Raw genomic sequence first — 144,179 nt, 5'->3', positions numbered from 1 at the left:
AATGAACAACCTCCATTACTCTCTATTTAAATGCCTGTGATGCTTGTGTTGTTGAAGACTGCAAATGCCAAGCTGTAAGAGCATATAGACCGAGGCCGCAAAACACATTCACTCAGAATCTTCTCCCTTTCCTACTGTAGTGCAACAGAATTGCAAATGTTCTGCCATGAGCCCTCTTCTCTTGGGCAAAAGAAAAGGCATAATTTCATTTGTTTACCTCCCCAGGGTCTTTATTAACACACGTACTTGGAAGACATTATGTTATTAGCTGATTAGTAATGCGGAAATAAGTTTCCAACGTTAACTTGAATTTCACATATGCCAATGATGAGCTTTCATTATTCACTCCTTATGGTCTTGTTTTGTCTTTTTAGACAGTTACTTGACAACAGTAATCCTTTCCTTTAGAGAAATTCTGACAATTTATTTTGAAGAACTTTCCCACAAGATACCATGCAGGGAATCAGCACAACAGTGCATTACAGAAATAGAAACCGTCCCCCTGACTCTGAAAGCTGTGCCTGGCTTGTGCATATTTTGTTGCCTTCCTGCCAACAACCTGACCGGGCAGCCAGCATAACTAAATTCTCTAATGATTGAGCTGGTCTTCATATTACACTTATTGCTGCCAAAGTAAAAGGGGTGACCAATACAAAGGGAATACAGACAACATTGCCCAACACAGAGCTGGTTGCAGCCTTGGAGGACATATGTAGCTTGAGTAATTTAGAATATATTTTTTTTTAAACAGGCCTGAACAACTCAGACACAGTTTTGAGAGCAGAACACTTGCAAAGGTGAGCTTTCCTCATTCTCTGTACCTGTGACTGCATCTAAATATTCCTTAAGCATAACCAGGGACTCAGCTGTTAATTTACAAATATTTTCTGCCTGACAGAGCAAATGGACATGGAGTCAAGCCATACAAGAAACCGTCTCCTGCTTCTGAAGCATTTACTTTCAGAAGCAGGGGAAAAAAGAATATGTTGAAAAATATATGTTCAGACAAAAAAATATCACATCATTAAATCGCAGACTGAGGACCCCCCAGTGTTCTTGCTTAACAAATCACTTATTCTATAGTGTGTTAATTTGTATCAGGCTGTTTTTTCTTCTCTTGATTTAATGAAATAGTTCCTAATTGGTGCCTATAGAGAAAGTCCTGCCTCTACGGTACAGCTTTTCTCTAGAGGTTCTTTATACAACACATTCATTCCTAGAGCAGTGTTCAATTTTCCTGAGTAATTTTGTGTTATTCTATTTATTCTGTCTATTCTGGGTTATTCTATACTCTATCATCATTCTATGAATTATTAATGCTGAATCTTCCAATTATTTGCAAAGATTTCTTTCAGTACATTCATCCAGTTTCAGTCTATTAATGCTTTGGAAAATAATGAGGTATTTATCTGCCCTTAAAATATATAGTAGTATATAAAAAAGCCTTTTGAGACAAGTGCAATCGTATACTATGTAAATTAACTTTCCTTTTAAATGATGGGCAGCTCTACTGAAATGACCATGGCAGTTTTTCATTCCTCTGTTGCAGTCCAATAGCCTTCAGTTTAGTGTGGATCCAACTGGAGGTGAGACCAGTGATAAATGTAGGGCTATCCATGCTGACGAGCCAAAGGATATTTAACCTGTATTTCTTTTTCAAGCTTGTGGGTATATATACACATAGAAGCATACATACCTGATCCTAAAACATACATAGTCATCTGCATTAATTGCAAATGAGGTATAGAATGTCTCAGATATTTTTCTTGACTAAAAAAAGAAGGGAATTTATTTTGTTATTATTTATTAGATTTTATATTGCAAGCAAAATACAGCAACAACAACAAAACCTCAAAGTCTGAGCATAAAAAATTGTTTAAATAGAACCACTCCTGAAAAGATATTCATAAAAATAAAATAAAATAAATACAAAAACCTGAGGATAGTTATTGCAGTAACTAATGTCAACTGAAGTCATACCAGGTTTCATATAACAGATTTGATCTCCATCAGCATGGATAGCTCCATTATTATTAAAAGATTAATCTGACATAAAAGTAACTGTGAAACCTATAATGTCTGTCCCAATTAAAAAAATAATAATTTTTTTCATGCTTTAGGTTTACTTTTTGCAATACCTTAATTTTTGTGGGAAAATATAACTTGATAAGGATTGTTCTAAAAATGCTTTAAGATCTGTGGTTTTAGAAATCAGATTTCCTTCTTCTTCAACAGACTTTTACAAGTACATAATTTATATAGACTCAGTATTTTGCAATTTTATGTGTGGTACACAAAACTGTATTTATGATGCACTTATGGTCACTTCAGTGACCTGTGTGAGCAGAGATATGATAGGATATGTTTCTTAGACTTAATAGTTTAAATGCATAAACTGTTCCTCCCATCTGTCTCTTACCATTTAAAATTTGCCTTTCTATGCTCTGTTCATCACTTAGCATATGATCATTTGATCACAGATTAGTGAGGTGTCTAGAAAACAGCTCATTAATTCACAATTTTGAAAAGTAAATTGTGAGTTTGGATTTCTTAATTTGAAGGTGTTCCAAGTCCAGCAAGAGGTCCAGATTTTCAGAACACATCTTCCAAGAAATGAACCGTCTTAAGAGTCCCTAAACCCCTGAAACTCTCAAGAAGACCACTACTGTCCAGAAATATTGGTAAGTTGCATCTCTTCACCACCTGTGAAACAGAAACTTTGAAGACAGAGAAGCAACTAGTAATTAATTAAAAGCATAGCCAAGAGCCATATAAACTCATTATGAAATATGTTAGCATCAAAAACAATTTATCAAGATATTCTAATGGTTCTGCCTACTACACTCTTTTTCTTTTTTAGCCTTTGTTTTTGCAGTTTCATGTACCTGAATCATTTAACACAAAACATGTCTTTCTTCTTTAATGGGTCTATACAAATTCATAAATCTGCATCTGCATTTGTAGGTACTAGTAAGCCAGATGTCAGTACTTCCTTCATCAAAATTGTACTATATACATTGTGGGCACAAACAAAAAGGTACTTTATGCCTGTTCTCATTGCTTTCATGTTTATGGTTTTTGCACATAATAAGGCTATCTGCTTTATAGCCATCCATATATGGTCCTTGGAGATACCTGCTAAAGCTAATACATACTATCAAATTCCAGATGGAGATGGTAATAATTTGCTTTCTACAGAATTTATTCTTAAGTTTGTCAATACCCAGGCTGTTTTCCTTATTACTAGCTGTTGTTCATTCGCTCACATTCTTACCAAAGCTGTAACTTGTAGAATTATGTTTCATGAGAAAGGTAATAAAAAAAACACAGGCAAAAATTACCAGTTTTAAAATTTACTTTTCTGTATTTCCTTTATTTTACGAATCAAACTTTCCATAAAAGTATTGGCTCCTTGAATATTTATGTGGAATGTAACTTGCAGTATAGCATTGCTCTAAGTGAGTACCACGCTACTTCATCACAGCCCCATTTTGTGTGTAAAACCTATGGACAGCATGCAACATTCTGACTCAGAAATGTTTTTTTGAGCCCCAGAGCTTCTGTTCCTCAGAAGAAGAGGATAAAACCAAGGAAAGAATGTTGGAAGGGACTTCAAGATCACTTAGTCATTCTTCTTTTCCTCTCTCAACCAATTATGTCTAGGGCTAGCCTGAAAGATGTTTGTCTAAGATTAACATTTCCAATGTGTAATGTAAATCTCTCCTGCTGCAATTTAAGCTCTTTATTGTTTTTCTATTGACCATGAACATGAGAAAGGGATTATTCACTTCCTCTTTAAAGCAGTTTTTACATATTTGAATTCCATTAGCTTGTTTCTCTTCTGTCTGTGTTTGTAGATGCTAAACAACCTAATAATTAATCAATGATTAACTAATAATTAATGGCTTTAAAACCTTCAGTCATTCTTGTAGATCTTTTTTTTCCCCACTTTTTCCAGTCTGTTCACATGATGTTTGAAGAGCAAAGATTGCAGCTCAGAGATTGCAAATTGCATACTATATATGACCAAGCAAGTATATTATTTGGATGCCTTGAGTATTTACAACAGCATGAAATTGGTCATTCACAAGTAACATGTAAATTTAAACTAAAAACCTGTTTTAATGGGCTAATAGCATCCTCAGACTGTATTTGTGCTCTGAATTACCACCTAAATGTAGATCCTTGCACTTGTCTTTAGTAAGTGTAGCTTGGCCTCCATGTATTTATATGTAAATCTATTCCCAATTCTATATAGAGATACATAAAAAATAAATGTAGTTCTCATTAATTAAAATATTAGCCAGTATATCTCCAGGAGTGACGTCTATTGAAAGTTGATTCAATTCAGGAATTATTCTATCCTGAACCACTGATAATACTTCTGGTTGTGATCGTCCAGCTAATTATGAACCCACTTCTAAACAGTTTCATTTAGACTATTCTTATCATTACAAGTCATGCCACGTGTAAATTTTTTTTTTAAACAATTTCAATAAATGGATAAGAATTTAGTTATATTTCTGCTACTGTTTGTCCACTACTGCTGAAGATGTCGTGCAACAGTTGCTCAGCAATAAGTTGGGCCAAACCAGTGGTGGCTCTTGGTTAGCATGTATTTGTCTAGGAGCTTAGAAACAGTTTTATTATTTTCCAGAATTTTTCCATTCCCAGTTTAGAGTTTTCTGCTCCTCCTTTTTCTCACTTTCTAAAGAATGAGAATGTATACCATTTTTCCAGCTTCCAAAAAATGTTGCTCATTACTTTATTCCTCAAAACTAATCACTGTTATCTCTGAGATTGTTTCAGAAAGATTTCTGTGACCTTGAGATAAATTTTGTCTAGGTTCCGGTCTGTAAAGCATTCTCGAGCCCTTTCTTTACCTGTTCTGTGTGGAAATTCTATCCTTTTAAACTCTATCCTTTTGATTCGTCCTTAATTTCATTAGTCACTTCTCTTTAATCAAATTAGTTTTAGTGAAGACTGATTCAAAAGGGGCATAAAGCTCTTTGACCTCCTCAGCATTATCTACTCCATCACATCCTTCCTGATTTTTCCTTGTCTGTATTATTCTTTTATGTTTGTCCTCATTGTTCACGACTGCAGTCAATGAAAAGCTTATGGCTCAGCTTTTCAGTAGTAAATTGCTCTCCTATTAAACTCCTATATTTTCCTTGTATTTAAATATAGGTTGCCAAGCAAAAAATTTAAAAAAGATTTTAAGAAGCCTAATTGGATTTAATTCAGTTCTGGTTTGAAAATCAAGTATTCGAAGTTGGACACAAAAAAATCTTAAGAAATTTTGTGTTCTTAGCTGAAAATCAGAGATAGCAAACAGATTTCTGATTGAAACCTGAATGCAGATTAATTCCAAGTAACAAATCTCTTTTGATGAGTTGTCTTGCATTTTACCTTTTTTAAAAAAAAAGAAAAAGTGCTTAGCATATTGAGATAATGCAAATCAAAATTCACGACCTATCAATTTTGATATAGTTAATTGCTATTTATTTTATCATTTATGTGATATGTTCTATTAATTTCACAGAGCAAAGAAAAGAAAAATCTGTATGTTTAATATATTGTCTGAAGCTCAAGAATGCCTTGAAAATCCTCTAGAAGTAGGCATTACAATTTAAGTGGGTAATATTGAGGGCACTTTATTATTGGAAAATTCAGAGAAACACACATTATTGTATTCAGCCTGCTGTGTACATCCACTTTTCTTCCATTTCAGCTTATGATTTTTCATATTTCATTTTCTCTTCTCGTGTATCAGTCATTTTAAGTATTGCAGTCAATTACTTGTATGATAAAGCTGATATTCCCTTTTAGTTTCTAATCTTAATAGCAAAGAAGTAATCGAGAAAGGTCAATAATGAAGACTGCATTAACAGATGAATAGCTCTATAAACCAAACAACAGTACTATCACAGTTCTAAAATGCTGATAATGTCCCATCAGGAACAGCTTGCACAGTGCTGATAACTATCCCACAGGAAGGAAGTTACCTCAGAGAAGGTGAGGCATGAGGAAACACAGTACTATATCCCAGAAGCTTCATTTAACTTTCCTAGAGTTGGAGCTGAGTTTTCAGCAGAATTATTCTTCGGAGTGATATAAACATAAAGAAATATGTGAATGGCTTGTACATTTTTGCTTATTCATTCATTCATTCTAGTAACAACAAAATTACATGCTGTATTAGTAAAGTGCAAGATGGGAGTGAGGTCCCTGATGATCCTATTAGCAACATTCAGAATTTGCCATATAAGCCAGGAAGAAAAATAGAAGCTAGAGAACTGTCTGAAAAGATGACTAACAAACCTAAAGAACATGCTGCAGCTTAGTAGGGAAAATTACCCTGAAGTATATATGCTAATTTAAAATATCTTTTGTTCACAAATAAGGTTGCATTATGCAGGTAAACTCTTGTGAGTTTTCAATTCAGTCTTGCCAGCCACAGGCACTTAAAAGTGATTTTAGTACCACACCTTGTGCCCACCCCACTCAAATGAGATTTGGAAGAGAGTACATGTAGGGGTTAGTGTGAAGTGGTTTGGTTTTGTACCTCACTGGGAATTTTTATCCTCCAGCTAATATGCAGTCTGGAAGGTTAGAAACTTTTTCGGTTTTAAATGAAGGTTGAGATTTCTTAGGTAATAATCTGGTTTCAGCAGCTCAAGTTTCAAGCAACAAAACAAATAAAGAAGACAAACCCTACAAAGAAAACCCACCTATCATATGACTGATAAAAAAACCCAACAACCCTTGTATCACAAAATTTGCCAATGATAATAATGCTTTCCAGGTAGGCAACAAATACTGAAAATATATGGATCTTGCAGACTCCATTAAATCCAAGCAGCTAAGATTGTGCTTGCCCTTTTCCCTAAAAACGAAGAATGGCACAATAAACAAGCCACACAGGTTTTTGAAAATCCAGACAGAAAATGGGTATCTGTATAAGGATGTTTACTCCAGTTTCGCCTTCTTGAAAAGGACACTGTGTTTTGTATGTACTTCTGACAATCCAAGAGCACTCCACTACATACTGCATGACAAAGAAAGAGGGATGAACAGTATTTAAGACAATCCTGTTCTGCCTGTTGACTTTTGAGAATCCTGTTCTGAAGCTCTTAACTCTAGTGCAAATTACGTAGAAGCTGGCTACCCATCTACAAGTTATAACTTTTAAGTGTACTGGTGTTGGGCTAGGATAAATTTTTTTCATAGTAGCTTGCATGGTGCATGTTTTTGATTTGTGAAGAAAACCGTGTTGAGAACGGGCCAATGTTTTTATTATTGCTGAGCAGTGCTCACACAGCCTCAAGGCCTTTTCTGCTTCCCACACCATCCTGACAGCGAGTAGGCTGGGGGTGGCCAAGAAGCTGGGAGGGGACACAGCTGGGACAGCTGACTGCAGCTAACCAAAGGGATATTCCATACCATGTGATCCAAATGATGCTGTGAGCTGGAGGAAATATGGAGGGGATGGAGGAGTTAGGGTGTGTCTTCCCAAGTAATCACTGTGTGTGATGGAGTAATGCTTTCCTGGAAATGGCTGAACACCTTCCTGTTGATGGGAAGTGCTGCATCAATTCCTTTGTTTTGCTTCCGCACACAGCTTTTTCTTTCCCTTCTAAATGGTCTTGATGTCAATCCAGAAGTTTTCACACTTTTATCCTTCCAGTTCTCTCCTCCATCCCACTCAGGGAAAGTAAGTGAGTGGCTGTGTGGTGCTTGACTGTCTGATGGGGGTTAATCCTTAACCAGCATGGAGGATCCAACTTCCTATGCACAAGTACTTGGTGCCATCTTATAGGAGTAGGATACCTGAGAAGTCCAGAGCGGGACTGACATATATGACATGACCTGTGGCACATCATACGTGACCTGACAGCTGGAGGCAGGGACAACAGCCAGGCCTAGGGTATCTAAAATGTCACTAGATGTCTATATTTAAGCAGCTGAATCACTTCCTATGAATTTTGAATCTTGTATGTTTTAAGTAAACAAATATTTTACTAGGATAAAAGACTAAGAATGTAATGTGATGGTAGCTGGAAAAACAATCCCATTACCTACACCATCTGCATTGCACGTACATAAATACCAACTTTAGTTGTTACTAACAAACTGGTAACATTCATTTTGTACATTTTAGTGTATTTCAGTACACCCGATTGCTATGAGCAGACTCTGCCTCGAAGGCAAGGGTAATTCATAAGGAGAAAAATCCTTTAAACAGAAGATTATATAAAGTTTATTTGTTTTTTTTTTCTCTGTGTAATAACACTGAGATGGTAGTGCTAGTAGGGTTAAGGTAGACAATGCCTGGAGCAACCTAGTATGATTGTGGTTGGACTATATGACATCCAGAGAACCCTTCCAAACTGAACAGTTCTGTGATTCTAGTATTACAGACTAATTCAGCATAACACTAAATTCTGTTGTTCTACTGCTTATTAAGCTCATGTTCAACACAAAAGCAAAATAAGAATGAAGTCAACTATTCTGGCCACTAAAACATAAGTATATGCTCATGTACAGGTACATCCAGGTCCATATGTTGTCCTTTTTTATTAATCTTTTAAAAAGTTTTTTCTCCCTTGCTAATGTAATTTGACATACTAATTTGATTCAGGGCACTGTTTTAACCTGCTGTCCTGATCTTTGGCTACACGAGTAATTTCTAGGGCTCTGAGCTTTTGACACCACTGCAGCAGAAACGATGTAAAATAGAAACCCTTGCCTTGGCAGAAGAAGGGGCAGAAGGAGAAAAGGTCACAGTGCCCACCCCTTGCATTATAAGAGCCACCAGAAGCCTCTGGGTTGAAGTGTACTCTAGCTCCAGAGGAGGCATAGGTGTCCTTTCCCTCTTGGCCTGCACAGTCCCACGCTTCCCTAAACATGGAGTAAACAATAATTGCTGAGGTGGAATTAGGTCAACCAGCTTTTTCTTCAGCCCTCACCTCTTTCTTAGTGCAAAGTTATAAATTAAAAGAGCCTTTTGAGTGAGTCGTGGCATGCATTAGTTTTAATTTAATTTACCTGTAGGGGCATATATGTTAACATCTAATAGATAGCTTGATGATTCACCTTTGCTGCTGAGGCCAAAAGATCTTTCACTCAGCTGAAGTGCAAACAGTTTGTTCTATAAATCTTTTTCTGCCATAAAAGAGCTGTGTTCTTACAGAAATTCTGACACTGTAAGAAATGCTCATGCCTGAGTTCAAAGCAATCCTCAGAAATGTAGAATCATCTACCACAGCTGATGCATTAAAGATGAGTGAAGGCAAAAAAATAACAGTGTTGTTATGTCATGCAATTCACATACTTCAGAAGTATTCTGCAAGAACTATCAGCAGAAGCAGTTAACAGAATTTGCAAGTGTCTCTTCTGGTGAAAGGTCAGGCTGTCCCATTCTTGAGCCCAGACCTTTCATGGTTAGTTTAGAAGAAAAATGTATCAAGATAGAAGCAGCCTGATCAACTGAATGCTTCAGAAATGATAGCTGATCTGAACTACTTTTCCAGTAAAACATTTCTTTAACTTCAATCTGTATTGATTCTGACACTGAAGATTACACAAGATGAGCAGTCAACATTGTCTGTCCCTAAATTACAAGTGCACGAGGAGGAAACTGGAGAGGGCTGTTTCTCCATTTTGGGGGGGGGGGGTGGTGGTGGGGGGGGTGGGCGTGGGGGGAAGTTGTGTGTGGTCTTTTGTTTGTTTGGGGTTTTTTGCTGTTGCTGTTCTTCAACACTCGCCGCTCTTCTGTTTTTTCATCAGCATTATTCAAGGAGTGAAGGTTTGAATGTTCAGGCATTAGCATATTTATAACCCTATTCTAATCCAGTTTTTTCTTAGCTTTTCAATATTGTCCAAGATGATGCACACTTGTGCATAAGCCTGAAATACTTTGGAAGGTATTGCACTAAATCAAGACAAAGAAGCTAGTGGGGAGTAATACCACCTTTGTGTCCCTCATGGTGGCTATTTAAAAGGAATCTAAATACAGTGAAGACTGAGAGAAGTTAAGCATCTGCAAAATTACAGCTGTATGCTGAAAGTGATAGCTGAGCATAACAACATGTATTATGTTTATGCATTCTCTTAAGTAATTCATTATTGTTGTGATTGATTCCAGTTGCAAAGTTCAGGTTTTGTTTCATTCTAAAAAAGTGTCTTTTACTATTTATTGTTTATTAATTTCAATATAACATTGAAAAGGTAGAACTGTCTTGGTCTTTCAAGATTGCCACAAAACTAAATGACAATTTTGCACAATATTTCAGTCTACCCTACCTCTTTCCAAACAAACCCTGTGTATTACACTTACGTTTAGCTTTCTTGGATTCAAACAATATTCTTCCAACTCCAACTTGAACAGTAAATTTCTTTCTTCAGATATGTAATACGCTTGTTGTCCAAAACCTATTTTAGTTACATCAGGATAATGCTATTATATTAACATGAAACTGTAATCGTTTAAATGTGTTTTCATGCAACAAAGTTTGTCTTTTTGTAAATTAATACAAAGTTTGGCTTAGAGAATATAAAATTTGGGATTCCACCAAAGAATTCCACCCAAACTCAAATCATATGTACAATAGCAAAAAATGCAAGAGAAATAAACCACTCTGCATAATGTAAATATCAGGGCTTCTTGTGGTAAGCAGACATTTAAAAGAGAAAATAAAGCACATGAGGCCCAATAAACTGAAAATCACATTCCATGTTTTCTGAAGACCAGGCAGCAAATGATAGTGGTAAACTGGTTTTGTTTTTATTGCTAGCCTCAACATAACAAATCAGTAGACAGAGCATATCACACACATTAAATCCACAACAGCTAAAATAACACTTCACTTTCTTGGGTCAGAGATCCTAAGAGTCCACTTTTATTCTCTCTGACTTCTCTATACTGCTTAAGCATCACAAAGTAATCACCATTCACATCCATTTTCACCGAATGTGCTTACCTCAATAAGAACAAGGGATGACTAGGATTTCTTATTCCTTGTTCCATTATGAAGAATAATATAGCTATTTTGATTCATTTTATTCTTACTAACAGTTTATACTTTTTTATATACCTTTTGTTTATACTTTATTACTGGCAAAATTCTAAGAGTAAAAGTACGCATTTTCATAAGTTCTTTGAAGAAAGTTACATTTACCTTAAAATTATCAGGTAGTAAGGATACTTGGGTTTCTGAAAATATACAGAGGTGTTTATGCATGTGTATATATGTGTGTGAATCTGGACGCAGGTATCTCACTATCACATGATTTAATATATTTAAGAAGAAAATTTCAGGGCTCTTCTCTAGGCCAGTACTGTGAAGTTCTGAAGATTGGCATTTTTAGCACAAACATACAAAAAAGTTTATTCTTCCACTCTTCCTTTTAAACAAATCTTGGAAGCGTTTCATAAAGTTCTTGTTTATAAGCACTGTCAAAGTAACTAAGAATAATGGTATGAAAGTAAGAAAAAGTGAATTTATTGTGAGCATCAGAACAAATGAATGGTGAGGAAATAACCAGAACTCACAGTCAGAGAGGATAAAGCACTTTCATTTGAGTGATTTAGAACCTGGAAATTCACTTCAAAGAAAAATCCAGCACTTGGCAAAGAATAACCTAGATGAGTATCGGTTGCTTAAAGTCCTTTCTAAGCTGATTGTGTGTTCCGTATGATAGACTATCAATCTATCTATTTATTTCTTATTGCTCCTTTATGATAATTTAGTTGGTATCATATAACATTATGGATTCATCTCTGAAGCATTTTTACAGAGCTGCTCAGAGTTTTTAATAGGGCCATAATACCAGCTGAAAAGAAACCTCATGTGAGCTCAAAGGGTAAAAGGAAGCTGTGAATTATTTCTACAGGTTGTGATAATCTCTTGGTATTTGTTGGGGTCATGTAACTGAGAATAGTTATACTAAACTATATCACTCTAATAATTAAGAATATGGTTAAAATTAAAGTTGAATTATGCATTTATTTATGTTTCATTTTAATACAGTGGTAATGCATATGGTTGGTTTTTATCAAAATAGTCTGCAATGAAAATTTGCATCCCACATATCTATATGCATATCAAGCAACCATTTAGAATTTTTTTATTATTATTCGGACATTCTCAATTCACACTGAGGATCAAATACTTTCAAATTGTTTAGAGATTCTAAGATTCTGCTTTGGCTATATATTTTTGGGACTAACAGACACACACATGCACACTTTGAGGTTTTTGTAGTTTTTTATATGTCAAAAGATGGTGCACAGATCAAAAGATGAACCGAAAATTCATAGTGAGCTAAATTATTTTCCTGAATATTTGGGATGTAGCTACAAAAAGCTGGTTCCAGCAGACAAGGCTCTGACAGAATTTTCTGCATTGCAGGTTCATTTTTTATCTCAGGAATTCCACTTCCACCAGTAGGGTCTTGACACTCACCACAACCATTTCAAATTCCTAAATAAGAGCTCTGTCTTGCCCTTGCTCCTTGCACACCAGTAGCCGACTCTGTAGCCAACTGAAACTGCCAGGTAAATCCATGCAATTGAGAAATGAGCCAAGATATAATACAAGTGCCTTTCCAAATTAAAGCCAAACCAACCAACCAAATAAAAAATGAAGACTTTCAAACAGAAGATGGAAAGCATGTGAGCTGACTTGGAGATTTGTTGGAATATTAAAGTATTATTTCCTTCTTCCAAGAAGCTACGTCAGGTTGATAACCATAGCCATAAAGTCTGATGGTAGTTTTTCTCTATGTTTTCAGCAATTTGCCCTTGAAGAAGTTAACCCATATTCCACAGCTTTCAAAAAAAATATGCGACAGCAAAGAAGCAGAATATCTTCAGAAGCTGAACAATCAAAGTTTAGGCATCTGACGATCTTTCCAAATATATAGATTTGGCTTGTTGTATCTAGAACTTTGAGAGGAAAAAAATATAACAGAAACAAAATTTTCAAAATTTTCAAAAGTCATTCTCTTCACAGGACAAGAACAGGATGAAAGAAACATGATTGTGACTTTGAAAGCTTTTGAACCCACTGAAAATCAGGAATACCAAATGTTATTTCAGTTAAAATAGATTTGATAAGTCATTTCTTCAAGCACCAGTAACAGATGCTTAAGTGTATGTTGGGAGTGAAAGAAATTACATTCTTATTTACATACTTCTGTGGAATTTAAAATATGGAATCAATAGATTTTTTTCATGATTTCTGGACGCTCTCTGATATGTTTTTCTACAGCCTTTCATGCTGTGGCTTGATAACAGTATTTAACACTGGTGAAGAAATAGTTGCTTTAAAGGCTATGTCTTGTTCACCGTAATTTTAAAGCCCTTGACTCACATTTCTCAGAATATCTCCTGAATTAGATTATTACTAATGCAAAGCCACAGTTTAGCCACAGTTTTTAATCTCTCGCCCATCTCTTTCATAGTACTTTAATTTCACAGGTACTGTTCTCCAATTATTTTAGCTTTACTGATTAATCTTTATGATATGAATACTGATACATGTACACCAATTTTCCAGGATCACATTACAGGTGGATTTAGAAAAGTATAACAGTGGCAAAAAAATACCTGAAATATACATAGCAATATTCACTTCTACTTTAAAATCAGCTGAATAAAAGCAATGATAAATGCTATTTGGACTGACAGAGTATTAGTTTTTTTCACTAAACTGCTCCTTAACACACTGCTTTCATAAGATATTAATAGAAGTGTGTACAAATGAAAATGGGTTAGTAATGAAAAGTGATAGAACTCAAACTATATTTTAATTAATTTTATTTCAACAATATTTAAGTAAACAATGTTAAAAAGTTAACAGTCTTTCTAATCTCATTTATCTTTTGACTATTTGGAAATTAAAAGGAGTTGTTTGTTCCTTTGAACTATTCATCAGATAAATAATGTAATACTGAACAGGAAGCAAAGAATTAGAATCAGTGGGTGTAACCATATCTTTATCCATTCAGTAATGCAGTTCTTGGGTATTCCTATTTACAAGAAAGTGTGTATTAGCTACATTTCCAATGCTTTAGAGCACCAGCTAGCTTCCTATACCCCGAAGAAATATATTTTGCATGGTGGCAACTATTTCCTTGTGGAGTCTTTTGCATTGAAGGGTGAGAACATCAAGACAAGAATAGATGACATATTTCAGATTTACCACAATCTCTCAGCTTTTTTATAGGCTTGTTCCAGGAGAAAATGTCTGTCTGCCATGTGGATGCTTTCACAGTGAAATTCTCTAAAAAGCCCTCAAACTGATCAGGCAAAGAATAATGACATTTCTCTCAGAATGCTTATGCCTCATTCCAAGGTGGATAACGTTCATGGAGCCAGCAAGACCAGCAAGAAACAAAGGAAAACCCAGCAGGGATCACTTCAGGTAGCTTTGCATAAGTTTTCATATTTGTTCCTCAGACTGCATGGGTGGTTCTGTACTTTCCAGAACTTTATTACTGCTTTCTGAAAGCTGCAAATTATGAGAAGGTCAGATGTCCTTCTTAGGGAATGAACTTAGATTCTGGGGCTTGTTTGACCTGTTGCTGTTGAGTTTTGGAGAAAAGCACCATACAAGAGTCTGATTATACAGCATGCTGCCTACCAACAGTCAGAATGTGTCCGCTCCAGAGCCAGACACTGCTTTGAGATGAAGTTCTCCTGTCACTTCTGTTTCTTTGAAGTGACCAGCCAAACAATGTCAAAAGATTTCCAACCTGTATGACTATTTTTCTGTAGGCAATACACACATAAATTTAGATATGTCATATAAATAGGAAAACCACCAGATTAGCTGAGTGGGACAAGACTGAAGACGATTCACCCCCTTGCTTCCTTCCCTCTCTCTGTCCCTCCCTCTGCAGCTACTGTGTCTTTGTCCTTTTTGCAGTTAATCTTCTTTTAAATACTTCTAACTTTTTTGGTAGCTTCTTTTTTAAGACTCTTATGTTGGAGGAGCCTTCCTTGGTATGTCTCTTAGGTTTTGTCTGCACTGCAGAGATTTTTCCCAGCTAAGCATTCTCACTTGTTCCTGGAGTAATTTTTCCCTGTCTCTGTGAGCCCCTGCTTTGCCCACCCACATCCAGAACACATAAGCTGGCAGCCCTCCTTTCTGATGCCCAGCTGCACCTTCTTAAACAAAGCTTCTTAAACAAAGCATACAGGAAACGACACATACACACTGGACCAAGAACAAACAGATTGAAAATTTCTACTGTCTTTCACTTAGTTCACACCCTCCTTTTACCTTAATTGCTAGATCTGGGGTTGTGCCAATGGCTAACTGCTGAACAGTTTCCTACTGTTCGGGGGTGGATTTTAAACAACATGAAATAAATAACATGAAGATTTCTCGTTTACTTGTTTCCTATCCACTCTGGGGATTTAAGCAACAGATCTTAAAAATTTGTCAGTATATAGTTTGACTGGTTGGATTAGTAGAGTAAAATGAATAATTTAAAAGTTACACCACATTCTGAGTCTCATTGTTTCCAAGTCTACACCAATGAAAACAGATCAACGTTTCGTCCTTTAAAAAAAGTTTAAATGATTTTTTCCCCTGTTGAATCTTATCACTTCATTCCAACTGAAATATAAATAAAAATATGCTCAGGAATACTTGATTGCTCTCCAGAATTTTTGAAGATAGGCTGTGAGGCTGGTTGTTTTGCTTCAGACTTTGGAAGCTCTCAAGATCACATTTCAGAAGTTCTGAATATTTAAATAAAAAATGGGCACTTTCCCAAATATGAGCTTGCTTGTGATTAGGATAGTTTTTTGGCAACTGGTAACATCTGTTACACTTGTTACCTACAGGTGATATCATATCTTGTATTGTCAAGCCGACATTTTCAGGTCAATTAATATTACCCCACAGAAAAAAATGTGATTGCCTACAGGAAGCCAAATGTAATACCTGATTAAAACCATTTGGAACATTTTGTGGAAGAAAACTGGTGAAATACAGGATTTATCAAAGCAGGAGAAAATATACAGGCATACATCTGTTCCAACCAAGTTCTTAATGAGAAAAGTCTACGTTTGAAACACATCCAGAAAGTGAAGAAGTGTTGCTTGCTTTCTCAGTATCTCTGCATATAAGCCAGATTCCCACCCACCAACATATAGAATGTGACTGATACATGTATTTTCTGACTGCTTTCCAGTTTTACATAGACAAGAAAAACAAACAAGCAAACAAATTTTTTTTATCATTATAGTGTGATACTGAAAAAGAGAAGTAAACTTTGAAAGCTGTTAAAAACCTAAATCATTAGTTATTGCATAACATTTTTGTATGGATGGGCTAATCTTCCTATGCTGCACATCAGTAACTGAAATTACACAGAGGAAAAAAATTACAGTTTTATCAATATTTTTATTACATCGATATTTAGATTACAACTATATCTAAGTATGTTCTCATGCTTCCATCAGAAAAAACATTTTGCCCACTTTAGTTTCAATTTTTGTTCCCAGGTAGGCTGAGACCTTCCATAAATATATAAATATAACTGAAATTAAACTGATAAATTTTCATGATCTAAAGTCAAAAGTCAAAATGCAATTCTCATTTTCAGTTTAAAGTCACATTAGCCGGTATTTTTTAATTATGCTGGAAAAAGGAGCTTATTACAAAACTAGTGCCCTCACGGAAAGCTATATTCCTATAGCTGGAGCAGCTGAACAGTGTAGAGTAATTTTACTACTTTAGCTTTCTTGGAAACACTGGTGACTCTAGAGATTAAATACGGTTTCTGTTACATTCCATTCCCTTCACTGTGGACAAGCAATTCAATTTCTCTTTACAGTTTGCCCCATCTAAAGCATCTAAAAAGGTATTAGACTTTCCCATCTTGACTAGTTGTCTTGGAAACTGTCACAGGAGGGAACTGGCTCTTGATTTTCTACATCTATTCTGCTTTTCAGACTTCTCTAGTTTAGATACCAAGTGAATTACTGAACATTACTACAATATTAAAATACAGTGCTTACTGGCAGGCAAAAACTGAGGGTCTTTTGTAAGTTGGTTGTTCATGAAAAGAACCTTCAGTCCAAAGGAAGAAATAAAAAAATAAAAAGAAATCTTGGATGCATTTAGGTAAAAAGTGAGTACGCTATTTTTCCAATGGTATGAATTTGAATGTCTGATCTTGATATTTTTAGGACAGATTTAATTAGTAATGCTAATTAGTTAATTGAGAGTCTCCTAGATCAAAGTAGGGAAGCTTCACAATCAAATTTTCATTAAAGTGTAAGCTTCTGAAAAGTTTGGTCATAGTCTGGTATTTTTGTTTAGCATATGTGGTTTGTAATTTTAAAAGCACAAATCCTCACTTTCTTAAAGTCCAAAATATGGTCAAAATATAGATCAGCTATTATTAAGTGTTTTATTTCCATGTTCTATGTTTATGATTGCCAAGCAGGGTAGCACAAATTGTAAAATGATGCACAATTTGGCACTTTCTGTTCTCCCTTTCTCCACTGTCACCATCAAGTTTGGCAAGTTTACTACTACAGAAGAATAATTACCTACAATAGGTGTCTTTCATATAATTATGCTAGATGCTACAGTTAAAAGTAACTTGTGACTAACACCACCAAAATAAATTTTCTCCAGGAAATACTGCAACAACAAAAAAATCATTGTTTATCCCTTTGAAGTGTCAGGCTAGTGAGGACAAAAAAGAAAACAAGGACTGGCAATGGAGCTGAATGACATCAGTAAACGTGTTTGCAGTCTCTGCCCAGGCTGGACATTTTGGGAAAAGCGGCAGATGTGTATTTTGGCTGCTCTATGAATAGACATGGGTATGAATAGGTCTTGAATACTGTCATTGTTCCTGTCAGCAGAGGATTTCGAACTCTTGTCACAGTGACACGGCACTAGTTTTAAGTGGTCCAGAATTAAACTGGTTTTAGACCTGTTAAATTCCAGTGTGAATTTGGAACCTGTTGTTCTCATGGGTCACCCACCTCTCCAGCTTTTCATTCTGTAATGAACTCTGACAGGTAACAAACTGGTAGAGATACCAATACACATACATATCTGGAGTCTGAAAGACGACTGCAGTTTTAAATTTATGAATCACAGAGCTCAACATGTTTTTTATTAATGTGATCATATTTCACACACATACATTCATGAAAATGAATCCAATTACTAGCACATGAACATATTCCATGACTGGCTGACTCTTCCTTTATATCAAAGATAGTACTACCAGTTCCAGTATTGCCATATTCATGGGGAATATTTAAGCAAAGATGATTTAAGCACTTCTAGACATGCACATTTATATTTCACCTTTTCTCCTGGAACGCACAGATATTCTTTTGGAAAAGGCACATGATCAAACCTTTGTAGAATCCCCTTCCTGATGACTGGGGTATGGGTGACCCAGTCCATGACACAGAAGAGCAGAGCATGGAGGTAAAAGCTATGAGAGCATATCCTTCAGAGGACTGCAGATGGAACAAACAATGAATGAGAGATCAAAAGCAGCACTCTCATGTTCCAAGAGAAAACGTCTAGATACACAGAAATACATGTGTTAGTATCAAACTAATTCAGTAGAATGTAACATTTGAAGTCTGTTACCTAAAATTCATTAGACATTCAGGATGAAAGGCTTAGTTTTAATTTATGTTCAATGCTTGAATTTTCTTATAACGGTAATAAACACAAAAATCAGCAACCATTTTCCTTTGTACATTTTAATCAAGACAATATAATGTCATATTTGTATATGTATTGTCATATATATTTACATTGTGCTAACATGAGCAGGCACATACAAGTTGTTGAAAGAGAGCTGAATTCAACCACACTCTTAAGTATGGAGCATAAGTGAGATGTGACCTGATAGTATGAGTAACTGGCTTTGAGAGAATTGGGAGGTTTTTGTTCACATAAGTGCAGAAAATAAGAAAAGGGGAAAGCTGTGCACTTCTGTTGAAAAATAAGGATTTTAAGAGTCATATCTATTTTTCTGTAGTGTATTTACAAATTAACTGTACACAGAAGGAAGACACTTAGTAGCCCTACTCAGTGCCAAGTGTTACATGAACAGGCAGTTAGCAGTTTTTCCATCTCACAGTTTTATTACACTTTGATTGTTACAGTCATTTATTATTTCCATTTCTGTCACTTTTCTTTGTAAGGAAAGTAAGTCACAGGGTGACCAGTTCTGGGGCACAAAGGACTGTGCGATAGAACAGGCAATCGTTCCGCCTACTCAAATTTCCACACTGGCTTTTATTCGCTAGATTTTTGTAACCATGTTATTTGCAATAACTAGTAAAAACATTGATTAGGCATTAGCTTGGGCAGTCTACAAACAGACATTCTTGGATTGAAAACCTAATATAGAAAAGAAGTGGGAAAAGAAACATATATATTCTAGTTGCTTTCTTGAGAGTGGTATAATAAGCTAGCTGAAGATCTAGCAGTAAAAGTTGGTACTTTTGAACCTCAGTTCATAATCTGGCATCTATCAGACCAGTATCCCACAGTCAGCAGAATGGTTGAAGTTGGAAGAAACCTCTGGAGGTCACCTGGTCTAAGCTCCCTACTCAAGCAGGGCCACTTAGAGCCAGCTGCTGCCCAGGCACTTGAGTATCTCCAAGGAGGGACATTCCACAGACTCCCTGGGCAGCCTGTGCTGGTAATCCATCACCCTCACAAGTAAAAAAAAAAAAAAAAGTGTTTCCTGATGTTCAGATGGAATTTTCTGTGTTTCAGTTTGTACCCAGTGCCTGCTGTCCTGTTGCAGGGCACCACTGAAAAGAGCTTGGCTCTGTCCCTACATCTTCCCCTCAGATATTTGTACACATTGATGAGATCCCCCTGAGCCCTCTCTTCTCCAGGCTGGACAGTCCCAGCTCTTAAGTTTTCTTTGTAAGACAGATGCTCCACTCCCTTAATTGTCTTTGTCACTCTTCACAGTACTCTTCCTAGCATGTCCATGTCTCTCTTGTACTGAGAAGCCCAGAACTGGACACAGTACTCCAGGTGTGGCCTCACTAGTACAGAATAAAGGAGAAGGATCACCTCCTTGGACCTGCTGACACTTGGATCTGCTGACAATACTTTGCCTAATGCAATCTAGAATAACACTAGATTTTTTTGTTGCAAGGGTACATTCCTGGATAATTTTCAACTTGGTGTCCACCATGACCCCTAGGTTCTTTTCAACAAAGCTGCTTTCTGGCTGGTTGGCCCCCAGCATCTGCTAGTGTATGGCATTGTTCATCCCCAGGTGCAGGACTTCGCACTTCTCATTGGTGAACTTCATGAGGTTCCTGTCAGCCCATTTCTCCAGCCCATCAACGTCCCACTGAATGGCAGCACAGCCTTCTGATGTATCAGCCATTCTGCCCAGTTTTGTGTCATTTGTGGACTTGCTGACAGTACACTCTGCCCCATCATCCAAATCATTCAAGAACAGATCAGGACTCAACCCAGTATTGTCCCCTGGGGTATATTGCTAGCTACTGGCCTCCAGCTAGATTTTGTAGCACTGATCACCACCCTCTGGACCTGATCATTCTGCCAGTTTTCAGTCCACTTTCCCGTTTGCTCATCCACCCCATACTTCATCAGCTCTTCTGAGAATCTTACAAAAGACAATGTTAAAATCCTTACTGAAGCCATAGTAGACAATGTCAATTGCTCTCCCCTCATCTATCAAGCCAGTCATTTCACTGTAGGAGGTCATCATGTTGGTCAAACATGATATAAGATTATTTGTTAATAAGTCCATCACAAATCTCTTTTAATTTATAGTGATTAGTTCAAGTTTCAGAAGCTAAAACAGGTAAAATAAGAATCAAAGAGAATATACCACATAAGTTTTAAAGATAACAATTAAACACCAATGCAATACAAAAACAAGAAAAAATGATCCTTTTTTCTCATTAATTACTGAAAATGAGAAAAAAAGGCTTTATTAAGAAAACATCATGACTGGAAACTGATTCTGATATATATAAAACAGAGTTCTCAGAATTGTAAGTTCCACCAGTACACCAGTAACCTCAAGCCGTAAGATCTCAGGATTCCAAGCATGAGTTTTCTTTTATTGTTTTCTTAATTCCCTCCAAATGATTCACCAATTGGTCCCCAGTGTTCAACAACAAACATATTCTTAAGCTTGGATGATGATGCTTGATATGAATGTGCATTGTTCTCTGTGCTTTCATGTCTACACTTAAAGCAAACTTTTTTTTCTAGATACCATTTCAGGCTTGAACAATCCTTTGATCAATGGTACTGACATCTGCAGCACTATAAGTTCAAAGTATAAATCCAGTAATGGAGAAATGAAATACAGTTGTCCTGGTAAGATTATAGACAAGAGATGGAAATGGAGATGGAGAAAAGGAGATGGATGCAAAACAAAACAAAAAACTCCCAGCTGTACTTAATGTTTGTGTGCTGCACTGTGATTTTCATTTAGTTAGAGTATGGCAGGGCATTGGTCTAGTAATTAATTGTTGGATTTAACTTGTGATGGAACAATATTCATTAATATCTGATTTCTGTTATCTGAAAAGTTTTACAGTGAAAGATAGCAGGATTTTGTTTACAGTCATTCTACTTGGTGATTTATCTATTGTGTTTTATCACATATCGTGCACATATTTCTGGAAAATGAGTCAGCCCTTGCAATTGCCCAAAATTCACTCTTTTGTTCATTCAGTTCCTTCTTGTGTACTCCATGTTATCATAACCATTGCTTTTTCAGTGTACTCTATGTTCCCTTCATCATAATCAAATCAGGAAAGCAATGATCAAGATGACTCCTGCTTGGTAGAGTTGCTTTCATTTCTCAAAAACTTGTAAAAGTAATAGCTGTAGATGTCAGCATATATTTTAAATTTTTTATATTTTAGGCAGTTTTAAATTTTTTTTCCATAATTTCTAGATGTGTATTCTGCCTGTCTTCATTTTTGTACTTGACTTGGCAACTGTTTTATACACAGGAAAGAAGCATGGGAAAAACAGCTTTACTGACAGCTTTCATTGAAGCAGGAAATCAAGCCTGTGTGTCCCAGGTCTTAAGTGAAGGTCCTAGAAACCTGAGGCACTTTCTGTCCATAGCTGTCACTCCCATTTATTTTAAAAAGATACATTTCTCAAGATTTTGTCTTTGTGCTTGTTTTTTTATCTTTTCCCAAACAGTGTTCTAAAGAACACATAGTTCTCATTACTGTGTATCAGTGTTCATGTTAGATCATCAAAACAATACTACTCAAGTAACTTTAAAAACAGTGAAGTACACGTTACAGCCCTCCCCACATTGAGATACTGTATCAGCCATTGTTCCCAGTAAAAACTAAGCATTTTTAGCTTGAGACCTCTTTCTATATGCATAGTAAAACTTTCCAGAGTGGAACACGTTGCATTCCCTGAGACAGTGAAGCAATGCTAGTCTTTTCAAACATATTTCAGCTCACCTTGTAATTTAGAGGGTTCGTCTCCTCTAGCTACCATTTAAACCTTTCATTACATATCTGAGGTTTTGAGATCAACAGTACACCTTTAATTTGCACAGCAGAATTGCTAGTAATGGTGATCAATAAAGTCAACAGAAGTAAAAATATTTTGCACTATTTTGTCAACTCATAATCTGATTTTTTTTTCTTATTCCATTTGAGATTTTTTTTTTAAACAGCCACTGCTTATAGCAGACATCTGTTTTCTGTTTATCTGCAAATAATGAAAACTTCCTCCAGCCACATCCAGCAAGGAACTTTATGGTGTACTAGGGATTTTGTATTTTGACCAATTAAGTCACCTCAAATTGATCTATTTAACTTGAATCAAGTCCTTCAGGTATTCCCAACAGGTATTTTTAGCAATACTTCCCTTTAAATAAAGTCTGAAAGAAAAAATCAAAACTAGATTGGTAGCAGCCTGCACAGGAGGATAAAATCATCTCCAAATGCCATTGAAAAGTTAAGGAGTTATAAGGGCTGGAGGCAAAAAATAGGAAATTCTCTACTAACAAGCTAAGTCCTTGTTAGTAGAGGAGGGGTTAATAAAAAAAACACAACAACAAACCTAAGGCATAAACAAACAGCTGCAGCTGTTAGGTCATACATTAAGGTGGGGTTTTCAATTGTTTTTCTTTTTTAATCATTTCATCTCTTTTGCACTGAACTCAACATTATGATTTTTTTTTCCTGAAAATAAGAGTTCACTCCTCTTATCTGTTAGAACTACCATGGCATCCTTTCTCTTGAGTTTAAATTGGTCAGAGCTCCAGTTCACCAACTTCCATGGACTCAGATTTGCAATCAAGTTAAGACTGACTTGATCTATCTGTCTGCATAGATGTTCTTAAGACATCTTAGACATTATGTTCTCAAGACATAAGAGAAAGTTCAATCAAATTGTATTATCTTGTGTTTGCCACAGGCAAAAATGATACCCACAATCAGATACTGTGACTTAGCTGACATGTGATAACTTGTGCCTTAATCCCACTGAGTTAATAAAAAATAAAGCTTCACTTGATGGGTCTGCAAGCTCCTTTAGGTCATTTTAGGTACCTAGACTCCATTTAAACAATTTGTTTACAATACCAGCTGAACGCTCTGTTTCTGACATGCTTAACATTCAAAAGCTGAAGGAAAAGTGTGGATTTTCAACTTTTCATACAGTAAGTGGAAAATCATGTGTTTTAAAAGAAATACGAAATACTCAGAACACAAAGCATGAGAATACAAATTAGTACCTTTCAACTGGGATCACTAAAACCCCTTGTGTGCTTTAAATCTAGAACTGTGTACAAGACTGGTGGAGGTGTTTGAGATGTGTCTTTGTTCTCAGGAACCTCAGGCTGAAAGTTTTTCTTTCAGAACATAGTCCTTTATTAGTCTTTTTCAAAAATGACACTGGTCATTCCTGTTTTTTATAAGGCACCTCAGCACAGAGTTTCAAGGCATGTTGTGCTGAGACAGTGGGAGATTTAGGTTCAGCAGGTATTTTTCTTATGCATGTTTCTGGCAGAAAGAAAATAATGTTATACAGAATAGTCATAGTCTTCCCAGGTGAATGTCCCCAGCAGAAAAACATACAGCCTCGTGGTTAAATTATTCTTGAAAAAGGGAGAGGTGTAGATTTAAAATACTCCAGGCCAAGGAAGACTTTGAATTTAGCTGGTGGATACCTTCAGCACCAGTCCTTATCCTCCAGTCCTCTATAGATACTATGTTACCACATGTAACAATATCCTCTGGCTAATATGGATAATCTAACTAGGCCAGATTTTTCCTTGTGCGGTCTAAAACCATACTGAACAAGGCACAATAGAACCTGTAGGTAGGTAAGATACAGGCACCCTGAGGCCAGTAATTGGACACTCAGATGATGGAGCACAAAGCTCCTTGTGCTTTGCAGAGTTCTCTTTTCTAGTTTCCACCAAACAGTGACCTATTTAAATAAGGAGAAGAGAACATTAGTGTGATACAGTATTTGTTAATCATAAAAGATATTACAAAGGCCTTTCATTAATTTATAACAGTCAAAACCCAGCACTACCCACCTCATGGCTAGTTTACAAGCATATTGTTCCAGAACCACAAGCAACTCTTCCAGTTTGAATGTCAATCAAACAACATTAACCTACAGTCTTCTGCCAATTATTGTGGACATTAGAAACCATTATTTTGGAGAAAATTCCCCTTTGGTTCTCTTACTCAATTAAGTATCTTCCATAGCATATTCATCTATCCCATTTTCTGGCATTAGTTTTATTGCAGGCATAGCAATCATACAGAACTGTACCAGTTTTTCAGCATGACTAATTATCTCAAGCAGGCAGAGAGAGACAGCCACACCAACAACACACCCACAATCTTTTTGCATAATATGTACTTTACACTCACCAATCTGTTCACATATAGAGACTTTTTTTCAGCCATTGTAACCAAGAATTTTAAAGAGATACCATGCAGAGAAAAAGACTGGCAGTAAAAATAAACAAGCTGGGCAAAACTTCCTTCAGCAATTATGGTGAGTCCAAATCACCTCTGTTCAGAACTATTGAAACGTTAATCCAGAAAGGGTGTAGACAATATTCATGCTCACACAGTTGTGTATTTCCTGACTGCATCCATTTTAAGAGACATCAACCCATGTATCACAAAACAATATATCCCACACCATCTAGTTTAAGATAAACAGGAATTTTCACAAGTAATTTTTGTAATATATGATATATAATATGTAATATATACTATATACTAGATATAGAGATATATAGATCATATATACATACACAAAAGATAGGTTTTTGACAGGCTGAATAAAAACTTGGACTTCATGGAGCTTATCAAAACACATTCCCTACCCTGTTCCTGTAATTTAGCACCAAGCTATAGAAATTGCATTCACCAGTTATACACAACCTCCTCTGGAGTAGGAGCTGTGCTAAGACCCAGGGGAGTCCATATCACCAAGGAGTTGCTCTGTACAACATGCCAATGGCAGGCCAGCATGCCCTGATTCCAGCTACTCGTGACCCCTAAAGGACAATGCTTCTGTGCTGAATTACAGCATATAGCTCTGCAGAGAGAAGTCAGAGTCACAAATAGTTTCTGAGAATCTCAGAACTTCTTTGAACTTTCCTTTTTACCTCCAGCCTCCTCACTAAAGGAAAGGAACAGAGACAGCCTGTTCAGTGGTATAATTAAATGTATATGGAGTTAATATGTGTTTAATCTGGGCAGCATTTACTTTTCTTGTCATTGTTTTTCCTGGAATAGCAGGAAGATAACTTTATACACTTGCCTTATTGACCACACTGCCATTTTGCCCTTTGCTTCATGTTCAGCAAATTCAATCACAGAATGAAAAAATATTTTTTATCTCAAGCTGAGGAATTTGAAATTTCATGTGAAGCATTTCCTTACCTCAGCCAGCCAGCACTGCAATATGTACATAAGAAATCTGTGATGAAAGTGTAATAAAATAAAATAATATACTGCATTCATCAAATATCAACTGTAGTTGTCTGTCTGTGGTTTGATTCTTGAAGAGGAGGGAGCAAGATGTGCCCAGGGTGCTAGTGGAGCCATTATAACTCAAGCCCAAGGCAGACCCACTCGTGGGACTACAGAAATCTGTGCTTCAGGCAGGTTAGGTGAGCTTTTATTTACTGTCTGGTCTGTGCTGATGGCAACTGAGGTTACCTTTCTGGATGCGCATATTGCATGTGACTGGAAAACTGTAAGAAACATACTGTTTGAAAGTCAGAACAGGAAACTTACCAAGAGGGGCGACTGAGGTCTCTCTGTTTAAGTGCCTATTCCCTTCTGAGCCTTTGTGCTGAACAGATAACCATCTGTGCTCAATTGCTAGTTATGGTTTTGTAACATCAGCATCTGCTGATAAAGAAAATAAGGGAAACTGTGCCCACAATAGCTGAAGCCTCATTTACCACAGCAGAATTCACTTTCTAATTGTTCAGTTTTATTTTAGTCAGAGTACAGATGTTGTCACCCCTTCTGTCACTGGAAATTATTTAGAGTAAGATTCATCCTTAGAATGCTGTAGTTGTTAAGTTTTTGTGCTTGGTTTGCTTTTTTAAAAAAAAATACTTTAGATTTTTATACACAAATACAAATGTAAATTTTGTCCTGCATGTCTCAAGTAAATTGAAAGAAAAGAAATGCTTTCTAAATGTTGTTTTTCTGTGTAACCACATGCTCTCAATCTAAAATTATAGTTTTTAGGCAAGGGGGAGTTGAAAGTGAAATCCTGTGGAAGATCACAGAATGCATGTCTCCTTTGTGCCAGCTGTAAAATATTAGCCCAGAATGTCTGCCTGTCTGCTACTGAGAATCCTTGACAAATTTTAATGTTGGAGCACATGATATATTAAGTCGTAAAAAAATCAGTCTCACTCAAGATTGGCACATAGCCACACACCTGCACTAAACACAGCGTGCATACATACCATTTTGACATGACATATCAATTTGATATGAAGTGGTGTATTTCAGACTGTCAAAATCTCTGTTAGGTTTGCAGACAGCAGTGTGAACACAGTGGATGATTTAACGGAGGATGGTGGAATATATTCTCAGTGCCTGAAGTACTGGGAGCTTCTGTACCTTCTACCATGGGAACTTCTGTGGACTGGAACTGCAATCAGAGCACCTGCATGGCTGTGGAGAGTCAGCCTGGGTCTTGCGGACTTGCTAGCTGAGGCTCCTATCCAGCCATGCCAGATCAGAGATGGTGACATGAAGAGTGATTCAGTTGTCTGTTGTGTTTCAAGGGGTCAGTAAGTGAAACACTTTATGAAAAGATCTAAACTGCTTCCATCAGAGTTGTTAGCTAGAGCTCCATGTGGTAGGAGAGCATCTGCATTTCTTAAGTGACCGAGCAGTCATCAAAATGTTGTACCCACACTTGTGCAATGGTGTGTATAAGCACCTATACCCCAGTGGGCAGTGTACACAGGACAGCAAATCTGAAACTGAATAAACCATCAATGGGTAATTGAGTTTGTTTAATGAACACTCTAAAAGGAAACAGGTAAATTTTAAATCAACAAGAAGCTTAAATTCAAGAAGGAGCTGGAATCATAATCTGACTGTCTCTACAGGAAAGTCACCTCCCATCATTTGTGTTTGACAAAACAAATATAAACTAAAGAAAAAACATTAATAACTTTGTTCATGGAGACATAGCTTCAGTAAAAAGACTAGAAATTAGCCGCGGCTCCAGAAAGCTAACTTCCTTCCAAACCTGTGTATTTGGTTGGAATAATATCCAGAAAAATGGGATTTGTTAGTTCGGACTTAAACAGAGGACAGAACTGAAGTCTAGTTCCTTACAGCATAGAGCTCGATGTTCTGTTTACAGGACTATTAAATTAAAGAGTTAATATGAACGCCATATGACTGGACACTAAAGGATGGTGTTTTCAGTGTCTAGCTTGCAGGCAGTGTTCTGGTTTGTCTGAGTTTTATAGGTCAGTTCCTGCAGTCACAACATAGAGACATGGCCTCCCCTCCCAAGCACTGCAGAGGAGTACCAGACTACTGTCTCAGCCAGCAAGCCCTTGTGAAGGTGTTGATTCACTTTGGTCATGATCTTTTCCTCAGAAAATGGGAGTCTGAGCTGACAGGTGTTGATACATTCAGCATCCTGGAGAGTCTGAATCCTGCCTTTCTTCAAGACATACTGGGTTTGGGCCATGTGCAAAAACTTTTCCTTGCAAGTTGATAGGGGGTCATGGAACCATAAAGTAAATGGTGTTTTTACTGTTGCTGGAAGCAAGGAGGGTTTTCTCTTTACCTTAAGCAAAACACTGTTTATGTTTTGCATCCTTTGGCTAGTATATATTTCCTTGTTATACCTCCTTGACTTACAAAATTTACAACACTTATATGCTTTTCTTTAACCAAAACACCAAAATTTTGTATGCCATTAAAGTGGTTAATTTGTATTGCAAGCATTATGCAAATTTGTTCAAGACAAAATTATCACTGATACATTTATTGTTAAAGTATGAAAATATGACAAGTGTGAAAATAAGCCTTGAATATGACCTCTAATGAAATTTAATTTTTTACAGATTAATGTCCAAATAAATTGTTTAGCTTCAAACCTCCATTTGACTACAAACATCCATTTGACTGGCAAAGCTCAAGGGTGACACCAGGTAGTGACACCTGCCAATACATTCACTGACTTACACACAGACACAGACCCAATTCTAACTGTCTAGAAAATTTACATTATAATTTTACATGTCTTATTACTCTATATCTGCCTAAAAAAAAATTTTAAAAAAATCACAGTATTTTGGTATAAACCAGCAATTTCCACTATATGAAAGAATAGAGAAATACCAGTCAACTCACCTGGAAAAAAAGGAAGAAACCTCATTAATTATATATAACAGTCACTAAGATACAGGTCAGGTCAAATTCTAAGCTCAATGTAATTTTCTTTTAGATATATATATATACATAAAAATAACTGTACAAGGAATGAAATACTTAAGTCTTTTGTGGGGGTTAATTTTCCAAATATTTGAAGATGGGATGAAATAGACATGGTAACAATGACAAAAAAGACAGGTGAAAATCTTTGTTAAGGTATCAACAAAGGAAGCAACTGGTCTCTAGGAACTCCAAGTAGTAACCTAAAATAGGATTTCATGAGAAGGAAGATTAATATAAATATGAAACAGGCGGGATAATTTAAAACATAACAAGACAATTCATTTTTTACATGATGGCATGAATAAAGCCATGTCACACTCACTGATGAAATCGAATATTTAGACAAATAATTTGGTCAGTGTTAGAAATGCAAATCTACGGGCACTTTGAGATTTCTGTCCCAAAATAAGAGTTCAAAGAGAAGATCTGAAGTGAAAGAGCTGAATAGATTAGGTAATTGTAGCAGATTTTTCACCTTCCAACCTCTGTTTCAAATTACAACCAAAAAGTCATTACAATCTGAAGGCTAAGATAAATTTGCTTTTCTTAGTCTACTTCTTCCAAATGAACATTTGTCCACATCACCCTTACTATTCTGGACAGAGGATCAAACTGTCTTTGTTCCTGGATTATTTTTTAACTGCGAGAAAATGTTTCCTCCAGGACAGAGTGTTCTTTACCTCTATGAATGGAAGTCTTCACTTGAGAGTTATCATTAAACAGAGTCTTACAAAAAATTTAAAAAAAGGAAAAGACTGGAGGGTTGCAATGAAAGTTCAGAAATAATAGGACTCAATGCAGTTCAATTTAACACAAGATAAAGGTAACACTTATAGACAGGAATAAAATTAGTTTCAGGAGCTTCTGTACAAACAGTAGAATTTGGATAGCTGAAAATATGGACAGAGAAGATCATAGACACCTTGAGGAAATTTTGTGCTTTCCAAAATGCCATAGCAAAAAGAATTGCCTATGCAATGACATACAGAATTGCAGTAGTTTGGAACATTAACGTTTCCATCTCTTCTATATCCTCAATTTGGTTTTAGCTGGAGGTCAGCAACATTTTAACTTGACACAACTCTTTGCTGTTCCCCAGTTTAAGGTCCAAAAATAAGTCTACCAAAAGTGTACCAAAACAAAACTAAAACAAAATAAAGTGTGGCATTGCTACTTGCATATGCACAGCCAATAAATAAATAAAAAGTGTTAAGCTGAAATGTTTCACTCTAAAGCAACAGGTAAAAACTATGTGCAACCTTTAACTTCTTTTTACCAGTATTCTCATTTTAGCTCCACACATTCCTGGAAAGGTTTCATTTTGTAACTCCATATTTCATCTTAATTATCAGAAAGGTTTAGTATTCTGAAAAAATGGCTGTACTCAGATGCAGAAGTTATGTATCTAGCTTTAGGGTAAAGTAAAAGTGTTAAAGAAACACATTTAATTTTAACTACAGGGTTAAGCTATGAAATCCAGAAAAACTGAAATGAATGTGGGAAGGTAGTCCTGACAAACAAATAGGAATTTTAATAGAAGTTAATCAAACAAAATGATAAGAGCATCAGAGACTTCCCAATGACACCAGACAGCTGTTGAAGAAAACTGGAAAATCTGACGGCCATATGCAGGCCCAAAATACATAGAATTCTCAAAATATATTACAAAAGTCTTTATATATGGTTATTTACAAGATCACCACACTAAGTCTTTCCCACACATACACTGTGTTTCATGGGTAAATTGCCCCTGGCTTGTATATCTTTGACAAATATTTTTACAGTACATATGTTTTCTGGCTTAGATCAAATGATATGCTTATCACCTGTGATAAACAAATGCTTTCAAGTCCCTTAAACTGTTGTCTGGTGAAAGTATGCTACTCTTTACATTTCAGGATATACATATTCTTATACCAGCACTGGAGTGTCTTTCCCTGTCAGACCTAAACCTCTATGCAACTGGCAACTGCAGTGCTTTATTCTGAGACTGTGACCTTACACACGTCTCCCCACTATGCCTCCTCTCTGAAGTGCAAATGCAATCGTTGCTCCACTGAGGAGTGGTTGAGACTGTGATGAACACAGATGAAAATAATCATAAACAGAACATAAAAAGGTAAGGTCAAACACTTTGCTTTCATTTGTGAGGCAGAGACAACGGAATAGTTTTGATTGATTTACTGTACAGAAGAATCCATGCCAAGAACTGAATATCAAAGTTCTGTCTCGCAAGATCTTCAGCTACTACCTAAGAATAAGTAATGTATATCCTGTACATCTGCAGGAATTCATGCTACCTATAAGAATATACTATCTTACTTAAAGCAGGGAACAGCAAGAATTAGAAACACGTACCCAACTGCAGGAACATTACAAGCTCAGTCTTTTATCCAAGGGATCCCACTGCTGTAGCTGCTCAACTCGGCCACATTTAAAGGATGTGCAACACAATCCACAAACACATATAATCCTACAGAGGCATGCTGAGGAAATGGAGAAAAGATTATTAGTATGGAAAAAGATTCCAACGTATCCTGAGAATGTTTCAAAATCAAAGAAACAAACTTCATAAGAAGTGTGGCTTAGATCCATCCTGAAATTAAGATCTCTTGTTTCAGATAGTGGAAAGGCAGAAAAATTAAGGCCCAATACAGGAAAAAGGAAAAAAAAAAAAAAAAAAAAAAAGGTCTGGCTATGTGGTCAGTTTGAAAATGAGGAACCTGGCAAGAATAGCGAAATGTTAATACTCACCCCTGCTCCTCAGTTTGATAGATACACCCATCTGTTATGATCAGCTCCATAAAACAGTCTGTAAATAAGAGGTTCTGAGACATAAGGGGCCAGTGGTGTGGTGAAATTTGTGCACAGGCTGTTGAATTTGTGCCATCATATGGACATGTACACTTGGCTGAAAATATGTACTATCACAAAATAAGATTTCTGAGGATATTTTAGATATCTGAAAACTGCAGTGCCCCTCCATATCATTTATCATAATCTACAGTCTATATCCCACTTCAGTTTGGGCTATGTAATATTTTAAATTGTCCAGCAGTCCTTGGAAAGTTTGAGGCTATTACTCTACTCATTCCTTACCATGAAGGTCATTGATAGTTTAGATTGCTCCAGCAAAACACGCTGGCTTCAAGAATGTCTTTCACATATTGCACATTCCTTTAGGTGTGCATGTGAGTTTTACTGGTAAGTCTCCCAGTAAGTTACATGACTTACAGCTGTTCATGGGTAGGCATCACAAATTAAAGCAAGAAACAAGTATTACCTAAAGATTGTCTGGATGTCTGATTGGAATATATGTCCCCATAGGGAAAAAAAAAAAAAGAAAAAAGTGGAATAACACAATTAGTTCTAACCTTTACCAGAACAGCTTCTGGAAGCTTATTTATGGATTAATGGGCTCATTAGAACTACCTTCATGCATCAGAAATTACAAAAAGCCATGTTAAGAATTGGCAAATATCTTTACCCACCAAAAAAAGAATCTCAAAAAACAATTCACAACTGCCCTCAGAATTCTATTTATTTATTTATTTATCTATCTATTTATTTATTTATTTATTGTCTCTCAGCAAAGTGAAGAAATTAAATTTGCTGAATAGATGCTGAGGATTATTATGTATTTAAATTTTGAATCGCATTTTCTAAGGATATGAACTATAATACTTACTTCAGCCCAGTAGAAATATCATTTTGTTTACAACTTCTTATATTTTATGTGACGTTTCTGGAAACAGACCCTGTTAGGAACCGTTAGCATTTAGACCAGTTAGTGACATACCATGTATTTTTGTCATGTAAATTTTTCCCAGTAAAATTACCATACTTTCCTTGACAGCAATCCTAAAAACTCCTGCTTACTCTGTTGCCTTTTTTTCCCACTTTTTAAATACATTTGTAGAAGGATTTGGTTTTGTTCCTAGAAATAGGAATCTGAGTCCTGACTTAAAAAAATACAAATAAGTCATTATGAAACATAGTTATTATGACTGTCTTTGTCCATATAGTCATTTGGTATTTCATTTTAATTCCGTTTATTCACTAAATTTTAAGAAAATATTTCTCAAATAGTTTTTGTAATCCTTTGCTGTTCAAAAATTGATCAAGTCAAATATTTGGCACATGATTTTGCATAATAGCTCATTTATATCATTAATTATTTTTCTTATTCCTAAATTTGTGTTTGTAATGTTTTGAACAGAAACCCGCTTAATAAAAAAATTAGCATAATCATTTCTATTTTAATTAATTAACTTTTAGACTTAACTAAAATTTGCACGTCATGTGTGACAAGACTAAAATTTACAGGCAGAAAAGGATTCTGTACAATTCCTTATGAATAAAGCTGCATGGTTTTGCCAAAAGTAACCAGTCTGTTTTGGGGGGAACTCTGAAGTAAGCTTGTCTTTTAACTTGTTACTGCAGCTAGGGCAGGGAAGACAATTTTGGGATTGGGACTGGGGAATTTTCTGTAAGAATTTACAAGGTTTAAATAGATGATAGGACTGGGAAAATTATATTATATTAATTATATCACATATTCTATTCTATTCTATCCTATCCTATCCTATTATATTATATTATATTATATCATATGATATAATATAATATTCTATTCTATTCTATTATATTATATTTATTATATTACATTACATTACATTACATTATATTATATTATATTATATTATATTATATTATATTATATTATATTATATTATATTATATCATATCATATCATATTATATTATATTATATTATATTATACTGTATTATACTATATTATACTATATTATACTATATTATGCTATATTATATTATATTGTACTATATTGTACTGTATTGTACTATATTGCATTACATAATATTATATTATTTTTATATAGGACTGGGAAAAAACCCCTAATAATTCCTGTTTCATTGTCATTTTCTTTGTGAATGTTTAACTTTCATTTGATGGAAAGGCTAAAACATTATAAACCAGGTTTTCCTAAAGTGCTACATTTTGTTCAAATAGTTTGGTTAAAATTATTTTAGCCAGCAGTAGTAGCACAAATATGTCTAAGGTGAAGGAATGTGTGTAAGTTTCTATATAAGTACATTACTATAGTACTATCTTATTACTATACCTAGTAAAAGACACATATTTTAGACATTTGATCAGAAAGGTTTAGGCTGGGGTAATGACATAGTTTAACTCACAAAAAAACAGCTTCACGTACATTTCAGCATAGGTAGATCTGAGAATTAAGTATGTGCTTACAAGGTGTATTAAGTGGGTCCTGAGCTTTTTTCATGGTGCCTGCTCTAGTTTTCTCCATCTTTTGAATTTCCTCAGAAGTACAGCATGCCCACAAAATGTTCTTGTAGAACACTGATACACATCATGAGCAACCACAATATAAAATATACTTGCAAATTAAAATTATGAAAGCAGAATTGTACTTCTCTATATAATTTGCCTTGGGACATGTTTACAGGATTCTGGAGTTCAGACCTCATCACAAAACTTTTCAGTGAGGCTGAGGAACAAGCATTAATATCAAGGGTAGTATTTTCAAGTAGTGCTAATTTATCTCTACTGTTTTCAGTAATACATAGGCCCTGATAAAGAACTGTGTTTATGCCCTGAGAACATAGATGTGTCGACATTGTGATACTGGATGCCACAGTATCTAATAGTTTGACATATAAAGGAATGAAATCATAAATATCTAGATCCTGATGTAAGCTATATGCAGGGAACTGTGCATATAACTCTTATATAACTGTGCATGACATGTGAGGGTTAAATGAAAATTTTGGGCTTTAACACTGTTGCAGTGCCAAAAGGATGATACAGGGACTTTGTGCACCAAAAAACCCTCAGGTCCCCCTGTGGAGCTTGGCACTCCCAACTACCATGGCTCTGCAATCAGCTGGAGTTAAGTGTATGTAAAGAAATACGAACATGAAAGCCTTTGGATACCGGCACCTTAGAAAATGCTGAAATATTAAACTATAACTGTTAGTGTTTTCATCTCATTTTATCTGTAACACATTTCCTAGTCATTAGTAATGTTTTGAAGAAAAGGAAAAAAAAAAAACCACCACCAAAACCCAACAAGATACATCTATTCCAATATTATGTTTTGATAGGAAGATTGCATATAAAGCAGATTGGTGTTAAACCTCTTAATGTGGATATTCACCATAATTCAGTAAGGTAATCTGGTATCTAATTATTGAATCTTGCCTTTTGTTTGGGCTAAACTCCATATTTGAAATCATCAGAAAGAAAGCACAATTGATAGCTAACAAGTGTACTACTGCAGTGTAGGGTGCAAATGAATCCCAAACTCATTCGGCCTGCAGGCATCTCTTGAGCTAACACATTAGATGTCAACTCCAACTTCAAAGTGAAGCATGATTCTGATACTAAGCAGTATGCTCCACTTTATTCTTCTCAAGACGCTGATTTTACATCAATTTTGCTTGTCCAGATAATTGGCCAGCACATTGAACACCTTCTTGGCTCCTGTCTAGCAAATAGATGTAAAGAGAAAACAGAAAAAATCAGTCTCAGTGATTTCTCTGGTGTTAAAGGGAAGACATGGATAACAGAGCTGGATAGAATTGCAACTTATTCCTCAAAATCCCACAGCAGTCATATTTATTACCCTAAAATGATGAAAAATCTCTGTGAAGACTGAAAATACCTTTGTATCTGCCAGTGATCTTTGTTAAATAATTTTCTCATTTTGCTTTCCACAATCAAAGAGCAAACTATGATCATTGTGCAATATTTTTTTATTATTTTATTTTTTTTTACAGTCTGGAACAGTGAATAATTAAGTATTTATATCAGAGTTATAATCAAAGGTGAGAGGTGGAGCTATGCCTACCACAGAATGCTGAAGAGGTTGTATGAATTAAGCAATGTGGACTTCTGAACAGGGCTTCACTTCTAGACCGGGTGTTTTAAGTATTTGGAAATGTACCAGCAGGGATGCTTAGTTTGTGTCTGCTTTGGATGCAAGGCTTAGTCCAACAGGAATGATTTGAAACAGCTCTGTGATTGGATGAGATGGAAAAAACACGTAATTAGTGGAACAAACATATAATTTATGGAAGAGAGAGAATGTATTAGGAATCAGAATGCACAAATGATATATCCAACAGCAAAAGGGATCAGAGAGTGACAAAGTTTCCAAAGTTTTGCCAGATATTATTTTTAAATAGTCATCATATCTGTATGCTGAAAAAATGAGTAACCTACACACCTGACGTCTTAAGTTAGTAGTTCTTAATAACAGACTCAACCTATCTTAATATAATTTTTTTTAGTTAAGGGCCTCAGGCTTTCACTTAGTCAAAAATTTCAATTAATCTAAACCACCACAAGATAGCATCAGGGAGGGAAAAGCTTGGCAGTGATCTAGTTTAACGTGATATGAAGTACACACATTCATGAGTCAGTGACAAACTTACCAGCTAGATAAAATATGTAATACTGACAGGCAGACAAATGGAAAATGAGTTGTGGAACTCCTCCTTAGTACATTATTAAAAATTACTGGTTTAGTTCAGAAAGTGGCCAAAACACTTTGCAAAGCAGATGACAGTAGCTTTCTTGAAAATCTTCTAGACAAAGAGAGATGATAGGGAACGGGAAAAAAATAATTTAGCAGTTGTTTATGCAGATATGGGGTACAGTGCAATTAATGGAAGGAAAGTAAAGATAGGAAAGGATTCAGAACAGTTGTCTAGAGACATCTAAAGGCTGAAGAAAGACGTAGGTGGAAGTAAACTGTGCTATGCATAGGGTCCATGGTGAAACAATATGTGAAAATGAGTGTGAGAGAAGAGGGATAGAGAGCAATAAATTTTGCAGAACAACCTCGACAGTAAAAAGAATACATCACATATTATTGCAACAGACATATAAAGCCTACACAACAAGAACATACTAAAGTCAAAACTTCCATCACCTTTTTTCTCATAACTCACCCCTTGAAACTATTCTACTTTGTTTCAACTGGTAGTTTTGGACCACAGAAACATCTGTGTATTCACAGATTTTTAACGTTGTATATGGAGCAAAACCTGTGAGTGCCTTTATTTTTTTTAATTATTTTCAACCCAAATCATTCTGTGATTCTATGATTTTTTCATCCTTTCTTCTCTACCCCTATTCCCTGCAATTCCTAGCTGATGTGGAGGTTGGAGGCCATAGTGGGACTACTGGAATTTTTCAGAGAGAAGGCTAACATATACTCAGAGAGTCATAGAGTCATAGAATCATAGAATGGTTTGGGTTGGAAAGGACCTTAAAGATCATCTAGTTCCAACCCCCTGCCATGGGCAGGGACACCTTCCACTAGACTAGGCTGCTCAAAACCACATCCAGTCTGGCCTTGAACATTTCCAGGGATGGGGCATCCACAGCTTCTCTGGACAACCTGTGCCAGTGCCTCACCACTGTCACAGTGAAGAATTTCTTCCTAATAGCTAAGCTAAATCTACCCTCTTTCAGTTTAAAGCTATGACCCCTTGTCCTGACATCCCAGCTTTCTGGTACAAAGCCTGTCCCCATCTTTCTTATAAGCCCCCTTTCTGAAAGGCTGCTATAAGGGCTTCCTGGAGCCTTCTCTTCTCCAGGCTGAACAATCCCAACTCTCAGCCTGTCTTTACAAGAGGGGTACTCCAAACTTCTGATCATTTTCATGGCTCTTCTGTGGACTTGCTCCAACAGGTCCGTGTCCTTCTTATGTTGGGGGCCCCAGAGCTGAACAGAGTACTCCAGGTGGGGTCTCACCAGAGCAGAGTAAAGGGGCAGAACTGCCTCTGTCGACCTGCTGGCCATACTTCTTTTGATGCAGCCCAGGACATGGTTGGCTTTCTGGACTGTAAAACCATAGGTGTTGTCAAGGTAGGACTTCTAGTAAAATAGCTTTGGAGAAATTATCCCATTTGTAAACTTTCAAAGAAAGATGGGATCTTGAGGTTAGCTCCAGTGATGTGTAACTTTACCAACGATGTGCACTTGAGATTTCAGTAAATGCTGTTTGGCAAGTACAGATAAACAGGCAAAGGACAGAGAGAGAGTGATTCTGAGTCTTTGTAACCACCTCTGAGTGGTGATTAAGAATGTTACAGTGCTTAAAGTGCCTTTCTTACAAAGATGAGACTTGTGAGAACTGCTACACAGTATTCTACTGCCCACCCTAACTGAGAAGTGACTTGGCCTAGCATGCAACTAGAAATGCTTTGACATGTGAGAAACATGCAAGAGGAGTTTGGGGTTTTTCTCTTTATCGATGTAACACCAGATAAATAGCATTCCTTCTCATTTTAGCTGTTCTGAACAATAGGAAAGAGTTTTGGTACCAGCCTTTACAGCACTGCTTTTAAAGCCTTATCATGTAATCTGTTTCCTGCAGGAATAATGGCAGGGGGTTGCTAGGCCCAGGTTTCCTTGGCAGCCATGGCTGCAGCAAAAGTGCACCACAACTATGTCTGTTGGTCTTGGTTGGAGGGAAGTCAAGCTGTGACATAGTTGTTGCTGTGTGGGAGCGTTGCCTAGCTGGAGCTGAGCTATCAGGGAATAAAGCTTGGAGGGCTGCCAGTTAAAGAGCCTTTTCCTCCTGCTGACCGCCGATAGCCCTGGCAGAGAGAAACAAAGCAGGACAAGTGTGAGAGTAGGGTGCTGGCAAAGGGTACTGACTCACACAGACTTATTCTTAAAACATAGCCCTCACCCTTTCCTGAAAATCCATCCTCTGGTGGTGAAGCAGGAATCACCACTGCAAAGCACTCACCAGACCTCCCATTGGGTCACAGAGCCTAGGATTTAGTGGAAGCTGTGGCCAAGGAAAAGCACTGGAGGGTGGCCTGCCAAGTATTTTATCAATCTCAACCTCAGAAAACTATATTGAAACAAGAGTCCTAATTTTCATCTTTTCCTGCCAGGATTCACATGTTATAACAGAATTTGAGCAAGTATTTACATGATAATAGCAGGTATTTACTTGATATTAACAGAATATCCAGGTCATGGTATTCTCCTGGCAAAATCACTGATTCAGCTAGACATTGTGTTAACGCACTGGTTGGGTTGGCTGGTTTGTAGCTTTCATACAGGTAGCCTTCATTACAAACTCAGTTTTCCTCAGGTCCTGTTTTATCCGGCAGTGGCATACTACTTAGCAACCTTCTCACTCTGTTGGTGGGAAATTCTTCAAGCAGCAAAATACTATTTTCCTTGCATAGCCGGTTCAGAACTATGGAGTCCTCTGCTCCCTAGGTCATCAACCTTCACTGCAATTTTCCTTTTCTTCACGTTAGGAAGAAATGGTAAACCACACAAAAATAAGGTCTAAAATTCAGAAAGGGCTACCTCAGAAAATATGAAATTGAGGACTTTGTAATAGTTCTTGTGAAACATGAGATTATTCTGGGACTTGCTTGTATGGGACAGGCTAGGATAACTTGCTTGAGCAAGGGTGGAGGAGAAACAGAATTCATCCACATCATCTTGAGGACCACTGCACAGAATAAAATTTTTAAGTTGTTGCTATATATGGAATAAAGCTCATTTTCCCACTTCAGGTTGTTGAATAGTGCTCGGCACAAGGTTCCAGACACTGGTCAGTGCCACAGCTTTGTGGACATAGCTCATGTTCCTTTATGGTTTTGGCTGTCTCAGCTGACTATTTAAGTAATTAATTTTGATAAACGTGTTTCATACAGTATGTTTCACTTCACCACAATCTAATCATCCATTATTTTTTCTCATGTGTACAATGCCACAGGAATGCTCTCCTGCCTTGCTAAATGGTTGCATTTGCATAACGGCAGTTAGTAAATGGAGCCTCTTAAGATTTTAATAACAAGAATATGACCTAAAAGTAGATATCATCACATTTTTTTCAGTAAAACTGTGTTTTGGGTGATAATTTCAGATAAATTTCTTTAAATAATTGGTACTTAGGTTTAAGTCCTTTTTTTATATTTCCTTTTTCTTTCTTACAGCTCCACATGCTTATAAACACTACACAGCTCTATCACACTTACGGAAAGCATACCATCTGAAATGCTTTATTGATCTAGGATGATCTTCTACTCTTTCTAAATTAAATACAAATTTGAAATTTTGTCACATACTAGAGAGGAGATATATATATATGTATATATATATATATATATATTTATTGGCCTGCTATTAAACTAATTGACTAAGCTTGAAAATCAGGCTTTTTGACAAAAGTCTTCTTTATTTTCACTTAAACTAGAAAAATATATATATTTAAGAATTTGAGAATTATTTAAGACTTTTATGTGATATTTGCTTTAGGAATAATGTACTGATAATGAAAACGATGTTCTATTATAAAATATAATGGAAATCTATGACTCAAGAAACATAAAGTAATCAGTACAATCTTTCAAAAGTTTGTGAAGAAGTACTGCTTTCTTCTGCATTTTCTTTGCTAAAACTTGGTTACTTCCACAAGCTTTATTTTAACTGTAAGAGTAAAATGAAACATTTTTCAGGGGAAAATCTATCCTTATCTAGGAAATAGTCAGAGGACTGACTTTTTAGAAATAATTATTATTAATACATCCATAGAAGCATAAAGCTGCAGGATCAGGTTGCTTTTACGTTTACCCTGACTATTTCAGTCACTCAGAAGGCAAAAGGCTCAGCAAGAGAGCACAAGCTCAGCAAGTGGAACTTCCACTACTTTGCCCACAGCTGGTAGCATTTTTTCTAGTTAGAATTTTTGACAAACAGTAAAATTCTGTATCTGCTCTATGCCCATGTGCTAGGCCTAGACACAGTAAAAATTTCTGGCAAAAACTGTGAACACAAATGCCATTAATGATGCCACCATTACTTTCTAGGTAACACACATGAGTTAACATCCCTTTTGTCAAGATACTCTTCATTTATGAAAACATTTTTAGGAACACATCTATTTTAATTTGTACAGCAGCTTACTCATGCCTTATGATGTGGAAGGAAAAGGATTCATAAGGAGAGCTAGTGGATGAGGGATAGTTACTTAGAAACACCACCAACCTTTTTCAGACGAGGCTATGCAATTTTTTCTGTGTGATTGTAGAAAACTATTTCTGTCAGCTGAAAGTTTCCCTTCTCCTTTCTGAAGAAACCAGAGCAGTTTTCAGGGTGCACATTTACTACTGCATTTATCTGTGCAGGAGATAGGATTCTTATGTTAGCTAGTCAGTTCCACTAGCAATATTACAGAGTTGTATTTATGCCTTAGCACAGACATACAAGTCCACTGTGGCATGGATTTGACAGTCTTCTTGGAGAATATCTCAAAATTTTTAATGCCTCACTAAGCAAAGTGTTCTGTGAGCTGGTGCACAGAGACACTGAGAGGTAGCAGTCTTTGCAGACTCATAAATGGTTTTGGAGCATTGCTGCTTGTATCTCAAGCACTCCCAGCTCTGCATACATAGAGAAAAATGTTGGGTTCTCTGGAGAATTGGTCTTTGAGTCTGATGTGTACATGGAATCGGTGTGTTAATTGATTAAAGGCTAATCTCCATGCAAACCAAAAGCTGGTGGAGCACAGATAACAGAAGGACCACAGAAATGTCACCCTGAACTGGAGATATGTTCAGTGATGCCAAATGGGGCTTGCCAACAGCAGATAGGAGTAACTATATCTGAAACAGAAGTCAGCTCATGAAGCTTTCCAGCCTGAAGGAGGGTCACTGGCAGCACAACAGCTGCCAGTGACTGCCTGTTTGCCCACCAAAACTAGCAAGTGAATGTTAATTTCAAAATTTCAAATTTCAATCACATTGCATAAAAGACCAGTTTTGCAAATTTGCAAAATTTACAGCAGAGGGTTGCATAAAAACAGTCTGACAAGAAGAATCTTTTTATAACTGTTCAGCAAGAGAATACTTTAACACAATTATCAGTGCAGTTTTTGAGACACAACCAATCTCCCTGATGCATCAGCAGATGAAACTAAACCATGATCTTTAAGCATCTGGCAGGCTCAAACTGCTTTAACAATTATAAGAAAGTGCTGATGTGGTTTTTACATGTGAAAGAAAACTATGTAGATGTTTTGAACCAAAGCAAGCTATATAAACCTGACTTACCATGCCTTACCCAGCTAAACACAGTCATTTTGCACAGGCCAGTGTCAAGAAACTGTTGACTGCAAGCCTATTCCATATGATCAGAAAATGCTGGAATAAAAGCAGACATATCACAGAGAAGAGTTATTTTCTGGGTCTGTAATTACCATGTAAGGTGAATTAATTTTACAAATTTGAAGATTTTTTTTAAAAAAATAATAAAAACAAAACTATGAGAAGCAGAAAACATTAGCTAAATCACTGAAGGTTGATCATTACTCAATGCTTAGAAGCAATATGAGTATGTGAAAGACTTCTTTCATTATGGTTCATTCCTTTGAAAGACAGATGATGCAACTACAGCATATGCTTTATATATTATTAAAGAAAAAAAGACCATAATTCATCTCATGTTCTGCTACATGATTAAGGCCACAGTTTAATACACTGATTAATCTTGTACAGTACTGTTCTGTGTACTATTTTGCAATCAAATTTGCTAGTATGGTATATCCAGATCAAAGAGAAGGCTGTTTCACAGAATACTGTTTTTTTAATAAAAACCTGTGCTTAAAAATGCCTAAAAATTATTGTTAGACATTCTTTCAACATTATTTTAGTCAAGGCAAGTCCTGAAGTACTAATCTACTTGGAGCGTAAGAAAAGGAAATTTTTCATTTTACAAGGCATGAAAGAAGATGCATCAGGTAGTGTGAAAAGCTGGTTAGATTAGGACTGAAGGAAGATGAGTCATGTTGAGAGAGGATGTCTTCTGTGTACATTTCTGCCTCACAGTGACTTTGCTGAGGAACAAGGGCACATCAGTCTGGGAAAGGGAAATCTAACATGTTAAGTTGTGGCATACATGTCTTTCAGTGGTAGCAACCACTGGGAGCTTTCTTTGCTGAGGAATGTCCTGAGCAGTCACATTGCCCCATCCTAGGAATGGCCCCTGCTGCCAGGAGTGACCGGTGGCTAGTGGAAAGCACACTGAAGATCCTTCTGGAAAGAAGCATAGGTAGCCACACTTTTGTTGCCTTTACCGGCTTCATGGATGATTAGGGATTGAGCTCACAGTTCAGGACTGTTCTTTATGCCTTGAAATCCCAAAGTAAGAATGTTGTGTTAGGTACAACGTATGCCTACACATGCCTAGCTGTCCTTTTGCATCTGGTGTACAGATAGGGATGGGGTACAGCCAACACACAGTAAATTTGTAAGAACAAGATCTAGCAATGTTCATTCTGTTACTCTTTTTTTTTTTTTTTAGACTCAGGGCTGCCTTAGTAGCCCCTGTGACCTTACAGCTAGGGCCCTAGATGCCAAAGAAATTGACTGGAGTTGAAAAAAATACATTTATGAAAAAAAATTTAAAAAAAATGTATTTGAGAGTTCTGTTTAAAATCTCAGCTCCCCAGCAGTTCCCAAGTCATACTCTCTAAAGTCAAGGCCAGCTCATAGTCTTTTGTTTCAATATCACATTGAGAAATGTACTTGTTTTTACTGTGTTCTGGAGGGCACTAATGGCCTTTCTAAGCTTTCACTGGAGGTAGGAATTGCAGACAAAGCTAGATCTCCTTCCACAAGTATTAAAAGTAAAGTTTTTTACCTAAAATCAGTGATGCAATGTTGAAAGTCTAGTATGGCTTGCAAACAAATGGCAAGTCCTGGGGGTTTCAAAATGTATTTTTAGAAGAAACAGATGCTAATCAAGATATGCCCCACATAGCTGAAACAGCATGATTCACAAGGGAATTTCATTAGCCCCAAAGCTGAGCAGTGTTACAACTCCTGGGAGATCCAATAAAATAAGTGATGTTCATTTTTTCAAAAATTACATTCTCCTAGTTAATCCCCATGGGCTTCCAAGCATTTTTTTGGTTCTGTTCTTTCCCATTGCTGCTTTGCTGTCACACAGAAGATAGATTGCTATGTAGGACAAGAGTGGCAGTACTCTCCACTCGCCTAGAATGGACAGGCAGATCATCAATGCTATACAACAGCTGACTGAATAAGCCCTGTCTTCAGCAAAACAGACAGGCCAGCAAGTCTTTATCCAAAGGGGAATAGACAGGTAGGGTCATAAAATGCATCTAAGCCATAAACCCAACAGATTTAATGGGAAAAAAAATTGCTGTTGTTTTCTAGTTAATTTGGAATATCATGCCTTTATAAAATAATCCCTGCCATCTCTGAACAATGATAACAGGAAAAAAAGTGAATATGTAGACTATTGAAATTTATTTTGCTCAGACTCTATTTTTAAAAGAGCAATGCCTGATAATTTATGTAATGTAACAGCTATTGTATTCCTGTTGACACATGATAATAGTTATGACTGACATTTTTAAACAGAATTTCTGCCTTTTTTTCCATATAAGAAAGTATTTTTAGAAAAGGGAAACACAATAGAAAGGAACAACAGTCTGAAAAAATTTAGCATTGTGCCAGAATTTGTACAGCCTGTGAGTTTGGTCTTGAACAAAGAAGCCAAGGGGCTAAGGGGCTGCTGTCAACTTGTAGGTTTCATTTAAATCTGAAATCAGCCTCTGTGACAGGAACAAATTCCAAGATACTGGAGCAAATTCACTCCTGGAAAAGTTTCAGATAACAGCTTCAGGATGCCAGTGATGATTCATTCCTGCACCTGAACTGTGAGTGAGGGCACAGAAAAGCTGTTCAGGAATGGCCAGGAGCAGGACAACGTCAGTGTCTTCACTGTCAGGTCTAAAGTCTGACTGACTGACCGTAATCCATTTACCTTCCAGAGCTCACCAGGGCCAAGCTGCAGAATATTTACAACGCCTCACTTTCCCAAGCATGCCCCTGTGCCATAGCAGAGAGGATTTGATCTGAAGGCTCTTGTTGGGGTGAGATGCCAGTGGAGCTGGTCCCCAGCTGCTTGCTGGGCTTTGGGCCAGAATCACCCAGTGCAGGAATGCTACAGCTGAAACCAGTCTGGCTTCTGGCAGCAAAGAATTACCATGTGTCCATGGACCATTAGTTTTGTTAATCCAATTCTCCTTTGCACTAACTGAAGAATTCCTCTATTCTTAGACAGTAAGGTAGCTTTTCTGTATGTCTACTAGGGAATTAGCAAAGCCTTTCCCTTTAAAATAATTGGTAAAACTGACCCAAAGTATTTTAAGTTTCCACATGGCTGTTTCTTCAAATGTGTGTGGGCATTTTTCCATGAGAACAGTTTGCAACTGGAAGCCAAACTAAAACCTATTTGTTATTGGTAGGCACCTTTTTCTGTGGTTGTTCTCTAGAAGCCCTGTGATTTGTACCTTTCAATCTAAATCCATTTTACATTGTTGCTTCAATTTAGAGGTCGACAGCCAAGCTACTTCCTTTTTTTCTTTTTTTTTTTCTTTTTTTTTTTTTTTAAATCAAAAGATTGCAGAATAAAACTTCTCTTGTTCATATTGCTTTGTGGGTGTAGAAAATGATAGTTCATGCTTTCCATTGTTGTTCACCAGAGATGTTGCAGTATTAAACATGTTTTCTTGTTCAGTGACTCCAAACAGTTTCTCACTAACATCTATATTAACTAGTATTCCATTTCATCAAGCTTTGACACATCTAGTTCCTACTAGGTTTCATTTTTGACAGTGTTGTCAGCTCCTCTGTGCCATTTCTTAGTGGGGTGGACTTCAGGAGTTTTCAATAGTAACTATTGAAATTAAATATTATGTGTTAGACCCAAAACTAAATGGACTTTGCAACAGTAAAATCTTATGAATACACAAAATGTTCTCTACCCTTTAACCTGGTTATTTCACTTGGAGATATTTTTGATATAGCATATTACTAATAAAATACCTTTTGAAAGTATTTTTCAATACATTTTCCCATTCAAAAATAATTTTAAATTACACTGATAACAAAGGCAAATGAAAAAATCATTCCACTTGCACACTTACTAAAAATGTAGGGCCAAGGAAGGATGTTTTCTATTTCATATAGCATTAAAAATTTGTTGGCAAAATGCAACCCCATTGCAATGTGTTAGAGCTCTGTGGTTTGGAGAACCTTACCCAAGCATTTGGCTGTATGGTAGAGTTAGAGTTTGTAACATGAAAACATTTTAAAATCCAAATACTTCTCAAAATGGAATTAATAAACACAAGCTAGTCTGGAGTATGACTCCTAACCATTCATGTTAGCAGAGGCTGAAATAATTATAAAACAAGGCAGAAATCACCAACTTTGTTGATTTCTTTTTGTTAAACAATTTTTTTCCAACAGTACTATTTTCCTTATCATTGCTGTGTGACTGAAGACTTGTTTGGAAGATCTTGGATTATGATACTGTTGAAAAGTTCACCCCATGAGCTGCAAATAACAGCAGCTGCTGCTCTGTTTACATGTACATTGAAATAAAGGACGGAGTTTCCTGTTGTAGATTATATAAAATCCAGCCACTGCTAATCAAAGGAAGTTTCTTTCCCTGGTATCTCAGTTGAGATCTGATCAAAATATTTCAGATTCACTAAGGTCGGAAACAGCATTACTGACTGGCATTTTCAGCAGATTTCCTCAGGGTCTCCTGGGAAGCCTATTAGCCTTCAAGGAATAGTGTCTGCAAAGGCTGCAGAGCTCACAGCTCACCTGGAACCTTGCAACTCCCCACCTGTGGGCAGCTTCTCCGAGCACCATATGCTTACAACTCACATGGATGGAAAGCCAGAGAGCACCAAGATGCCTACATCTGGGCCACTTTGTCCTGTGAAAATGGCCACATATACCAGCTCCTCATATCCCTCCCCCCTTCTCTCCCTCCCCTCCATTATATGCTATATTTATAGGACATTTTCTGGAAGATGAAGTATTAACTGTTTTTCTCGATATTTGTACAGACAATTAGCATCTTGCAACACAGCATTAGGAAACTGCATGTGCTGCTTCTCACTTTTTTTGTACAAGAATGTCACAGGAAGGGCGAGACACTGCCAGAGTGGTCTGGATATAATTACTGACTTTCCAGAAATTCTTCCATTTAACACAGCTGAAAACACAATTCTAAAAAAAGGATTATTTTTTTCTGTTTTAGTTTCTGAATCAGAACTTAAATTTGCAATAGTAGTAAGTTAATAAAAAAAAAAAATCACATGACACTGATTTTAGGTTGACACTGCATTCTTTAGGGTACCACAAAACTTCTACCACTCTTAATTAAGAAATACTGTATATAAACAGTACAATTATTCATATCAAACCCTACTGTTAAATAGTGATGTTTAACATCACTTTAACCCTACTGTTGAATAATGAACGGTAAGGGGAATTTTAAGATATATTTCAATAAAAATAACTGCTAGACTGTGGATTCATTTGGCCAATGGCTGAAACAGATATTGAACCATTTAAATGCATACTGCCATTTTCAGTTTTATTTTAAATTACTTAGCTAAAACTTATTTCATCTGGAAGTCCATCTTCATCTTGCTATAGATTTCTTTCTACTTCACCTTTTTCCTCCTTTTTGCAGTTCTCTCTTTTCTGTTAGTCAATTTACATTCATGACATTTTAATATATTCATCTCCTTTTCAACTCTTTCAACTTCAGACATTGCACCGTAACAGTAGAATATAACACCCAGGATGGTGAAATGCTAATAATTGATATGCAATAAATAACTTGATTCAAACTAGCAGAGCTTTATTGCCAACATTTTTTTTAATTAAACAAGAGGTTCAGAAGTTGTTTTGATTTTTTATCTGACTCCCCAATGACTGGCTTATAGAACATTTTAAGAAACCATGCCTACCAGGTAAATGAGCTGAATAAAAGCTACAATAGCAGAAGTACAAGGGCTCCACAGATAGAAAAAACTCAGTCTCTAAGTATAGAATACATCTGTAAACTCTTCATCTTTTCTTACTGAAGAATTTAAAATTTATTTCTTTTTTCCTTGCCTTGGTTTTCTGCCCATGGTACTTTTTCAACTCTTACAATGTTTCTGGTTTTGCTATATACTTATTTTTTAATTTCTTTTCCTTTTTATTCCTGAGAGATAACCAAGATCGAACAAGGTCCAAAACCAATTTTGTGTCCCTCTCTATATGGTATGTTTTCAAACTTACACCATTAAAGTTGCTTCCCAATTCAGACATTTAAAGTTGGAAATTATTTGTAAAGCTCAGATAACTGATAGAAACATTTTGGGGTTTGGTTTTTTTTGTTCTTTTCCTGTGGTGTTTTTCTTCTCCCACCAGAAAGCATCTCCAATAAGGAAAATTCTCAAACACATATTAAAATCTAAATCTGTATCAACTTCCCATAGAGAAAAAAAAACCCACAAAATTATGCACATATTTCTGGTTTTACTAGAATGACAATCACTTTAATGTTTTCAGCACTCATCTTTGCATACACCAGTGCTATTCTACTAAAACTAAGAGCTTCCACAGGATGTGATTTCTCTCAGCCTGCCTTTCATAGATCTGCCTGACAAGTCTGCATGTGCCTTATATATAGATAGCTATCAATTAGAAAACTGCTTGGAAATGTAGAAGATCCATCTTACAGTCCTGTAGGCCTCACCTCTTAGAAGTACCTGCACATGTATTGAAACTGAAGGCAGTTGGGTATGTAAACACCTAGTAGTTAGCTTGAACAATATTTCAGAATCTAACTTCTTTCAGTTTAAGCCCCTAATATCTTTCAGGATCTGGCTATAAACACATGAAATTTTTTTGTTTCACTACTACCTTAAAAGTCTCAGTTGCATGACTTCACTGTGTCATCAAGTTTCCTGTCCTTGCAAGCCATAACTGCTCTGTATTTTTAATAGGCTTTACTATGCGTAGTAATTTGCTCCAGGTTTTATATTACTTTCTATCTTTTAAAAATTCTAATATTAAATGTGCATATTGATCTATCTATATGTGCCACGATGGGCCTGCTTTTGCTTCTGGAGAATGCTGGTTGGCTTCATTAGATGCTAGAGCAGTCCTGTAGTAATGCTTATGTACAGCAGGCCAGAGGGAAGATGCCTCTACAGTATCTATGACAGATCACGTATTCTCTGCCTAATATTCTGTAGCACTGTAACAAATATCCAGTAAATTAGCAGGACGCTAGCATGTGAGTTACATTCCCATGTTTGCATGCATTTATGTTACTGTGTTTGGATATTAGTGATGTTTCCTCATTGCTTTGTTGTATAATTGTATAATATTGTATAATATGATGTACTTCAGGATGTCCCATTTACAATTGCCATGAGAATTAATTGTTCAGCTCTACCTGTTACTTGCACAGACTTTCTATTACAGGTGTAAGCATTTATGTTTCTCCTATGTGCTATACTGCAGTAACTGTTTTCATCATGAACCACTTAAGCAAAAGGCAACGTTAGCCCTGCAACATAAAAGCATAAGAAAGACAGTCCTTGTCCTATGCAGGAAAAGATACATGCAGAATATTGGCAATACGAGAAGATTATTAAGGCTGGGAAAAAGCTTCAAGGCAAAAGAAACAAGTGGAGAGAGAAGGGAGTATCAGCTTATAGAAATGAACTGGCGTGGCTCTAGGGGTTTTTTGAGCCATTCCATTTAGTTCTATCACAGAAGCAAATGATGACTGAAAAATCTTCCCCAAAAAACTGCTGCTGCCTGAACAGTGGTAGCACTGTTGGGAACAATCTTGAAAGTGAGCACTTTTGAATTTCAATAGGGACTTTCCAAAGAGAGGAATAACAACCCTGTACATTGTGTAAATCTGGACCAGACACCTTATGAGGGGAGTGCTACACAGCTAGGAAAATAATCTGAAACCTGTTACAGAACAAGAGAGCAACTGTTTGTGGGAATACGAAAGTACTGTCAGTGAAAAACAGAACAGAGAAAACAATCCTTTAAAAAACAAGAAGCAACAAGGAAATTTACATATATTTAAAAAGTATGTGCAAATGTCACAAATCAGCTGGTCAGTTTACAGAAGGTAGGTAATAATTCAGTTTGTACCGTGATACCTGAGAAACTGGAACAAGAAAATTAATTAACAATTTGTCTAATGTAATTAGGTCAACTTAACCTGGAAACAATTTCATTTGACAAAAAGAAATCAATCAATATTGTACTGAGGAGAGCTCTGGAGAGGATTGTGTTTTGATTAATGGGAAACTGAGACACTACAAGCAGCAAAGGCTTTGGACCCAGTTCTGATTTTAATTACACCAATATGAGTAAGATTAACCTTGCAAGTGAGTTTCCCAGTGAAAAAGTCAGATCGCAAACAAGTCATTCAAACTTTAAGACCTACCTGGAACTGGTCAGGAGTGGGTAATAAAGAAAATTACTTATTCTTATAAATTATGATACTCAGAAGAGTCCACTATGGAAAGGGTATCAGAGAAACTGAATTTCCTATCAGGGGTGGGGGGGGGTGGGGTGGGGGGGGTGGGGGGTGTGGGGGGTGGGTGGGGTGTGTGTGTGTGTGTCTGTGTCTGTGTCTGTGTGTCTGTGTGTCTGTGTGTCTGTGTGTGTGTCACTGAGTGACTGAGTGACTGAGTGACTGAGAGAGAGAGGTGTGGGGAAAAAAAAAGTTTTTAGGTACTGTTTATACTGTTTGTATACCCAGAGAATTTATTTCTCATTATGACCTTGATTATGACATGTTAACTTACATACATCAAAAAATTATATCTGAGGTAAACATGATAGAAGCAAAAAGAAGAGTTGGGGTATTGTTGTTTTGGTTTTTTTAATAAGAAAGTTCAAAACCAGCCTAAAGCAATGTGGCTCACAGGGTGATTTTCTAGGTAATACAGCACAAAATCCACAGAAAGCACTGCTGGAGATTTCATCCTGTTTTGAAAAGGGGGAAGATTTGACTGTTATTGTCTGTGGCCTCTGAGGTACAGTTTGGGAAACAGGATGTGTACAGGGGGTTGCAGGGTTTGAGGCGTTTCTCCTCAAAAGGAAACTCTTCATCTGCATAATTCATGACACTCATAGCACTCCACCTTCATTTTTTTGAACTCTATAAACAGCCTGTATGTCACGACCTTAAAACATGTTGCCACTGCCTTTTTTTTTTTTTTTTTCCTGCCAGCCTTATCAATTATTTTCTACACATTTGTTTTTTCTCTGAGGTCTTTTATTCTGGCTATATTGCCAAAGGCTACTAGACTGTAACCTGCCCTATATGAGAATTTCAAAAACATTGCACTCCATAGGAAAATCATGAAAGACTCCTTCATGTTCTTTGGAATAACAAATGAAAACAAAGGCAAAGATCATGTTCTTCTCTCCCGTGCTACTTTGAACACATGCTCAAGATGCTTACAAACTGAAATGCTGCTACCCAATACAGCCACAACAAAGAACAGTACCATTTAAAGTGTAGTGGGAAACCATTTAGAGTGTTATATGCAGAAATATCAGTTTAACAATTTTCTTAATTTTTGATAGATTTGGAAGACCAGCACATCTGACCACATTATTCAATGAGAAATTTCAAAGAGAAATTTCACGTATTTCGTTAGATTCGTAAAACGGAAGTGAAAGTAGTAAATGCAAATAATATATTCACGTTCATAGTAACTAGAGGTACATTCTCATTTTTAATTGCTGTCCAATACACAAAAGCACTTTAAGCATGTACTTACTTGCTTAGTGTATTATGAAATTTTAACATTAATGGTCCCATTGGGGCTTTTACCATTGACTTCAAAGGGAACCAGATTAGGATTTATACAGATTTGGCTAGTAGTGCTGCTTATTATTAAAAACCTTCTTTTATGTTGCATAAAACTTTTCCAGACTTTAAACATTTAGGCTGAAATTCCATATGATTCATAGCTGACTCAGGGTGAATTCTTCTGGAAAACTCCAGACAAAAGAATTCAACACTTTTCAATAGCTAGGACTGACTAGGCAAAGAAGACTGGGATAGGATAACCAGGGAATATGAGCGGCACTGGGAACAGTTGGAACAGGAAACTTGAGCTGGCAGTGGCTGAAGTAATCTAGGACTACAAGGAAAAGCTAAGTGAGAGAATTAAAAAATATATGTTATAAAAAGGACAAGTCCAAGGAACTGTAAATAAAATATTATGGATAGGACAATAGGACTGGTACAAGAAAACATGAGTGGGAAAGATGCAGAACTGGGAAACAGGCATTAGGTTAGAGAAGCTGGAACGTGAGGATGAGCTATAATGCTGGAACAGCCTGTGCTGTTGCAGCATCACCTTCTCTGGCATTTGGAGCCGAGCCCTGAGCTCCATAATCTCATTGTTCATCCCTTCTGTGGGCGAATAGCCATAAAAGCCACTAGCAAAATTGCTCATTCTCCTCTATGGCTTGCCCATGCAGAGGATAAAAATTTGTTAATTATTCCTTTGTGTTCATTAGCTTTGATAAGCTTAAATCCTTTTATTCCATTGGTTTAAATGAGGGATATAAATATTCCAATTTCACTGACCCATGCATGTGTCAATATGAAACCACATCACAGAACCTCCTTTTTCCCCATTTTGTCTTCAAAAAAATTTCATCTGCCTCCTGACTTCCCTGATAAAAAAGCATCATTTCACCTAAAACATCAGATTTAGGGTCAGATCTGGAAATTTTCCCCTTGTGACCATGAGATTCCTGATGCTAACTAATTTTTTTTCTGCTGAGGAATAGGAATTTTATTAAAGAGAGACCAGCAGTAAAGCAAATAAGACTGCAAACTAAACAGGAAATCTCAGGAAAAGAATAGAGAACTGAAATTTCAGATTGTAACCCAGATTATTCCTTGAAAGTTCCTAAATGGCTGTGAAGAAAAGTGTGTGCCTGATTTATTTGTTTCCAACTGGTGTGTTATCTTCCCCATCATAGAGTGGGAGGGTCAGGACAACTCCTCAGGAAGATATGAGGTTGCTACTTAGATCATGGGCAAGAAGAAAAGTTTCTCAGACTTCAGAGAAAAGCAGAACAAGAAAGAAGGGAAACAACAGCAAGAAACTGGGAGCATGAACCACTGTGAAGATCAGGGAATGGACAGACATGCCTCTATGACAATGGAGTAAGAAAATACCTAGGGACCAACAGGGACTTAGTCATTTGTTGCATGATTGACTGACAGCAAGCCAGGACCTCTCTTCAGGGACACAGTGGGCAAAGCAAGTGTGGTTTTTTTATTTCTATTCTGTTTTTGTATTTTTTTGTTTTTGTTGGGTTTTTGGTTTTTGTTTTTAATATGCATTGTAATATCTAATTTTAAAATAACTAAAGATTTGATGGATTTGCTTTGAGGTTTTGGTTTGGTTAGATTTTTATTTGATCTTATTTTATTTTATTCTGATTTTTTACTTCAAAAGCTTTGGGGAGCTCACCAGAAGTAAAAGGTTTAAGCAGTTGGTTGAAATATCAGCAAATCTTAGGTTTTGACATGATGATGAAACAGATATTTCAGGGACAACTACTGATTTTACATTTCTTGACTCCTAAACAGAGATTCTATAGGAAGAAGTACCATCTCACATAGTCCCTAATACCTGTCCTATGCATTACATATAGTTGCAGTGCCATAGCTGCATTAGTCTTCTCCCCTTCCAGCTGGACCACCTTTTTTACTGAGAACCCAGTGTCTAATGAAAGGGCATCCTGAAGATTCAATGAAATGTAAATTGAATCAGTGGAAACCAGGACTTTGAACTCATGCCTGTCATTGAGGGCTGTACATTAATTCTGTGAGTGATGTGGTAAAGTACTCTTGCTAAACATGCAACACTACTGGAGATGTTTGAGTTTAAGTTCCTTCTCCTTCAGCTTCCCCTCTTCCAAGAGTGGCTTATAACATGGAATTTGTAAGTCTTTGTGAATCTTTTATGTCTTTGACTCTATGGATGCTTCCCACAATGAAATCCAGAAGGGAATTAATTAGTCTTCTTGATGTTTAAATACTGTGCAATGCGTAGAGTAGAAGGCCACACAGGCAACAGGAGAGCATAATACCTGAAACAGTGATCCATTATGTGATAAGAGCTTTTCCTGCACTGGGTAAACGAGGGTTCTGCTGAAAAATAGCATATTTTAATGTGATTGGTGCCTGCATATTGTAATTCATGAAGCTGAAGGAAGTGGATTCGTTTTGTGAAAGAAAACTAACCCTGATATTTGAATGCTTAATATCATGGTTAAATTAAATGTTTTTAAAATAGCTTTCTTAGCTGGTACATTTTAAAATAAAAGCTATGCCTCTGTAATCTCCATGCAGAAACAACACAAAAATGAAAAAAAAAAAATAAAATAGGAAACTATTTAAACGTTATTGATTGAAGAACTATTTCCATTACACAAAGGGAAATGTTACTTTAAAAGTTACAAATCTTTTTCCATATACAGTACCTGCACATCGACAGAGGGGAAAAACAACATGGTAGCTATTTTGTTTTTCATATAAATTCTATAAATTATCATTTAACATAAGTTTGTTGCTAAGAAACTTTTGTGTTTGAAATCCTGGGTTTCTTTACAGACAAATATTTATTATTTTACATAATCCCAGAAATCCCCCTCAAAACTATCTTTGTTCTATTTGCCCTTAACTATGTCTCTGGATTAGAAGGAAAAAACCTTCCAGAAAGAAGACAGTTAAAAACTGCTGGCCCCAGCAATAACTGTTACTGTGGATCTTTTCATTCCCCTAAATGGGAATGGGTAGAAAATAATGGATGGAGGACTATTCTAGGACTCAGTGATCTCATTAAAAATCCTAAATCTACCACTGACTGACTGGTAAGTGATCTTGGTTAACTCCATTTTCTTCTTCTGCCTTGGTTTACCTTGGAAATTGTAATATTAACATATTTTATAAGGTGTTGTAAGATCTCAAGACGCAAAGCATTAGAAGAGCTATCCTTTCCTGAAAGCTGTCACTGAAATGGTCAGATGTAATTAAATTGCTGCTGCATGTTAAATTAAAATTCATGCATTCTAATTTTTACCTTTTTTCCTCATTCCTCCTCCCCAGTTTACACCTATACATAATTTTTGCATGTCTAAAAACTTGCTTATGAATCCATCCCCACACTCCTGTGGGTCAATTGGCCTCCTCATTACATATCTACAAAAGAACTCGGATCTCTTAGCAGTTTCTGTCCAGCTAGTATATGAGAGCACATCCCCTAGAGTCACTGCTTAATCAACCCAAGTCACAGTCACAAGTGGCAATGACTAACGCTAGTAGCTTTGTCTCTTGCTTTTCCTTTGAAAATGTTTCGAGACTTGATCCTGTGGTGGTAAAAAAAGCCATGATATCCTATTAAATTTGGTAGCAATGGCAGAGCCTATATCATTTTTTGCCACAGCAGGAAACTCTTAACCATGCCTCAGACAACGTATTGTAAGGCAGAAAATTTGAAGTGAATCCTACATGCTATTCCTAACTCATACACACAGCATGTTCTTTGCAGTACAAAACTAAGCAGTTCTATAAATATAATACACTGTTGCGTAATTTCTGCACACTTGGCAAAATCCCTCCTATTGTTTTTGGAAAATGGCTGTTGGTAAACACTGAAAAATGTGCAATAACGCCTTTGGCATGAGGAAGCAATGATCTGCTCTAAAGCTGAGGCTTGTTTTTTTTCCATACCTAATTGATAATCAATACAGAGTTTTCCTGGGGCCCATGACCAGCTGTAGTGCAGGCACTAGGCTCCACAGATGGAGAAATGCCAGCTTTAGCTCTAGAAGAAAATGACAAGAGAGTGATTTTTCTTCCTCTGAACCAGGGGCACTGCCGGCCACATTACGCATAAGTCTTAATCGCAGTTTCCCTGCCTGTGCGAGCTGAGGGACCCCATTTTTAAAGAAATAAATCCACGTGAAAAGTATTATTCTGCCTTCCTCTCCCACATCCTAGTGCTAGCAGAAGAGTATGGAGGGAAGTTCACTACTGGTACACCTTCCCTCATCTCTCCTTCTCATTTCTTCTTTGCAGTCCAAAATCCACTCTCAACCAAAGAGTCCAACAGAGGCCTGTGCTCTGCTGGATGTCTGGATTATAACTGATCCAGATTTTGTAACATAGACCTTTGCATAGTACCTTGTTATTAAACAATATCCTTCTACAAGATTAGATGATATGTCTAAAGCAAATAGCAACGGAAGAGGTTAGGCAGACTTTGAACTAAGAGTGAGTATTCTTCAGTATTTTACCATTGTTACTTCTCTCCCTTGTGAAATGCTTTTCCTTTTAAATCTGCATTGCCCTAACCAGATTTGAATAGTTGTTCTGGGACCAGTTTTCTCTCTTGCACTTCCTCTCTTTGATTTATTTATATAATACCTTCTGCTCCTTAATTCTTTCGCCTGGCAGCAATAGTTTGCTATGAACGACTTCACTGTCAATATTCTTGAGAAATTTTACACTTCTAAGTCACATGCAAATTTCCTGACATTTATTAAAAAAACCCAACAGTCTATGCAAATACAAGGAACTCATTATTTAAAAAGAAAGAAAGAAAGAAAAGCTACCAGAGTTTTCCATTTGTAGCAAAAAATCCACAGTATAGGCCTACAAATGACACAATTTCATAAATTACTTGTTCTGGATTGTTCGCATCCTAAACTGGGAGAGTATTGTGTTGCATCCTGCACAAACACATGATGCTTTCACACAGAATAACAGAGAAATTACTTCTTGATGCTTGTAGCATCATATAGCATTCATCATGACTGTATTTGCTATATCAACCTTGAAATTGCTTTAAGATGCAGCATGATCTTTGCTGAAGATTCAGTCCTGCCTATTTGAGAACTAAGTGTACCAAGTTCCTTGCCAGTTACGTGAAGTCAGATCACTATTTCCACCTTGACAACACTCGAGCAATTCTTTCTTTTTTCCAAACCTCATGGCTTTTGCAGGCCTCATGATACAGTTACCAAGTACATCTAGGCTTTGAAAGGCTATCAAAGCAGCAATTCCTGTTCCTCTTTTGGTCTCTACTTGTCTGTTCTCAAGAATATTGTATCATTTGCCAAGTTAGGTGAGGAAAGGTGTATTTAACTTACTAGCAAGGAAAGTCATGCAACTCCATATGAAATAGCTATTCCTTTAAGGAATAAATTGAGCTTAAATTGCAGATGTTCTTATGCTTTCACGTGTAATTTGCTGCTCAGTATGGGTGTGTATATTTAAAGATCCACACAGTTCTGCAGGGAAGCAGGCTGTTTTCAAATAACTTTATTTAATAAAAGACTATTTGAAAAATTACTTTCCAGAGGCTGCTATCAAAAAAGCACATTTGCACCAATAGTCTATCAACTTTGTTATATTGTAAATTATCCAATTCCCATTACAACAGATGGAGTGCAGCAATTAGATGATGTCTCATGCAGGACCATATGAATTTTATTAGCTGCTGCCTTTGCTAAAACTAAAGCTGAAGAATGCACAGCAGCATTTCTACTTGGTGTATTCTCATACTTTAAATGAGATCTTTCATCCTACTTTTGTCATTCAAGATAGATGCAATTATACTGAAAATTTCTTATAATGAACTTCTGTTGTATCGAATCCTTCATGTGTTAGAACCTGAACATCACATGATGGATTGTGGTTAAGTGCACAGGCATAATCACAAGATGTACCTCAGCAAGTGTTTACGAAAACCTGCTGTCCCAAAGAAATTCTGCTGATCATGTAAAGATGGGTAGACTCTGCTAACACCTATTTTTTGAACTCCAGGAAGTTATACTTTGATGGAAAAGATTTTACTTTGGTTTGCTTCACTTTGTCCCTTTTAACTAAAGGCTTTTTGCTTCCAATACAGCTATTAGACACATCAGTAGAGATGAAGGAAGTGAGATCAGGTATTGATACTAAATGAGTTTCAGTTAAATCACTGCTGGTGCAATAAAATTCTTTGCTGGCCGTGAGTGAGAAATACCACAGGATGTTTTTGTTAAAATATAGAATGATAGATTGATACTTCTCAATCTGTTCTTTTATTGATTAAGTTCCTTTGCCCATAGTCCTATCAGGTACCTTAAAGCATGATTTTGAGGGTGGTCAAATTTCATGCTTTTGTAAATGGAGGTTTTCAAACACTCCAAGTTTCTCACCTTTTATTACTTTTTCTAGTTTTCGACCATACGCACACATTTGGTCAGTGTTCTGATCTGTCACTTTTCTTAACAGGGATCAGTTTTCAGATGCTGTTCCTCTGAAATACACCTTAGATGCCTTTTCAGCCATGACTAGCTTGTGATGTAGGGGTATCTGGAAGGAAAGGGACAAGGGATGGAAGAATGTTTTTCCTACAGTTTTCTAGGGTGGGGTCACCTGAAGAGTCCATTGTGCATAAACTGCTGGAAGCATCCTGAAAAAGATGAAAAACCTTTTCCCTTTTCTGGCACAAGATTTCTATTTTCCATGTGACCTCCAGAGAACAGGTCAATAGTTTGTAATTTAGAAGGATATATGTTAATACCAAGCCCTATGATACTGTGTTCTTATGAATTTGACATATGTTCAAAGTACATGTAATGTACTTCTTATTCCTTAACCTTACAAAAAACTGAGAATTTACTAAGCTATGTAACTGGCAGTGCAAGCCTAACATAATTACAGCACTTCTGTTTGTGTGCTTCATGATTTATGGTGAATGCAAAAAAGAAAAAAAAAGCAGAAGTAATCTTTGTAGCTATAGCTTTATAGGAATATGTTAAAGAGACTTGACTGTGATTACTTGACAGAAAGTTCAAACAGCCTAATCCAGCTCAGTTTTTAACCCTAATAAGACCAAAATTATTTTTTAGAATTTTATTTCATGTACTCACATGTATCAGAATTGTCCGAAGCCTAAACTGAAATAGTAAATGGAAAATTAAAAATTAAAGTTGAATTAGTTTGTAAATTTACAATTCATCCTAAAAAGGGTGTGGCATACAGCTAAAAGCTAAAGTAGAAGGTAGAATTAGTACCTTTGGGCTATGGTTTTTCCCTTCTCTGTCTTTTGCACCATTGAAGAAAAAGTCAGAAATTTCTTCCCCTCTTTTATTTTATGTGGCGAATGATTTTCCTTTTGCATTAATCTATTCTCCCCATCTTCTTTTCACCTGTTTTCAGGTGTTTCACACACAGTGCTCTTTCAGCCCTGTCTCATATCACAGTTTTAGCAGGAAGAAGTAGGGAAGATGTACCAAGTGCTAGGGCTTTGTCAGTCTAATTCCTTATGACCTTTCTGCTTCTCTTCCTCAGGTAAAGTGCTCCATGATGTGAGGCAGGATGGCAGAAACTAACTAGGAGGGAAAGTCTTAGCATTAGTAGTATGATAGATCCATGCCTAATTCTATTTATTCCCTGGCTCTGACAGAAACTTCACAAATTTGAGTGACCCCATCATTCCTAGCATAATTTCTCACATGTAAGAAGATGCTATTTCTTGGCTTAGATAGTCATTGCACGGGCAGGTAAATCTCTACATGGCTTGACATGAGACATATACATTGTGGAATTGTAGAGAATACTTCTTTCAACTTCCAGAAGAGAAAATAGAGAACTCACCATTTGTGGGGTTTTTTTTTGTGTATGAACTTTTCGGTTAGGCTACAGCTACAAACAAGTCTGAGGACATAATAATTCCAGAACAAGTAAATTTGCCCATTCTGGAAACATTTTTTTTTATTATTTTTATTATAAGGATTTTTCTATTTATTATTATTTTAAGGAAATATTATCTTATTATATAGAAATTTTTATCATAAGGAAAAAATTTAGATCAGTGTTTCAGCCCTCCTCTTTCCCTTCATCATTTTCTGACAAGGTTTTGCTTCTGAGCAGCTGTAAATTTTAAAGGCAGATTTTAAGACATAAGGAATCATCTGGTTTTATCTTTGCCTAACACAGGCTATAAAATTCCACCAATAATTCTTGTAGTGGAACATATCATCTTCCCCTAAAATGTAAGTGAATACTGTCAAGCCCAATAACTTGCAATTTACTAGAGCATAAAAACATTCTGTCTCAATTTAAGGAATACTGGATATGATGAATTTCCTTCTTCCTTGGCAATGAATGATTACTATCAATGCAGAACAGTTGTTTCTAATTTTCATTTTGAACCAGAAACAAATACAGGGCTGACATATAATACGGGTGGGTATGGCCTGAGGGTTTGTCACACCCACAACAAGGAACAAAATATTCTACTTTATATCTGCATATGCCCTTTATCTGCTGGCCTTTTATAACTATATTTTAAGGGTTTTACATTATGGTTGGCTCCAGTTCAACCCTTACATTATTTTTATCCTATTTCATGCTAAACCGCATTTAAATTAATTTCTCTCACAGGCCTCACAAAAGCTGTGCTAGGCCACAGAAAAGAGAAGGCAGGAATTATCTGGTATGTCATGGGATGTAACAGACAGTGGTGTGATGATACTGCTTTTAACTCATATTATGTGTTAGGAGAAAAACTATGGTAGCACAATTCAGTCATGAGACTCAGAATTATCTGCTTTGTGAGCCAAGCATCTGCCAAGCATAAACTTACTGATTTCTGCATAAATCAGGCTAGGACCTCAACTACCAGATGCAACTGGTCATATCTAAGCCTGCTTGACTGCATCAGACATATGGAATCATGCAGTAGGAGACTGTCAACATGGTGAATGCCAGAAATACTAGTGCTGTAACAGGGAAACATAAAATTGGAGAAAGATACATACAAAAGCCTAAGTCATAACAAGTCCATTCCCAGCATACTTCCATACTTAAAAAAAAAAAAAAGAACAAAACCCTCAATCTCTCTCACAATTAACTCCTACGGGAAGTTATGTTCTTTATGTGTCAGTGATTTTCCATTCCCAGTTCAATCTATACTGTTATAGGAGAAATCATAGATTTGCCTCATAAGAAGATTTTTAAAAGTATTGATAAAAAGTCTATCTCAATCGTGTAGTAGCTGCACTAACAAACAGAAGCATCTAAAGCTGTGTTCAGTGATTATGGGTAAAATTGCCATTTAGGAAGAGTTATAATCTAAAAAGAAGGAAAAGCAAATGTTAATTAACAAAGTATAGATATAAACAAACTGTAAGATTGTTACTTAGCAACAAAAAAGATTAGTTAATCCAGTAGCATATAAAAAAACCACAATATGTTTAAAAAAGAAAAAGGAAGTAAAGTACTGTAAAACTTGGAAAATTAACTGAGAATCACAACAAATTGTTGTGCTTTTATGCAGAAGTATAAGGATATTAATCTACTTTTAGAAAACAGATGAGAGTATTCTTTCCTTGTTCTATTCCACTGAATTTACTTACAGCATAAATTTGAACTACTGTATCAGTCCTTCAATATAAGGAGTGTAATGTATTTCTGAGGAAAATCCTATGGGTTTTGTGTACAATTTAGGGGAGAGTCCAATGATGGAATCAAAGCAATTTCTCAGGTTCCAGATGTCAGGATGCTATTTTGATGGATGCTTTTCTTATATACTTCTCCAAGGTTCTGTTGTCGTTCAGTAAATTCAGGGGTGGACAATTTTTTTGAGGCAAATCTGTGATTTAAAACTACAGTTTTACCAACCCAAGAATTAGAAGATATTATCAAGACCTCCTGACCATGGATTTAGCTTAAAGATAATGAAAAATTTGCTGGTTTTGAACTAGCTTCTTGTGTTTGAGCAAAAATGACACATTGATCATTTTTCAGGCTGTCTTCTACAAAGCTAGAACAAGAAGTTTATTCCCCTTCACTTTCCTAGTGAAAGCAGAGTCCCACGTAACCACAGAATTCAAGAAATTCTCTTATCAGGAAATTACTGTTCATAAAGCATTCTCTTGCTATCTTCAACAAGATGCAGTTATAGAACACTCATGTTACAGAAAATGCTGTAAGATGGCTCTCTTCCACTCCACAGCCATATATAAACAATTCCTCATTCCTGAATCTCATGGAATTTTACAGCGATGAAATGGTTACACAAGCACAGGACTTGGCCCTTCTCTAAATGCCTATGTTGCATAGCTCAAATATTGACTTAACTACAAACACTCTCAACCTGTAATTTTAGATATCAAAACTAAATATATGAAATATGTCTTAGAAAAGAACACTGAAAGCAGCAAAAATATGCAAGTGACTAATCTGTACAAAAGGAATAGTACATTTTTTTTTATTTCAATACACTTGAGCTCAAATTTGTTTATAACATTCTGTTTTTGCAAAAAAAAGACATGAAAAACAACTAAAGATCTGCTTGTTAATACAAAGTCCTCCTGAAAGAAAAGAAGGTTCAAATCTACAGAACAAAATGGTTAGCATAGTAAAATAATCATCCAGATGGCAAAAATAAGCAACCTTGAAAATGGTAAATGTTAAGAGGAAGACTATGCCTCTTGGGGTCATCATCAGTAACAGTTTCATAACAACTATTTCCAGCTCTCAGTTTTAAGTGTACAAGAACATTTTTGTGAACATTAGCTAATTCATGTATTGCTAATCTATTATTCTAGAAATGTGTGACAGTGCAATACAGGGCTGGGTTTATGATTGACCGGGCCCCGCTGACATAAAATACCAGAAAAGAAATAACAGTTCAGATTTTTTTTCATGTAACACCTCTGCTGTCAGAATTCAGTGCAACTATAAATAATGCAGGGAATATTTTAATCAAGATATTCCTGTTACATAAAAGCATCTTCTGATCCACTTAAACTTTTTCATACATAAAGAAGAGCAAAAGTAAGGGCAATTTGCTCTGTGCAAACTATTAAGAGGCTAATCAACTTGGTGAACTGAGATTTCAGCAATAACTTCCTTCCACAAGAAAGTATGTATACCTATTTCATGAATATTTAAGAAAAATAAAATATGAAGCAGTAGCTACATAATCTGCAGTTAAAAACAGATACATGCACTCAGATATAAGAACTGAAATACAGCTGATCTGAAGCAAAATAGCAAGGAACATATAATAAAAGAGCATGATATTTGGTGTTGGAAGAAATTCTAAATAAAATCTGATCTAACCACTGAATAACTCAAAAAAGTGCAGATATGAACATAATGGAAGTTGCATGGAGCTGCAAATATGTAAGGCTGGTAATTATTTAGGTAAAGTATGGAGATGAGTGAAATCAGAATCAGGGAAAATGGTCAAATAAGTTTTATATTCACACAGTCTATGGCAACTTGCAAAAGAATTAAAATTACCATGAACACTGTATATTTTTCTGTCACTATAGTCTAATACAAAAGGAGTTCACACTACTTCTAGGTTATGAATGACAAAAGCTCTCTAAATCAAAAGGTCCCTCTCTGTGCCTAGCAAAAACCCTGAATACAGATGGAAAGGAATTAACAGTTACTTTCTCATGCAAATAGCTCTGTCTTTCCTCCTGTAATCTGTAACAGAGTTGCTGGCCTGTAGTATTCTCAGGAATGCACTGGTAAAGTGCTCAGATGCTTATGTATCTTGCATACTCCTGTAACGCTTTGAGCTGCGGAACAACAGAATTTTTTTATCAACGCAAGTAATGGCATGACTTTCTCACAGTTAATATTATATAATCTCTCCAACCTCGATACTTCATAGGATTGAATTGAACTTCTGGTTGACAATGAACTTTTTGTACCAGCTGGGCTTTTTACTTTATCTTAACTGGATCCTAGCGAGATAATCCCTGTATTGGTTTTAACAAAATAATTCCTCTCTCCCCAGCAAGAATTTTTACTTCCTGAAAAATAGATGTCAGTGAATGGATTGAACATTAAAGTTAAGTTTTCAAATATTTGGGTGAATTAAAATCTCAACCAACAGGCTAATAAAGCAAAATATGCATATAGTAACTTCATAAGTAAAAACCTGCATTTACATGCACAAAGACTATATTTTCCCATTCTTATGTGGGATTCAGTTGACAAAGCTAGTGCAGTTAACACTTCTTACTGTAAATATTTTTGAAAATATAATGATCAATTGGTTTTTGAATGATAAATCATATGTTTTTTTAAATGCAAACCCCCTCAAATTCCAGATGAATAAGATAGATAGAAAACTGTCATGAATTCTAGTCAGTTATGAAGTTTTGGATATTATCTTTTTAACATCTGAAAAATTAATGTAGCACAAAATGTAAGCACTTAATTCATAATTCAGGAAAAGTGAAATAATGCCCAATCATAACTATAGGTTCTTATCTGGGGATATTTCCTGAAGTAAACCTGAATGTTTGTAAAAATTATGAACAGCTCCCATTGCAATTAGTGACTGGATTCCAGTTGGACCAGATCTGTTGGAGATACAAGGCAGCCACAAACCTGGTTCCAGAAGTCTGCAATCACCTGTCTGAAAAGCTATGCTTGACGTAAGACATACTAACTATATATTGCAATATGTTAAGCATGAGAAAGAAAATCTTGATTTATCTGTTTTATAAACCAGCAGTCCTCTCTTTGGAAGATAATCATTTCAGTCATGGACTGTTTTCTCAAACAGTTTTGTTTGAGAAAGGACTATGTGATTTTCACATAGTATATATTCCGAGTTGCTTGTTATATTAAAAAAACCAGCAAAAAACTTTGGAATGTGGCTACTACATTTCACAAAACACTATCACGAACACAATATTAAAAATATATATACTCATTTAAACACATTTCAGGGAAAAAGTTTCAATGTACGGAAAAATTATTATATTATGGACAATGAAAATGTAGTCATATTTGTTTTGGAGTATGTTTATGTTGCCAGATGGACCTCTGAGAAAGATAGCAAGCAGCAATTTATTTTCAGAAGTTATAAAATGCCAAATAACCTAGTTGTCTTTTAAATATTGTAGTAAAATACCTAGAAGGATAAACACCACAGCTCTAGGAGAATTATGCGTGTAACCATTATGAGCATGTTACTGTTGGAAGAAAACTGCCATTTATGTTCAGGGTAACTAAACTGGCGAGACAAGAAAAGAGGGTCTAAAGCAGGTTTAGAAAAAAGCCCTTTGGATTACAGATGTCTGTTCTTAAGTGCATGTTCCACTTGCACTGTTAATGAAAATGTTTATCATTATCAAAGATATTTTGTTACAAAACCAGTGTTTCATGAGATGAATATAAAAAATAGTAAGTGTTGGGGTTTTTTTAACAGAATGAAGAGTCACAAGAATACTAAAAATTTAGCAAGGAACGTTCATGTATTATTAAAGAAAATATAATATGCATCACTGTGGTAAGTTGCCCCTGGCTGGATGCCAGGTGCCCACCGAAACCATTCACCTCAGCTGGACAGAACAGAGAAAACATAATGGAAAGCATGAGGGTCAAGATAAGGGCAGGGAGAGATCAGTCAACCATTACCATCACACACAAACAGACTCAACTTGTGGAAATTAGCTTAATTTATTACCAATGAAATCAGAGTAGAGTAATAAGAAATAAAACTAAATCTTAAAACACCTTCCCTCCTGCCCCTCCTTTCTTCCTGCACTCAACTTCACTCCTGACTATCCCCTACATCTTCCTGCTCAGTGGTACAGGGGGATGGGGAATGGGTGCTGCACTCAGTTCATCACACGTTGTCTCTGCTACTCCTTCGTCCTTACAAGGAGAATTCCTCACAGTCTTCCCCTGCTCCAGCGTGGATACCCTCCTATGGGAGACAGTCCTCCGCAAACTTCTGCAGTGTGAGTCCTTCCCACAGACTACAGTTCTTCACAAACTGCTCCAGTGTGGGCCCCTTCCATGGGGTGCAGTCCTTCAGGAACAGACTGCTCCAGCATGGATTCCCCACAAGTTCTGGCAGCAAACCTGCTCCAGCATAGGTTCCTGTCTCCACAGGATCACAGGTCCTGCTGGGAGCTGGCTCCAGTGTGGGCTTTCTACGGGGTCACAGCCTCTTTCAGGTGCAACCACCTGCTCCAGCATGGGGTCCTCCATGGGCTGCAGATGGAAATCTGCTCCACTGTGGACCTCCATGGTCTGCAGAGGAACAGCCTGCCTCACCATAGTCTTCATCATGAACTGCAGGGCAACATCTGCTCCAGTGCCTGCAGTACCTCCTTCCCCTCCTTCTTCACTGACCTGGTTGTCTGCAGAGTTTTTTCTCTCACATATTATCACTCCTGTCTCCTGCTGCAGTTGCACAGCTTTCCCCCCCCCCCCCCCCCCCTTCTTAAATATGTCATCACAGAGGCACTACCACTGTCACTGAATGACTTGGCTTTGGTCAGTTGTGGATCCGTCTTAGAGCTGGCTGGCATTGGCACTGTCAGACAAGAGGGAAGCTTCCGGCAGCTTCTCACAGAAGCCACCTGTTCTTCTGATTGACTGGATACCAAGCAAAAATTAATTCCAAATCAAATACAAGAATAAATGCAATTTATTATATTACAATACAATAATGGAAAATAGCATGCAATATGATAAAAGGAAACAGTACTAGTTATTATGCAAAATATGATAAAAAAGCAGCAAGAGTGAAGCATCAAATCATTACTGCAAAGTGTTATACACCACCAATTACCACCTTAACATCATCCAGGCCCACACTTTAGCTGGGAAGCCCCGTTGCAGCTGGTGCCAGTAACTGGGAAAATTCCTACACGGTGCATCCCATTCCCAGAGCTTACCCACCTTTATACTCAGTGAATAACAAAACCAGTTTACATATCTAGTGTAAGCAAACTTTTAAGTTTATGCTAAGTGCAGTCGTGCACTATCTCATGGTTTGTAAGGTTCACACACGCCAGGGACGTTGGCCAGATGCCCGAGCATGGTAGAGTTACCGTCATGACACAGCTGCACACAGTATTTATTGTCTGGATGGTCCTGCCCACATCTGGCTTGTTCTGGGGGCTCAGGACAAACACCACCTGCTCATTAAAGTTGCCCTTGAGCTCCCTGAGCTCACTGTCCAAGTTACACAATTCCTAATTAAAGACAGAAACTTTTTCATAAGCAGTAATCAATTTTAAAAGTTTTCACCACCCCACCCCTGTAGGTCCCCCAGAAAACCTTGCCATGCAAACCCAATTCAATCACACACAAAATCATTCAAATTACTATTTGCTTAAAGTTAGATATATCAATACTTTGCTGAATTAGGTGCATTGCTCTAAATTTTCATCCAAAATGATGAACACAATTAAGCAATCAGAAATAGAAACAATATAATTTTGTAATAATGATTTGTTACATTGCATCCATTTGTGTCTCTACACAGCTGGAAATATGCAGAAACTCACAAGTGATGATTCTGGGCATGTAGAGAAATGTAAAGGCTATTAATCTTAGCAGCCTAAAGCTGCAAGTTGAAGCTTTCATGTCTGTGAATTTCAGTCTGTCAGTATCATACAATCCAATACCCTGTGTTAGCAACATGTATGTATGTATGTACGTATGGAGCACAAGACAACCAGCAGAACAATCCCTGACTATGCAATCTGAAGACAAATATATAATCTATAAGTCTGATGCGATAAAGTTCTTGGGGACTGCTCAGGTTTTTTTGGGGAGAGCAATAATTCTGTAATTACACGGTAATTTTTGGGAACATAAATGGATGGTAAATACTGTAAATTTATATATAACCAAATGATAATTATGTTTTATATTTGAAAGAGTCATCAAGGAACTGAAGCAGGTAATTAAATTGACTCATCTGCTTTCATCAAATTTGTAAAAGTATGTAATAAAGTCAGGCAGAAACATGAGATTTCTGGGTATACACTGTGTTCCTTGGAAACTGTTGGAGTTATATTGGTTATAAATACATATGTGAAACTGTTTAAGTATGTAGGATCCAAAGAACTTTGTATTAGGCAAGTCCACTCATTTCAGTACTGTTCGCTCCAATGACAGTCACTGAAGATCTCTGCCTAGATTCTCATCAGGGACTAACCTATCCCAACCCAAAACATTCATGATACAGGCTAAGCCTGGCACCTAGTCACCACGATATTCCTCTTACGCTGAAGAAAAGCAGGAGCACTGTGAACAGAGTAGGCAAACAGAGAGGGCACTGTTCTGTGACCACCTGCACAGGTCAAGGGCACTACTATCTCAAGGCGGAATGATGGGCACTTGTCTGAGAACAAAGACTGCAGCTCCAGCGGGAGGATCTGCACCATCTACCCCTGCAGTGGCTGATGCCTCCACCCAAAGCTGCTGAAGGAAGAGGCTGCAGTGCAGACCTCAGACTGCAGGATGTGCCTGGACCTTTCTTCTGGGGCAGGGACAGGCAGCAGACCTGCCTGCAAAAGTTGTGCCCTGGTGGAGGTTGTCCTGCAGCAGGTGGCTGAGCTGCAAGAGATGGTGAGAAGGCTTCTGTAACATCAGGGGCACCAAGGAGACAGCTGGTTCCAAGCACAGTCTGTAGCGGACACACAGCCAACCAACCAAAACCTCTCCCACTGGCACATACAGAAGGGGGTGTGGGGTGGGTGGGCAATAATTCAGAATGGAAGTTTGCAATGGCAAGGACCTGTAGGAGGATGAGACTTCCCCCAAAGCCTGAGGTGCCCTTGCAGAAGCTCTTCACAGCTCTGCAGACTGAAGAGGAAAGACTCACCACATCAGGAGAGGTGCTGGAGCTCAGTAGGGCAGCACAATGTGCTACATATAGAACAACCAGCACTACTAGGCAAAGGTGAAATGATAGTGGTAGGCAACTGTCTTCTCAGAGCTGGAGCTCAGCAGGGCAGCACAATGTGCTACATATAGAACAACCAGCACTACTAGGCAAAGGTGAAATGATAGTGGTAGGCAACTGTCTTCTCAGAGGTGTGGAGGCACCCTTTTGCCAACCTGATGTGTTCTCTAGAGAGGTGTGCTGCTTACCAGGGCCTCATATCAGGGTTGTAACTGAGAGACTACTAAGCCTCATACAGTCCACTATTAGCCACTGCTGTTTTTTCAGATGCACATCAGTGATGCAACCAGGAACAGTTTGAGGAATATCAAGAAGGTTTACAGAGCCCTGGGAGCAGTGGTAATGGACTCTGGAGTGCAGGTAGTTTTTTCACCAGTCCTCCCAGATGAAGGGAGGGTTTGAAAGGGCCAGTTGAATCTAGCAAATCAACGAGTGGTTACAGGACTGGTGCCACAGTCAGGGGTTCAGCTACTTAGACCGTGGGACTTGCTTTGAGAAGCCTGGTCTGCTGGGGGCTGATGGAATCAATCTGTCAGAGAAGAGGAAGAGCATCTTTGGTCATAGGCTTGCCACACTGGTGAAGAGGGCTTTACATAAAAGTTGCCGGGGAGTGGGGAACCTCAGTCCATCCCACTCCTACCAGTTTGATGCCAGTGCCAGCAATACATGCCAAGAGCCTGGAGAGGGATCACAGGTTAGCTGCAGAGAACCTAAAGAGCAGCACAGAGGAATTCCAGCCACTCCAACCAGTAAGTTAGCTTCATCGGGGGCCCAACTTAAATGCCTCTATGCAAAAGCAGGTGGTATGGTGGAATGAACAAGAAGAGCTAGAGATGTGCACATGCCTGCAGGGCTATGATCTGATTGGCATTGTGAAGACATGGTGGGATCGCTCCTAGACTGGAGTGTTGTAATGGAAGGATACAGGCTCTTTGGGAAGGGCAGGCAGGGGAGACAAGGGAGGGGTGTCACCCTCTATGTCAACAACCAGCTGGAGAGCATGGAGCTCTGTCTGGGGATGAATGAGACACTGGCTGAGAGCTTATGGGTCAAGATTAAAGGGAGGGCGGGGCAGGTGACATTATAGTGGGAGTCTGCTACAGTCTGCCTGACCAGAAAGACTGAGTGGATGAGGCCCTCTTGGACAGATAGGAACAGCCACATGTTCACAAGCCCTATTTCTCATGGAGGACTTCAAACACCTGGATAGTTGGACAGACAACACAGCAGGGATTAAACAATCCATAAGTTTCCTGGAATGTGTTGATGATAACTTCCTTCTCCAAGTGATGGAAGAGCCAATGAGGAGAGGTGCTGTGCTGGACCTTGTTCTCACCAGCAAGGAGGGACTGGTGGGGAATATGAAGCTCAAGGGCAGCCTTGGCTGCAGTGACCATGAAATGGTAGAGTTCAAGATCCTTGGGGCAGCAAGGGGAGTGCACAGCAAGCTCACTACCCTGGACTTCAGGAGAGCAAAGTCTAGCTTCTTCAGGGATCTGCTTGGCAGAGAGCCATGGGATAAAGCCCTGGAGGGAAGAGGGGCCCAGGGAAGCTATTTAATATTCAAGGATCACCTCCTCCAACCTCAGGAGCAATGTGTCCCAACAAAAAGGAAGTCAGGCAAAAATGCCAGGAGGCACGCATGGATGAACAAGTTGCTCCTGGACAAACTCAAATGAAAAAGGGAGCCTACAGAGGGTGGAAGCAAGGAAAGGTAGCCTGGGAGGAATACAGAGAAATTGTCTGAGCAGCCAGGGATCAGGTTAGGAAAGCTAAAGCCCTGATAGAATTAAATCTGGCCAGCGACATCAAGGGCAACAAAAAGCTTCTATAGGTACATTGGTGATAAAAGAAGACTGGGAAAATGTGGGCTCTTTCTGGAAGGAAATGGGAGACCTGGTTACCTGGGATATGAAGAAGGCTGAGGTACTCAGCAGGTTTTTTTGTCTCAGTCTCCACCAGCAAGTGCTTCGCTCCAGCAACACTGCCCAAGCCACAGAAGGCAAAGGCAGTGGCTGGGAGAATGAAGAACTGCCCACAATAGGAGAAGATCAAGTTTGGTATCATCTAAGGAATCAGGGGGCATACAACTTCATGGGACCTGATGAGATACATCTGCAGTTCCTGAGGGCACTTGTGGATTAAGTGGCTAAGCTGCTATCCATCATATTTGAGAAGTCCTGGCAGTCCAGTGATGTTCCCACTGACTGGAAAAAGGGAAACATAAACCTCATTTTTAAAAAGGGAATAAAGACCAAGACCCAGGCAACTTAGGCTAGTCTTACCTCTGTGCCCAGCAAGATCATGGAGCAGATCCTCATGGAAACTATGCTAAGGCACAGGCAAAATAAGGAGGTGACTGGTGACAGCCAACATGGCTTCACTAAGGCCAAATCATGCCTGACAGATTTAGTGGCCTTCTGCAATGGGGTTATGACACTGGTGGATAAGGAAAGAGCAACTGATGTCATCTACCTAGAACTGCACAATGCATTTGACACTGTCCTGCACAATATCCTTGTCTCTAAATTGTACAGGCACATTTGCCCAGTGGATGAGGAATTGGCTGGATGGTTGCGCTTATGGAGTTGCGGTCTACTCCTCGATGTCATTAGATACCAGTGATGAGTGGCATTCTTCAGGGGTCATCAGTATTGGGACTGGTGCTGTTTAACATCTTTGTCAGCAACATAGATGGTGGGATTAAGTGCACCCTCAACTAGTTTGCCAGTGACACCAAACTGTGCAGTGCGATTGAAACACTGGAAGGAGGTGATGCTGTCCAGAGACCTTGACAGGCTTGAGAGATGGGCCCGTGTGAACTTCATGAGGTTAAACAAGGGGAAGCACAAAGTCCTGTATGTGGGTCAGAGCAACCCCAAGCACAAGTACAGGCTGGGCAGAGAATGGATTAAGAGCAGCCCAAGGAGAAAGACTTGAGGGTGTTGGCAGATGAGAAGCTTAGCATGACCTGGCAATGTGCACTTGCAGTCCAGAGAGCCAACCATGTCTTGGGCTGCATCAAAAGAAGTATGGCCAGCAGGTCGACAGAGGCAGTTCTGCCCCTTTACTCTGCTCTGGTGAGACCCCACCTGGAGTACTCTGTTCAGCTCTGGGGCCCCCAACATAAGAAGTACACGGACCTGTTGGAGTGAGTCCAGAGAAGGGCCACAAAAATGATCAGACGGTGGAGCACCTCTCCTGTGAAGACAGGCTGAGAGAGTTGGGGTAGTTCAGCCTGGAGAAGAGAAGGCTCTGGGGACACCTCATAGCAGTTTTCCAGTACCTAAATGGGGCCTACAAGAAAGCAGGAGAGGGACTTTTTACATGGCATGTAGTGATAGGACAAGGGGGGAATAGCTTTAAACTGAAAGAGGGTAGATTTTGATTGGATGTTGGGACGAAATTCTTCACTATGGCAGTGGTGAGGCACTGGAACAGGTTGCCCAGAGAAGTTGTGGATGCCCCATCCCTGGAAGTGTTCAAGGCCAGGCTGGATGGGGCTCTGAGCAACCTGGTCTAGTGGAAGGCGTCCCTGCCCATGGCAGGGGTGTTGGAACTAGATGATCTTTAAGATCTCTTCCAACCCAAACCACTCCATGACTCTGTGCAAAAAGTGTCTTTCTATAAAAACCCCTTTGTAACCGACAAGTGTAATGGATTGACTTTCCTTTCATTTCACTTTAATATTTCACATTTCCACTCCCTGGGTAGAATTTTTGTCTCCTGTTATGCAGGACTTTTTTGATCTTCCTCTTTGTCAGTAAGTATAACATAGTCCATGGAAAATTTTGTAAGATAAAACAAAAATGTGAAGATGGAAAGGAAACTGCCTTCAAAGAATGGCAGGAAATTAGCCCAAGTGTTTGATTGCGCATTTCCTCATGGGAATTAAAAAAAAAAAAAAAAAAAGATAGATAGTTGAGACAAAGGAAGAATCAATAAGTAAGGAGCATAAAGGTTCATAAAGTATAGTTTTAGCATCCTAAACCCAGGTCTAACAAGTATATAGAAAGTGCAGAGTCAGATAAACAGCAAAGAGTGCACACAGTCTTTAGTCATCTGGCACATTCATCTAAATTCTGGAAGAAACAAGTTTGAGATATCAAGGTATAAGCTTCAAATACAAGCTTTGAAACACTGGTTTTTTTAATATTATTTTATTTTTGAAGAAATACTCGCTCCCAACCTATTTTTCTTATTATTTTCTTAAAACATAGCAATACTCTAAGGATCTACATGTTGCAGGGGATGTACAATCAACCACATAGTGTGGTTAAAGATCAGTTCTGAGAACCAGTAACAAGTTCCTATGAGGGAAAGAAATCTGATAGAGTATGAGTAGAAATTAATTCCCCCATGTGTCTTGTACTAGCCTGCACAGCTTATTCTGTTTGAATACTTTATCCCCTAAGTATTTATTAAAAAAAAAACTCATTAGACATAACTGTTAGCTAAATTCACAAGAACTCATAGAATACATTAGCCTACTCCCAACGTTCGAAGCTCTTAGCTTACTACTTGTCAGTGATACCACAGAGTTCAAAAGATGCCGAGTTGCGTTAATAAATTATTACGATGATAAGATAATATATTTGATACATATTTATGTTTCCATCGGAGCTGATGAGTCTAAATATGACATATTGTTATTGAAGTATTAAAATAACATTGTATGACAAAAACACAACACAAAATATATTAAGGCAGCTAGCACACTTTCCTGGAAAATAAACTATTTATAATATCCAAGGTTAAAAAAAAAAACTTTAAAAAACCCACAAAAATTACTCTTTTAGAAAAGGCCTTTTTTTTCTTTCTTTTTTTTCTCTTTTTTTTCCTTCTTTTTCCTTCTTTTTTTTAACTTTTTTTTTTTTTTTCCTGCATCAAATATGTGCTAATCAGTAGTTCTAGCACTTTGGTCATTTTAGAAAACAGACGGATGACAGACATTTAAGAAAAACACAGAAAGGGAAAGCAGTGTATCTGAAAGTATTTTACATTTATACCTTTTAGGTACTGTCTGTTCATTTACTTTGTAGGCTTTTAAATCCAGGATCTGTTTGAATTTTGCTAGAGCTCACTTTTGTTTAGAAACACTGTAACTATTTCTCCGTTCAATTCATTTACTCAAAAGCATGAAACAGATTGATCTGCAAAATATAATCATGGCAACCCAGAAATTACTTATGTACTCTCTGTTAGCACAGTTTCTAGCTCAGTTAGAAATCCTTTTCGATAACTGAGTATACACCTTCACTTTGGATTCACAGCAATGTGCTGGAGAAGGATCTGAGACCAGCTATACATCCTAAGTGAAATTACTTGACTTAACCATATAGTTGTAAAATTCTCATGTTTGGCATTCCATCTTTTTTTTTCCTGGGGCCCAATATTTAATTAGCTATATAAAGTGGATCAGCTTTAGCTGTACCCCAAAGTCCTCACTGAGGAAGTAGGATTTACAGGTCCATAACCCTGCTCCAAAACAGCATGAGGCAGGATTTGACAACCTACCTGCTGTGTTAAAATGGTAACTACCTGGCTATTGGGAAACAGTATCTAGCCAGAGCCAAAAATGTCTGGTTCCTGCCCGTCCCTTCTGTTATGCTTTATTTGGTAGTCATGATCTGAGGAGGCCTGACACTGGATCTGACTGGTGAGATAGGCAGGAGAAAGCCTTGCTGAAAATGCCCCTGGGGTTAGGTGTGAGCTTGGGATTTAAGCGTCTAGCACAAGCAGGATGTAGGCAGTTCTGACATGCCCACTGGCAGGAACTATGTGGACTTAAGCATCACTGGGGCAACTACAGAGTAACAACAGATAAGTAGGGGTTTCAAGGATCTTAGAAGCAGTTAAACGCTGCTGAAAGAGACTGGAAATTAAAAACCTATGTGTGTAAGATAATTTTTAAAATGGGGCTTGGGTATTTCTGAAAATATCATCCTGATAACTCAAAACTAAATTTAAATACACAGTTTAAATGCAATTGCATTTCTTTTGTCCTACAATATCATAAAAACTATTTTTAACAGATTATATGCTCGATTATATATTCTTTTACAGCAGCTTCATGGCAGGGAAACTCCAGCTGAATAAAGCTAATGTAACAGAGCAGAAAATCAAGCACTCTGTCTAGTTTCATCTAATCTCTAATTCACATTCCTAAAAAGTTAAAGAGACGCAGAAGTGGACCCAAAGATTAGGGGATATCAAATCTCCAGACTTTTGGTCCAAGTCAGTCAGAATGCTCCTGTTTCACTGAGTATCAACATTACAAGGTCTAAACAGTCTGTCCTGGTTTATCTAAGTCAACAACCTTGCGCCTATTAGCAGTTAACCCATGAGACTGCCCATGCATTTTAGCACAAGTATACTTTGAAGTACATAAATAGACACTGTTTACTTTGCTAAAGCGGTGCCATAGTTTTAACATCTTGAAGGGCTGAACTTCAAAGACAACAAGGTTTACTAATTCTTATAAATATCCTCCAAAATATAACTTTTCATAAATGCATGACTGTTTTCAACTATGTTGACAACAGTACCATGTCCCCTGAAGTTATTTCAGAGTCCTGACTGTGTGTAGAGCTGATTCCAGTGTCAGAGTCTGTATCATTTATGTCCAGATTAGTCACTCTATGAACAAAGTCAGGAACAGCAATGCTGTTACTGGACATGCCACTGCCCTTGGATGGTTCTTCATTTGATGGAAGCCTAGTTTCGATGTTGTCTTTAACATGTAGTAAATTAAATTCTTCTGTAAGAAGTTCATATTCTTTTTCCTTCTTTTGAAGCAGTGAGTCCCTGTATGTAAGTTCTTTCTGAATGCAGCTCAGGTATGAGTTGATTCTCAGACCGTCTTTCATACTTTTTTCCAGCTCATATTTTACACTTTCCAAATCTGAGTTTTCCAGTTCAGCATTAGCAGCTCCTTCTGTGTGAATATCGTCTCCACTTTTTTCTGTGCATATACCGTGTACCTCTCTTTCAATTTCAGCACATAGCTTCTCTATTAATTGTTTGTGATGTTTCAGTCTCTCTTCAACCTGTAAAATTCCATCACTTTTGCTCAAATAGTCATGCATGTTTTTCTGATCATCTGGCCTACTCCCTTGCTGCTCAGCCTCACTTGGATTGATCATTAAATAGGAGTCCTGTACATAATTTTCTCCATCATTGGCCACACGATCTAGATGGAATTTTGCTTCACATTTTTCAATTTCCATATCTAGCTCCTTCATTCTAAGGACTTGTTGATGAATGGTATGATCTTGAGAAATGATCAGATGAATCAGTGTCTCCATGTTATCTCTCTCTTGCTGAACACTGTCCTGTTTAAGCTTGGCCAGTTTCCGGAAAGTCTTCCTCACAATTTTCTTTTGCTTATCTATTGGCAACATCTTCATGTAATTTGCTGGACTGAGATCCCACTGTTTTTCTACATTTTGTACTACCTTAGCTTCAGCTGTCTTCCACAATGGAAATGAGAGGAAAGCATCTGACTTTACCAACACAAAATGCAAATTAGACTGCTCTTCCCCCCAGGCTTTCCAAAGTCTCAGAATCTTTGTCAAGGGAGGAAGTACTCGCTCTGAGCCTCTCCATTTTTCTACAATGCAGTAATCACTAGGTTTTCCAAAAAGGACCTTTTTGTCTCCAAAAGTTGCTTGATGTTCCTCAAGCAATGCTTGAATGACTTCTGCACAAGTGGTGCGCTTTGTCAGGCCACATACAATCTTCTCTTCCTGACAAACCCAAACCACAATCTCTCTTTCATTTGAAGCCATGTCCTTGTTGGGAGACCTGGAAAACAAGAAGAGACCAAATATAAATTACATATCAATGTCACAAACTGTATGAATAATAACAATAATTCCGACATGACTACCACGTTGAAAAATTCCCATATTATTTTACAAGACAATATACTTATTTAAATTACATGAAGAAATATCATTGGATTAAGAAACAGAAAACCACACCTATTTCAGCTACTGCTTTAAGATTATTACTAGTCCAGCTGGATGAGAATCTCACACAAAATGTCATTTATCAAATTTAGGTTTTGTACACTTAAGTGTTTATTAACAATCAGTGATAGATTTTGGTAATCTGCATTACATTTCCAGACTGTTTTAGGATAACATAGCTTTTAGATCTGCATTTCTGTTCTCATCACACTGACACTGCACAAACTTTTGTAAGCTCTTAATATCACCGAGGCTTCTGAAGGAAAGAACGATGCCTCCAAATATGTACTGCACATAGATGGGCTGAGAAAAGACAACTGAACATCTAAGTTAAAAGAACTTGATGACAGGATAACTCTATAGCTCTTTTGCCACACCTGTACCCATACAAGCATAAACACCATTGTTTTCTACTGTGATGTTTCACTGACAAGTCTCAAGAAATGTGTTGCTTTTCCTGAAGTACCAAACAGCCTTAGTTTCAGTGAGTTGTGAGAGAATACCAACTGCAAGAGAATACCTATATAGGTCCCCATTTTATAACCTTTGTAATTATACAGAAATGCCCGAAAACGTATAAAGGGTTTTTTTTAATTATTATTTATTTATGAATTCCAATGAATGTGTAACTTGACATTAGCAGATAGTGCCTTCTTATACACTGATATACCTAACTTCAGGTGTCTAAGAACCCATTGCGGCTACTGCAGCTGTCTAATCAATACAATCAATGGAGCCTAGAAAGCCATACATCTGACCAAATGTAGAAGTTCACAGTTAACTCATCAGTTTCTCCCCCTCTGAGTAGCCCTGGACCGCCATATGCCTACATTGGCAGAGTGGCCTTGCGAAACCCAGGATATTCCCACCCTCTAGCCTCCACATGCATAATTTGTCGCTTGCCCAAACCTGGTGATTTGGCCTCTTGTCTAAAATGATAAAACAATAAAATCCCTGAGGAAAAAGGTGTTTCTTTGGATTTTCCGGTATCACTTCCATTTCACTGAATGAATGAGATTTAACCCAGTTTGACAGAGAAAGCTTGAAAATGAAAATGACAATTTTCACGAAATTTGGACAATATTCAAAGGGCGCAAAACGACATTTGGTTCTATCTGGGACTGCTTATTTGCAGCACTTTTCTAGTCTTTTGAGATGTAGTAGGAATGGAGTTTTACCTGGCTTAATTAGGGTTATACCCTATGATTATTAAAGCAATCCAACTTGTTTCTTTTTCTGAATTATTACACAACACTACAGACACACTGCAATCTAATAAATTGAACTATGATTGACTCAGCTCTAGGTGCCACTCTGACCAGAAGGCAATGATCCTCAAAAGACAGGAGTCTGCAAATGAATACCAATAAAACCTACAAGAGTGAGTTTATTAGTATCATCGCACAGGAGATCTCTGTCCGACTGCGTTGCTCCAGGTCTTGGAACATTCCTCTGTAAAATCTGTGTTTTGGTAGATTACTCTGAGTAATGACATCATTGTCCCACTTCAATAGCTCCCTCTTACAGACCATCATTTTTACAGTAATTATTTTTTAAAACTGGTGTTCAGAAGATTAACAATGTTTTCACAGACTACTTCTCAAAATAGGAAAGCATATGTCACAGACATAGAAAATGGCAAAATGGCACAAAGAAACAGAAATATTCAAGTTTAAATGAGCAGAGAGGGAGTGAAAGATGATATGAGATTAAACAGCATTACTGTTAAGTATGTCACATGCTAAAAGTCACTATCTGTAAGTGGTTTTAGGTTTACAGAACACATGATGCTATCGAAATATTTTTATCTGTTGACGGATTGATAGTTAAATAAAACTTACATAAATAGACAATTGCAACATAAGTTAGCTGTGGCTGTAAAATAACTTTTTTTACACTACAGATATAAAAGGAATAAAAAAATAAAATACAGAGTTACATTATAACTTAAGCATAAATTTATGTAAAATTAATTATAAAAAATGCAGTGTCTCAAACCATATTCACTACTGATACATAAATAATTGACCTAGAAATAAAAGTGTATTACCAGTCACTGAATTTCAATTTATAAATGTACTGACATGAAAAAAGAAAAAAAAGACATAAAAGTATAAGAAATATCAAATTGGGACTTTAAGGCGGTATATTCTGTATGTCTTTCCTGGTTAGTTTTTGGGTTTGGTGGGGTTTTTTTAATCAATAAATACATTTTAGAGAGTGTTATCTCAGTCTTTTACCATACTTTTGGGAGCCCTACACAATTTGTTTGCACATTGAAACTCTTCCTACTTTCTTTTCTTTCTTGTTTGTCAATTGCCATATTTTCTCCTAGTCAATATTTTCAGTGTGAACAGATTATATGAGTTAAGCAGAAGTTTGTTGTCTCTTTTCCTGCTGGCTCCTTTAAAGCTTTCTTATGAAGACAGTTTCTCTTTGTGATATTAGTAAATCTTCACATAAATTTGAAAAACTCTAAATATCCCATAGTATTAGTGTACTGATAAATACTTTTATTATACCCATTTTTTAAATGGAATTCCCACGGACTTCAGCAGGAGTTAAGAATCTTCTGGTGGAAATACATTGTTTATTGTAAAGCAATCTCTACAGGATCTGTGCAAACAATGTGGATATAAGCCAACGTTCTTAAATTACTGTTACCAATAATTTTTTAGCAGTTTATCTCCCAGTGTTTTGGGGTGTGTTTTTTGGGGAAGGATTCTTCTTTACTTCATCTATAACATATTTAACATACTGAAGTCCACAACTAATAGTGGGGCTGCATGAATGGATAATGTATTCATGTGCAGATACACAAAGAACTCAAGTAGCTTATACATGTATGTACATATAGCATATGTAACATACACCTTATAATTATATTGTCACATTTACAGAAAAGGTGAGAAGAAAAAAAAATTCTGAACATCACTAATTCTTGGATTAAAACAGAACTGTAAAGTGCAAATTCTTTCATTATTTTTTCCATGTGTTTGTCAAAACTTATACTGTGTTCATTTTTATTCAGTAGCCTCACTAAATTTTTGATCTTTCTTTTTAACCAAAAAGAATTAGCAAGTCATTTATAATCCTACAGTGCCATGGAATTCTAATACCTTCCAAAAAATCAAAAGTGTTCTTTATTATGTTCCACTAAAGAAATGGTAAACTGATGTGGCCTACCATGAACCTTTTAAGTAAAATTTATTGTATAATTCTTTAATCATAGTTAATTCAGGTAGTGCCAAACATAAATGAAACTTCAGTGTGTCCGTCACAGCATAATAATTATTAAAGACTTGCTTTCAGGATGCAAGAAGATGCTAATACTAGGAAACATCTTTCATTAACCTGTGCTTTCCTCATAGAAAGTGGAGAGCAGATTCTGCATATATGAAGTGGAATTCATCTCACTCAGGGATCTGAAAGTTAGGATTTCTTTATAAATTCACCATTAAAGTTCCTCTTTGTCATGAGAGAGTAGACCTCCAAGGAGAATACCACCACAGCCAAAACCATTTATGATCATTGGGATAATCCTCAAATTAAGCTATTTCTCTCCTTCATTAACTACAGGAGACCTATGTGGCTCCCTTAAACTAAACTCCTCATTTTCAGGTAGCTACATACAGGCGAGAGGAAGCCAGTCAGATTCTCATTTATTATCTGAGAGAAATTTAGCAAGAATGGCTCAGACAACAGTAGATTTAATAAACATAACTGTGGGACCTACACATTACAACTTCACAGCTTAGTTTAGACGCTGACTATTCCATTTGATGTTCGATTTATTACTACTATTTCTATGGAAATCCATTAAGTCTTTTCAGTACTAAGCAAAATGTAATGCAGTTTGTAACTCCTTGTCTTGAATAAATGTTGGTCATTGGCAGCAACTTTTTTTCCCCTGAGATGTAATAGTAAAATAGTCAATATTCAGCAACAAGAGCTGCTTTTAGACAGTCATTTTAATGAAGAGGCAAGCTTCTCATATTTACTGGTTCCTTGCCTTTCACATCCTGGAGTTTTCTAAAGGAACCAAAACACCTATAATTTTTCAATAACTTATAAAGTTTGTAATAAGGATTTGTAATAGCTAAAGTGTTTTTCCACTTTAAATGTTTGGCTTCCTTGAAAAACATTTCCAGTAGCAACTTCTTCAAAACTAGCTAGGCAACTTATTTTTTTTCAAAAGTTTACTGCTGTTGCTGTAAACAGGCTTTAAAGCTTTCAGTTCTGGCTTGAATTCTGTTTCCTTGAACTGATCACTGAAATGTTCCATTTATCCATCTATGATTTTAAAGCCTCGATGTTAACAACATGCACGTCTATCTTTTTTTGCAAAGTCACTTGTTGCTCAGGAACAGATGTAAATTTAAACTTCAGAATGGTCAAAAGTACATTTCCAATCTTTTTTGTTTGTTTTTATTGTTAGTTTAATGCCTTCTACTCTTTGCTTCTCTTCATGATGACCCCAAAATATATTCTAATCATGTTATAGACCTCACACAAAGTCTTGATTGCCTCAGCACAAGCTGATTGTTGCACATCAGATATATACTTCATTAATTTACCATTCAGGCCTAAGGGAAGAAAGGTAATACATTCCAGCAATGTACAGACAAAATAAAAACATGTACTTATGTTGCACAAAGTCAAAATATGAGATAGCTTAAATGCTGGAAGGCACTTTTGATATTCATTAAATTTAAGGGATGTCCAGCACAAAAACATACATATCAAACGCATAAATTTTTTGCTTTCCTAAAAATTTTAACATTGTTCCTAAATATTCGATATATAGTTTTACAAACAATCATGCCAATCAGATAAGGGGATGCACCTACTTTTTTAGAATTTCACCTTCATGTCTATAAGATGTTCATTTTTCCTTACTAATTCCAGTAAATATTCTGTTGGGACTAGATCACTCACATATAACATTTTTAGCAGCTTAACACAGTGTTTCTGAAATGCTGTTGACACTAAAAGAATATTTGGTTTTTGCTGAGAAAAAAACATAGATAAAATTCTTCTCCCCCTTCACTGTAATAAATTCTTTGTAGATATCCACAGGAAAATAAAATTTTCTCAACATTACCGTACTTCTGGATGTACCACACCACACACACCCCCCCCAAGGAAAAATGAAACTGAGTAACTCAAAAATACCTAGGTAATTGCTAGAAATTTCACAGTAGGACATGCCTTTACTAATTTTAAATCAACATGAACAACAGATCCAATTTTAAGTCAACATGAGCAACCAACTCAAAGTTTTTGTGTGAGGAAAGTTATTTAAAACTTGAGATTATGTTTATGAACAAACATTTTATTAGTTGTCTCCTCCCAGTCACTGAAATAATTTATACAGATAAATAAATCTATATGGAAAAAATAAATTATAGGGAATAAAAAATCTGCTGGTGAAAATAAAAGCACACATAGCGATACATTAATCTTTTTCTTGAAAATATGTACAACTGTTGATAATGTATACATTTGCCATCAAAAAGATCATTCTGGAAAGCCATTCGTGTGAAATATCTTTGTCATTTTTTTCACCAATTCTTGTGAGAAATTACATTTTATAGTCTTAATTTTCAGAGATGGAAGAGCTTTTACATATTATATATGAATTAAATTACTGTTGACGGCATAAAGTTATATCTGTTAGTAAAAACGTTTGTGGGTTGGAATATTCCTGTATTACTTAGTGTAATAATGTCACCATTTTTTCTTTCACTATTGCATCTGCAAGTGGCACATAATCTGTAATTAGTAATTCTTTATGTCCAAAGGGTTGTTTCTAGTGTTATGCTAGCAGATGATGTAACTAATTTAGACCATTTTGGTGTAGCAAATTAATCAGATTTTGTACTTGTGAGGAGATCTTTTCTTCTCTTAATCTATTTTTTTCTTTTTGATGCTGTACTTTCAACGTACAGAAGACACAGAAAGCCATATGACATGATAGTCATTTGCAATGCAAGAAGAGCTACAGAACAATAATCTATAAACAGCCTCCTATTGACAGTATAAACCCTCTCAATAGTGCATTTGAACACACAGTCTAATCTACAGCAAATCAGATAATTATGGTTTACGATTGATGGGCTGCCATGATGGGATCCTCAGCTGACCACAGCTCTCAGGTAGGTATGCTGTTGTCATGACCTCCCCAGAGCAAGATCAAAGTGCTTCTAAACTTCTAAGACGCAAACTGCTACCACGATACCACCCAGAACAATTCACTTCTTCAATGGAGAAACTGAAAGTGGCTAAGTGACAGAACCAGGGGGGAAAAAAAGGCTTTAAGAGACAACCCTCCTGCTGCCTACTGCTTTCTTGCAGTGGAGTCCTTGCCTAGCTCTTTGGTATCTGGGATCTCAGTGCTTTCCTGAGTCCACTTTCAGAGTCCACTGAGAAACATAACACTTTCAGGCAGACCCAGGCAGGGCTGCACTCCCTGCGTCTCTCAACAGGCTCCCCCTTCTTTCTCAAGCTGTACACTCCCAGCCCATCACCAAGACTTCTGTGCCTCATCTCCTGCCTACCATGCTGCACAGCAGGAACCTATCTTCCAGCCAAGAATGCCGAGCTGCTGAGCCACTTGCTCTTTTGAAAAAGGTGTGACACAATGGCATAAAACATCTGAGGAAAATAAGACTTCTGCCACAAAAACATTGAATAATCCAGTGTTTTCAAGGGGGTGGGTGGTGTCTGAGCATGCTGCTGGGGAATGTAAATCTGCCCACTTGGATCCTGGCAAGTCTGTATTTGTGCTATGGTCTTCTCTTTGCTCTGCACCCATAGATGTTTCTTCCATGTGCAAGAGCCCAGAGAACACATGCCTTGTTAAGCACTCGCTAATAACATTGTTATCTCTATGTGTCAGATCTGGGCTATAACTACCTATCAAAGAAATCTGATGGCTTGTAATTCTATTTACTTGCTGGAAATAAGGAGAGGTCAATATTACAGGGATATCTACTTCATACAGACAACCTGCATTTGTAGTGCAGGACACACACTACATGTCATTTGAGAGCTCTGGATACCAATGACTTTTACATGTCAAGGTGTATAAAGGCTAATTAGTTTATTAGTCATCACATTCCATACATAAATGATAATATTATATTGCTTTCATTATTTATTTTTCAAAACCTCAGCATGTTACTATATATATATATCTATAAAAATAAAAGCATATATGAGACAGTGGATGATAATTTTGAAATAAAATATCAAAAGATACTTTGGCTTTGTGGGGTTTTTATCTGTGAAATTTGCAAAAAAGTAAAATTATTTGCGCCATGTGTTGCAGCCCTTGCTTGGAAGAGACTAACTTAATTTGATCCAAACAGATTTTGTACAGCAAGTTTAAGCATTAAAGCTATAAAAAATTACACAGCCCATATGAAAGGTAAGGTCAGAAGTATTTCAACCTTTCAGAAAAAAATGGATCATATTAAAAGTTCATACTAAGTTTATTCAGATTATCCACATTTAATACACCTTTTTTCTCAACTTTCTGTCACCTTCTGTAAAGTCATTCAAAAAGCAATAAAGGCCAAATCTTATACTCAGTATGCCTCCTGCCTAAGTAGATTACATGCTTCTGAGTTTCCTAAGGGCAGCAATGAGGAAGTATCTACTCTATCAAGCACCCTATGAAGCTGGAATTACTCCAAAGCCTTAGGGATTCAAGACAGCCTATTAACTAACTGCATTCCTATTCCCCTTCACCTGTCCCAAAAACAGTATTAATGGAGGCACAGTTAATGTCCATTATGTAGGAGATAGAAATGTCCATACATGACATGTCAGAAACTTGGTCCTTCTTCCCTTCTGCATCACACAAAAGTCAGGGCAATGTCTAGTTGAAAAGCATCATGGCAAGGCAGGATTAGTACTTTGACTACAATAACAATAAAACGCCTTGATATAGATAATCAGAGTAGTCCCAATGCAGCAGGAGGACTTGGAAAGAACACCACAGAACTTGCAAAAACAAAATAATTATTCCAAAAGAAATTAATTTCTCTCTGCCATCTGTTTTTGTATCCATTTAATGTTGCTCTATAAGTCTTCCTCCTTTACAAAAATGTACATAAGCATTTATTAAAAGTAAAAAAAAATTAGGCATCTAGATACTCCTAGTTTTCAAACATATACACAGTAGTTTGGATGTTCTAATTGAAATATTTCAGATATTTGAAACAAGAAAACAATTTAAACAAAGTTTATTTTAACTACCTACATACAACACATTTCTCCTTGTATAAGTTTATGTTCATTTTGTAATTATTTTTTAAAGGCATAAATTTTTAACTCAGACTCCCATACTGTCAGGAAGCCTTTATGAAACATTTTAATTAGCAACAGCTGTTGAAAGTTATGTCCTATATCAATTATTTTGCGCACTGAAAACTATAACTAGTTCCTTAATCCCTTCTGCAAAAGAATGCCATCACCTCAGCTAGATATCATACAAAATTGCATACATTATAATTCAGCAATGACCTATGGTTGAGATTTCTGTTCAATCAATCATTTTATACTATATTAGAATCGGAACGGGATAGTACTGTTCTGTCATAAAATAAATAAAATGAAAGTTATGACAGTTTTTGAAAAATAATTCTCTAAGATAATTATTTTATTACAAATAAGTCATTCACAGCAGAGCTCTTACTGACTTGAAATGTCAGACCAGTAAAAATCCCATGGGAAATCATGCACTTCATTCTCATAACTGCACTGCTTGGACACAGGTGCCTGTTCAGGCACCGATATTTAAGAAAAATAAAAAAAGGAAAAAACTCTGACAGTATTTCAAACAGATAGAAATAAAAGAAGCCAACAGGAAGAAGCAACAAGGACTGAGTAATAACTCTATCATCTGGTAAGTAGATGGATAGCAGAGCTTGTACGATGTAGAAAATAAGCCAAGACATTCCACTAAGTCAGAACATTGCACTAACAGAAAGAAGTAAAAGACATTGTAAGAAGAGTTATACATCATGCTCACTAGATAAGAGTGGTAGTTATGACGGATTTTCCTGAACACCGCCCTGCACTCTCACTGCACCCCCAATTTAATAATGACATGACTGTGTCATTGCTCCCATGGCTGATACTGTTTTGCAAGATCTCATTTGTAAAGCCCAAGTGCAGATTTTCAGCAAAGGTGACCAAAAGGCTACAAAGTCCTCCACTTATTAGCTCTACCCTATACCATGATTATGCTCCCAATCACTTAATCTACCCGCAAAAGCAAAGGCTGCAGTCTCCATTCAGATGAAGACTGCATCTTCCCCTGCCCTTTTCTTCCTGTCTTACATCTGAAATTATTCCTCTCTCCCTAAGGGTACACATTCTCTATAAATTACATCTACACTTTAAATCTGCCTTCCTGTTAGACAAATCATCGTTCCTCCATTGTATATTCAAAGTCATAAGGTTGGTAAGTGGATATTAGTCAAAAAAATATTTGGAATTGCAGTAACATCAGCAAGCGTGCTGTGTACACAAAATGCCATGGAAGGTAACAGCTTCATCGTATCAGGTCTGTATTTTTGGTGGCTGGCCTGACACAGCAAAGGTTTGAGAACAGAGGAAAGCTGTCCACTAAAATATTTTCCAAGATGAGCAACAATAACATTAACAATTTGCTTTACTGGGAAAACATGTTTTGATGTGTATATTGCAACCGCTGCTGAGGAAGCAGCTGTGCTACTGGAATGGAAAATCCAGGGAAAACTCCAGAACCAAGAGTCACTGACATACTCAGTGGCAGTAATTCTCTAGACCATAATGGGGGGAACTGGAAGATGGGCAATTTCAAATAGCTTAGTGTTAGAAAGCAACATTCAAAGTTTAGGAATACCAATACATCAAGTGTTACACCTTGATTTTGGGCACTGAGTAGTTCTTGCTAGCTGACAGAGAGAAGATGCTGCTTTTTATCTACCACAAGAATTTTGCTACACTGCAAAAATACAATTCTCTGTATTGTTCCTGTGTCTATTTAAGTGCCTATGCAAATGTAAGCACTGGTTACACTGTACAAGCTTTATGGGGCTCCTATTAATAATGTACAGAATGCATCTAAAATTTCAACACTTGCAATAATACAGAGGAAGCAGAACACTTTATGTCACATTCAGAATACAGGCTTCCAAATGATAAAGCTAGAGCTGCTATTACAGTTAATAGAAATTTGGTTTATCTAACTTCTCCCATTAGAATTTTTATAATTGCCTTTTAGAAGCACCCTGGCTGTTTATGAGCTTCTGAGATCAAAGAGACGAGGGGAATTCCAAGGGCTGAAAGCATGATTGTTTTTGTTGTCCCATGAAATTGAGTTCAGCTTTTGTTGAAAGGCAAATGTATACTATTTCCCTCCCCTGGGTTTGTTGATATTTTGCTCAGTGAAGAAATAAACACACAAAGCATTCTGAGGTTGGGCCTGAACTGCCAAAACGTGAATAAAGCACACTACCTGCAGACCAGTGATGATTAGGTAAGTTGAAGAAAAGAACAAGATACAGACAAGGAAATAAGATTTCATTCCACCTTTCCAATACTCCCTGAGCTAAAGGAGGCTGGGATGGTTACCTCCTTATTAACCCTTATACAACGTGCATGGCTCAAACAGTTCAGTGCACCTCTACTCCTGGTGGCACTGTGTGAGGCAGATGCTAACCTCATGTACAACGAAACGAACGAAAGTCCAGATGGACTTAGTTTTTCACCAATCTTCAAGCTGAGCTCAGGCTCAGCAAAGCATCTCTTCTTTCCTTACAGTCTTTTCCTGATGGCTACCTATTGGAACTACTTTTGTAGCTGTGTTAGCTGAAGTCTGTGGTGAATTTCAGAGTTTGGGCACTGTACTTCATGATTCTGAAAAGGAACATTGTAGGAATCAGTATTTTTATCTTCTGTTTTTTAAACACCCTAACATCCCCAGAGCCATCCCCAAAACACACAAAATTATTTACAAGGCTACTACTTTAGAAAAGTGATCATCCCAAATACTATTTTTACTGCTAAATCTAGTCTTATAGCTTAGTGATTTTATGACTTAAAATATCATTAAGTAATTTAGGCAATCTGATGTCTACCTGACATGCCCATCTCCTTGCTTGTGCCAGCTCTGCTACTTTAACCAAAGGGTTTCCAGCTCTATAAATTGGTAGCAAGCTAATTCAGAAAACAAAGACAAGAAAAAACAAAACAAACAAACAACAACAACAACAAAACCAAAAAAAAAGTAAAGGAAAAAAAAAAAAAAAGAGGAAACCCAGTTTTTGTTCTTTGACCAGTGCTCCCTGAGTTGGGTTCCATGTATCAGGTAAGAGTAGTACCAGCGCAGAGGAAATGGCAGAGAGTGGTCAGGAGCCTGGAAAGGGGGCTGAGGACTGCCCTTTGTGCAACAGCAAGGCTTTAGATCTGTTCTGCCAACTCATCAAACGTTACCCTTTCTTAACTTTTTGACATCTAATGATTTTCAAAATAGCTTTTTTTGTATATCATAAAACCTAGTTTGAGTATCTCTTTAGTTTGCCAGGAGTGAGAAAGGAAGGACAGGCTTTAATTTTCTTCTGTATTTATTGCAACACATTTTGCAGACAGTGAACCACCCCACTTTGAAATTGTACTGTATGATCTTCCCCATTTCATTTGCTTTCATTAAATTATATTGAAGATGTCACCTAAAGGGGGTTCTATCAAGACCTCATTTACAATCAGTTATTTTTCTCTTCCCACCCACCCCCTCCAAATTTCCCTCTTGAACTTTCTGGAAGATAATTCAGTGACAAATGTGTTCCATTACTTACAGCATCTGAAGACATGAAAGGAAAAAAAGATGAGATGATTAAGTGGACTTTGCATAAATCTTCACCCTAAAGAGCTAAACTGAATACTAGATACATAATTATGCTAACAAGAAGAGTTGACATAATTTTTTTAAAAGAAACCTGAAGTGTTTTAGTGTCCATTCACAATCCAAGAGATTTGTGCAGTTTATGCTTTCAAGTAATTTTCTAAAATTGCTTATCAATTAATGCTTCAATATGTAGTTAGTCATACATAGGCTGATAGGGTTGCTGAAATATCACCACATCCTCTCTAAAGAAGCTACTGAACAAATTAAATAAATTGTTAACCTTACTGACTGTGCTCTGCCCTAGCAAGGAATATGCTAAAGGTGGCACAGGAGCTTGCGAAACTCATTCTAGCCAGCTCAGCAATAGAGACAGTGAAGACAAGAAGAGAGGAATTGCTGTCTGGAAGCAAGGTTAATGCTGGATCATAAAGATCGAGAGTAATGGAAAATTCACTGGATTAATGTAAAGAAGAAAGTGTAGGCAAGAGAGATATGCAGAGAATAGCATCCAGCAGCACACGCAAATGATTTTTAGCTGTGAGAAGATGAAGGAAGCTGACTGCAGAGGGAAGACATTCCATGATTCAGATAAAAAGCCATGTGAATCCTAAAATATTTGAATGATCATGACTTAAGCTCAAAAACTGATCTACAACAGAGATAATGAGTTTCTAGCTGGGGCCACCTGAAGAGGCTTGTAGCCATGTCAGTTGTCCACCACAGTCCTCCTACTGGAACAGAGCTGCTTGACTGGCCTCCAGATTACATAGGTCATGATGAATTAGGCCATAAAGATAAAGGCCTTGTTAAACCATCTAAGATAACCCACCTGAATGTGATTAAACAGTTTAGGAAGAAATAATTCAAAAATTTGATGCAGCTGAAAAGATGGTAACCCCTGGCAAAAGATTTGTGACGGACTGTGAGACCAAGTGTGGGCCAAAAACCTGCAGTAGGCACAGCTGAAGCCAGACAAGGCCAGGTGTCTGTGGCTAAAGACCAAGGCAGGCCCAAGAAATAATGGGGCTGGTTTTGCAAGACACATCCATGGAAGGATAGTGATTATCCGAAGAGGGCCATGACACCACAAGGACAGTGCAAACTGCTGGTTGTCTTTGCTGCGCAGAAAGTCAGACTGAGTCAACATTCAAATTAATCCAGTGTTTATTTCACATATCCAAATGTCTTTGCAGGTGAGGATCTTTTCAACATCTGAGCAATGCAGATGACTTCATAGCTCAGGGAGGATAAAAAGGCAGTTTACTTCTAATAAGGCACTTTATAAGCTGAACGAATACCACAGCAACAGCTGAATGAAGGCATTCTTCCTTCTGCCATGAGAACAATTCTGTGATGTTTGGAGAAATATACATATTTAGTATTCTTCTGTGACATGTTCACATTCTGTTTGTTGCTTCTGACTTTTAAAGAACTCTTTTATGTATGCAGTTTTGTAATATGCAGATGCATATGTATGCAATCTACAGAAATGGCTATTTCTGCACATATTGTTTATATATATGATGATTTGGGGTTGTAATATGTTTTATTGTACGTTAGATGTAGATGATACAGGTTAGGTCTATAAGATATGTGACACTATCTTATGTGCTATACATATGCATTATATAATCACATACAACACAAACTGTCATATATGCATTTATGTACTGAATATATGGCTACCATGCACAAATACTTCAGCTGAAAGAAATATGCTTAATTTTAAGCACTGGTATTAAAGTTTACCATGCTACTTAGTTCAGTGAAAATGGATTTGATTCCAGCTTATCCACAGCAAGGTGAGTTCCTTCCATTACATCGGACCCCTGCCTCAGTTGAATGTATACAGAAGACCATACTCAGTTTTGCCAGATCCACAGAAGGTACTGAGGCATTGCAGACACCAAGTGTTACAATTTCCAGGTGTCTTCCCCACTGCAGAAATTCATAATTCCCTCTTGGGACACCTAAACTTCTACAAAAAGTGCTACAGAAAAGTTCAGTTCCTAACGGGATTTGCTGACACCAGCAAGTTCAGCAGGAGCTGACCTAAATTAGTCAGAAACACAAACAGAAGTGTGGGACTTGGGTACTGTTAGACTGCATTGAGATGTTCACTGCATTAAAAGAATACAATATTAATTAGAACAATGACCAAAAGCCTGACACCTTCAACATGAATCCGCGTCTTTCTCTGGGTTACTGTGACACATACAAGCCAGCACAAAATGGGACAGCTTCAACAGGAAACACTGAAAGCATTTCAGTTTAGAATAAGTTGACTGGACTTTCTGGACAAACATATGTTGAAGACGCTAGTGTGGGCATCCTACAGGGTGTTTGGCCACCAGGATGCCTTTGTGTGTTGCTGCACACATTCTGAGCAGGGCTATGAGATGGGACCTCATGTCACCTTCTTGATTTTGGTAATGTGTAAGGGAGGCACATAACTGCAGCGTATTCACGACCAGTGGAAGACATGATGGGAGTATAGGTGACTGAGGAGTGCTGCCCATTAAAATGTTACTACCTAAAGGTTTAATCGTATTTTTGTGAACATCAGAATTCATAAAGCTTGTATCAGGTGCCTACAATGGCATTTAGTACCAAAATCTCCTTCATAAATCTAGCTAGCTCTTATTACTTACATTTGCTCAGTACGTGCCCATTTTATATCTTCTCTCCTATGTATGGTACTACCTTTTACAGAAAACACATTTTTTAATTTAATCTTTTGTTATATGTCTTTTGTCACCAGATATTAATTGCATCACAAGCTGACGCACTGTTGAATTTATCTCCACATATTCTTGTAGGGAGAGAACTCCCTTTTACAAATCAAATGTCAAAAAGATTTAGGCCAAAGCTATCCACTCAAAGTTCTCACTGTGGCTAACTGAATTGGTATCTAGAGAGATGTCCAAAGCAGGACATCCATAAACTTCCTTTGTTTAGCTCTTGTGCAAAACAGATTGCAGGACACTGAATTAGCAAATGGGGAACATGCAGTGAGTAAACACTTTTGTAAACTGTGGTTTATGTGAGTTGCCCAACATCAGGTAGGAATTTTGTGGCAGGGGCAGGGAAGACATCCATGCTATTAGGATGCTTCTCCCTTAATCATACATTGTCCACCTGTAATTCACCTCTCCATTCACTATTCCCTTTTTAATTTCCAAAATGAACGGCACAAGATGGTTAATTAGGTGCTCCACAAAGTCTGAGCATGCTCCATGAAGACCTTCCCTTTGAAAGGGAGTGGGGTGGAGCTCATGTCATCCACTTTAAGCTATTTAAGATGTAGATATGCAGTCAAAGATAATTTTCTGACCTTCCTCTGTAATCAGTGGCATAAGATAGGCAACTCCAAAAGGGTGACTAGTCTCATACTGAAAGCTTGTCTAAGGCTGAATGAATTGCCCTCTGGAAGTGTTTAGATGTATCCATTAACTACAAAGAGTACCTAGATGACTAGATACATATATACTCAATGGCTCAAGTTGAGTAAGACGAGGCCTGGCTTTTGTGTTTTACCATGTACCTGAATCTTATGAACAGTATGAGTTTCAGTAAAAATAAGTTCTACAGTTCCAAAAATAACTCAGATCTTTGACACCTGTAGTGACCTTCATGAGTAAAAAAATGTGATTAGTTCTCTACCTAGACCTTAAAGTACCAGAAGTCTGAGAAAGTGCAGTAAAGTCAATACCAATCCTAATTTTTTTTGTTAGAAAACTGTATTTGTACAGAGCTTTTCAGTAAAACGGGATAGTGACAACAAGGTGGCCCCGAGAGATACAGGCAATAATCAAGTTAAATAAGTAGGAATCAGAACCTGTCAACAGGCAATGCCCAAGTGAAACAACAGTTCAGAACACCAATTTACAAATTATGAAACCAACAGAAAAAAAAGCAGCTGAAAATCAGCATATGATCCTGCATTTATAAATATCGCTAAACCACTCTTTGATAAGTGAACAGAATCTGGTAACTTCCTGTGACAAATGAGGCATCCTTTATGTCATCAAAACCGTGCCCCAACTGTTGCTCTGAAAAACTTTGTAGTTTAAATGTGCTTCCACAAGTGGAAATGACTCTCTGTAAAAATAATGCTTTTGAATTTGGAGGAGGTTGGGGAAAGCAAAGTCAGGTGTTCCACATGGATGAAGGAATCTATTAACACATAGCAAATTGCAGGTTCAAGACCCAAGGGCGGACTCTCTTAAAAATTAGTAGTCTTCACTCAACTACATCATTCCACTAAGGTCATGCATCCTTACAAGTTAAAGTGAGGTAAATATATTTATACCTGATCAAAACACAACTTGGTCTAATAGATTATTACATTTTTCTAAGCCTGTTTTTGTCCCTGAACACAGGAATGTTATGCTTTTGCATATTTATTTTAAGCTTTGTTAGTTTTGTATTATTAAAAGGAGGACAAAATAAATACATTATTTTTCAAGAGAGCTGATTATATCTTCCATTATGGTGAGAAATTCATAATTTGGAATTCTTTACATTAATGAATGAGAACAGCTAGGGTTGGAAAATAAAGATAGATAATTAATCAGACTGGCAGTTTTGACAGTCAAAATAGACATATTATGGTTAGGTATTTCGTTTATAACAAATACCTACCCTCTGTATAAATATGTTTTCCTTCTAGCATTACTATGCAGCTGACTGATGAATGTGAAAAAAAACCCAAACCAACCCAAATAAAAAAAAACCAAAAACAACCAAACACCCAAAAAACAACCCCAACCCAGGAAAACAGAGGTTTACATCACCTTCAAAATTACAACATAAGAAATAATTTGGTAGCCTGGTTTCCTCTAATGCTAATGCTCAAAAAATGTATGTCTAGCAATCATCTAAACTACAAATTAAATTATTCCAATTGACAGAGGCAAACACATACTCAGGCAGACAGGAGTGAAATAGGGAAAAGCTGGGTGAGCAAAACACATCTTTAAATAAAGTGCATTTGATAGGTGTGCTAAACTTACACTAGAAATTTTCTTCCAAGTTTAGTGTCTTTCATTCCTCCTACATTATATCAGGACTTAGGTTTCATAGAATTAAAAATATAATTACATGACAATTTTATTATCATTACCAGTGAAAATCTTCCTTTCTGATTTTTAGCTTTAAAAATTAACTTTCTTTCCTTATGTTGACCTCACAAAACCACTTCAAAATCTGTTAAGATACACATGGCATTTTTTAATATATTTCCCTCTCTGTGACATTGCAAGCCTCCTCACAAGCCATTTTTAACATTATGAAAAATTTTAGACCATTTAAAATTCCACAGCGAATCATGTGAAATCAAACCTAAACAATCCAGTGTATTCTCATTTGTCTGCACAGCAGCCAGCTCTAGTGGACTGTACAAAGATTAGAAACAAGGAACTCCCAGATTTTATTCATACCTTTCCCACTAACTGGCTTTCACACTCTGCAGTTCTACAGATTTTACACTGTCTAGTCATGCCCTACTTATTTTCCTGAGGCGTGTAAATATTATCACCCAAATTACAGCTAAGGAAAACTAACTATGCTTATCAGTTGTCTGAGGTCACAAACGAGTTGGTATCATTACCACTATTAAAACACGTGCACCTTAAGTGCGTTTCTAGATAGGTTGAGACAGGAAAAGGCGACTAGTGGGTCTACCTGGTGCCTACTTGAGGCAAGTTCCTGAAAGGTGCTCAAAAAAGTTTTTTTCTGGATAAGGTTCCAAAAAAAATGCAACTTCCAAAATCACTAATCATCTCCTGACTTTTATATTTATCTGTAACACATAAGCATGATAAATGATTTATGAAAATTTCTGATTTTTATTGCAAGAGTTTTGCAGGTCCATGGAAAATTTACAACCCTGGAAGATAAAATGCCATCACCAGAATTTTCATAAAACCTGTACTGCACTCAGTTCTAAGTAATTTTTTTTTCTAATGAGGACACAGGTATTTAATACTTGATTTTTAAAAAGACCAGATGCAAACTGATCTGATGGAAATTTTCAGACAACTCTGCATGACATTCATCTGTAATACAATAACTTACCTACCTGAAATTACACTGAACTGTATTTGTTTAGTACCTGTGTTCTGTAGAGGATGGTTCTGGCCTTTGTTACACAAATGAATTTAGTCATCTATTTTCCCCTCTAATTCCATTTGGTTGGTCACTCTTCATCCTGAAACCATCTGACTCTTATCTGTTGTGTCCTGTGTGATACTTGGTGAATTGCTAGCATGGTAACACTGCAGAAGACAGAAAGTCACCATCTTAGGAGTATCGTCACACATAAGAGAAACAATAGAAGCGACAATAATAGCTGTTACCTATGCACACAACTGGGTTCCAACACGTCCAACATTCCATTCTAAGCTTCACTTTGCGTGTGGTCTTAAAGAAAAACTTTATCTTGCATCATCCTCTCAGTGGCCATTAATAAGGATTTATCTACATACTAAATATAGCAGTTGGATGAACTAATTAAGGCTTGTACAGCATGTGTGATTTAATGCTTGCAAATAATAATGTTTAAGACCATACTTTTAAATTGTCATTATTCGTCATATAAAACAAACAAAACAAAAAAATTAAGATTGTCTGAGTGTAGGTCAATCAAGAGGTACTACTCTGTGATTGTCACCAACTTTAATAGAAGTTATTAGAATTTTAAAAATCCCTATCTCCAAAAACTTACATCTCTCTGCTGAAATCAATACACATTCAGCAACACATCTGAGCCTTTTGCCTGCAGGTAAAATACTAATTTTTCATCAGTAAAATAAAAAATCCTCACTGACCAGCAAGAATTTTCCTCTGTAACACCACTGTTTCTTTGAAATGCATCTTCTCAGCCTGGTTCTACATCATATTAGTGTTTCAGATTAGCTTCAGCTTAACCTAAGTAATACTCTTTCCTTAGATGGTGTAGTATTACATGCATCTATTACTCGTTTTATTTACTCCTTTGGAATGAAATTGCTGTCCACCCTCCTGGAATAGTAGATAATTAACTCCTTAGAAATAAGGTTTGTGTTTTGGTAGATGACAAGCTCTTCCTGAAAGTGAAGTGAACAAATATGTACAAAGATTATTATAAAAGGTATGCAACCATTTTGACCCCTGAGACAAAGCTGAGAAGCAAGACCAGAAAATAAATTGTAATGCATGAAATCTGGCTCAAAAAGTAAAAACTCCTTTGATAGTTCATAAATACATCTCCCACTCAAGGAAAAGTAAAAATATAAAGAAGAATGGGTTCCACCATTACCAAACAAGCACCATCTTTTCAACCTAAAAATTTAACACAGATAGCACCACTGATTCTAAACAAGGTTTTATCTACCCCCTCCAACATACATACCAAATGCCTGGTAGTCCTGAATCAAAAAGCACCTTTATAGCTTCAAATAGACTTTTCTCCGAGTATGCTCATCCAAGATGACAAGTATTAGACATCTCACATGATCCCATGAAACTTACAGTGCAGGTCATACACAGTTCATTCAGATAAGCAGCTGATCTCCAAGAGCTTTTCCAGTCCAAACCTAAATGCTGAGCATTTTCAGTTTTGCCTCACCAAGGCTTAAAATGTACAGCAGCGTACTCAACTGTACAGCAGCAGAGATGTTCAAGCTAATACTCGAATCACTGCGCTAACCAGGTGTGATGAGAAACTACTGAAGGAGGGGAGGAAGGGAGGGAACATGGTAATGCAAGGTCAGTATCAGATAGATGAAGTCTCTAATCTAATTCATTACTCTCTACTGTAATATAAAACCTGAGAGAATAATTGAATGTTTCTTTCACTGGGGAGGGGCCTCTGACTGTCAGGATGGGAAGAACTCCCTCTATATCCGTACGCATGAATGGATATATATGGTCTGTCTTTCTACCTCTGAACCAGAGATGAGCCGATTAAAGAGAGGCGGACATAAAGAGTAGGCAAAGAAAACCTTTGCCTCCCATATAGAAACATTATGCTAACTGCTATGGCACTAAAACATTGACAGTAAAAGTTGTCAAAAACTGGAAAGGAAAAGCAAAAACAATAAATACATTTAAATAACAACAGATTTGTAACACAACTGTTTCATCATCAAACAGTACTCCAGGTTCAGATGTATTGTATGTCAACAGAGAATACTAATGGTTGTGGTAAACGTAGGGCCAGCATGAATTACACCGGCAAAAAATATTTCTCAAGCTATTTGTGCCTAAACAGGACAGCCCTACAGCATCAAGAGCAACTGTGTGAAGAAGGCAGATTATCTATACCCTCTTTCTTTCAGTTTGCTACTTCCCCAGCTACAACTTGCACGAAACAATAGAGCTTCGACAAGTTTGGGTAAGGTTTATGTGAAAAACCCAAGGAAGTGGCCTCAGTGGAAGAAATAGCAGTGGAGTTAGCTTTCTTCGCGTGACATCACTGGGCAGATAAGACAATGATAGATCCAGATATCCTTGTGATGATGGGTAACGTTTGAAGTGTTTAAGTGAACCAAGACCCATTCTCAGAAGTGACCAAATCTAGCACCCAAGAGCAGAGAAGTCCTGATCTTACAGAAAATCAATGGGGCATAAATTTCTGTTCTACTTAGCAACCAGGAAATCACATACAAAGTGAAACCCTGGTATGTAAACACTACAAGTATATATGCTTTGTATTTATTTTCGTATTTGGATGAGGAGCTCTTCTGCCCCTGTGCAGCACAATGTGCTAGATCAGTACTACACCTTAACTGCAGAGCAGTCTGTGCCCTTCCCCTTACTCCATCTTTGGCTGAGCATTTCCTCACATCACTGCACTTCCAAAGTGTGATGCAAGCTGAGCTTTCCTCACACTTCCAAATAGCACCTTTAAGAGATGTGTATAAAAAGAAATCCCTTTCAGTTTATCCATGTTATGGAGGCTTAGTCCTGCAGGAAACCGTCCTTTTTCCTTCACTGCCTCAGAGGTACAGCCCGTCCCTGCTGACCACACTGGGATTTGCAGGCGGGTGCGGCATGGCCTCGCTACCTCTTGCATGTATTGCTCTCCAGGGGACACACTGACAAGCACATACACGTTCTGGGGACTATGATTATTTCTGGTTGTCACAGGAGGTCAAAGAACAGTACAAAACCTCCTCATAACTCTTGAAAAAGATAACAAGATCTCACTCTCTCTTTCTGGCCAAGAAAAATATGTTGGGGCCACATTCCTAGTAGCTGCTCTTCTGGAACCAAACCAGGCGTTATGGTGATCTAATGGTTACCTAGGCCTTGTGCTGTCCCTCTGCATGAGCAAGATTTCAGCAGCCCAGGAGAGTAATACTAGCTGAAGATCTCTCAAATACTAGAAGCAGTTCAGCACAGGTTTTGTCTGCCTGACATTTAATCTCAGTTTTTCTAAAGGCTTGGGGCATCAGAGCAAGTACCCCCGCCTCCTGCTCAAATGCCTCACACACACAGACACAGTTAGACCAACCTCTTTGTTTAAACTCTGAGGTCTCAGGGGTAGAGACTGACATTTTATGATCTGGATGTGAAGAGTCTACTGTGAAACAGGGCCCTGATCTGGGACCTCTGAGCAATGCTGCAAGACAAGCACTAATTACAGAGGTGTCATCTTGTTACCTGAGCAAGTGACTGTAAAGTCTTCATTCTGCTTCTGGCTCTTCTTCCAACTACCTTTGCTGCCTTGACTTAGCTTTAAACCCTCCTCCTGTAAGCACAGATTTTATTCCTCATTTGCTTATCTGATAACTCCCAAGAATTATATATGCATGTAGCAAATGGTCATTAATATCTTTCTTCAAAAAAAGCAAAAACCTCGAGTTTCTCAAAAAGATGTACAAGCACTAGATCTAATAAACAAAGCAGCAGATTAAAGATATACATATATGTATGTCCCTTTTTGGTCCCTCTTTACAGGTAGGCAGACCAAGACAAAGTAATGAGCCACAAATTCCAACTCCCCAACTTCTGCTTTAAACAGTGTCAAGGATTTTAAGCTAACTTCCTTTTCAAAGTTTCAAACAAGTTCACAAAGATACAATTATAAAGAAAAAAAAAGTTATTCCATAGCTCTTCAATCATACAAGACCCTTTTTACTAACTGCATAAGCAAAGTTTCATTCTCAAAATTCAGAATCAAAAGCTGATGTTAAATACACAGAAATTTAAATACTTGAGATAATGACACATCTTAGAATTTGGTAGTTTGCTTTGTTCTTGACACTGCCACCACCCCCACCACCCCTTTTTCTGTAGTCACAAGACTTTCAGCCCCTTCTTATTACCACAACACCTCTCTGCCATTAAAGGCATTAATTTATTTTTTTCAGGGGGGAGGGGGGAGGAGGGTGAACCGAGAAGAAAGTGCTAGATGTTCACAGTAATGGTTCCTTTGGTATGTTAATTTGTATTACCTATTTAAAGCTTTAGATTATGACTTTCTTTTCCTGAGGAATATAATGTCACATCAGCAAACAAGTGAGATTCATGCAATTAGTATGAAGATATTTTCAAAGTCCTAAAAGAGAAACAGTTTCACTGCTGAACAGGGTGGAACTGTGCTTTATGATTTAACACCGTTCAGGTAATTGATGGCAGTAACAAAATTTCTGGTTTAATACTAATAAATTTACAGCTTTGGTAAAAGCAGGTCCATGTAAAAGTTCATGTCCACCTTTCCAGATCTTCTAAACATAAAATGGCCACATGGGAAATACATAAAAGTTTTCCTATTTCCAGACACATTAGCAAAATACACTGTTTAATCAGTAACCTACAATATTAATAATTCTAAAATAGTATTCTATTTTTAAACTGTGACTGTCGCAGTCTTTTTGATTTCTATTCCACGTAACAAGCTAAGTTAGTATTTTCACACAATCCCAACAAATACAGCTGCCCCAGAATAACTTTCACTATATTGAATATGAAAAACAAAAGCCAAACATGGAAAAAAATCAGGACATTTTTACAAGACTTTTTTAGGATCCAGTTATATTCCCTCTGGAAAAGGTTTTCCCTTGCATACCCTTAAATACAAACTAAATTTCAGTGGAGAGCACCTGTCAAAGTGGGGAAGAGATTACAAGTGATTTTTCAGTTCCCACTGAGCTAAAACTTCAGTGACCAGTTTCTGTTCAGTCTTAGCTAGACACGTTCAGCCACTGTAAATTCCATAGGGGCCAAGCAAACCTACTCCACTCCAAGCACATACAGTCTTTATAAATCGAGTGCCATCCTAGCACTTAAATTGATTACATAACCTTTTTTCTTCATTTCACAGCTGGTGTGCACAACATGTGGAAGCACGCACAACACGAGGGGCAAAGTCCCCATGAAGGAACTTCGCCGGAGCCAGCCCAGGGACCACAGCTGTCTCACCCTGAATAGTTTTCTAGGCAAAAAAACCCCAAACCAACAAGAGAAAAACCCCACCAACCCCCCCAATAAACAATACACCAAAGCCATAGGCAGTCAAGTCCAGCTCAGACTAAAGGCTAACCAAAGCAGGCATGCCCCCTGCCCACGCTGGAAGACCCGTGCTCTCCTGCCTCCCAGGCTCATAGACAGCGGACGAATTCAGGGACAGGTCGATCCTAAGCGATTGCAGGCTGCGGCTCGCTCTCCCAGGGAAACGGGGGGAAAGCGGACGGCGAAGGGCCCGGAGCCCGGCCCGGCCCGGCCGTGAGAGACTCGGGGAGCTTCTTCCCAGCACGGGTGAGGGGCTCCAGGCTGCCCCGGCCGCCAGCCCCTGCGGCCGCAGGCAGGACCCCCCCCGCCAGGGCCGCCAGCCCTCCCTCCCAGCCCCGGCCGAGCCTCACCTTGTTAACACGGGGGGCTTCCAGCGTCCGCCTTGGTTTAGACGGGGCAGGTTTGAAGTCGGGAAGAGCTACCTTTCTCCTCACTGAAAATACTGCCCGAGAGTCAAAGGAGACAGAGCGAAGAGGGGCGAGACAAGCCCGGGGCAGGGGGGGAGCGCCCCTTCCTCCGCACACGCCGCCCGCTGCCCCCGGCCCGGCGCCCGCCCGCAGGTGAGCGCCGCGGTGCAGCTGCAGGGAGCGGCAAGGACCGGGGCAACGCATCCTCCCCCCAGAACAACAATCAAAGTATAAAAGCAATCCATCCCATACCGCCCTCCCTTTTCCTCCGCGTACCCACGCACTTTACCTGTTTTTATGCCGGGTTTTTAATAAATTCCTTCCAAAGGGAGCCATGATCCCAGCGGCAGAAGCATAACATCAGCGATCCCCAAACAATTCGAGGGTGTTCCCTTCTCCCCTATTTTTTTCCCTGAGCGCCTTCCAGCTTGTTAATAGTCACTGAGCGTAGCGATGAGCTGGAAGTTGTGCAATTTACTGCTAACTTTGAACTCCGGGTTGTTGCTGCTGCTGCACCTTTGGAGTCCTGCCCAGCTGCAAACTTGAAGGAGGCGTTTAGGAGCAGGAAAAAGAAGGGGGGGGGGGGGGGGCGGAATACGCACTTGCTCCTGTGATGTGAAGTTATGCACAGAACTTGCTAAACTTTCAGGCTTGTCACCCTCAGGGCACCAGCCATCGAATAGGCAAGAAAGGGGTTTTCTCCAGTGGGGAACTCTGTAAAAACACAAAACAGAAGGACTGGAAACTTTCCCCGGGAGTCTCCAGCCACCTCAGGTCAAGCCGTTCAGCTGAACACTGGCGGTAATGAAGGGCAAGCAACAGTTGCCACACCAGTTCTCAGTACATAATAACCTGCCTTTTCAGTACCTTTTTACAAGGTGTTGGACGAGTAATGGGAAGATGAAGGGAAAAAAGTCAGACCGCTGTGGCCCCTTTGCCCTCCCTGGATTTTTAAGTAAATAACCTATTTGCATGAAAGCCTTCGCAGACTAAAAGCACCTCTGAAAACCTCTTAAGCGTGGCCTAGCAGAGCACAACTGAGGCAGCAACACGAAAGTTCCTAATGCTACGTCGCAGGACCTTTTTGTTATTATTTTAAGCTGGCTGCAACAGAAGGGAAATGAACTCACACTACAGTTCCTGTTCGCTGGAATCCCCTGAGAACGAGACATTTGAAGTAAAGTTTCAGAAGGGAAAACTCCCGCCCCCTCCTGCCCCCCCCCCCCCCCCCCCTTCCTCCAATCAGGAGTAGGGTGAAAATGCACCCATTGTACCCCAAGGCTGATGCTGGTGGGTGAAGGTCCCTGGGCCAGCAGGCAGGTGAGAAGTCTCCAGCACAGCCCTAGCCCATCCTAGCTCTCTACTTTCTGCAGTTAATTTAACAGGTACATATTAGATGTAAATCACTCCTTTTTTCCTTTTTTTTTTTTCTTGGTTCTCACATATTACAGGGCAAATTCTTTATGTGGCTGCCCAAAGGTGCAGCACAATAGGGAATTGTTCTATTAACCAGGGGGTGGGGGTGGGGGTGGGGGGGAATGTGATTAAATAGGAGCCTACCAGAATAAGGGCTTATCTGAAAAAAGACTTTTTCTACAATTCCCCTTTCCTCCCTTAGTCAAGGTAGTCACAGAAGCCTGAAGAAAACAAAGCAAAGGCCCATTCCATGGGTTACCTATTACTGGCAACTCTGGGAATACCCCACATATTTTCAGTTCAGTCCCACGCCTCTAAATTCTCTGAGCTGTAACTACAAAGCGAGGGACCAGAGCCTCTTAAAAGCCTTGTTTGGGTAATCATCCAAATAACAAAAAAATAGGGAAGCTGAAACAAAAGAACTTTCAGATTTCTTATCCTGCTGCCAGGGTAGGTTTTAAGTAACCTGATTTTGGCATTATGAACATAAGCCCAAAGACATAAGTCCATAAAAGTATTTCCTTTTGCTTTGTATCAGGTTATATATGCCATGAAGAGGGGATTTTCTTATATCCAAAGGACCAGGAAAATTTTTCAGTCCCTAACAGATGTTCAAGATGTATTTGGCATAAAAATCAAATCAGTGAAGAGTTTGCTAGAGAATAATTAATATTCAAATAACTTTTTATTGGCATAGGTAAAATGAAATAGTTTTATCTACAGAGTAATATTCACTTTTCTCTTCATTATGAAAATAAATGGGAACTCGACAATATTTGTAGCTGTTTTATGACTTCTGAATAGTCATCTCAGTTTAAATTTATTCAAATATTAAAATACCATGTAAATTGCTCCTCTTCTACTAGCAAATGCAAAGTAGTTTTCAACCAAATATATGTAATGTGGGAACTCTGTCCCTCAATGCAAGTAAACCAAAATGTTTGTTACATTCATGTAGCTATGCAAAGAATCGTAGGATAGACTCCAGCATAATAAGAAGACATTTTCCCCACAGCTGAGGGGGAAAAGAAGGCTTTCAGTCTATGCACTTTTACAATTGGGCTAACCAAAACCAGGAAGAAAGTAAGTGAAGTGGGTGTATGATGAAGTCTTACAAAGTAATAAAGGGGAGAATCTTAAGAATGAGGAACATTGCTCTTTACTAAAAACACCATAAAGAACTGAATACATGCTGTTTCACTTGGTATTCAATTAATCTGTAGAACCCAAACCAAAGTATCATAGGGGGTAAAAAGACTTAGTGAGTTTATACAAATACATACACAAAACCATAAAAATACATGGATATTTCTCTCAGTAAGAGAAGGGGCATGGTTTTCCATTCCTCGGCACATAAATAGTCTCTGAATAGAGTACAAATAGTAGCAAAACATTTCAGAAGGACAGGTTAATTTTGTAGGCAGTGTTGACACAACAATTCTGTTAGCTTGCCCTTAAACTTCCAAAGTGCCTCAAACTATCTGTATCTGTATGTACACGTCTTTAGTTTTCTTTAAACTCCAGCTCTGATCTTCCAGGAATATCGGGCCAACATTCCAGACGAGGGCCCTGGCACTTCCCAGCATGCCATGTAGACATAAAAAGCAACCACTACTCAAGTCTTGAGTATGATCACCTTCTAATCATGCTTTCTTCATGCAAAAATCTAAAAGGTGAATAGCTGGTAACATTGCATTTTTTCACTGTGAGCTGTTAAGCTCAGCCAAATAGTTTTCCAACAGTATCTTACCCCTAGGAGAATTAATTAATGAATGACAGATAGTTCAGTTTGCAGGACTCATTTTCTGAAAAGACATCCATAAAATACATCCTTAGAATACATATGTACTGAACTTGCAATCATCAGAAAGACATGTCAGCAATTCACTCTGGTATTTAAGGAAAGAAAGGGAATTATAAATACTAGAGTATCACCTGCCACCTGGGTAAACTTACTAAACAATAAATCTGGATGCAGTTCTTGGGTGCTTGATCAGAAAGCAGCTCAAGGTTAATAAATGGAAATGTTTCATCTGCCATCTTCCAAAGCAGCTCACACTGAACGTTGTATATATCTCTTTGGCAGAAATACTGCAGCACAGCAGTGCTTTAAACCCAGCTTTAACCCATCTTTCAAACCCAGCTTTAACCATATGAATCCATGGGTACAGTTTCAAATTAATTTCTTACATGCAAGAAGGAGCAGGTGCGCTACCGCTCTGTCCTTTCTTTGCTTATCTGTCTTACCCAACACTTGGTTCCAGTGCCTATCTTACACAGTCTCTGGGATCTCATCTGATCTCCTGGTAAGCTGACATAACTCGTTCAAGTTCCAAGCCAGCAACAAAAGTTTGTTCCTTCTGTTTTGGGCTCACTGGTGAGGTAAGTTGGCTTACCTCTGGATCAGACAAGATCAGTCAGACAGTGTGACTTCCAGAGCTGATGCAAGGGAGGAGCTGAACTATAAGGAGGACTAAGAGAACAAAAGAGAGGAAGCAAAGTGAAAGGAGGACTTGGAAACAGAAGGAGGGAGCAAGACCTCCTCCTTTCGCTGTGTGGTAGTGTGGCTCAGCAGCTCGGTGAAACTTGTTCTAAGAGTGGGCTTTTATGAAATGACTTCATCTAATCTAATGGCATGCTGTCCTTAAAAGTGGGGAGGTCCCATTCCTCTCCCACCAGCCACAGACCCCTGACCCTTTCCTTGTGTCAGGTCTGGCTGTCAACAGACTTAGTGCTCACACCATTCAACTTTTTAAATGGATGGAAAATGGACTTGACACAGGAAAGTGAATAAAGAGAGTTTGGTTGGGCTAACTAGATAAATTGGCTTATTGAGGTGTCAGACAATTGACAGGACTGGCATGTGAGGAGAGAAACAGGACCACTGTGGCCAAGAATGTGGGCAGAGAGATGCGGCCAAGAGTGTGGGCAGAGAGATGTGGGAGGAAGATGTCTTGTCTGAGCAGCCCTGAGCAGCTGGATTGGCTCAGCCATGTTGTGTAACTTCATTCTGGCTGCAGCAGTGAGCAGCTCAATGGAGGCGGCAAAAGCTGCCTTAGGAACAGAATAAATTGCCCGTTCCTTGCTCTAGATTACTGTGCATAGGCTGCCTCTGGTACCTTGGCTGCCTCATTTTAAACCATCATAAATATTTGTGTCTACTTTAAGTACATCTGAGTATATGAATACAAGACACTAACTACATGGTCCAATAGAGTAAGAGGGAAAGGTCAGTGCTGGGATTATAACTGGTTAAAAGGTGGGAAACTGGGTGATCCATCTTCAGAGAAGCTATGGTTTTGTGCTACTCAATTTACTCACTAGACAAGATTTGCAGAAGGGAGTCAGAAGACTGGTGGCTGATGATAAACTGGCAGGTGAAGGTCATGTTCATGCGTGCAGAGTAATACACTAAGAAGAAAATCTAAACAAACCTTTAAATTTACTGTCACATCTCAGAAATGTAATTTACTTGGGGCAGTTCACACAAAACCTTAGGTCAATGTTCTGTACTGGTAAAACCAAACCCCAAACCAAACAAACAAAAAAAGAGAGTTAACAATTAATAAGGAAGGAATACAGAATGAAGTGGAAAAACTCATTATGACACTGTAAACTTTCATTCTGAAACTACATTTTGAATACCCCAGGTACCCCATCTGAAAAGGGGGGGTGGGGCGTGGGGGGAGCAAATGGCAGCAAAAGAGTTTTAATATACAGAATAGCTTAATATGTGAGGAGAAATCAAGTAGAGAGATAAGACTTGAATCTGAAAAAAGGTGAATATCTCATTATTATTGAAGTCTATAATAATCTGTATCATAGACAAAATAAATAGGGAGCAGTTGTTTTTCACTGTATAAGTACAAGGGCCTGATGAAAGAGATAGCCAGACAGCAAAGTTAAAATAAACACACACAAAAAGATTTTAATTGTAAGTAAATGACAGAATTGCCCTCTGACTGCAAGAGTCAGGGAGTACAAAAGCACAAAAGAATTAAAAAAAAGAGATTAGGCAAAAACATGTGGCCAATATAGGTCACAGAAAAATCACTGGATTTCTTGGGTATTTATCACCTCAGTCCAGCTGTTTCTCAAACCTTTCCTCCTTTTCCTTTCCTTCCCCTACAGCCCACTGACTACTGGCGTAGCCTTAAGTACAGTAAACCTCACAGGTTACTTTTGACTTATAGATTGGGTCCAGATGTACCACCAGCTCAGCTGCTGTGACCTCTGTAGAGGGCTTCCATGTATGGAGTTTCCAGTGCTTTAATGTAGCAGCAGACAAAACAGGCAGCTTGTCCATCTGAAAGCAGGTTTTATTTTTTATTTTCTACAGATCCCAAGTACTCCTAAGTGTTGCTAAGGCAAGGAGCAACTCCCCAGATACAGAGTCAAGTTGTTTGCCTGCACATGACTGTCCCAGTCAGCACATTCTTCATCCAGCCCCAAATCTCTTTCTCTCCGTGCTTTCATTAGGTACTGAGAAAATGCCCTGTGACTGAATTTACCATTTTCTCCATTTCCAACACTCTCCTCTTTTGTGTGCACCCACTCTTTCTGTAAGGGTGTAAAGGTTTGTCAGCTAGGTACTTAACAATCTGCAATAAAGAGGCTGAAGAAAATTAAGTGAGCATTGAGTTTTATGAAAGCATATCCTTCTGTTGCAGGGTCTATTAAATATAATGGTCCAAATAAGCTTTCAGCTCTGAAAATCCTTGAACTGCTGATTAGCTGATGCTGTGAGTAAAAAGACTACGTCATACTTGTCTTGCTTTTACACTCTTCCCTAAACATTCCCTAGTGCCCACTGTCAGGGACAGGATATGATGCCAGCAAGGCATTTGGTGTGATCTAGCAGAGCAGCTATTCTGTTAATGATTGGATGTAACATGACAATGACTCCTCTCCTTCTTACCTTTCTCCAGCTGTCTAGGAGATCATTTTTCTTCACTCTGCAATTTTGATTAAAATGTGTTAAGAGACGTGAACTAAATTCTCAGCTCCTACAGATTTGCACAGTAATCATGGAAACAGCAGACAGGGTTAAATAAATCTAATACCCTTTACTTGTTTTTTTTTTTAATTCTCTTATGAAACGTATATTATTAGTTTTCACAACAGTTTTTGCAGCATGCTATTGTGGCATCTAAATCAGTCAAAGAGAATAGTTAAGGTGAACTGCTGTGTACCAAGCTGCCATACCTGGATCAACGATACTTGGTGTAGGGGATTTATCGCAAAACCTAAACCTGATCTGAGCACAGCTCCAGGAACCCTAGCTCAAACTGCATCTGTTGTGAAAGGCACCTTGGAAACACACCAGGTACACCACAGAGATTTACTATTACTGGAAGGATTTAGAAATTGAGGAGACACAAAGAAAATAATTTTCCTTATTTGAAAATACGACAAAAATACTTTTCTGACACAAATACAGGGTTCTAAATATCTTTAATAAAACTTTTTCTAGATAGCATTTTTTTCTTTCAAAAGATATCTGCTAAATCTGCGTAATGTACTATAACCTACTTCCATGTTCTGAGAAAAGTTGCTTATTCTTATGCTGCCTACATACAAGGGTAAGCAATGACAGTCCTTGAAGCGCTAAATGAGAAAAAATGAGCACAGGATTTGTAGAAAAGCAATTGATGGTATTATTTTCAATGTTTGGAAGACTTTTAAACACACAGAAAGCAAAGGAATACAGGAAGAATCTATGGAAATATTCTCAGAACAGTCCTCAACTTTAAACCTCCATTAATCATGATATGCTTCACACTCCAATATGTGATTAATAAAAGGAATATTAATTGTATGCCTTTTGGTCTGCAATGCTAATTTCTGTCCCATTCATTTCATATTTCATGGTTTTCTGAGTTTTATATTTAGTTAGGACTCTCACAAGATCTTGGTTCACACAGTAGGAGAATAAATGGTTTCAAACCACGAACTGGAGAATAACATTATTGTTCCTTCTATTCCTACTTAAATTTTGATCACATAAGCTTTAAGAAGGACAAGGACCATGCTTCCACCAGACAGCCTCAGAGGTAAGGAGTGTTCATGGCCTAGGCATAGATCTTACCTCTTTTTTTGAATCTTGTATTGAAAATTGCTTCCTAACAGGGCGATACATTCTCACTGGAATTAAAGATCACCATTGACATGCTCATGGCCAGGTTTGATTCCTCAAATACACATATATACAGAGGTAATATTTTCTTTTTCTTGTGGCTGTATTTTAGAAGCCTCTTGCTCAACTGAGTTGGATCAATTGTTTCATTATTTAATTTTGGGTCATTGTTTAATATTTCAAAAGAGGAACTCGTTTTTAGGTAATTTAAGTAGATTTTACAGTATTTAGAAGAACTGACTTTTGCCACTGAAAATAATTTTCAGAAAGAAACAAGCCTCCCAGTGTGCTCTTATCTGCTGAATGAGAACATCTTTTAGAGACAAACATCTGAGACAAATGCCCCCTGGAGGTGTGCACTACTCCAGTCATTACGGAGGCAGTTTGCAAGTGCTTTAATGCCAGTCCCTGAGATCCTGTCAGTACCTGCATCCATTAAGCCTATCACTTTTCAACTTTACACCAAAAGCCTTGATATTGTTTTCCTGATGTACACTTCCAGCGTGCCTGTTCTCGTCTTCCTGCACAGAGAGAGGTATCTTCTCCAGATGTTGGCTCACATGTGGGCCAGACATACATTAAGATGCAAGCCCTCTTCCCTTGCTAGATTTCAGCCATGCATGGAAAATATTCAAACCCTACCTAAATGGCAGAATAACTCCATCCCTGCAGTCTGTTTTAACGAAGGACAGAAACAAATGTTTACACCCCGCTACCCCCATCTCATCTCATCTAGGGGAACATGGAAAGTATCACAGATAATTTCACAGTGGCAGAAAGCTGCTGTTTCATAGTATTACACTGGCACACTGCCAGTTCATGAATTACTTTTAAAGGAAATTAGGGCATCGTGAAGAATAACAAATCTTCTAATATACAACATATGAAAATTCTGGGCTGAAGCAGCTTCTAAATCTTTCTCTCACTCCATTTCTTATTTAAAAAAAAGAAGAAAAATCAGCAAGGTAGGAATCTGCATATGATGTAATACCTGGAGACAATTAAATTCACATTTCTGTGTGGTTTTGAAGCTTTTTCATAGAAGCCAGTGGGAGTTTTGCTTGATCAAGGCCTTCTTACACAAACGAACAACTGCAAATGTGTTAGGAAAGACTGATCTCTGGGTCAGCGAATCACAAGTGGTTTGTCTCCTTTAAACCTCTTGGGACTGTTCGGTAATTCATAACCAAAAGAATTTCTTACTTTCATCCTAGCTGGAAAGCAGATTTATTGCACAGAACATTAACTTAAGAATAAACCTGGTGTTAACTTCAGAATCAAGCAATTCAAATAGGACCAATTTAAGACAGAAATGAAAAAAACCAACAACAAACCAAAAACCATAAAAAAAACCCCTGTATTGAGCTTACTCTCCAGATGGGGCAGAATATTTATGTTGTATTGTCTAGTGTCTTTGTCTATTTAAAAAATAATAATACAATCAAAACTCTCTTAAGTCCTTCAGAAATCTAAGACACATTTGCTCTCTCACAGATTTAGCTTAGTTCCAATAAGGAACATAGGTTTCTAATGAAAGTTTTAGGAGCATTTTACATGCTTGAATGTTTCTGTCAGAGATGCCAGAGATGGCATTCCATACCAGTTAACATCAGGAAGATTTTCAAAGGGCTAAAAGCCATGTGGGGTATATGCGTGCATCTGACAGACCCAAAAGAAGCAGCAGGATGAGACAGTTTACATAGCAGAGATACATATGTCAAGATGCACATCTTGTCCTGAAGATGTTAACTGGTGTATAATTCCTCACAACGGAGGCTTACTTCTTTGTAAATGATTGCTCTTCTGAAACTCTTTTGTGCCTCTTGGTCAAGTATATATTTTTCCCCACCTAACTTATTTCAGCATAAAAATTGCACAAGGCCCAGGAAGCTAAACGCTACAGGATAAAAGGAATGCATTCCACTGGTTTCTTCCCTACCCCGCTGGCTGCTAGTATCCTCATTCCTGAAGCAGTATGAAGGAAATACAGTTACCTAATAAAAAGGTATAGAGGCTTGTGACTTTGCATTACCTCAGTCCAAATCCAAAAAGTTGTTTAGACAACTAACTCCCACTGCTTTTAATATGTATGGATACTTTTGCTATTCAAGCCTAGCTCCCTTGTGCTAGAAGTTGTAGCATTATGGGGGAGGTGGTCAGTCCCTGACTGTGACTATGACTGTGCAGGCCTGTGTAACGATTTGAAGGCCTTACTCAAATAAATTCTAGTTGGTTGGGCACCTAAATATATGACTGGGACACGTACACTATCAGCTACATAACCACAAAGGATATGATCTGGCAGGAAAGTGCTGCCATTGAATTATATATGCAAAAGTGCAGGTTCAGCACTGCAAATATGAATGACATCTAGCAGCAGTGTGTGGTGGCAGCGGGGAGCTGCAATGGTTGTCACGCCTGGCGGAGAAGTGTCCTATTCTCTTACCTCCTCTGTAGTGACAAATGTACAGGATCACCCAGCACAGGCTATCTGAAGTCAGCATTACATCTGAACTACCTTTTAGAAACAAATGTGAAATAATAGCCAACTCCTTATCTCTGTTTCTGAGAAACTTTGGAGAGTAGTGAAGTGGTCAATGTTGTCCTGTGTTCTCTAGCTGAGTATCTGAAAACCCATAAAGAGGATTAATCAAATGCATCTGCCACTTTAACTGAGGCAGTGGTCCCTGAGGCACATCCTTTTTCTCTGAGGCAGTGGTCCCTGAGGCACATTCTTTTTCTCGGTAGCTTTAGACCAGGGGTCCTCAAACTACGGCCCGCGGGCCAGATACAGCCCCCCAGGGTCCTCAATCTGGCCCCTGGTATTTACAGACACACACACACACCCCCGCCGGGGGTTGGGGGGGAAACCAAGCAGCCGCAGATAACTGCCTGCCACTGCATCCGCGCGCTGGCCCCCTGGTTAAAAAGTTTGAGGACCCCTGCTTTAGACTATAGGGAGTAGGAGCTACCTATACTTGCTGTACTTGTGTAAGCCTGCCACAGGTAACGTGCCACACCTGCTAGATTTTCAAACTTCTTCACACCTTTTAACACCCCTTAGCTCCATAGGGATGCTATAACATTATTCTTCTGCATTAAGACTTCAGGTGGCTGTTTGCACAACAGCCTGTGTAAAAAACCCTTTTCCCTTTAGTGATATTCATTGAAACAGGGGCAGAGAGATTCACTTTCAATGCTTTACCTTGCTCATAAAGATATGGCCCTATGGAGTGAGGCTATTGCAGCTACATCTATGCAAAGCTATCCTTTACTTGCTAGCCCTAACAATGAGTATCAAGCTGTCTCACTAGTTACCAAGCTGGAGCACTTGTTTATCCAGGAGAGACTGGGGACAACAAGGAGCAAAGGAGGAAGAAACTGAAGTTTGTCTCTTTGCTCTAAATATTTATTCCTGATTTTAAAAGGCTTCATTTTTACTTAAATCAGTAATGTAAAATGTTACAGAGCACCACCAGGTAAATGTAATGCTCTTCAAACCTACTTGTAACCTTCAACTGCTAACATGTTTTCAGTCGCTGCCCGAAGTATTCCATAGGTATCTCACCAAAATCAAGAGTTGCAATCCAGGCCTCACTGTTTAAATCAACAGTTCATGTTCCTCAGTGTGGGTACATGAAATTTACAGATACAGACAAGCTTAAGTTTTAGCATTTGAGTCATGCTAGTCATGTTCTTAAAATTAGGCATGTATGGAAGTGTTTGCAGGATTGGGGCTACATCATCGAGTGATTAGAAAACAGTCCCCTCTGGGTCTCAATTAAACATGGCTCCAGTAGCACAAATCAATGCACCAGGGGGGTGGTTTGAAGCTGAGATCATGTCTACAGCACAAGGCATGGCTGACATCAGCATGTTAATCTGGGGTGTGAGCATGCTGTGCTTACTGGATCCCCTAGTTTACCTGCAGTTACGACAGCACAACTGTTTTCTTGCCAGTCTAGCATATTTCTGTCAGGAGGAAGAGGGGGGAGAGAGGGAGAGGAGTGACTAAACCAAAATTTGATGCCATTATGATATGGGTGGCGATCACAGATGTGGAACTACTGTCATGAGACCTGTCCAGGAGGATGCACTGCTCTGGATGGTTTTGATAAGGGATAAAAGTAAAGATCACAGCTCTTCAGCATTCCCTGTGATAAGCCTTACCAGTAAAAAGAAGGCTGATACAGGCTGCCACAGATGACAAACACTTTTTTTCGCCCCTGAGCAGTGTGTATTTATGAGCTGTATTCTAGTTTAGACATAGCTATAGTTAATCAATGTTTGTAAAGTGCTGAAATTGAAAGGTGTTATGCAAATGCAAAATATTCTTCAGATGCAAAGCCTTATTTTATTTTTCAGAAAGGTTGCTTGCTTTTTTGTCAGTTATGTTTTTGCTTATGTTGTAAATGATTGGTTGCCTCTGTTTGCTGTTGTAACATGTATTCTTATTACTACTTTGTTTGTCTTTATTGGGATGTCTGCTTTTCAGTCTCCAAGGAATTTCTTAATGCTATGCATGCAAATTTCAGTTCACAGATGTGCAAATTACATAGATGATTTCCATCCCTCATAGGTAAAAAGGGTGGAAGTTACAGAAGGGGTGTATACTTGGAATATGCATGCTGGCACAGCACTGAAACCACAGCTCTTTGAATTCATATTTTGCTTCTGAGGATTACTCCTAAATCAAAACCAATCAGATTTAAAAATGTTCTTTTAAATGGTCTACTCATAAATGGTCAAACCAAGTACCTTGTATATGAAGAATAAATTTAAAAGTAGTGCTTCTGCCCTGCTTGATAAAATTTTCTAAAGAAGGAAAAATAACTAACAAATTGAGTAAGGGAAACACTTCTATAAAATAAGGAAGTGATTCTTAGGCTTTTCTTATGTTGCAGTAGAAGAACTGTGGAAGACTGCTCATGATTCTAGAGGCTCACTTTTACTAAAAAAAAAAAAAAGAAAAAAAAAAGAAAAAGAAGAGGTTGCAGCTTTTTAGGAAACCTCTTAAGGACTCCTGGAAAAAAAGCCCATATCTGACCAAGATAAAGAACTCAGCATAATCTCACTGATTTACAGTAATAATAACATGTTGCCTCTCTACTGTGCACAGAAGAAATACTCCTCAGCATTTTTAACTAAAAATCTCTTCATGCCTGTGTGATTATAAATAACTACTTAAACTGAAATTGTCTCTTGGGTATAAGGAAACAGCAAAATTATTTAAGAAACTTGTGAAGGTGGCAGGAAAGACAAAATAGAATGATTTAAAGAGTTTCAAAGTGCAGAGTCCAGTTCCTACGTACGTGACATGATTAAACCAGTGCAATACAACAGTGCACACTGCATGCCTTCAGTTACCATGTTCCAGGGAAAACTGAAGAATTGCAGACAAAACATGAATATCATGGGGAAAAGAGAGTCACCCTCTGAATTCAGATCAATTTAATTTTGCTCTTTCAGAAATTGTGGATAATCATTGGTATCTGATCAGTCCAACAGTAACACTATTAAAACAGTAATTTTGCATCTTGTAACTATTTCATCTGTTTAACACAGAATTTCAAAGTGTGATCATTCTGATGAACAGTGGATTACATGAATATGCAATCTTCCACAAAGTTATATCAGGCTTTTCACCCATGTCCATTGTATTTATTATATCCTGACTCTTAAATTAATATATTCATAGCCCACTGGAGAGAAATGTAAAATTGATTAACTTAAGTATTTGGGGAAAATATGTAATCAGAACGATGCAGTCTGGCCTGGGAATGCATTGCTGAGAGGTGAAAGTAAGGAGGAGGTGCCCAAAGCATAACTCCCATGACACACTGTGGTGGCACTTCTAACTGCACTGTTTGCTTTCTCACATAGGTGGATTCCAGTAAAAGAAAAAAAAAGAAAAAGAAAAAAAAAAGACATAGAAATTAGGAGTAGGAGGGAAGATTATCTTCTTATGGTCTTTTTTATTGAAAATTACTTTTCCTAAACAATTTCAAAACAGTAACATATACATAGAACCAAAAGGCTCACATATTTGGTGGTTTTAGCTGTAGGTGTATAGACGCATACATGTTGTATTTGCTTTATAGCACTGGAAACACAGAGTCTGTTTTTTCATGAGAAGGGTTAGAGAATGTCAGAGTCCTGAAAATGTAATGGCTGTGCTTTAATGGGGAAAAAAATGAAGTCAAGAGAAAAGTTGATACTTCATTCTTCTAAGATGGTACTTTAAAATTTTCTGTGATTTGAGAATCATGATCTACTGTGGTACTGAGATGTTGCTGTTTGAAATGTCAAAGCATCCAGAAGAAAAGCTCTGCCTGCAGGTAGACCTCGTGTAGAGGTTACACTGAATGCCACTTTCAGTTTCAGACTCTGGAACTTTAAAAGATAAAGAAATAGCTCATTAGATGTCCAAGAAATTTCTGCTGATTTGCAGCTCCTTATAAAATGTGGCATAGATTTGCTGCATATTAAGATATATGGTTCTGCTGATTTGCAGCTCCTTATAAAATGTGGCATAGATTTGCTGCATATTAAGATAAGCAACAATATGGTTGCTTATATGTTTGGGATTTTTCTACAGCAATATTGAATATTTTTCAGCTGACTCCTCAAGTGTTCCTTAAAATGCACAATCTCACAAGTCTAAAAATTCAAGTCACAGAATGGCTAAAGGAGACTGGGTTTAAAGTAGAGAGGTTGCTTAATGTCTTACTTAGGAATAATCCAGTGTGTTAAGCACCATCTCCTTTTTACTTTTGAATTTTTTTCTGATATCATCTGCAGCAAGGTGATCTCTGGGATTTTCAGCAGTCGAATACGCCATCATTTTTTGAGCATCACTGTCCTGACTAAACAGAATAAAAGCCCTAGACCTATTTTAAGCTCAGAGAAAGAGAAGCTGAGAACTCACAATGTCTGAGAAATTCAGCTGCAGTGTCTGACTATGCTTTATGCTTTACATGTGCTTTGAGTACCCTTCCCTGTCTGTCCTGCTGCTATGTTTGACTTATTGTCCCTTGACGTAACATGGAATTAATTGGAGTCACCAGTTTTCTGCCCAGCATATTAACCTAAACTACTGATAACCTGACTGTTGTAGGGGCAAAGCAGCTTAACTACCACAACTAAATTCAAATTTGAGATCGTGAGTGAGCATCTGGAGCCAGTTTGCTATATGAAATTTGATCTTGCTGACCACCTCCAGAATCATTCCTCTTCTAGTTTCCATACTTCTGTAACTACCACAAGGTTTGGCTAAAAAACATAAAAAAATCTAAAAATCCACGAAAAATTCTCAGACAGTAATACATTTAATGACACAATTGAACAGCTTGAATTGCCTTCATTCTCACTGTGTTTATTTCTGTTCCCTAGGCAGAAGACTGCTAGCTGGAACCTCCAGGGTTCCTTATTATAGTCTCCAGTACCTTCTACTGCAGGATCATTAGCAGAATGGCTTCTCCTTCTGTTTGGTGATTACAGCTTTTGTGTTTGGTGCCATCCATATGTTATGATGGTAGTTTTATGTTCCACTGACAAAGTAAATAGAGGCTCCCGTATATGTTCTTTCATGAATCTGACATTTGCTTGTTGTTTCATGATCTACAGATGCCTCACACTTGCAAATGGAGATGATTTATTGGCCTGGACAGGCTGTTTAAATCGTATGTTGAGGGAAAGTAAAGATAAACTGAGTTTCTGAAGCTGAGTGGCACTGATGAATAGTTCTAAATGTTTTCTTTGGCTGAAGAATATTTAAAAAGAAAGCAGAAGAGAAAAAGAGGGACAGATCTGTGAATAGAGGGGTTTTCTTGTAGAAGGTTCTCTAGAGCACATTTCTCACTAGGAGAAATGTGGTATGAAGATGACTTGAGGAAGTCAAGGTGATTTAGGGAATTAATAGTTGAAAGGGTTAAAATTCTAGTATGCAATTCTTAATGGAGCAATAGAACCTACAGATGTAGGAAAGAGGTAGAAAGTGTAAGTAAAGGAGCATCTGAGAAACAGAACACAGTTCAGTTCTGCTGAGAAAAAAACATTAATTCTCCAAAATCAGTTGTGCCTGATCCAGGGGACTTGAAGATAATATGTCAAGAACATTCAACGTGATAAGAAAGCAAAGAAGATTTTTAACACTGAAGTTTCTGCCTTGCCATTTTTGGGGGTGGGGGTGGGGGAGGGCGGGGCGGGGGCGAGGGGGGTAGAAAAGAAAAAGAACAGGTGAAAATGGAGCAATGACAAAAAGGATTATGGCCATACATACCATACATTAATCCTCTTGAAATCACTACTAATTAGTATTTCAGCATTAAAAAAAAAAAGGGGGGGGGGGGGGCAACAATTAGGTGATCACAGATTTTAATGGCAGGAAAAATGTCGATTACTCTCTTCCCAAGAAAAAAACAAACTTCATTCCTATAAATTCCAGTTACGTAAGAATATGGGCAATTACACTATTGAAGAAACCTGTGACGGAGAGCAGGCACTAGAAAATATCTATGAAATACGATTCTCATCCATAGAGCTTTCTGAACTGCAGAACACCCACAGAGCAAAATCAGCTGCAGATTGGTCTTGCTACATCATGGAAATAATAGAAAATAGGACTAGAGGGGAGTGTGAGTGGCCTTCTAATCTAACCTCCGTGCTAAGGCAGATAGATGAGCAATAGCTGAAAATTTCTGGCAGACCAGCAACAGCCCATACAGTGTGATGAATGAACATGTTTGGGGGGTTTTATTTGCTTGCTTGCTTGTTTGTTTTAAAATTCTCTCAGTAGGACAGAAAGATGTATTTCCAACTGTATGCAAAAATCCGTGATCTTAAAATAGCTAATACCAGCAGAATCACACAACTTTATTTCTGCATGTATTAATAAACCAAAACAACATTCAAACCCAGATTTTGTTGTGCTGCTAAAGTTGATTCAGGGAAGAAGGCATTCAGTTCACTAAAGTTTTCTCACCAGGTGTTCCTTGTGGTAGGATTTTGAAAATTCTGCGTGTTTTTTGTGTCTGCGGCACCTATTCAGTCGCACAGCTAGGCACAGAGGGTACGGGAGGAAAGCAGCACCCTTCACTGCTCTTTGCATTTTAAAGGAAACTTTCTGCAGCGAAGAGAACATCTCCGCCAGCAGCACCCACCATTCACGGAGCGTGTTCCTGCTCTCTGTGGCATGTGTATCTGTCCTTAAATGTATTCACAGAGATCGAAATGTTCCGCAGTATAGTATCTGCATTCAACAGATGGAGCATTTGCCTGTATCTGAGAAAAAAATCACAGTAAAAGCAGTAGCGCGGTGGAGGCTGACATTTATATACTCATACGTTAAAGATTACCCTGCTCTACCCTCCATTTGGGATAATTTCCGCGGTTTTTACAGCTCAGGAGCTGAGATCTAGAAGGCAGGAGAGCCCGGCACGGACACCGGTCCCCGTGCACGCAGGGAGGGCAGGGGGTGCGATGAAGAGACGCCCCCCCCCCTCCGCCCCGGCCAGTGCGCGCTGCTCCGCGCCCGCGCCGCGCCGCCTCCCGCTTCGGGTGCCCTGCGTGCTTTACTGGGTCTGGAGCTCTGGATGCTGCTCAGGGAGCCTGTCCTTTGCTGGTCGTGGAGGAAAGATGTCTATTGTGAAAAGCAACCGGGAAAAGTACATGTTAGGAGCAGCGCCCCTTAAAAGCGTGCACTCTCTCGCACCCGTAGCTGATGCCTCACGGCAAGCGCTCCGCAGAAGTAACAGCGAGTCTCGCCGAGTCGGGTATCACAATCTTTTGCGCATCTATTAAAAATCCCTCACAACTGACTTCTTTCCCGTTATCTTTCTCCATATCTCTCACAGCCTTTCCCCTCCCCTCGCCCCGCTACCCGTGCCCGATGTAACCACCCCTGCCCATGCACGATGCCAGACCCCCCTGCCCAGCCCCGGTTTGACACCCCTGTCCCTGCGCGGTGTCACACCCCTGCCCGTGACCGGTGTGCGGGTCTCTCCCCGTTTTTCCCCTCGCTGTAGGGACAGGTAGAACAGATGACACACTAAGCGCATCGGACGGCGGCCGCACCAGGACCGCAGCGCTGCGCGCGGCCGTGGGCGCGGCCGTTTCCCGCCCCTGATGCAGCTCAGAGCGCGCGGCAGCGGTCCGAGCAATTGCAGTAACTTTTTTTTTCTTTAATAATAATAATAAAAAAAATATATGTCGGGGCTTTTCCAGCTCAGAGGATAGTTCCCATTCGGGAGAAGCCCGTTCCGCCCGCGCCCCGCGGCGGTGGGTGCGGGGGTTCGCTGCGCGCCCCGCGGGGCTCCGCATGCGTCAGGCGGTGAGTGGCGTCAGCGCTGGCGGGCGCGGAGCGGTGGGGAGGGGGCAGCCGGAGCCTGGGGGGGGGGGGGGGGGGGGGAGGAGGGACGGAGCTTGATCAGGAGGCGATGGCGGCACCGCCGTGACATCACCCCGTGGCTTATATAGTTGAGGAAGGGTCCGGGTCCCCCGCCTGGTGCAGCCGCCCGCCAGCGCGCGTGCTGAGGGCGCGGAGCGGCGGGGTCTCTCTCTGTCTCTCTCTCTCTCTCTCTCTCCGTCTCTCCCCAGGATTTATGGACTTTACTTTCTAGAGGGCGGCGCGGCAAGGATGAGAGCCCAGCTGGTGTGCGTGGTGCTGCTGGCCTTGGCCTCCTGCAGCCTCTGCTCAGGTAAGCTCCCGCCGGCGCCCCGCAGCGCCGGGCTCCGCACCGCCCGCCGCCGCCGCTCCCCGAGGTGCCTGTGGCCGGCAGGCGCCGAGCCGCGCCCGGACCCTTGAGGCGGGCTGGAAGGAAGGAGGTGAGGTCGCCTCGGGCTGCCGCGGCTCTGCTGTAGCCGGTAGGCGCCACGGAGCTGGCCCGCCAACGGGCTCTGGCCAGCACCGTGTCCTGTCCCGCTCCCGTAACTTCCTCCGTCTGTGCACACCGTGCCTGCCTCAGCGCCCGCACCGCGGCCGTGCGTGCAGAATAGTTACTGGCAATGTACATCGGTGTAGACCATGCTTGATTATGCTGCCTCCTGTGTGATCTGTTGAATACCGTGCATTTCCAAACTGTGATAGAAATTGTCATTTCTGGAACTCATGTGAATAGCTGCCATAATCCAAATCCGCATGAATTGATGTGCAGTTCAGCCACTTTTTGTGGCCACTTTTTTTAGCCACTTTCAGTAACAGAAATAAAATTTTAGTATTCTGGGGAAAAAAATGCTAGCAACCGATCTGAAATTGTGGCAAAAAAATGCTGAATCAGGTGCAGATCACACGATACGATGGTTAATGTAAATGCATTTCTACTCCAAGAGCAGTTGCTTTAGAAACCTAAAACCCCAAGAACCATATATTAAAGTACAATGCCTGATCCTTTGGAAAGCGACACAGCTAAGTGTGTGCCATTTATGCCCTATGTTTATGACCAAAGATAGGTATGATGGTGATTAATCCAGTGTACACACAGAAACATGAGGCAGAATAGGCTTCAAAATGCAATCTTAATTAACTTGCAAATTGCTTTAATTTTTAACTTCATAAAAGGAGTAAATTTTCGAGTAGCTTCATTTTTCAACTTAAGTATTCAGGAGGACTCAAAATTCCTAATTCTCACTTTAGATGAAAGTTTCCTACTTGTGTTTCACTGCAGAAGAGAAATGTAACACACATAATACCTGCATTTTATCACCATTTGAATATAATCATTCTATATATTATTATAAAGAAGTGGTGATCTTAGTGACAAGGCTGAACATCTGTTACTGTCTCCCCATATATTTGAAGCTTTTTAAGCAAATACATGACTAGTATTTTTGGTGAGGCAGTTTCAAATTCAGCTGTTCGCAGAGTCTGAATGACAGCTCACTAAAGTAAAAAAACCTCAGTGGAAATTAGAATAGGCTCATAAAAAAACCACAAACAAAATTGTATGTGCAACTGACATGATGGTTTATTTGTTTGAAAATCTGAAGTTATATTTAAGTGAGAAATGACATGGAGAAGCCTGTGTGGAAGGGCCAAATCAGTTTTAACTTACATGAACAGTTAGGTCATGAGGAAGGTGATCATTCATTTTAATTTTCTTCTGAAAATGTTTGCCCTCAGGGGAAAGCGTGTACCTGTAGAATGTAACTGTTCTTGTAGAATGTGCATATATGAATAGAAGCTATATTTCTTGTCAATAAGAAGTGAATCAAGAGGACATCAAACTGTGTGAATTTCCCTCTCATTTGAACAATAATGTATAACCAGACTTTTTATACATTGCTTTCTGAGCATCTGCTCTTTTTATGCTTTTATTCTTCATCTGTCTCTTTCACTTCTGAATTACCTGGATGTGCTCCCTTCTCCTCCTCCTCACCCTGCTTTATTCCTCGCTCAAGGAATCTTGATGAACCTCCTAAATAATGTTCTCCAGACTTCTCAATCAAAAGTTCCTTAATACCTACCGATCTTCACAGGTGCAGCTGTCTTCCAACCTCCGTGGTGTGGAAGCTATCTTCCATTCTTTATAGAATATAAAAACCAGGTGCTAACCAGACACAAGTCCTTTCATTGTCCTCAGCTGGATTGACCCAGGACACCAGAAATCATGATGCTGTCATAGAATCTTAGAATCATAAAATCATTTAGGTTGGAAAATACCTTTGAGATCATAAAGTCCAAGCATTAACGCAGGACTGACAAGTCCATCACTAAACCATGTCCCTAAGCATCGCATCTACATGGTTTTTAAATACTTCCAAGGATGGTGATTCCACCACCTCCCTGGACAGCCTGTTCCTATGCTTGACCACCCTTTCAGTGATGATTTTTTTCCTAATATTGAATGTAGACCTCCCCTGGCATAGCTTGAGGCCATTTCCTTTTGTTCTGTCACTAGTTATCTGGGAGAAGAGACCTACCCCCACCTCACTACAACCAACTTTCAGGTAGTTGTAGAGAGCAATAAGCACACCCCACACCCCACCTGAGCCTCCTCCTCTCCAGGCTAAACAATCCCAGTTCCCTCAGCCACTCCTCATAAGACTTGTGCTCCAGACCCTTCACCAGCTTCACTGCCATTCCCTGGACATGCTCCAGCACCTCCATGTCTGCCTTCTAAGTGAGGGGCCCAAAACTGAACGCAGTATTCAAGGTGTGGCCTCACTAATGCTGAGTACGGGGGACAGTTTCTCCCCTGGTCCTGCTGGCCACACTGTCTTGGATACAAGCCGGGATGCTGTTGGCCTTCTTGGCCACCTGGGCACACTGCTGGCTCATGTTCAGCCGGCTGTCAGCCAGCACCCCCAGGCCCTTTTCCACCAGGCAGCTTCCCCAAGCCTGTAGCATTGTGTGGGGTCATTGTGACCCAAGTGCAGGACCTGGCATTCTCCTTGATCCTCATACAATTGGCCTCTGCCTGTCAGTCCCTGTGTCACGTGTGCTGCTCACCCATTCACAGCAGCTGCTGCTATCACTTGTAGAAATTCAGCTGAGGTGATGTTTTGCTGCCAGCAGAACTTTGGCTAACAGTAAAATGGTTAAGAGATTAGGTAACACTGACAGCCAGTAGTGCTGAAAGGGCTGGAAGTCATTAGGTTGGAGATTGGTTGCTAGTGACTTGCTGTAATACTGATCTACAAACCAGTCTTAATATTTTCAGTAACAACATCAGTGCAAAAAGTAAGAATGAATGAATGAATGTAGTGTGCTGGTAATGCAGAGGTGAACAGGAACATCAATACAGAGGAAGATCAGCATAACAGAGAAGGTTTTGCTGAGTTGCGTAATAGAAACGAGAAGCAGTGCAACAGTACAAGATGTGATAGCTTAGGAAATAGAATTTCCTATTAAAAGCTCCTTTTAACAGAAGCACAGCTGTTGGAAATGTCTGAGGAGATAAAAGACTTGGTCAGATTATCTGACCTCATTTTTTTATGAGATACTAAAGTTTTTCAGCCATGAAAGACAAAGAAAATAAAAAATGTGTAGGACAGCTACTTCCTGTAGCTAATGGTAAGCATTAAGGTAGTTAAGTACAGAGGCTTCTGATCCGAACTGTACTGTGCTGTGCTGTCTTGAGATCACATCAGGCACAGAGGACGGCCACTCTGATAACTTGGGGAATACAAGGCTATTACAAGAGAGGAGAATAGATGAGAGTCTAATAGCTCTGGGCATAGCCTTTCAGTGAAGTATTTATGGGATTTCCAGGGGACTGGTTTATGTCCAGAAGGCATAGTGATCCTGCATTGTTTGCTAATCACCATGTAACCACACCCTAAAAATCTAAGGTGGGAAGGGCTGTGGTTGCTCTCAAAAATACATGAGTTGGGTAAATATTACAAAAAGAAAGGTATAATTTATAGTGAAGGATACAAACCATTAATAAATCTGTAATTGGAAATAAATTAAGCCTGAAATCAGATGAAGGTGAATAACCATTGATAGTTTGGAAGAATTCCCCAAGAAGAAACACAGTGGTGGTGGTGGTGAGATCTTGTTATTAAGATTGAACATGATTGATTTTTAAGAGCATTATAATGGTTGGCTTCCTGTGCTAGCAGAAATCTATGACAGATTAGCACATATTTTTATAAATGATCCCTGACAGTCTCATGTTCTGTGAAAAGCAGTGATACATGGTGATGATCCCTGAAATGAAGGCATAGGCGGAATCTATCCACAGATTCTGTGGCAGGGTGTTACATGCCAACAGCATTGATTATTTTAATGGAAGTGAGATGTGAGAGATGACTTATAGGAATGTGGAATAAATTTTGGGTTAAGCGTATTGTTTGGCTTCAGACTGGTGGTATTCCAGAAAAGCTAAAAGCCATGTAGAACTCTGTTTTGCCTGAAGACCTAACCGACTTCTGTATGTATGTTACCCTTGAGCTGTGATTGCTGCTACTTTTTCAATACACCAGATCTTCCTTGCGATTCTGTTCAGCACAAAGCAGAAACATTTGTGGCTGTTTCCTCTTTCTACAGGTATTTTTACCCCATGCACCAAATCACAGGCTTTGCAAGTCTGCTGAGCTATCAAAGGTCAATTAAATTAGTAAGGAAAATCCTAAGAACTTTCAGTCAGAATGCTTCCTTTTCGTGTATGCATTGTTAAGAGCTTGTATCACAAACAGTTCAAGCTCGGTTCCCTCATATCAGTAAAAATATTTTTAATTTAGCCAAAAATAATTAAGACTAAATCTTGTGAAGTAATCATAACTGGCATGCACCTAAATACTTGGCTGCTGCTTAAATAAATATTCCTTGAAAATAAATATCCAAAACCTTTTTCCAAAGTAATCAGAGGTGACAAATAGAGATTATGAAAATCATACTGATTTTGAATGAAGAACATTGCAGCAGGTTTGTTTACTGGGAGGGCTGTAGATTAGTGGGCCTGTCTACCAGAGAATGGAGATCAATGAATCATTTCATTCACTTTGGTAAACTTGATCATGCTTTAAAAATGTGGTGTGTTTCTATTTTATCATAATGTTGCTGTTACCTGAAGACTCTTCACAGTCCTAGATTATTTTGCTGTGTTTTTGTCTAAGTAGTTTGGGTTTTGTTTATTTTTCAAAATTAGTTCACATTTCGAAATTCTTTATGCTGAATTGAAATGTCCATGATTTCTGATGAAATAAAAAACAGATGTTTCTGGTTTGTTCACAGATTCAGAAGAGGAAATGAAAGCATTAGAAGCAGATTTATTGACCAATATGTACACATCAAAGGTAATTATTTTTCCTCTTTTAGCTGACAGGTAGGGAGCAAATGAATTCTCATTAGAAACTCAGAAGTCTTTGCACAAAGTAATAACCTATGGTCTAGACCAAAAAGTTCAGTGCTAGACATTACTTTGGTGCGAGATTTTTTTCAGTTCAAAGGAAATTTTAAGGTGTTGATGTGGCACACTGAAAGTGCTCCTCACTCGTAACACTGGTACTTCCATTAAACTGTCAAAACTGTGTTATGTGCAGAGATGTAAAATTTATATAAGGAAATGTGTTTCCAATAGGATTATGCCTGATGAAAGCTAAATTAACCTTTTGAGTCAAACCTGTAAGTGTTATTTTTATGCAGAAATTTTTCTATGTGCTTATGAACTTAAAGTCATAAAGCAAAACCTGAAAATACATATGCTGATTTTGGTTTAGGAATTTAATCGTAGTGTCAGTACAGGAACATGGGGACATGACCATGAAAATATTAATCTGATAAATGACACTTCCTTGACAAGTTGCCAGACTGTGAGCAATGTACATGTTATGTAATACAAATAGACAAAAATTCAGTTCCAATCTCATATTGACAAGGTGAAGCAGCAAGTGTTGCACATATGTGTTGAATAAGTTGATAGGCAAACGCTTTCTCAACACGCTTATTTTCCATGAACGATCCAAGAAATATATATGTCTAATATTTCTTCACCAACATATTAAAGAACAAACCCTGAAACAAGTGTCATGGGCTTAAAGTTGAATGTTTTAATTCTTTGCTGTAATGAAGTTCAACTGGTGCTGAAATTCAATGGAAAATAAAACGAGAAATGAAAAATTTCCCCCCAAAAAGAATTTAATAAGCCAATGACTAGTTGAAGCTTAAGGACAAAATCTGTCTGGAACACTTCTGTATTTACTGTATTTACTTACATGTGAGCTTTTTCACAGGATCCTTTTAATAGAATAAGAATAAGAAATGAGGCCAGAAAATACATTGTTTTGATCTGGTCTGGCAGTTCTTTGGTTCCCATGTTCTTTACTGGCAGGTAATTACCTTAGATGCCAAATAAACCTGTTTGCTACTTGCTTCTCTAAGGTACAGAAAGATTTAACAGATATTCTTTTCCTGAGACAAATTTAAATGTAGGAGGCTGACAAAAATAGTTCTTTCTCTGTGTGGTAAAGCACCGTATGCCCTGGGAGGAAGCCCTGCAGCTATTGGTATTTCTGCTACTGACTTTAGTGGAACTGTCAACCTAATTTCCTTCTTTTCCTCCCTCGGCACAGAGCACAATCTCAGGTAACTAAAAATGCACAAATACAGTGCACCAGTTGATAATGTAATGATGCTGGCCGTAATACCCTTATTTGTTCTTTTAGATCATGTAGCTTGCTATTCAGTTTCCTTATGGCATGTAACATTATACTGCCTTAAATCACCATCTAAAATTCATTAGTTCAATATATATTGTCTCTTGACATCAAAGTAAGGCATGGTGGAACCACTAAAAAGTGTTCATAAATGCTTCTACAAGAGGCACACCATTATTCCATTCATTACTGAAATGACTTTTTTTTTTTTTTTCTGTTGTCCTCTGCTAGCTTTTAACACTCATTAAAACAGAAGTATGGTTCTGGTGTGAGAGACAAATTTGAGGATGATATGTGTAATAACTGTCCTCTGTTGTGCCTGAGATCTGCTTCCAGTTAAGGGCAATTACTGTTAAATTGCATTAACCCTCTTTGACACTGACCTGGTAATAAGAAGCACGAGAAATCCAGACAATTTAAATAGCATTAAGATGGGGGAAAAAAAGAAAAAGAAATACGCAAAAAATTATTTATGAAAGCTCAGATCTAAAAATGCAGCAAAGTGGATTATCACTTGTGGTTCTAGTATTTGACAGAAAAAAATCTTCCTAAGTAGGCACTTGCAAGAATTGTATCAAAACTACAACTAGGGTTTAAGCACATACCTTTTACAACATTCAGTAGTCTATTCAATATTATGGAAAGGGTGACCATATGCTATTGACTTCACAGACTACTGTCTGGTGCCTACTGGCCCTTTTCAAACTGCTCTTTAAAGTCACCTATATGCTGAATCACTCTCCATCTTTAAAGTATGTCTGCCCTTATTAAAACCTCTCTCCAACATTTAATACAGTTTATGACCCTTCCCTGCTGTTACATCTCAAAGAAGATACAGGCATCAAACAAGTCCCTAAAATGCTTTATTTGTCTTTTCTCTAAGATGAAATCCAAAGAGCCATTTGGAAGATCTGGTAAGACAACACAACCTTCAATGTCACCAAATGCCATCAGTTATCTGCTGTCTTTCTTTTGTATCAACTAGATAGCTCTGTTCCCAGCTTCCTACATGCTTGCCTGAAACCCACTTGCATGAAGACTATCCTGAACGCAAACAAGTTTAATACATGTTAGTTAAAGAAAAAAAAAAAAGTGTTAAAAAAAGTCTTTCCTTGAAGAATATATTACCACTGGAATGTACTCCACCTTTGGGGATCCTCACTCACATCAGTTTTCTGAAGTCTTGTACCTTCCAGCTTTTTATTGTTCTAGGATGCCAATTGCTGACACTATGTGCCCAGACAATTTAGCCTCCTTGTCAGAAGCAGACAAGGTTACAGCTGCCTAGGAATTACTGACTTCCTGACTCAGTAATGACATAAAAATTCATTACATTTACATTAGTATACACCATGGAAGAACTTCCACTGCAACAGAATTCAATGCCATATCTGCTTAAAGACAGAGAGTATTTTTATTATTTCTGTAGTTACATTCTGAGCAAAATTCAACTACCGTTTTGAAAGTGAACCATAGAGATCCTGCATTACCTTAGGTTTTACTTGGCTATACATTTGTTTTCCGTCTACTTTCACTGGAGAAAGACAAGAATATAAAAAGCAGAGAACTGAACTTTTTCTAAAAAAATAATAGCATTTGTGAGGTATGCATTATAACATAAGAATTATCTTAAACAGATTATCAGGGGTATCATACATTCAACCAAAAATGGAAAGAAGATAGCATATGCAATATAAACTGGGATTCTCTTTAATCTTTCACAGGACAAGCCTGTTGTCAAAGAGGGAAATATTCTCAACCTCATTTCAGTTTCTTAGATGATTTAAAATTCTCTTTCAAGATATATGAGGTGTGGGGAACCATATATCTAAGTCTTATTTCAGAAGCATGTTCAACAATGGAAATGCATACATCATAGTCACTTCAGCACTTATAACTTCTGAATTCTGATTCAGACTGCAGTCTCTTTTGTTTCTTCAGATAATTTCCAGATATTTTTCAAGTTGATTTAAAAAAAAAAAAAATATTTCCGTCTTGGCAGTCCTTGATCTCTTGTGTAGGTGTTTTCCAAAACATGTCTTGAGCAACCGTAGCTGATAATTGCTTAGACCTGTGTGGAAAACATATCACACATTAGAAATGCACCTGAACATTTGGGTTAAGGTCATCTTAAACTCTTTTTTTCATGTGTTTGTTTAGGATAACTACTTCAGAGATTTCCCATAACGCATAAGCCAAAGCTGTTTGATTATAATGCTTGCTTTAATAGTGAAGTAGAGCAGAAAAGTAACAGGACTGCTCTATTTAGTGACTGGACATGACCTGGAGAGCTGCATGTTCAGTTAAAAAAATTATTTCACTTTTGACTGAAGTTCTTGATGCTTTATAGTCTCATTCTGTGAGCTGGCAGCAGTGTAATTCCGAAGCAGGTGTACCCAAGTAAAAATACTTTCTGGTGATATATGTGTGATATTAATGGAATTAGACTCCCTTAACAAACTAATCATGCTTGCAGGAAGCATGGCAAAATTTCCGCTCCCCCCCCCCCCCCTTTAAGTAGCAGATAAACCCAATTTCACCTACTGAAGTCTGCTATTGAAGTATTTTACTAATATACAGAGGAAAGTTCCTTTAAATATAGACATGGATTGGGCTAGCATAAAGGAGTAACTTTAGATCAAAAAGATTCTATAAATTATGCAGGAAGACATAACAAATTTCCCTGTCCTTTCCTTTTCTATTCTGTTCCCATCCACTGGAATATTTTTGGGTTTTTTTAACATAGAACTCTCACTTGCTCATGTAGCACTTCCCCTAGATTTTATACTTAATTGCAATTTAGCTATTGTAGTGTTAGCTCGCATTTCTTTTGTATGCCCAGGAGAGAGAAGTGCGCTGGAAAAGCCTCCTCGTTTGTCATGGAAAGCTCCATATTTTTGTATTTCACTAATACTTTAAAACAGACCAAAGACAATTTTGAAATCGCAGTGGACACTTGCTCTTTTTGCTAGTTTAACTTCTGTTAATTAAATTAGATGTTCTGCAAAGAGGTTGATTTTTGTTTTGAATCTTTCACATCTTTTCAAATAATTCGAGAGACTAATTAGGGCACCTAGATGGGACAACAGATGAGCTCCAAGTAAACAATGCAGAACCAATTTCAAGCTTCTGAATAAAACGGAGATTTGTATTCTTGGCCTCAAAACCAAATACTATTTTTTTTCCCCTCCCTGAGCCCTGTGGGGAATCTGAGAACACATGGTGGTTTTATTAAAGGGCTAAATTATTCTAATTTTGAAAGGTATGCATATATCAGATGTATATTGGAGTAATGATTAGGGCCAAAAGGGAGTATTTTCTAATGCTAATAGTGATGCTGGCTTTTCTTGTTTTCCTCACTGCTCTCCATTTTCTTTATTTTTCCTCAAAAAATAGTAAAGTGTTGTGATTATGCATAAATCTTGCACACAATGCCCCTTTGTTAGGAAGGTGCTTTAAAGAAACAACAGTATGTGACTACCTAATGTTCAGCTAAGCAAGCACTGCATCCACACTCTTAAATAATGCTGTCACTATGTAAAAGGCAATGTCTGTGTTAATGTATTACCTATATTTAACTTCATACATCCAGGAAAAGAAGCAACTACATTTCAGTTCACAGGTGAAGTGTAATCCTAATGTGCATAGCAAGGAAGCCCTTGCCAGTAATAAACAGGAATTTGCTGTTTGGCTTTTGATTGGAGATTGTTGTGTCACCAGTTCTGGTTTAAGGAAACTGATTTCTATACTCACTACTAAAAGGAACACAATTTGAAAGAAATCATTAATGGTGGGAGAACCAAGAAAGCAGCAAAGACGTGAAAAGCACTGAATGAAGTAGGAATTAGGTTTTTCACTTACTTTTTTCTATCAATAATCAAAACTAAAGAAGACTACTACCACAACTGCTTGGAAAAAACAGTACCAGTAGAAAAGTAAAAACTATATTTCTCAACATTCTTGAAAAGGGTTTAAAAGTCAAATAGCTCCTAAATAATGCAAGATACTGAAGGAAGCAAAATTCGAGACAAACCATGGTGAAATTTCTCTATTTCTGTAACATCTCTGAACAAGTCCATTGTAAGCCACTGAAATACAGTTGGTCTGAGTTTTTCAGTCCAGTTACCAAACCAGGAATATGTTTTTTACACAGCTTCGTTTTATCTTTGCTCCATCTTCATCTAAGCCCTTAGACTTCTGATTCATATCTCCTAGGCTCATGACTCTCCAGCATCCAGAAGTCCTGGGGTTTACAGATTCCATAACTTCAGACCCAGCCTCATCAGACAGCTTGCCCTGAAGCAGGAACTCTGTTCCTTTTCTCAGGGAATTTTGAAATGACTGGTATTTGTTCTGAACTAGGGAGGAGCATCTAGTTAACCACAGGCATCCACCTTGGATTCCAGTACTGTGAATTTATCTAGTGGGTTTGACTCATTGTCCTGATTTACACCTGTGAACTTATATTATATTAATTTCCTTCTGTGTTTTTGTTTGCACCTGTGCAGAATGACTATGAAATGCTACCATTCTGGTTTGGTAGCAGTTTAGTTTTTCATTGTGTATATCTACCGGGGGGGTAAGGCTGTGGGGAAGCATACTCGGTGTGTTTAATGAATGAGTTGTCCTAATTTCAGCACTCTCTAATTATTGTCTAAAAGTTGAGCAGATGAAAAGTACTTCAAACACACAAACTTGTTCCTACCAAAATGTTTGAATGTCATACATTATTACTAAAAAACCCCAAAAGTTGCAACATATTAAATAGTGGGTATTTGTATTTTTAGATTAACAGAGCAAAACTTCCGTACTGGAAAACGACCCTGCTAAATGTCTGCAATCTTGTCAACAACATAAACAACCAAGTGGGGGAAACAGTAGAGGTAGATGAAGATGATCTTGTTTCAGGAAGACAGTTTCCTGCTGCTCTGGATGGCTTCAACTTGGAAGCAATGCTGACAGTGTATCAACTCCAAAAAGTTTGCCACAGCAGAGCCTTTCAGCATTGGGAGGTAAACCAGTCACAAATACATATTTGAACTGCTAGTAAACTCTCAGACTGTAGTGGTGTTTTAAAATCCATATGCATTTGACCCCCTTCACATTGTCTGGACTTTCCTTCCCTTTTTTATATTCTCTAACACCTCTAATATGTCTCTTATTGAGAGAGTTGTGAATTAATGTACCTTCTGATGGGCTGAGTGGTTTTTGTAACGACTCATGGATAAATGAGAACTATTCTTAACTTCATACTTTCTCCACTTTTTGTAGACATTCCAAGGAACCAAACACATGAATGTAAGCTCTATGCCAGAACACAAAATTAATATCTGCTTAACAGATGTGAAGTTACTGCAGATTTATTAAGGCATAACTAAATGTAGACAGTTTCTGAAAACCCTTATAAGGCCATAAGGCAAACTAGGTTCAAAATGCATGGACACATGCCCATGTGTACATGTAATTTTGCCAGGTACTGTGGGCTTCTTGCCATTTCTAGGAAACCGGTAGCAAGGGTTTTCACTTGCTTTTCACTTCCCCACACCTAAAGAGGGCCCTGGAAGTTGACATTGTAATTGTATGAGGATTGCTGTTCTTAAATAACGATTGTTTATAGTCCATTTGTGATATTTGTCTCAGTGCAGGGATCACACAGAGGCACACTGGGCACGATCCACTTGTGTTATATATTACAATAAAAGCTGTTTTGTGTAGTGAAAAAAGATCTTGGTGTCACTACCCACTTTCCAACAAACAACAGCTGCTATCGCAGGTTCATGGACAGTCTGGCTGAATCTTGATCCTCTTTTGTTTGCTGAATCACAGCTCTGAACTTGCAGGCTTATTCTCAGTCCTTCATATTAGCTGGGATAGTCCTTACAAAAGGTTGCAACATCTTTGAGAACCGGAGTTTTCTGAGAACTCTCTCCATCAGTACATTTATTGCTGAAAAGGAGCTACCATAGAACTGACTATATGCAATAGCCCATATAACTTAATCACAGTTCTTTGCTTTGCAATTGCTTCACCTCTTGTGGTGATTTGGACTCTTCACTCCTAACAGTACTTCATGTGAAATTAAAAAAAAAAAAAAAATCCCTCTCTTAGCTTAGGAATACGCTTATGCAGTGCAGAGGTTTATAAGATGCAGTAAAAGAATAAAGAATAAAGCCAGAGGGAGAAGGATTGAAGAAGGTCTGAAATAATTTATGTAATGAAAGAAGTTCTTGTGATCTTACTCATCCAGGATTGACTCCAAAGTCTGTTGAAACCATGAGAGTCTTTCCATTCATTTCAATAGAATTTAGATGAGCACTCATTTATTAAGTAATTAACTGAGTAACAGATTTTTATTACTTAGGAAAATACTGAGGTGAGTATAAAAACGTTTTCAGTTTAATGCCTTTCATCCAGACATTAAGACTGTACTTGACCATGGAAGGACATTGTGAGAGACTGGATGAAATCTTAACATATAAACCAAGAAGAAATCTGAACAAAACACTTTAAAAACTTCAAGGAAAACTCAAAACACAGTTATATAAGAAATTTTGATTGACAAAATTTTGGCTTTCTTCTGCTCTATTTAATTTTTTATTTATTTGTTACACATTTAAATTTTTTAGCTGTAGGAAGTTGCAGATAAAAATACTGCTTAAAAGCTGAAACCAGCAAGCAGTGGGTGTTTTAGGAGGTGTTTAGTCTAAATGAGTGATTACAGAGTGTCAATCATTAGGAAGTTTTCAGTCAATTTGAGCTTTACTTCCAGGAGAACATACCAGCCTTTCTCTCTAGTCAAAACCAATGTTCTCATTTGTTTCAGTGGAATTTAAACAACACTTCCATAGGATTCATCTCATCTTTAGCCTGATCTTAGTTTTGTGTCTTGAGTTTCAGGCTTCTTTTTTTTTTTAACCTTCCTTTTTTGTGTTTTTTTAACCCTGCAACTATTATGGTAAAGGTTCTTCTTGGTGGCAGATGTTAAAGTTTTATAAAACTTTCTAGGAATTTATAATCTTCATTACCAAAAAAAGCTGATAATGTTGTGTCTCTTCTTGCATCCTACAGTTACTTCTGCAAGATGCTTTTGATCTAGAGAACTCAAGCCAAGACAAGGAAATAATGAAAAGAAAAAATCCCTATATTCTGAAACGACAGCTACATGTGAACAAAGCTAGAAGACCATACATACTCAAGAGAAGTTCATATTACTGATGAAGCAGAAGAAAACAATGTGTATTTAGTTTATAGGTAACTGTGCATTATGGTTATCTTATTTAAATCTAAAATCATACTTGTGTGAAAATATACTATGGAAAATCATCAAGATGATAACATAACTGTGTCTTTTTTCAATTGCTGTTTCTTGATTGTGATTTTTTCCTACTTGAGATTAATTGGACCAATACATTTGCAAATAAATCTAGTTTTTAAGCATGATGTATTGTACCAAACTGAGATTTCAACATATTTCCAACAATATTGTAGTCTTTTCCTATTTTATAAAGCACACCAACATACACCAAGTAAATTGATATTGTCTATAAACCCTATTGAGAATCGTACAATTTCTTAATGCAACACTTCAAACATGTATATGGTTGCAAATTTTTGTATAATACACTAGTCAGGACTGCCACAGTATTTTATGTATTGGCCAGTTTAATTTATTAGGGATTTGATCTAAGGAAGGAAGGAGGGGAATACTACCAGCTAACTATTAAATGGCAGTTTCAAAATTCATATTTTAAATAGCCTGCTTGTAAATGAATGTTAAGTTCTTGACACCCTACTTTGCCATGGAAGAGTCATAATTTAATAAAACAATGCATAAATGAGACTTAACAAGATATGCTAGTGAGAGCAATCTCAGATGTGCTTCAGAGTCTTGTGTATCACCGACTAAATAAGGAAAACAGTTTATTAAATCAGTAAAAGAATTTACAGTGTTTACCTAATCTATGAATGCTCAGGAAAAAAAAATAAAGACAAAAAATAAAAGCTGATTCAGGCTCTTGTGCTGTCATTCTTGAAGTGAAAATACTAACCCAGTTTACGAGAAACTTGGCAGAAATATTTGAAAGAGGAATTAGAACATCTTCAACTTAAAAATTAAAAGGCATTTCCTTTCCCTCCTTCTACAAATTCTTAATTACAACAGGCAGTTTTCAGGGGTAAAGACAGACTTGGAAGCTGATGCAAAGGGAAGCTCCCAACATGGAAAAAATTGTTTTCAAGCAATGAAGAGTCAAATGCCACCTGAAACTTAGACATTTTCTAGCTCTGTCTGTGATGTGTACATGAGACTTGGGATCTCAAAGATCCTGGGTTCCAATCTAGAGGAAGACAGTCTGAAAGAGCTGAGGGTCACAACAACAGTCAGAGGGGTAGTCCAAGACCCATGAAGCCTGGATGTTAGACCAGGAGGCAAAAAAATGGGACAGACACTGCTTTTGAAAACCTACTTGTTTTCTGTTTGAGGTATTTACTCAAAGCAATGCTGTTCCAACCAATTGCAAGTCAAAAAGAACCCAAACCCACTCAGAGAATTCCCAAATGCACTCACATGTCAGATTTTCTGTCAATTATTATTAAAAATATACAGGGTTATGCACAGAAAAAAAAAAACCAAAACAACTATACCAACGGTTATACCAGATTTGTTACATGGGGAGGGACAGGTTTTTTTTTACAGTAAAATGTATTTTCATTATATTAAAGCTAATTATATTTCCTTTTCTCACTGCAAATGGTATTAAACAGTTTATTTACTCAAAAGCCACTAAATGCATGCACTTGCAAGATATAACTGAGCATACACTAATTACTGTAATAATCATTATGACTTGAATACAGAAAAGCACTTAAGCATATTTGGTCTCAGTGTTTTAAACACTTAATGCGCTTAAGGGCTTTGCTTAAATAAGGTTCTAGTAGACTCATAGCCTTTATTTTTTTATGAAACTGTCATAGAATTAGACTAGAGACATAGTATGCTCTCAAGTGGCTAAGAAACACTCCTCTTTCCAACAAACCTACAAACTCCCTGGTCCTATTATGGACTCTTCAAATTCTAAATTACATGTTGGTCTGAAATAACAGAGCAGAACAGAGTTTGTTCCAAAATTCACTGCTGGTGATATATGAGGAAAAAAGAAAAGAAACTTCAGATCACTATTTCATGGGGAACACAGAAGATTTAAGATAAAAAGAAACAGGTTGTCATGATATTTTTCTCTTGTGTTAAGTTTAAGAGTATAAAGAGTTTAAAAACATGTAGGGTAAGGAAATGTGGCTGTTATCTGATAGAGGATATTAAAATCTTCAAAACAGAAACACCCATCCATGTTTCATTTTGGATGTGATTGAGATATTCAGGATGATGTCAGAGGACCTCAAATGATGATGATGAACTGTTCCACCCTCATCTAGTGCTCCATACTCAAGTGAGACTTACCCTATGACTGTGTACTTGTTCCTTGCAGTGCAGAGTTAACAGGTTAGCCAGACTGACTGGCTGAAAACAGCTTAAAATAGCCCATTTCCTTTCAGTGCGATGTGAATCCACACATGATCAGCTACTGTGTGTCACTGGAGGAGACAGAGGTTAAAGTATAGCAGGAGGTAACTTAGTTGTTCCCTCACCTCTGATGGAGGCGTTCAGGGAGCTGCCAGAGGACTGTCATCCAGAGTGAGAGACAATACTACCTAGATGAGGAAACAACATCCATAATTGTAATGTGGTCAGTAAAGATGCAAAAGCCAATGCTGGCACTTCAGCTTATTGGTCATTGGTGAAAGCAAACGTAGCAGCATTAAAGTGATAGAAAACACACTTAAACCATGCCATAAAGCCAGATATAGTGAAGTGTTAAGGGATATTTTGATGTCTGGGGGACCCTTATTTTCTTGAAATCTCTCATTTCTAGCTGTTGCTACCTCTTGATGACCTCACTGCTGTGGAACTGCAGCCTTTCTTTAGCCCTCCTTTTTGGATGATGGCAGAAAAAAGAAAAAAAGAAAAAAAAAAAAGCAGGCTTATGCATACTTGTCTCTGTTTTGCACATTCTTCCAGTGGGATCCTCAGGGTACCTGCCTTGGTCCTAGCTGTGCATTGCCTGCAAAATCAAATCTGTATTTGCAGCAGCAATGGGTGCTGAACGAAGTTTAAACCCTCACAATATGTAAAGATTTGTGAATTCAGACAGCTTTTTGTTTTGTTCTTTTTTTCTGCAAGTCATAATTGCCTTATGTTTAAAAATGTTGTTTTGAAGACCATTACTCAGATTGCTACCTTGGCTTAAAGAGCTGCCTCTTGATACTGATAATTTTGTTTTATAAAGGCAATTACTAAGAGATTTGCTGCCTCTCTCTGCAGAGCAGCACATTTTTCCTACATATTCCATTGCTGATGTTTTTACAGAGTTCATAGATGAATAATTATTTAGAAACCTTAAAATTAATTACTTCTCATACTCCTAAACTATTGGATATTGTCATACAGAGCAGTTGCAGAAACCTCTCAGTTATTTCTAATGTAGAATTAAATGTAACTGAAATTTAGTTTGTTCTTAAATATTTTTAATTGTTTTCGTGCATAGACTTAAAAATAGCCTATACAAGAAAAGTAAAATATTGAGAAATGAATAATTTTATCATTTCTGAAGCATATATTTGTTACTTTCTTTGAAAGAAACATTATAAAATAATAGTTTCCGTTCCCAAGGTTAAATGTGGTCACAAAATAAGTCTTCAGCTTTATTGAGTCTTGCTTGTGGTACATTATATGATCTGATGTTTTCTGTCTTTTCTATTGTAAATCTAAACTTTGTCCTATGTTTTAGGTAAGAGTTTAATGGCTGTGGTTTGAACAGAGTGGATGAAATGTGGAGTTCGCTGTTAAAAAGAAGTTTAATTTTGTGATGTATGATTGTGGCTATGCCTCATATCCTCCACTTAACTAACACACAATGGAGACATGATCATTTGATCTTGATATTTATTCGTTTGCCTGAAGATCAGTTATTAGTTTGCACTATGCAGTATCAAATTGAAGAAGCAAGTCACCACTATAATACTTGAGTGTAGGTGGGTAGAAAGAAGAGCAGGTTCTTCTGAAATTCCCCGTTTCCAGACTGATCATTGATGTTCTCCACATCCACAATATTGGATTGATGGAAGCGAGTCATAAAAGAAGAGTTACAGAGAACCTGCAAAATAAGTATACTGACTTATGTGACAAAACGATAGTCAGAACTTATATCTTGCTGTCCAGGAAGCAAAGTAAGTGGAGGGAGGGGCTGATCTTCACAAGGAACCTGAGGAACAAGGTTTTCATTGCTACCAAATTCAAGCATTCAGAAGTAATGAATAAGGCTGCAAAACCCTGCGATAAATAAATAAATAGATTGATAACTAACTAACTAACTAACTAGCCCCGAGTTCTAAATAATGTAATAAATAGACATCAAATGATTTTTATTTCCCTCCATTTACTGGACTGCCAGGGAGCTTCTGAATCATATGTTTAAGCTTTGTCAACAAGAAGAGCGAAAACATATTTGTTTTTATTCATTGCTACTGAAAATTGGCATTCTCTTCTAATCTCTTGAATCCAGCAGGTCTCACACTAAGACACACACAAAAGCACAACGCTGATGATCAGCTTTCAAAACCTCTCAGATCCAGGATACTTGGATGGCTCTGAGAGACCCAACAATCAGACAGTGGACTAGAAAGGTCTTTGTGGTACCTCATTAGCAGGCAAGCTTTGGCTGGCCAGATGAGTCCTCTGAGGTGGCAATACAGGGAAATGGCATGGGAGACACCCAGAACTTTTGGAGAGGTGTCAGTAATTAAGAAACATAAAGCCTTCAGAAGCTGTTAGTTGCCCAGCTAAGGCTTGCTTATTCCACATAGATGAGAGTGTACAGCTGTTCTCTCAGGAGACTCCTCACATACCCTCAAACAGAAGGAAAAGATGGGACTATACATAACTGGATGTGAATTACCAAAGAAAAGCATTTGTCTGTTTGAGCTCCCAGTGGGACAAACCTGTTTTGTCTCAAAAGTTTAAGTACAGTATTAGTCTGGAATAATTTTCTATTTTAGTCTTGAAATTCAGTTGTAGGAACCTTGCAGGTTGTGTTTCTTCTACGTGTACATAAGGGGTTTCTCAGACAGGTGATACATTGCTTTCACAAATGACTACCAGCAGCCTGAGGACCTCTCTCCAGTTGTAGTGTCAAAGATGCTCAGCGAAATGTTAACAGTATGTGAATGAAAAGCTGCTGGGTTTGTACATTAGTGAATCTAATCTTGAGGATAAACTGGAAACATCCTAAAAGACAATCTTGATATCATTATTGCAGCTTTTTCTGATTCATTATTTAAAAATCCAAGAGATATATAAAAGGTTTTTGTAATCCAATATTTTAGAATTAAAGATCCCCCCCATATTTAACTCAAGGTCTAAAATAAATGTGTACACAAAAAAATCAATAAAATAATAATAAAAATAATTATTATGTGTTATATTGTGCGTTATTATATTAAAGAAAGTTGTCACAGAGAAATATGACTTAGGAATCATTTTGTCTGGAATAAATGGTGTCGTTCATCCAAAATTTTTTTCAAAACCATATTGTTTGTACATATTTGAAGACAACTGTTCCTGGAACCTAATATTGTAAAGCCTTTTATTCAGATGCAAAACCAATTTAGCTGATTCAATGAATAATCCCTATGCTTAAACAATCCTCTTCCTCCTCAAAGAATTTCCACACACACACACACACACTCCCCGCCCCCAGGATTTCATATTTTATAGCAGGTATATAGAAGGTCTTAGAAATACTTTACTGAATAATTCTTGCATGAATGCAATATCTTTGTTATATTTGTGTACTACAAAATCCTTAGAGTACTTGTATAATCCATATACTGCAGTTGTTGTGTTTTGGTATATTATTTAATGATCTTTTAAATAAAGAGCTGTTTGGAAAAGACAACATGCCTTTTGTTCTGTTAAAAAAGGAGTTGAGATAATGCTACATAGAGCAAAGGTATATGTGTATGTACCCACGAATTAAGAGTTTATTCAAATTGTTCTGAATTTTACAGCAAATAAAGTCTAACTTACCAGGATATGTAACTGCAGAATACTATGGTACCATGGTACTTTTGCTGTTTGCTGCAGAAATAGACAATAATAACACAAATTTCTAAATGATTGTCTTTAGTATGCAGAAGGCACTGAAGTACTAAGATTGCAGCTGCTTTTGAAGCCGAAATCCTTGGTGAATATTTCCATTCTCCTCAAAAGTTTCAATTTACTGAAGGCAGTTTTTTCATTACAGTGGAGTTAAGAGTTACTATTCAAGACGTTGTCTGTGGAGAATGAGGGAGTTATGAATGCTATAATTTATTCCTTTTTTTTTTTTTAATAAAAATCACACACCTCGTCTTTACCTTTGTGGTTTTAAAGATTTCTGTGTTAGAGAGTTGAAATGAAAGGGGCTGTAAGGGAATAAGAAAATGGGAAACCAAATACAGACAGATAAGGGACTTCATGAGATGTTAACTGGGTATTCCTTCTGTCTGGATCCAGCCAACGAACATGAGAGCTGGCTGAGGCACAGGTCGTAGGTGTTTGGAGGAAGGGAGAGAGAAAGGGAGGCAAAAGTCAGGGAGAAAGAAGCAAAAGGAATCTAGTACTGAGTTGAGTCTTGCTAGGTTAGTGTTACTTGAGGACTAAAGAGTACATAGGCTGTATGAACTAGAAGATACAGGATATTCTGAAACCAAGAGGCGTTCCTAGCAGAGGATAGTAAGGGCAACCATCTGGCCTCCCTTCCCGACACTTCCCTTGAATCAAGAAAAACAGCTTGACACTGAGAGGTTTCAAACAGAGTTTTTAAGCTGAAACAGGAACAACAAAAGCAAGCTGATCAGAAAAAGGAGAGGGTGGGTGACAAGGGTCAGAAATGACACAAATCAGTCAGTTCAACTGTTCAGTAAACTGTGTAGAGGCAGGAATACCAGTGCTAAGCAGGGCAGAAACACAGATTGCTGTTAATAGTTTGGGGTTATCAATACCAATCTGCCCAGGTTTGAGAAGGCTTGTGGTTTGAATCTCTGTCTCAAGAAAATTAGCACCACTTTCTCACACTGGTCTTGGAATTAGGAGACATTGTGGAATCCATGCAGGAGGCAAGAAAGACATTTTAAGGCTATGAAAAAGGACAGAAGACTTAGCTCCAAGGAGAAGGCCTTATGATAAAGCAGAAGCTACTTTCGTTCTTGAAAGTTTATGAGAAACTTGCATTTGTAGGTGTGTATACATTGATAAACCATACACTGCTTATCTTCTCTATATTCTTTTCCCTGTTTGGTTTTGTTGGTTTTGTTTTTTTTTTTTCATTCCGCTGAAACCATTTATACAATTTAGGAAAGTATTAAAAAAACCAGTGAATCTTTAGGAATTTAATTATTACTGTCCCTTGATATTTTTCATCTCTGATCTGCTCATTGTTATCCACCATAGCACTAGTTCCTTGTCTTAATTCAAATTCTTGTGCCTTTGTTTACTTTGGTCAACTTAGCAAGTTCCCTAATATGGCTGAATCACATATTAGTGAACTAAAAATAGATTAGATACAGTACATTTACCATGTGTTAAAAAAAGTTACTGGAGAAAAATAGTCACATATGAACTGAATTTTATCCCATTTTACATGAATCCAATTAAATTTTACATTGAAAACCTGAAATTCTACTAAAATTGTATTAGTCTGTAATTATACATGCTAGTTTTCTTTCCACTAGCTCTTAAATATAGATCTGTTATTTTTCCTTTGTATCATAGTAGTATAAGAAGTATATATTGTTTAGGCCAGTATCTACAGCTTCAGAATTCACATCTATTGCTTTGGATGTTGGCGTGGAGCTTACCCAGAAGCCTGACTCAATCCTCTGTATCATTCAAGCTCTAATAATCTTTAGGAAGTGTAACAAAAAAGCATTCCTTTTCAGAAAAACACTCAGCTAGTCATCTCTTTACATCCTTTACACCCCAAAAAGGAGCAAGACAGACAGAAAGACTTGAAAGTAATTCCCTATTCCACAAAAGCACTTTGAACTAAGAAAATAGAAAGTAATTTTCTATAGGCTTCATTATTGCTTATGACTGCATGTGGCAACACCTCGGGTTTTATGTTTTTTCCATGGTAATAAGATTGAATGCTAGAAATACGTAAACCTAGCATCTTAACATGAACGTCTGACACGAACATCTGACACTAATACTAGCATAGAGAAGATTATGCTTCAGGGAAAATTCACCTTTCTTTAGAGGGTTTAAATGTGATCTGTTTCCCACTTTCTTCTTTCTATTTAAGTACTTATTACTAAAGTAAAGTAAGGAAATTACTCTTTGAACAGTCTAAGGAATATCTTTTTTAAATACTTTTCTGTTTTTTAGGACAGTGAAGAGATCCATGCACTGTTCTAATACAAACTATGCCCAGGTAATAAAAGCTTGACTGAAGTGTTGCTGCCCATAGACTAAGTTAACTTGAAATTAATAAATTTAATTTTTCATAATGCTTTTTTCTCTGGTTGTTTTGTTCTTTTTTTTTTCTCTGTATTTCCATTCTTAGTCCATTCTATTTTGCTTACAGGGCTTTGGTTTGTTGCTCTGGTTCAGATAGAATGCTCTTATAATTGGAAGGATCAAGTAAGATCACATAAGGGTAGGTGGCTGCAGAAAATCCCATTTCCTTCACTTGAACAAAATGTGCAAGTCTTCAGGGTTCAGACTTGGATGATTTATGCATGGCCAGCACTCTAAACCAGGTTTCCATTGAATGTTAATGACACAGAAAAAGATCAGTAAAATATCTCTGAGAACCCACTCACTGTATCCAGCAACTGAAATGATCCAGGACTGTTAATATTAGACTTCATACAAAAAACATCTGTAAGCCTACATTTGTGAACCCTGTGTTCTCATGTCCCTTGGGAGATAAAAAACCTATGAGAAACATCTGAATGTCTGTGAATCTTCTTCAGTGTAAGATCAAGGAATAGCATTGGGAACTGTAGCTTTTTTCAGATAAGCTTCACAGATAAAAGTTTAGAGAGAAACTCCAGAGATTTATATTCTCTTAAAGAAAGTAATCTGGAACCGGTCTTTGAAAAAATTAGATTTTCTTCATGTATCTAGTGTAATTGTGGCAAATCAGACAGCCTGCTTCGACGTGTGGTTCTCTGACCTGGTCCGGAAATCCATGTTTCTGTGACCTGGATGGATATAGATTATAAATAAGATCTTTTCTGAGCATTCAACAAGGCAGAAGGAAAAGAAGATATGCTGTGCTAAAACATTTTTGATACTTTATTAACAGCTTTCAGTAGTGTGTGAAGAAACATGATGTACTATTTGCACCACTTTCCAAGGAATGTCTTAATGTGAAAGAAGGAGCTGACATTTACTGTGAAAAGTCAAGTCTTTATTTAGATAGAGTGAGTGTTAAAATATCTGAAGCATGGTGCTTGTAAACCTGATTTCTTGTTCACTTAAGCATTTCAGTGCTTTTCTGCTAGAAGTGCATCTGTCCCTTGGAGTATACTGAAAGTCTCCCTGACTCATCTTCCTTAGCTAAACTTTTACCAAGAAAATGTGGTTGGCAACAGGTGTGAATGAGAAAGGATTGCTCAGAGTCACTGTTATAGATATTCATTGAGGCTGATAATACAGAAAGCTAAAGCTTACTAAACCCGTACAGTTTTGTATGACCAGTTGAAAGGGTTTGGGGAAACAGGGGAAAGGTCAAATAAATGGACAATATTTCTTTTGCTAATATATAGGTACATAAGCACACAGTTGTATATGAAGACACTGCATATTGTCTTCTGCCATATCTGTCAAGATGTATCTCATCACAAGAAGATCTTCACGGGGATGTTGATTTTTCTCACCAAAAAATGAATATCTGTGCTTGTTTTGTGTATAAAAAAGTACCAATAGTTTCATAATTTTTGCTGTGCGTTAGCAGAGCTTGCCAAAATGATGACCCACAGCTGGTCTCATCTAGTGTAGGTGTGAGCTGCACAGCTGGGTAGTGTGGATGACCAGATATCCTGATGGTCACCTTCCAACATTCACAAAATCAATTCTGTGTCCTGTATGGTCACACCAGACTTGAACTGAACACATGATTCGGAGTGGGAGAAGAGCAAAAGATGTGGTTGACAGAGAAGCCTCAGTCTTCTAAGACGGGAGTAGACATACGAAAAAACCTCAGGTATTACAAAGGTGATAGGAGGGCAGCCTGATGGAAGCTGGAAATGATGATTGGATAAAATAGCATAAGTGACAAACTAAAAATGGAACAAATACTTGCTATCAAAGGTAAATGAAGAAAAGGGGCAGAGATAGATATCGTGTTGCTCCCCACTTAACATACCATACCATACCATACCATACCATACCATACCATACCATACCATACCATACCATACCATACCATACCATACCATACCATACCATACCATACCATACCATACCATACCAATACCATACCGTACCATACCGTACCATACCGTACCGTACCGTACCGTACCGTACCATACCATACCATACCATACCATACCATACCATACCACACCATACCATACCATAATGTAAACTTCTCCAAAAAGGTGTTGCCATCCTTTAAAATTGCTTCCTTTCTGACACTGAGTACAACAAGCTTATGTCTGTCCTCTTCCAAGAATAAGAAACAGCAGGCTTTTACTTGTCCTCCTGGGACTGCAGAAATCAAACATGTGAGAACGAGTATTTCAGTTGGCCCATTCATGTAGCACCCAGTCAGCAGCAGAAGGTGGAACTACACAAGCCAGAGTCTAATCTTGTTTTCTGAGAACGGTAACTGATGCACGGGTATCCTACTGCACTTACTTTTTTTTTTTTTTTTAACTGGTCTTTTTAACTTGGCCCATTCTAAATTACAGGAGATCAGTACTACAGAGTTTCCTATGTAATCCCTTCAAAGCATCCTGAATGTTGAATGGATTGTAAAAGTAGAGTTACTACAGAGTTGAAAGTGCATGAAATTTGATGTGAAGTAACACAGGAGGCAGTAAGAGTAGAAGACACCACCCAGGTCACAGAGTTCAATCCTTCACAATTTTAGGCTGGCAAGTAGAGACTTTTCACGTGGAATTTATCTCGTGTAGCTGTAACCATCTGAAAGTCAGATATCGAGGTCTAAGCTAGTTATGCAGAATTCCTTCATGCCTCATGAAGACAGAGGTGCTTTAGGGGAGAAATCCTGCATCAGTAGTCATCTATCTGTAAACAATCTACCTCGGACTAGACATGCCATCTTCCATCTTCCAGTGTTACAAAGATGTGAGGTGAATCTTGGTTTGAGCCTATACAGGGTCATGGAAGTTCCCTCTACACAATGATCATCATTGGATGAAAAATATGAGCCGGCAAAAGAACTAGTTCCCTGAAACAAAGGTGAGAAAGGGTAAAGCAAGGTTTGAAGTAGTCATCATCTTACTGGTCCTGGTGTTTGGTCTCACACTAAGTATTTTTCCAGTGTCATGTGAGATATGAATAAAGTGAATGTTTGAGAGAACTATCAAAGGTTTATGAAATATTTGGTAATTTCAATTTCCAAATTAGTAAGAGAAATAACTTTTCAGATAAAATGGACATAAGATAGAATTTTAGCAGTAAGTTTATATTTATTGAATTAAAGATTAGATTCTTAGAGCTGAAAGAAAATGTTAGCATGTGGCTATGAGTGTGTTATGTATCTGCAGCTAAAGAAAGCCTCAAAGACAACTTACATAAGGAAGTGTTGGAAAAAAGTTGCAGTGTGGGAAAAACACTTAAAGTTTTGTCTCAAAGGATATGTTCTGTGAAACTGCTATGGCCCCAGAGAGATTAAGAACAACTTATTTGTATATGTCAGTTTGGAAATTTT

General features: G+C 37.9%; 2 protein-coding genes across 5 annotated transcripts; one reads left to right on the top strand and one right to left on the bottom strand.

Annotated features, from left to right (window-relative positions):
* Positions 1-73,172: 73,172 nt before the first annotated feature.
* Positions 73,173-101,169, bottom strand: RASSF9 (Ras association domain family member 9). Of its 4 annotated transcripts, XM_056341785.1 has the most exons (3): positions 100,819-101,169; positions 94,739-94,901; positions 73,173-76,554 (listed from the first exon to the last, which is right to left on the bottom strand). In XM_056341785.1, exon 3 carries the CDS (start codon positions 76,536-76,538, stop codon positions 75,279-75,281), a length of 1,260 nt encoding a protein of 419 aa, XP_056197760.1. In that variant the 5' UTR covers positions 76,539-76,554; positions 94,739-94,901; positions 100,819-101,169; the 3' UTR covers positions 73,173-75,278. The 4 variants fall into 4 exon arrangements, with proteins under 4 accessions (XP_056197760.1, XP_056197758.1, XP_056197759.1 ...); XM_056341783.1 differs by lacking the exon at positions 94,739-94,901 and having other exon boundaries at positions 100,819-101,162; XM_056341784.1 differs by lacking the exons at positions 94,739-94,901; positions 100,819-101,169 and adding an exon at positions 100,473-100,726.
* Positions 101,170-118,490: 17,321 nt separating this feature from the next.
* On the top strand, positions 118,491-132,618 carry NTS (neurotensin). Its single transcript, XM_056342035.1, has 4 exons — positions 118,491-118,778; positions 123,758-123,819; positions 129,966-130,190; positions 132,247-132,618. Exons 1-4 carry the CDS (start codon positions 118,718-118,720, stop codon positions 132,391-132,393), a joined length of 495 nt encoding a protein of 164 aa, XP_056198010.1. The 5' UTR covers positions 118,491-118,717; the 3' UTR covers positions 132,394-132,618.
* Positions 132,619-144,179: the final 11,561 nt, after the last annotated feature.

Source organism: Falco biarmicus, chromosome 5 (genome assembly GCF_023638135.1).
Source record: "Falco biarmicus isolate bFalBia1 chromosome 5, bFalBia1.pri, whole genome shotgun sequence".
Taxonomy (NCBI): domain Eukaryota; kingdom Metazoa; phylum Chordata; class Aves; order Falconiformes; family Falconidae; genus Falco; species Falco biarmicus.
The sequence above is the reverse complement of the archived record's forward strand: the minus strand, read 5'-3'. Positions and strand labels throughout refer to the sequence as shown.

What these genes read in the sequence shown, in the direction of transcription:
- RASSF9 (XM_056341783.1), bottom strand. Translation starts at nt 100,865, where the DNA reads ATGGCTCCCTTTGGAAGGAATTTATTAAAAACCCGGCATAAAAACAG. An exon ending in AAAACCCGGCATAAAAACAG is followed by an intron (nt 76,555 to 100,818) that starts GTAAAGTGCGTG and finishes CTTGTTTTCCAG; the next exon opens with GTCTCCCAACAAGGACATGG.
- NTS (XM_056342035.1), top strand. Translation starts at nt 118,718, where the DNA reads ATGAGAGCCCAGCTGGTGTGCGTGGTGCTGCTGGCCTTGGCCTCCTGC. An exon ending in CCAATATGTACACATCAAAG is followed by an intron (nt 123,820 to 129,965) that starts GTAATTATTTTT and finishes TTGTATTTTTAG; the next exon opens with ATTAACAGAGCAAAACTTCC. An exon ending in GAGCCTTTCAGCATTGGGAG is followed by an intron (nt 130,191 to 132,246) that starts GTAAACCAGTCA and finishes TGCATCCTACAG; the next exon opens with TTACTTCTGCAAGATGCTTT.